The sequence below is a fragment of the Talpa europaea genome (genome assembly GCF_964194135.1).
Source record: "Talpa europaea genome assembly, chromosome: 2".
In the NCBI taxonomy this organism is placed as follows: domain Eukaryota; kingdom Metazoa; phylum Chordata; class Mammalia; order Eulipotyphla; family Talpidae; genus Talpa; species Talpa europaea.
The window spans coordinates 135,049,169-135,193,347 of NC_140068.1; the positions used below are offsets into that span (position 1 = coordinate 135,049,169).

At 36.4% G+C, this 144,179-nt stretch overlaps 6 protein-coding genes and 1 pseudogene across 7 annotated transcripts; 6 read left to right on the top strand and 1 right to left on the bottom strand.

Annotated features, from left to right (window-relative positions):
- Nucleotides 1–680: 680 nt before the first annotated feature.
- On the top strand, nt 681–1,616 carry LOC311167696 (olfactory receptor 14J1-like; the record flags this gene model as incomplete). Its single annotated transcript, XM_084228747.1, has 1 exon — nt 681–1,616. The coding sequence occupies one exon, from the start codon at nt 681–683 to the stop codon at nt 1,614–1,616; it is 936 nt and encodes a 311-aa protein (XP_084084873.1).
- A 13,068-nt stretch (nt 1,617–14,684) lies between these two features.
- Nucleotides 14,685–15,620, top strand: LOC311167481 (olfactory receptor 14J1-like; the record flags this gene model as incomplete). Its single annotated transcript, XM_084228501.1, has 1 exon — nt 14,685–15,620. One exon carries the CDS (start codon nt 14,685–14,687, stop codon nt 15,618–15,620), a length of 936 nt encoding a protein of 311 aa, XP_084084627.1.
- Nucleotides 15,621–29,292: 13,672 nt separating this feature from the next.
- Nucleotides 29,293–30,225, top strand: LOC311167697 (olfactory receptor 14J1-like; the record flags this gene model as incomplete). Its single annotated transcript, XM_084228748.1, has 1 exon — nt 29,293–30,225. The coding sequence occupies one exon, from the start codon at nt 29,293–29,295 to the stop codon at nt 30,223–30,225; it is 933 nt and encodes a 310-aa protein (XP_084084874.1).
- A 39,093-nt stretch (nt 30,226–69,318) lies between these two features.
- LOC311167699 (olfactory receptor 14J1-like) lies at nt 69,319–70,242 on the top strand (the record flags this gene model as incomplete). The annotated part of the gene is made up of 1 exon (XM_084228750.1): nt 69,319–70,242. One exon carries the CDS (start codon nt 69,319–69,321, stop codon nt 70,240–70,242), a length of 924 nt encoding a protein of 307 aa, XP_084084876.1.
- Nucleotides 70,243–80,001: 9,759 nt separating this feature from the next.
- LOC311167700 (olfactory receptor 14J1-like) lies at nt 80,002–95,785 on the top strand (the record flags this gene model as incomplete). The annotated part of the gene is made up of 2 exons (XM_084228751.1): nt 80,002–80,901; nt 95,273–95,785. The coding sequence occupies 2 exons, from the start codon at nt 80,002–80,004 to the stop codon at nt 95,783–95,785; spliced, it is 1,413 nt and encodes a 470-aa protein (XP_084084877.1).
- A 12,717-nt stretch (nt 95,786–108,502) lies between these two features.
- LOC311167701 (olfactory receptor 14J1-like) lies at nt 108,503–109,439 on the bottom strand (annotated as a pseudogene). Its single transcript has one exon. The product of its transcript is annotated as an olfactory receptor 14J1-like (transcript).
- A 16,678-nt stretch (nt 109,440–126,117) lies between these two features.
- LOC311167702 (olfactory receptor 14J1-like) lies at nt 126,118–127,053 on the top strand (the record flags this gene model as incomplete). The annotated part of the gene is made up of 1 exon (XM_084228752.1): nt 126,118–127,053. One exon carries the CDS (start codon nt 126,118–126,120, stop codon nt 127,051–127,053), a length of 936 nt encoding a protein of 311 aa, XP_084084878.1.
- Between the last annotated feature and the right edge of the window lie 17,126 nt (nt 127,054–144,179).

Below are 144,179 nucleotides of genomic sequence, written 5' to 3' on the forward strand. Positions count from 1 at the left end.
GCACTGGAGAAGAAGGTGTGTCTTTTTCTTTTGGGATTATTATTTTTATGAATATTTCAAAAATTTTTATGATGTGTGATGTTCATAATTATTGTATAAGTTCTATCAACTTGGTGTTTGATAACAAATTTATTTGTTGAAAACAAATGTTTAGTTAGAAGAAAAACCATGAGACATCTTTTATTACATGGGAAATTAAATTATACAATGGCAACAGTAAATCTATCGCAATTGGATGGTATATGAAGATAGAATGATTAATAAAAGAGATTAGTAGTTAAGACACATTTATATGAGAGTGTGAAGTGAAAATTCATTTTTTATAAATAAAATATTGGTGTACCATTGCCTAATAACAAGATTATACATTTAAACTATATTTTATTAACATAAATATAGACATTCATTTCCCCTTTCTTTTCATTGAAATTAGAAATAATTGTATTTATCATCTTCCTTACCCATGTTTCCATGACTGAGTGTAAATCATTTAAAATTTCATGACATGATTATTAGTATAAGGAACTACTATCACATTTATGATGAAGTGGTGATTTCTTCAGATAACTTCATGCCTGATTTTGCTGAGTCCAAGGGGCTTCGGTGGTCAAGTAATGGACATTTTCTTTCAATAGATCTCAGCCTGTCTTGCAGTGAACATTACTGAAAAATGAAGAAATATGGCTAATTTCACTATGAGTGGGTTTGTTCTGATGGGATTTTCTGCCAAGCCTGAGCTGGAACTCTTCCATGCTTCTCTGTTCTTGGTTTTATACATGGTGGCAGTAATTGGCAACGTACTCATTATCACTGCAGTTTCCATGGACAACAGTCTCCATTCCCCTATGTATTTCTTTCTGAAACATCTCTCCTTTCTGGACCTGTGCTACATTTCCGTGACTGTGCCAAGGGCCATTTACACCTCTTTCATGCATAGTGGCTACATTTCCTTCGGGGAATGCGTAGTGCAGAGTTTTTCTTTCATTCTTTTTAGTGCCGCTGAGCTGTCCATGCTCACATTGATGTCTTATGATCGCTACGTGGCCATCTGCCTTCCACTGCACTATGAAATCATCATGGATGTCAACAAATGTGTTCACAGTGTCCTAGGTGTCTGGATCAGTGGGATCATAACTGGAATCATGCACTCAGCTGCTACTTTCTCCATGCACTTCTGTGGTTCCCATATCATTCACCAGTTCTTCTGTGACATCCCCCAGCTCCTGAAACTCTCTTGTTCTAGTGAGTTCATCAGTGATATTGGAGTCATTGGCTTCTTGATTGTTATGGCCTTTCTTTGCATCGCCTTTATTGGACTGTCCTACACAAAGATATTCTCTACTGTGCTGAGGATGCCATCTGCTGAGGGCAGAGCTAAAGCTTTTTCCACTTGCCTTCCTCACCTCGCTGTTGTCATTTTGTTCATGTCCAGTAGTGGCTTTGAGTATCTCAGGCCACCTTCTGACTCCCCAAGTGCACTGGACATTTTTCTCACTATTATGTACACAGTTGTACCCCCAACACTCAACCCAATCATCTACAGCCTGAGAAATAAAGCCATGAAGGCAGCTCTAAGAAAGGTTTTCCAAAGAAGAAAAGCTGACGTCTTTTGTTGAGGCCCATGTATTAATTTTTGTGTGAGAGAAAAGTTCAAAATATATTGGCAAACCATAGACTTAAGTAAATACATATAAGTTAAAATGAAATGAGTTTCTGAAAAAATCCAGAGTAAAGATTCAAGGCTGGGAACAACTTCCAGGTATTTCTGGAAAATCTGGCCAAACTTTGAGAATTTCAATGAGGATTTTACACAGTTTGCAAGGGTATGGGCAAGTGTTTGGTTAATGCCCTTATCTTATGTTCTCTATGCATTGAGGAAGACAGGTAAGGTTGCTCAAGTTTTTCCTATACCATTTATTGAAGAAATCCTATTAAAGGATTTCTTTTCAAGGAACTGGGAGTTTTAGCCCTGCAATAACCTGCAGTTTTTGAAGTCAGTGATTTATCCATAGGGAGCTGTTTTCACAATGCTGCTTTTTTCACATAGAACATTTGTCCTCACAAAATTTCAGGTCCAGGCCAGCTGAATCTTAACTCTGGCTTTGTACCCCTTAGCTGGGGGCTAGGAAGGGAGACACAAATTATTAATTTAAGTTAATGAAATATAACTCAGTTAAGCAAGAAATTAAAGCTAAATACAGAAATGAGCTTAGTGAAAGTTGTCATAGTATGTGCTTTCTGAGTAACACAAATATTCACCCACGTCATTTATAAACATTATTCATGCAAACTCAGTAGATTAAAATCTCTTTCCACACAGCTGCTCTTTTCATTTGTTCTGATCCCAACAAAAGAAAGGATCTGCACTCACATAGCCCCCAAATTCTTTGAGCTGAAAATAACATCTCCAAATTGAAAGCATTGAAAGAACTTAAAGATTCCATTAAATGCAATCTTCTTTTAAATTATACTGTAAGAAGCGTCAGCAGTACACCATGGTTTGCTCAAAATTTTGGGATTTCAAAATTGAGAGTCCTGTCCTTCCAATATATTTTTTTCATTCTCCCAGAGTATTCCATATAATAGTTTATACTTTCAAGCATTTAACAGAGTTTTTGATGAACCTAGAGATTTAGCTTAATTTTCTTCCAAAAATATGTCACCATGAGTCAGATAATGTTATAAACTTCAGAATCTGTAAGGTGATTCTAGCTCAATTGTTTGGTTTCCCAAAATATAAACATTTAAATATTAGCTATTAAGTAGAATACACCACAAATTTATTTTCAAAAGTTTTAACATATATTTTCCATTTGATCTTAATAACCATCTTTGGTAATAAAAGCCAACTAAAAGTTTGGTGATTTGACTTCAGAAACCCAATTGGTTGGATATTCTTATGAAGTGAAATAATGAGGGACAATACATGACAATATGTCAAAGTTTATTTTTTTCTGTTCTATTGTTAGGCTTACAGCAGTTAGAAAATTTTTAGTGATGATTTCACTTACTACAACTAAAAATAAGTATAGGACAAAATCCTAGATGTGTTATTGATGCTCCTTTAATTCGCATTATTATGAATATCTTTTCTTATTTTTCTTTTTTTTTTTTTGAGATAATATTGGTCGACAACTTTGTTTAAGTTTCGGGAATACAGCTTCACACTTGATATCATATATACCACACTGATAACACCTCCAGAGTTCTTTTTTTTTTAATAGAGGCATGCTTTATTTATTTGTTTGCTGGTTTTTGTTTGTTTGTTTTGTTTATACACGCACTGGGTACAGTCAGAAGCGCGGGAGGGCGAGAGAATTCACCAGAGCCAGAGCGGGGAGCAGAGCAGGCAGAAGGACCGAAGCACACTGCTGAGGGGAGCAGCGGGCGGCAGGAGAGGTCTGCGCGCCATGTGGGACCCTCCTCCAGTGGCCGGGGAGCAGCCGGGGATCGAACCAGCGCCGCAGAGGCCGCGCGCAGCTTCGCAACCCAGCGCTCAACCGCTGCGCCACCGGGGAGGCCCAACACCTCCAGAGTTCTAATTATCATCCATCATCATTGAATACACACTCTCCCCAACATAACCTGCATTCCCCTTCCCCTGCATAACCAATCTTCTGTAGTCTTGAAATAAGGGGTTTGTTTGTATGTGTTCAATGACTTTGTTTCTCTATATTCCACCTAGACTGAAATCATACAGTGTTTATCTTTCTTTCTCTGTTTTGCTTAGCATAATCCCTTTAAGTTCCTTCCTGTTGCTGCAAATGATAGCACTTCAACTTTTAAATGTCTAAATAATATTCCTATATATGTGTGCATATACATATACATATATATATACATACACACATATATAATTTATCCATCATTCACTGATAGGCATTTATATTCTTATCTGGTAGCTGTGTAAATAGTGCTGGATCAACATAGAGATGCGTCTATCTTTTCAAATAGTGTGCTAATCTTCTTTGATTGAAAACCAACTGTTAGATTTCTGGATCATACACAAGATCTATGTTTCATGTTTGAGGAACTTACATATCATTTTACATAGTAGTTATACCAATATAGCAGTGTACATGAATTCCCCTTTCTCTGTCTCTTTTCCAACACCTACTCTTTCTTTTTCTTTTTTTAAAGATTTATTTTCTGTATTTATGCATACAAGAACTGGGGTGTACGTTAGAGATGGGAGGGATGAGAGGATACACCAGAGACAGAGTGGAGAGCAGAGCAGGCAGATCTACTGAAGTACACTGCTGAGGGGAGCAGTGGGTGAGTCAGGAGAGGTCTGCTGCTCCATTTGGGTTAGCTCCCTGGCTGGGGATTGAACTCATGCTGCAGTGGCTGTGGTTAGCTTCATAATGACAAGACTTAACCCCTCGTGCCACCAGGGAGTCCCAACACCTATTCTTTCTTGTCTTCTGTGTATAACTATTCTCCCAGTTGTGAAGTGAGACATCATGTGGTTTTTATGTACATTTCTCACAAAATAATTGGATATCTTTTCATGAGTTTATTGGTTATAGAAGAGCTTATTCAGATCATGTGGTCATTTTTGTTGTTATTGAACTGTATGAGTTAATTATTTCTTTTGGATATTAATTCCATGTGTGATATATGGTCTGTAAATATCTTCTCCCATTCAGGAGGTCACCTTTTTCTTCTGCTGATGGCTTCTTGCATTGTCCAGAAGTTCTTTAGTTTGATGTAGTCCCATTTGTTTTTGTTCCCCTTGATATTGGATTCCAGTCCCCATAGTCATCTGTAAGGCCTTTGTCAATAAATTTGTTGTTTATTTTTCCTTTATGTTTCTTTTCATGTATGTTGTGGTTTCAATTTATGACTAAGGTTGATGTCAAAGGGTTTATATAAAGAGTTTTATCCCCATGTATTTTTGAGACTATAGGCTATACTTAAAGTTTTTAATCCATTTTGAATGCAGTTTTGTGTATGGGATAATATCATAGTATAATTAGATTCTTTTGCAGGTGGCTGTTTTGTTTTACCAATACCATTTATTGAAGGCATTTTCCTCTTTTCATTTGTATGTTTTTGTCATATATTACCTAGTGATATAAGGGTGTATATATTTATGAGCTCTGGAAGTTTTTCCTTTGATTCTTGTGCCTGTTATTATTCTAGTATCACACTGTTTTGATTACTAAACTTTTCTTATTATTGTTTGAGATTAGAGGGGTGATATCTCCATTTTCATTTTTCCCCTTCAGTGTTACATTGGTTATGCATGGTATTTTTGATTCTCTACAAATTTTATTTGTTCAATTTCTTGGTTAAATAGCATTGAAATTTTGATAGTAATTACATTGAATGAATGTATGACTTGAGTGAAGATGAACCTTTTAAACAATGTCAAAATTCTTGAATGAAGAAACACTTGGGCACTTATATATCATTGGGAAAACCAACATAAGGATACAAGGTATCCAAAAAGGGGAGATAGAGAGATGGGAAGAGAACTTATTCAGAAAATATAGAGGAAAACTTGCTAAGCCTAGGAAAGGAAGTAAATATATGTCTTCATAAAGCTAAAAGAATACCTGGTTATCTGAATGTAGTGAGAGCTACACTGAAACACATATTCATGAAGCTATTAAAAGTTCATGACAAAGAAACAATAATAAGTGTGGTAAGGGAAAGAAACTAGTAGCTTTTTAAGGAAATCCCATCAGGTTGCCAATAGACTTCTCAGAGAAAACCCTGCAGGCAACAAGAAAATGGAACAACATATTCAAAATACTTCACAAAATAAAAATTGTCATCTAAGAATATAATATTTTCCACTCTCCTGCAGATGCATGGGAAAAATAAAGCACTTCCCAGACAAACAGAAGCTAAGGGACTTTTCCAACACCATACATCTCTTACAAGAGATATTAAAAGGGGTTCTCCTACCTATGTTGAAAAAAAAAAAAAAGCTACAAAAACTGAATAAAGAATCAGACAGGTCCAAAAATATAAAGACAAAATGCTAATAAAAAACTTCATATATCAATAATCATCTAAATCTTAACTGACTGATTCATTAATTGCAAAGCACAAAGTGGTTGGATGGATCAGAACAAAACACAACTTTCTGTTGTCTCCTGGAGGCTCATCAGAGTTTCAAAGATAAACATAGACTCTGAATAAAAGTTGGTAAACAACTCTAGAAACAATGAATGTTTAAGAAGCAGAGGCAACCATAATTATGTCAGATTAAATAGTCTTTTAGATAAAAATATTAATAAGAGACAGAGATGCACATTATGTATGATTAAGGGATCATTATATCAGGAATACATAAAGCTCATCTTTCTCTCACTCTATGTCTATATACATACCACATGAAGGAGCAGCAAAATATAAAATACAACTACTATCAAATTGGAAATCAGATGTTGGTGGCAACAAAATAGTAGTAGGAGACTCAACATCTCACTATCACCATTGGAAAATTATTTACATAATATATAACTGAAATGATTAATATCCACATATATAAAAAACTCCTACAACTCATGCAATTCACCAACAAAGTGCCAAATACCCCAATTGAAAAATGGGCAGCAGATATGAAGAGCCAATTAGCTAAAGTGGATATTAAGAAAGGCAAAAGCAAATAAAAAAATGTCACCATTACTCCTAATAAGCAAATTGTTGATTAAAACTACAGTGAGATACTACCTCACACCTGTGAGAATGGCATATAGCAAAGATCCCAACAACATGTGTAGGAGAGGATGAACCCTATATATTATTGGTTGGAATGTGAGCTTGTGAAACCATAGGGATAGAAATTTGTATTTACCTTAAATATTAAAAGTGTATGAGACCCAGAAATTCTACTCTTGGGCATATATCCACAGATTATGAAACCACCAACAAAAGCAGCCCACATCTTCTACAATATTGATAACAGCATTATTTATAATTGGTAGGACATGAACACAGTCTAAATCACCTCCAATGGATGAATTGATGTGGTCCATATTACATATTCTCAGGGAAGAATGAAATGCAGTAATTTCCAACAAAATAGAAAATCCAGGACATCAACAAACATCTTGAGGTATCTGATGTTAATGAGAGTATGGAAGGGAGAGATAGGGGACACAAAGGATGGTGTGGAGGGGAAATAAAAGAGTAAATAAGATTCAGTGCACTAATCTTGGAACTGCCCTGTAATTTTGAGATTTCTTTTTAAAATAAAAAAATAGTTGTATAGGACATAAAGTCATAATTGTATTTTGATTGCATTCCTCTAGATAAGCCTGTTTAATGCATGGATTTTGTTTTGAAAATGTCAATATAAGTGGATATTTTTTTCTTTGCTCCTTTAACTACATGAACACACAATTCTATAAAAACAAATCTATATAATGTATTGTTAAGTTTAAAAGATATGGAAAAGCAATATATTTGCCAATGATAACACTAAGATAGTGACTGGAAGCAAAGCTTATGAGGCTAGGGAAATAATGGTAAATTGAATCAACAAGAACAAAGGAAAAGTGCCACAAATGACAAGTAAAATGACTATAACAAAAGCTATACATGTCTGCATGGTCTCCATTTAAAATGTCCATAATTATGTAAATTAATATGTATAATAACACATTGCTGATATGTCAATATTGATTGAACACACACACACAGATGTACCACAAATTGAGTTAGTATAAATATGAACCTGTCTTAGTGTTTAGAAACATATGTGTATATGGTAAATCCTTCATCAATCTGTGATAAAGTGATATAATTAGAAATATACACTTGGTTTTTATCCTCTGTTCCTGTCACAGCTTGCCCAAACCCATGTAGTTCCCTGAGTGGCAGGGGTAAGAAGAACATCTTGTTATTCATAAGTCCTTTTCAAACTCATTACACTTTATGGTGACCATGGGACTCACTGGTGGTTGTTTGTGAGAGAACCAACCATCTGATTATAACATCGAAACACTGAGCTCTACCCCTGGCTTCCAAAGAGGGGAAAGGTATTGAAGATTGTGTTAATTGACAATAGCCAATAATTTAATTAGCTCTGTCTATGTGATGTGGCTACTAAAGAAACTTAAATAGCTGAGATTCAGGGAGTTCTGGGTTGTGGAACCCAAGGAAGTGCTAGAAAAGTGGTCTGACAAGGAAGGCAAGTGAAATCTGCTCTCCTTCCTAAATCTTGTCCTGCATCACTTACATTTTTGATTTATATTCTTTCTAACAAACTACCCATAGTTAGACTATTCTGAGTCTGTGAGCTGCTCTAGAAAGTTATTGAATGGGAAGGAGTGGAACCCCCAATAATAGCTAGTAGATCAGAAATACAGGGACACTCAGATAGTGTGTGGTTGAGGCATTCTCATGGGAGGGAATGGTAACGTGCAGGGCCTGATTCTATGTCAGGCTTAAGTGCTGTGAAAGTGTTGAGGAAAAAGGATACCAAATATCAGGTGTCAGATATGTGAATAAAAAGAGAGAGGAAAAATTAATAAAGAAACCGGGCCTCCCTGGTGGCACAAGGGGTTAAGCACCCTGCTCTATGAAGCAATCCGCGGCCTCTGCGGCAGGAGTTCAATACCTGGCCAGTCAGAGAGAAACCCACATGGTGCAGCAGACCTCTCCTGTCTCTCCCACTGCTCCCCTCAGCAGTGTATTTCGGTCGGTCTGCCTGTTCTGTTCCCCACTCTATCTCTGGTGAATCCTCTCACCCTCCACATCTCTGGCCTGTACCCCAGCTCTTCTATGCATAAATAAATACATCTTTAAGAAAAACAACTTCATAAAAGTGCAGAAGTCATTACAAATTTAAAAAGCTACATTAGAAAATATTCGCTAAAATTCAATAAATGTATGCAGTAAGGGGTGAATAGAGGGTCAGTATGACATATAGAAAAGAAAAAATGGCAGAATAATATAATCATGTTGTTAATGGCAACATGAATGTGCTAAACAATGTGATGGCAATGTTATTAGAATTAATTAATAAACCCACAAATATACTCTTTGTCAGCGATGGATTATTTAGATTTGTATGTGATATGATAACTGAATAGCTAAATGTGTTAGAATGAAATCCTGTGCTTACCTCATATATTTGACAACAATAATCACAAAATGGATTAAAGAGCAGATTGTAAGGCCTAAAGTTATAAAACAATGGAATATGTAAAGGTAAATCTGTGTGAATTTGAAATTGTTAATAGGTTTTGTCAAATATTAGACAAAATCATGAGTATAAAATAAAAAATAAATGAGATTTTATCACATTAAAAACATGTTTCTAAGATTCACATCAAGTAACAAGATACATTATACAGTATGGGAAATACTGTTCCTCAGTTTGACTGAAAGGATACTTATTGTTAATATCAATACAAATCAAAAAGGTATAAATTCTCCTTTTTAGATAATGAGGATGTGTATTAGATGTAGTATTACCACGTATAAATTAAATCAATGACTTGCTAATGCATTTAATAGAATTGAATCAATACTGTTTTTTGGATATTCTTGAATCAAGCACACAAATTATATTTTTCAATAATTTGATCTCATATCCTCTAATAAGCTGAAGGTCCAGGCAACTATGAATGATTATTAATTCAAGTCAGCAGAAAAATACTCTGCAGAAACAATCAATATAATTACAAGTTTTGGTCCCAAGATATTTACCAAGAACACCAAATACCCACAGCACCCACAAACTCTGCCAACACCAAAGAGGCTTAATTGTCTAAACTCCAGTGGCCAAAGAAGGGTTGAAATGGACTTATTTTTTTCTCTACAGCTCAGATTTCTCTGAATGTGACTGAATTTAGAGGCAGGATTTTGTGCTAATGTAAGCCGTTCACACTGACAGCTTCTCCTTCTATTGAGAGAATATATTCCTGAAAATGTTCTGCTGAGTTTCCTTAGTTTCTAAAAACAATAGATAATACATAATAAAGAAATATATATATAAATTAGTGATTTGAGTGCATGAGAGAACTAGCCATTGCCATTTGACTTGTAAAATATGAAATAATATGTATGTGCCTTGATTATTTTAATGAAAATGAGGAATCGAGGAGAGAACATTGTAAACTCCTTATATTCCAGAATCAATTTATGGAATGCAATTGCCACCTCCATAGCAATGCCTTTCTTTACAAAACCATCACAGAAGTAATTCAGCGTGAATGTGTGATGGGATGATACTATCTGATATCCCTTGTGTTTATACTATTCATTGACCCTTACAATAGTGACTTATGAAAAATGGGAGATGCTTTCTACATCTGAAATCACAGATAAATTGTTCAAATAAGTAAAGAAATTTGAGAAAGAATCAAAGATTTTATCTATCATTTTTCTTCTTCAAAAAGTTAAGACCAAAAAAAAATCATAAAGATTGAAATAGCATGATAAGGGACCATGTGTTCTTATCCATATCAGGTCATCCAGCCTCTGAGTTCCTCTAATTCTTCAGGGGAAATTCTTACATAAGGAAAATTCAAGAACATTCTGGAATGAACATGTCAAATGCCAATTTTTAAGAAATACATATGAAGAGGACTTGCAAAAAATTAACTGGTAAGAATAATATCTTAATATATCTTAATACATTTAGGGAAGACTTTTGTTATGTTTTAATAACATTATATATATAAATTTTAAACATTAATTTTTAATACCATTAATATTCATCTAATACTATGATAGCGGTAATACATTTCAATGCTGCCTTTTGTTATTCAACTGTGATTAAGTTGGAAACAATGATATAATAGAATTAATGATGCAAAAATTCTGCATGTGCACAGAAATTAAAAATGTCTTTGAATAATGGAAGTTATCATCTTTATGTCTTATTTAAAATAATATGTAATAAAGGAAGATATGAAATAATATCTAAGAACTAACAAAAGAGGCACCTTAAGTCCCTTCAGTTTTTCCCTCTTCTCCACTTGCTATCACAGATAATTATGGCCACATTATATTAAGTATCATTTATATATTTATAATTCATAAGGTAACAAAGTTATTTTCCACAGCTAACATGCAGCTCATTGGGATATATATAAATTATACTTAAGTATATATTCTAATATAGGTAAGTTTAAATATTATTTTTTGGGTTGAAAAAATGTAAAGTTTCAAAGATGTAAATAAAAACTGCCTTTATTCCAATATATTACTGCCATATAAATTATTATTAGTAGATTTAAATTAATGGAAAAACCAAATACTTTAAATCAAGCAATATTTTCATGAATGTGGAATTAAGTCTTTTTTGTTGGTTTCCTTCAAGAAAAATAAGAAAAAAAAAGTGAAAAAAACAGCATTCTCCAAACATGTAAACATGGAAATCCTGGAGACTTCTGAAACGTTCCCTGCTAAGTTTCAATTACAAGAGAAAATACCTCGGTGTGCCAATGTGTCAGGATAGTCTCTAGAAATGACAGGTATCATCTTCATAGTCTCCCTTCTATATTGTCTAAACCAAAATTAATTTAACAGTATTTTTATATTCTATTGGAACACACACATAAACACACACAAACACAGAGCAAGGTTGAATACATTTTCAAATAAGTTTTGCCTGATGTGTGCAAGAAACTCATTTGTGCCACATCATCTCCATCAGTCTTAATCAGTTTCCTCATAAAATCACACAGTCCACTACAGAAATTAGAAGTATCATCACCCGCAGTTTGTAAGAAAATAATTACAAGTACATCCATGGAGTTCGTGCTGACAAACTAAAATGGAGGATTGTTTTCTTATGTGTTTTGGGCTAGGTTAACAAATCTGTAAACCAGCAGTAAATACAACCATACCATTACCATGCAGAAATAATTATTACTATTATGAATTTTATTTCTTTTTAAAAAAGATTTATATATTTATGCATACAAGAACTGGAGCACAGGCCAGAAGTGCAGGGGGTTGAGAGGATTCACCAGAGACAGAGTGGGGAGCAGACCAGGCAGATTGACTGAAATACACTGCTGAGGGGAGCAACGGGGAGACAGGAGAGATCTACTGCTCCATGTGGGTATCTCCGTGGCTGTCTAGGGATAGAACTTGTGCAGAGGAGGCTGCGGATAGCTTCATAATGCTGTGCTTAACCCCTTGCACCACCAGGGAGGCCCTATGCATTTTATTTCTATATATTTTTTATTCTTTGCTTCTTCCATTTCTGTGTATTACATATCTTGAGAACATAAATTGTATATATCTTACTTTCTTGTCATCCAAATAGTGGTTAGATTCCATTTTCAAAAAATACATCATAGATAAAATTTTCAAGACCACCTAAAATATTATCACAAAAGTAATTATTCAGTTACAGTTTTAGGATTTACCAGTATTTTTTTCTGCTGCAGTAATTTTATTAATTTTTTGTGGAAGCATTTTAGATAGATAGATGGTCAGATATTTTAGATAGTCTGACCATTTTAGATGGTCAGATATATAGATAGATATGACACATATATATTTAATAAAGTACCATTGTTTTACACCCTTGTTAATTTTTTGAAAATACAGGATTTCTCGACTCAGGGGTGGCCACTGTATCTCTCCCACCACCAAATCACCCACAGTCCTCTACTATAGCTCATTGTGTTCTCCCTCTTCCCACTGCCTTTCCCTCTCCCCTCTTCTCCTGGGTCCCCAGATCTATGGTCAGCTTTTAACTGCTAGTTTAATTAATCAGTTAATTAATTGATTGACTTTATTTTTAAATTGTAATTGAATTACCATTATTTTACATCCTTAGTAGTGTTGACAGTATAGGATTTCCTCTCCCCACCAGGTATAATCACCATGGGTCTCCTTCTGCCAAACACCCATAGTTCTCCACCATAGTTCACTGTGCTCTTCCTCCCCCATTCCCAAGTTGTCACCCCTCTCCTTCACACTCTCCACCCCCATCTGAAAGCCTAATACCAATGGTCAGTTTTCAAGTTTGATTTTAAGGTTTGTCTCTGTCTGACTCTTTGGTTTGTTCCTCCATACTTCACACAGAAGTGAAGCCATCTGGTTATCTTTTTCCTGACTTATTTTACTTAGCATAATCCCTTCCAGCTCCATTCAGGTCACCAAACAATGTTTATTTTTGATTGCTGAGTAATATTCCATTGTGTGTGTATGTGTGTGTATATATATATATATATATACACACCACATCTTGATCCACTCATCTGTTTGTGGGCACTTAAGTTGTTTCCACACCTTGACTATTGTAAATATGCACTAATAATAAATAGACATAGTTTTTAAAATACTAATTATTCATGTGTTTTATTAAAAATGTCATTGAGGTATAAAGTTACCTGGTTTAAGATGCAGATTGTTTTAAGGGTTTTGGTAAATAATTGGCTTTTTCCAGGAAGCATGCACAAATGTGACCATACTGTTTAATTGTTTTAGGCTTAATTTTTTTGTTTTCATGAAATAAGCATCATATTCATTATTTTTTAATATGAATTTTATTGAAGTAACATTGTTTTACACCACTGTAGGTGATTTTGGGTTCTACATTCAATTTCCTCAGATGTATGTTACAACTGGATGTCTTCATAGTTAGTAGTATTTTCTTTTTGCATTTAAACTAATGTGTTGGGACCAAAAATTATATTTCATAGTAGTTTTTGATTTTAAGAATTTGAGTAAATGATTTTTTCAAGTGTGTATTAATTATATTTTTTTAATAAGAAACAATGGGAAGGCCTGTTCTTGTCCATTTCCATTGGGAAATTATCATCTTTCAGGTCAATTTTTATGATATTTTAATGATAACTATTATTTATATATCATAATTATTGCACAAGTGCTATCAGTTTTGTGAGTCATAATTTTACCCACTGAGAAAATAATTGTTTAGATAGAAGAAAAACCTTGAAGAGTTTTCCCTCTCATATGTAAGACAAAATTATAAAATTACAATATTAAAAGCACTTGTAGTTGGAGTGGCATATAAAAACAGATAATGACTGAAAATGAATAGATAGCTAAAAACACTAGTAAATATGAGTGTATGAACTATATAAAAATCTTAACGTAAGTCAATCTTCAATTCTAAATACCCATTATTAAAATTATATATTTTAAAGATATCTAATACATTTTATTACATATCTATATATTTCTCTTGATTGAAATGGGCAATATTAAGATTTGGAACCTGCTTACCCATGTTTCCATGACTGAGTCAAAGTTATTGAAAATTGCTCCTGTTGATTATTAATTTAGACAACTATTTCATATTTATGATAATGTGATAATTTCTTTTTTTTTAAAAGATTTTATTTATTTATACAAGCACTGGGGTACAGGCCAGAGGCACGGGAGGGTGAGAGGATTCACCAAAGACAGAGCAGGGAGCAGAACAGGTAGAAGAACCGAAGTACACTGCTGAGGGGAGCAGTGGACGAGGCAAGAGAGGTCTGCTCCGCCATGTGGGAATCTCCCTGGCCGGCCAGGAATCCAACCGGCGCTGCAGAGGCTACTGACAGCTTCACAGCGCTGCTCTCAACCCGCGGCGCCACTGGGGAGGCCCGATAAGGTGATGATTTCTTCGATTGATTTCTTGCTTAACTTAATGGAGCTTAAGGTGAGTTCAGTGGTTAAGTAAAAGAAATTTCCAAATGTTCCTGTCTTGTCTTGCAGCCAAAATCATTCAAAAGTTAAAAAGGACTATGGCTAATTTCACTATGAGTGGGTTTCTTCTGATGGGATTTTCTGCGAAGCCTGAGCTAGAACTCTTTCATGCTTCTCTATTCTTAGTCTTATACACGGTGGCATTAACTGGCAATCTCCTCATTATCACCTCAGTTTCCATGGACAATAGTCTCCACTCACCCATGTATTTCTTCCTGAAACATCTCTCCTTTCTAGATCTGTGCTATATTTCAGTGACTGTGCCAAGGTCCATTTACAGCTCTTTCCTGCATAGTGACTACATTTCCCTCGGTGAATGCATAGTGCAGTGCTTTGCTTTCACTCTCTGTGCTTCTGCTGAGCTGTATATGCTCACGGTGATGTCTTATGATCGCTACGTGGCCATCTGCTTTCCACTGCGCTACGAAATCATCATGGATGTCAGCACCTGTGTCCGTGGAGTGCTAAGCGTCTGGATCAGTGGGGTCATAACTGGAATCATGCACACAGTTGCCACTTTCTCCATCCACTTTTGTGGTTCCCACATCATTCACCAGTTCTTCTGTGACATCCCCCAGCTCCTGAAACTCTCTTGTTCTAATGAGTACATCAACGAGGTTGGGGTCAGTGCCTTTTTGTCACTAATGGCACTTCTTTGCATTGTCTTTATTGGCGTGTCCTACACACATATATTCTCTACAGTGCTGAGAATGCCGTCTGCTGAGGGCAGAGCTAAGGCCTTTTCCACTTGCATTCCCCACCTTGCTGTGGTCATATTATTTATTTCAACCAGTGTCTTTGAGTTTTTCAAGCCAACTTCTGACTCTCCAAGTGCACTAGACATTTTGCTCACTGTTATGTACACAGTTGTGCCCCCAACACTGAACCCAATGATCTATAGCCTGAGGAATAAAGCCATAAAGGTTGCTCTAAGAAAGATTTTCCAAAGAAGAAAAGCTGATATGTTTTGTTGAAATACATCTATTAATTCATTTTTGGGAGACAAGTTCAAAACATTGGGAAAACTATTACCTTAAACAAAATGAGACAAAATTAATTGAGTTTTTTAAAGAATGAAGACTGAGGACTCAAGGCTGGAAATAACATACCGGTAGTTCTGGAAAAGTTGCCTGAAATTTGAGATTCTCAATGAGGATTACTTATCATTTGCAAGGGATGTATGTCAAGGATCCATGTAGGTGTCTCTTCTGATGCTTCTGTCTGATGTTGTCTCTGCATTCAGGAAAACACAGATGGTTGTTCAAATTTATCCTTTAGTGCTTTATCTTCTTCCAACTGAGAGTTTTACCTTATAGTCTGCCTCTCTTTGAATTTACTGATTTGCCCAGAAGCAGCATTTCTAAAATGCTTTTTCACAGAGTGTTTTTTTAAATTATTAACATTTTTTCAAAAGATTTATTTATTTATGCATACAAGAGCTGGGGTTCAGGCCAGAGATGCAGGGGGTTAGAGGATTCACCGGAGACAGAGTGGGGAACAAAACAGGCAGATCGACTGAAGTACACTGCTGACGGGAGCAGTGGGCTAGTCAGGAGAGGGTTTGCTGCTCCATGTGTGTTGCTTCCTGGCCAGCCCAGGGATTGAACTTGTGCTGCAGAGGCTGCAAATTGCTTCATAGTGTGGTGCTTAACCACTTGAGCCACCAGGGAGGCCCCTCACAGAGCATTTTTTTACCGCACGATTTCTTCAGGCCAGATCAGCTGCATCTTAACTCTGGCCTTGTGCCCTTTAATTGGGACCATTTACCTGTTAGATTTGGTTAAGTAAGCATAATGTAGTCAATTGAGATTTTAAAGCTAATTAGAGAAATGGTTATAGGGAAAGAACTCATATGGAAAATTTGTCATAAACTCTCTAATATGAATATTCACACATAGTTTTTAGACTTTACTCCTGCAAACACAGTAGATTAAAATCTCTCTCCAAAAAGTCAGGCATAAAAAGAAATTTCCATAAATTTAAAGCAGTTGACAATTTCTTCCTCCATCATTTCTGTCTGGATGATGAAAGACAATAAATATTGTGTTATTTTCCATTGCTTCTTGAGTTACACTGGAATTGGGACATCGCATCTATGAATTGACGAGAACCCCCCTTGCTCTCAGCACCCACTGGCTATGCAGAGCTGCACTGAGGCTCTTTGAATCTTGAAGGTCTCTATGAGTAATATAATGAGGTCTCTGTGCAAAAATATCATTAAACCATTTTTTCACTCTTAAAAAGAAATGGATTGCCACTCACCTGGGTGTGATGTTTAAATAATACAAAATCTGTGAGTGCCTCAGAAATACAGGTTTCTGACTGTTAAATAATTCAAAGATTAAGTAGAAGAAATGCTACTAAAAGTACTTATTTTTTTAAAAGATTTATTTATTTATTTATACAAGCACTGGGTACAGTCAGCAGCACGGGAGGGTGAGAGAATTCACCAGAGCCAGAGCTGGGAACAGAATAGGCAGACTGATGAAATACACTGCTGAGGGGAGCAGCGGGCATGGCAGGAGAGGTCTGTCATGCCATGTGGGACCCTTGCTGGAAGCCAGGGATCGAACTGGTGCTGCAGAGGCTGTGGGCAGCTTTGCAGCCCTGTGCTCAACCACTGCACCACCAGGGGAGGCCCTAAAAGTGTTGTATTTTACCAAAAGGATAGATAAATTGAAAGATAGGGGAAAAGTACTTATGTGAGTTTAATGTATAGTGATTGATATGTAAAAAAAATCAATGGATGCAATCAGCATGTAAAACAAGGAAAGATAGAATTAATGAACTGAAAGTTATATTGCTCATATAAACATATCATATGATATTTAAAAAGTAATCTGAAACAAAGTGTTTTAACATCATGAGAAAGAGATTGAATCACAAATGATAAAAGTGGAAGGTATGATGTTGACAAAAGTTAAAAGTTCTCAAGGTACCTACTTATTTCATGCTTTGAAGGCAGTGACATATTTTCATAGAAAATATGAAAATTTTTCCCCACAAATTTATAGAGATAAAATTCTTCTGATATGAGAAACAAAAGTGATCAATATATGCAAAAAGATTTCACAAGTAGAATATCCCATTGAAACTATAAAATAAAAAAAAAAAGAACAATGAAAGGACTTCCATTTTTAATGACTGAGTAATAATGTATTGTGTATATTACCACATCTTCTTTAGTCATCATTCAATGATAGGCTTTTTTGTTATTTCTACCTCTTAGTTGTCAATTGTGCTGCACTGAACATAGAACATATGCATAAACATAAAAAATATGCATATATCTTTTATGCATAAACATAAAACATATGCATATATCTTTTCAAATCAGTGGTTTCATATTCTTGGAATGAAAATAAGAGTGGAATTACTGGTTCATATGGTATATCTTTTTTAAATTTTTTGAGAACTTGAATCTTGTTTCCATTTTTGTTGCATCAGTTTACCAGTGTGAAGGATCTCCTTTTCTCCCCCCATCTCCTGCAGCTATTGTTTCTTTTCTTCTGGTAACAGCCATTCTCACAGGTGTGAGATGAGATGTAATTGCATATTTGATGTGCATTCCCCACAGTGAGAGAACAGCTGAACATCTTTTCACAAGACTGTTGGCCATTTATTCCGTAGAGAAGAACCTATGCAAATCCTCTGGCTGTTTTTAATGGAATTTTTTTTTTATGTTGAGCTGATTATATTTTTTTGGATATTAATCCCTTATCTGATACATAGTTTGCAAATATCCTGTCCTATTCAGTAGGTTGACTTTTTCTTCTAATGATGGTTTCTTTCACTAAGCAGGAGTTCTTTAATTTGATGTAGTCCCATTTGTTTATTTTTGGTCTTGTTTCCCTTAATGTTGGAGTCCAATCCCCAGAGTCATCTCTAAGGCTGATCTCAGTAAACTCATATTCTCTGTTTACTTTATATATTTTATGGATTCAAGCTATTACTAAGGAACATATCTGTGAGTTTATGGTCTAATCTTTTTTGCTCGTGTTTTAGGGCTTCAGGCATAACCTTCAGTTTTTAATTTCAAAAACATTTTTTAAATTAAAATTCCAGGTAACTGGGTATAATCATTAAATTAATTTAAAGGGAAAATACTCAGCAGAAACAATGAGTGTAATTGCAATATTTAGTCCCAGGATATTTACTGAGAACAACAAATACCCACAGCACGCACAAATTCTGTGCCAAAGAGATTGCATAGCCTAACCTCCAGTGGCCAAAGAAAGGTTGAAATGGACTTATTTTGTCTTCCCAGTTCAGATTTTTCTGAACGTGAATGAATTCAGAGGTGCTAAGTGTGCTAAGTGTCAGCTGCTCACATTGACATCTTTTCTTTTTGTTGAGGGAAGAAGTTCTTGAATATGCTCTGGTGAGTGTTCTTAGATTCTAAAAATATAGATTGCACAGAATAGTAAAAACCCATAAGTTACTGGTTTTGAGTGGGTGAAAGCAGTCACTGTTATTTAATGTGTAAAATATGAAATCCTTTGCATGAGCTATGATTATTTAAATAGAAATTAAGTATCTGGGAGAGAACATTGTAAACTTCTTTTCCAGAAATAGTTTGTGGACTGTAGTTCCCACCTCCCTAGCAATGCCTTTCTCTATGTAACCATGTGAGAGTAATTCAGTGTGAACATGTGATGGGGTGACTCATGATATTCCTTGCATTCATTTTATTCATTGACTCTTATAATAGTGACACAGAGATTGAGGTGCTCTCCATGTCAGAGAACATAGGTAAATTGTTCAAGTATGGTAGAAACATGTAAAGATTAAGAATGGATGAAATATTTTAATGGGAGCAATATAACCACAAATTCCATCTTCACAAAATAGAGATTTAAAAAAAACAAGATTAATACTGATAAAATATAGCCAATCAGCCTCCTTATTTCTTTGAATTTTCAGGGAAAATTCTGTGATAGAGAAAATTCAGGAAAATTCTGGAATGGACATGTTAATGGCCAATTTATTTTTAAAAATATAGAGAAGAGGACTTTCAAGAAAAATAACTGGCAAAATTCATTAAAATATCACATGTGATACACTGAGCAAGAACTTTTGTTTTGAAAACATTATATCTACCTAACATTTAAGCATTAATTTTTAAAAACATGAAAGTTTACCAAAAGCTGTTGATAGAGTGTTAAATTTTGTATGTTCCCTTTGATAGAGCATAGAATAAACTAACATCAATGAAATAGTAGAACAAATGATGTAAAATCCTGGGTCTGCACTGAAAGTTGAAATTTCATTGAAGAAGGAAAGTGATAATCTTTATGATCATACTTAAAGTAATAGCTCATAAATAAAAGCAAAGTATCCCAAAGTAATTCTGAAAAACCACAAAAGAGAAATTTGAAGTCCCTTTATTTTTTCCGCTTCTTCATTTGTTATCACAGACAGTTGTGGGGACAGTATATTAACTACTAGTTAGATATTTTTAAACCATAATGTGACAAAGTTCTTTTTACACACCCATAGACACACAGACAATTGTTTAACATATAAATTTTACATACATATTCATCTATATGTAATGTTAAAAATAGTTATGTAGTATTTTTCAAGAGGCAGAAAGGATATGTAAAGTTTTAGCGATGAGAACAAAATTTGCATTTAATTCCATTATATGGCCTTTACACGAATTATTAACAAGAGTAGATTTAAATTAATGGTAAGACCAAACAAAATATTTCTGGGTATATCAAGAAATATATTCATGCACATGGAATATACCATTTTTGTTGGATTCCCGAAAGAAAAATAAGCAAGCTTCTCCTAGATATATCAAAATAGAATTTCTTAGAACTTCCAGAATCCTCACCTTTTAAGTTTCAGTTGCAAGAGATGATGCGTGGATGAGCAAAGGTGTCATTACAATCTCTAGAATTGTCAGGTGTCATCTTTAAAATCTCTTTTTAGTATTGTCTAATTACATTAATATTGCTGTGAATAAACACACAGATATATAGCACATACACAGCACACACATCCCAACACACAAACCACTCCACACACACCCAGCACCACTCCTCCCACACATACACCCACACACACCCACTAAGACTGAATCAATTTTTAAATAAGTTTTACTTGATGTGTGTAAGGGACACCCTCATCAGTTCCAACTCTATTCTATCAAGTAGACTTAATTTCCCAATGAAATTCCGTAGTACACTACAGATGCTGAAAGCATCCATCATCCTCAGCTTTTAAGTGAAGTACAGGAGCTTCCATGGATTTTACATTGAAAATCTGAAAAGGATGGTCATTTTCCTATGTGTCTCAGACTATGAATCAAGTCAACAAATGTATGAAACAGTAATAAATACAATCATTTCCTCACCATTCAGAACTATTACTGTTGTTACCAGTTTTATTTCCTTATACTCTTTACTCCCTGCTTTTTCCATTCCTGTGTATTTACAAATTTTCAGATCACAAAGCGTATAGATTATATCTCACTTTTATATGTCATCCAAATAGTGATCAGATCGAATTAAAAAATACCTAATACAGATAATTCTGAAAATCTTGAAAATAATTATGCAGCTATACTTTTAGGATTTGTCCATATTCTTTACTGGGGCATTAATTTTTAGTGAACATAGTTTAGTAAATACAAAATCATTCAGATGACTTACATAAAATATCATCTAGATATATTTATGCAACTTAATACCAGTTTCAAAGTATTTGCAAAATAATTTGCTCTTTTCCACAGAGAATGCATAAATTTGAGCACACTGCTTGCATGTTTTAAGATTTTTATCTATATGAAATAGCACTATAGTCAATATTTTTAATAATATTAATTTTATTGGCATAACTGATTAGGGTATCGTCACATCTCTTCAGATATATGGTACCACTAGATCTTACTTTTTAATTAATAGTACTGAGTATTTTACTTTTCCATCTTAACAAATATGCTGGTTTCACAAAATATAATGCATAGTTATTCAACATTGTATTTATTAAGATTAAATTATCTTATCATGTGTATGTTAGTTATATTATTTTTCTCATAAAAATACACTGGAAAAGGTTCTGTTCTTTTCCATTACCTCTGGAAATTAACAGTTTTGAGATGGATCTTCATGATCTTTTTGTTAATGACGATGCTTAGTTATATGTCACAATTATTGCATAGTTGCTATTAATTATATATCTCAAAATTTCATTTAATGGAAAATATATGGAAGAAGACCATTAAATTTTCCTTCACATAAAAATAAAATTATTAAATTGTAATTATAAATCTTTTGTAAATGGAATGGCATAAGAATAGGTAGAATTATTCATGAAAGAGAATTAATAGCTGAGAAACATTTATAAATGTTAGTGTATGGGCAGTATAAAACTTTTTAACATAAATCAACATTGAATGTACTATAGCTTCACTAATGCAAATATATATTTAAAGATATTGTGTTAATTTTATTATATAATTTCATTTTCATTGAAGAAGGGCAATGCTAAAATATAGAATCATGTTTACCCATGTATTCACAACCCAGTAAAAGTATTTTAAAATTGCCTGATATATTATAGCATTACACAAATATCTCATATTTGTGATGAAGTAGTGATTCATTAAATGGCCTCTTGCCAAAATTGATTGAGTCCAAGGTAGGTTAAGTCACAGAAATTTTCTTTTTTTTATTAATTATTTTGTTATTTGCTATATCACTGTTCATTTTTGAACAATATTTGCTTCCCCCATCCCCTCAGGTGTAGTGCCCCTAGAGTTTCTTTCACCAATGTACCCATGCACCATCACCTCAGTCCCCTGTGCTCCTCTCTCTCTCCCTCTGATCCCTCTCCCTCCTCCTCCCCTGCAGTATGTCTCTGATTCATATTGTCTGTTTTGCTTTGTTGTGTTTTGTAATGTTATTATTTTTTTACACTGATGCCTTATTTGGTTCCCCTGTATTCTTTTTTTTTAGAGTTTTATTTTTTAATATTTTATTTTATATAATCTTACATCTTTTTTCATCTTTGCACAATGCATGCATTTTCATCTTGGTTATATTCCCCATACAATTGCACCCCCTCCCTATTTTGACTCTAGTCCTTCCTTCTCCCACTCCTCCTCCCCACCCCCGCAGTGTGTCTCTGGTTTACAGTTGCTTGTTGATTTTGATTTTTACTTTGTATTGATTTAGTCTTTTTCCTGGTTTCTTATTTAGGTTTTCTAAATTCCTGCTATGAATGAGACCATCCAGTATTTTTCTTTTTCTTTCTGACTTATTTCGCTGAGCATAATTCCTTCTAGCTCCATCCACGTTGCTGAGAATAGCATGAGTTTATCATTTTTGATTGCTGAATAATATTCCATTGTGTATATACACCACATCTTCTTGCTCCATTCATCTACTTTTGGGCATTTGGGTTGTTTTCAGTTTTTACCTACTGTAAACAGTGCTGCAATAAACATAGGCGTACAGGTGCTCTTTGGAATCAATGCTTTTGTCTCCTTTGGGTCCTTTGGGTCCTTTGTGTCCTTTTGTGTCCTCTAGGAGGGGAATTTTCAGGTCATGTGGTAGCTCCATTTTTAGTGGTGGAAAGTGGTATCTCAATGTGGTTTCAATTTGCATTCCCCTGATTATAAGGAATGTTGAACATTTTTTCATGTGCCCCTTGGCCATTTGCATTTCCTCTTTGGAGAAGTTTCTTTTTAGCTCTTCTGCCCATTTCTAGAGTGGATTGTTTTTTTTTTTTTTATTTTTGTTGAGTCGTGTGAGTTCTTTGTATTTCTTTATGATCAGTCCCTTATACATTGAATGGAGTGAAAAGACTTTTTTTCCAATTAGTGGGGTGTCTGTTTGTTTTGGATGTATTTTTTGCTGCACAGAATCTTTTCAGTTTGATGTAATCCAAGGTGTTTATCTTTGTCTTCACTGTCACTGCTTTGGGTGTTATGCCTTTAAAGAGGTTTCTGAGATGTATGTCTTGTAGTGTTTTCCCTATATTTTCTTCTATATATTTTATGGTTTCAGGTCTTTTGTCCAGTTCTTTTATCCATTTTGTGCAGTGAGAGATAGTGATCTAGTTTCATTTTTTTGCATGTGGTGGTCCAGTTTTACCAGCACCATTTATTGAACAAACTGGCCATGTCCCATTGCATATTCTTTGATCCTTTGTCAAAGATCAGTTGTCCATGTAAGTGTGGCTTTATTTCTGGATTCTCTATTAGGTTCCATTGGCTTGTGTGTCTATCTTTGTTCCAATACCAAACTGTTTTAATTATTATGGCTTTGTAGTATAGCTTGAAGTTGGAAGTGTGATACCTCCTTTCTCCTTTGTTTTCATCAGTAAGGCTTTGGCTATTCATGGTTTTTTTGTGGTTCCATATGAATTTCACCAGTATTTGTTCTATTTCTTTGAAGAATGTCATCGGGATTTTTATTGGAATAGCATTGAATCTGTATATAGCTTTTGGTAGGATGGACATTTTAATAATGTTAATTCTTCCAATCAATGAGCAGTGGAGTTCTTTCCATTTCTTTGTGTCTTATTCTATTTCTTTTAACAGTGTTTTATAATTTTCTTTGTATAGTTATTTCACCTCTTTTGTTAGGTTTATTCCTAAGTATTTGATTTTTTTTGTTTCAATTACAAAAGGGATGGTTTTCTTGATTTCTTCTTCATCCAATTGATTGTTTATGTATAGGAAGGCTACTGATTTTTGTCTGTTGATTTTGTATCCTGCTACTTTACTGAAGTGGTTGATTATTTTAATTAGTTTTTCTGTGGAGTTTTTATGGTTCTCTATGTATATTATCATATCATCTACAAATAATGATAGTTTTACTTCTTTTTTCCCTGTTTGGATTCCTTGTATGTCTTTCTCTTGTCTTATTGCCCCAGCTAGGACCTCCAGTATAATATTGAAGAGCAGTGGTGAGAGAGGACATAGTTGTCTTGTTCTTGATCTTAAAGGAAAGTCCTTCAGCTTTTCAACATTGAAGTGAAATAAGCCAGAAAGAAAAAGAAAAATACCGGATGGTCTCACTCATAGCAGGAATTTAGAAAAACCAAATATGGGGCCAGGAAAAAGACTAATTATAATAAAGAAAAAATCAAAATCAACAAGCAACTATAAACCAGAGACACATTATGGGGGAGAAGAGGGGAGGAGAGGTTAGGGTCAAAATAAGGGGGTGCAATTGTATGGGGAATATAACCAAAATGAAAATGCATACATTGTGCAAAAATGAAAAATGATGTAAGAATTATATAAAATAAAAAATAAACATAAAAAAAGAAAATAATATTGGCAGTGGGCTTGTTGTATATGGCTTTTATCATGTTAAGGTATGTTCCTTCTATCCCGAGAATTTCAAGGGCCTTCATCATAAATGGATGTTGGACTTTGTTGAATGCTTTCTCAGAATCTATTGATATGACCATATGGGTTTTATTTTTCTTTTTGATGATATGTTGGATTACACAGATCGATTTTTGTATGATGAAACATTCTTGTGCCCCTGGGATGAGTCCCACTTGATCGTGGTGCATAATCCCTTTGATTCATTGTTGGATTCTGTTGGTAAGGCTTTTGTTGTGTACTTTTGCATCAGTGTTCATTACGGAGATTGGCCTGTAGTTTTCTTTTTGTGTGCTGTCTTTGATTGGTTTTGATATTAGTGTAATATTGGCTTTGTAGAACATATTTGGTAGCATTCCTTCTTTTTCAATTTTTTGAAAGATTTTGTGCAGGATAGGCATTAATTCACTGCTGAATGTTTGGTAGAATTGATGTGTAAAGACTTCTGGGCCTGGGCTTTTGTTTTTGGGGAGTGATTTGATTACTTCCTCAATTTCACTGCTTGTAATTGGTCTGCTTAGTTGTTCTATTTTTTCCTTGTTTAGCTTTGGATGATTATATTGTTCTAGGAATTTTTCCATCTCTTCTAGGTTGTTGAATTTGTTGCATATGAGTGTTCATAGTAATCTCTGATTATTCCTTTCATTTCTACTCAGTCTGTTGTGATTTTTCTTTCATTTATAATCCTATTTATATGTGTTTTCTTCCATTTTTTTTCTTTGTGAACCTGACTAGAAGTTTGTTTATTTTGTTTATTTTTTCAAAGAAGCAACTTTTGGTTTCATTGATCTTTTGGATTTTTTTTTTAATTTCCATTTTGTTTATTTCTGCTTTAATTTTTATTATTTCCTTTCTTCTACTGGCTTTAGGGTTTTTTTTTCTAGCTCTTTGAGATGTGAGGTTAGGTAGTTTCTTTGAGTTCTTTCTTGTTTCTTGAGGTAAGCTTGTTTTGCCATGTATTTTCCTCTTATTAATGCTTTTGCTGCATCCCGTACATCCTGGAAAGTGATGTCCTCCTTGTCATTCAACTCATACTATTTTTTAATATCGTCTTTGATCTTCTCATTAGTCCAGTGGTCTTCCAGTAGTGTGGATTTCAATCTCCATGAAGTGGGAGGGTTCCTTGTTTTCTTTTCATGATTTATTTCTAACTTGATGCCTTTATGATCAGAGAAGATAGTTGGAATTATTTTGATCTTCATGTATCTGTTGATGTTTGTCTTGTGGCCCAGTTTTGATTGATTCTGGAGAATTATCTGTGCACTCTTGAGAAAAATGTGTAATCTGATTTTTTGGGGTGCAATTTCCTATAGATGTCTGTTAAGTCCATGAGTTCAATGTTTTATTTAGGGCTCTAGTGTCTTTGTTTTTTTTTTTTTTTGTCTCATAGATCTGTCCATTGGTGAGAGTTGGATGTTGAAGTCTCCTACTATATATGTATTTTCTTTAATATATGCTTTCAGAGCTGGCAATGATTGTCTAATATTTTTTTGGTGCTCCTTCATTTAGTGAGTATATGTTGATGAGCTTTACATCTTCTGGATATATTCCTGATATATATTCCTTTTTATTGGTGAGTTTAATCCTTTTATATTTATGGTTAATATTGATATATTGGCATCTGTATTTACCATTTTGTTTGTCTTTTTTGTGATTTTATTCCTTGCTTTATTCTGTTCTTTTTGTTCATTCCTCTGTTGGTTTTGGCTTTAGGACTTCTTGTAGAATTTTTTGGAGTGGGGGTTTAGTTGTAATGAATTTCTGGAGTTTCTGTTTGTCTAAGAATGTCCATATTCTTTTTTAATAGAGGAAGGAGAGCTTTGAAATGTACAGTATTCTTGTTCGGCATTTGCTGTGTTGAAGTTTGCTGAATATGTTACTCCATTCTCTTTTTGTCTGTAGTGTTTCTTTGGAGAAGTCTGAAGTTAACCTGATTGTTTTTCCCTTATAAGTTATCTGTTCCTCCCCCTTGCCAGTTTCATTATTTTTTCCTTGTCTTGGACTCTTGCAAGCTTTACTATTATGTGTCTTGCTATAGTTTTCTTTTCATTGTGATAATTGGGAGCTCTTCTTGCTTCTTGTATGTCTATATTCATCTCCTTTTTCATGCTTGGGAAGTTTTCTTCAATTATCTCCTTGAATAATTTCTCAGTTCCTTTGTCTGTCTCCTCACCTGGAGTGCCTGTAACTCTGATGTTTACTCTCTTCATGGACTCTGATAATTGTCTAAGGGTGTCCTCCTACTTCTTCCTTTTCACTTCTCTCTCCTTTTCTCTTTTGGCTCTTTATTTCTGTATCTTTGAGAGTACTGATCTGTTCTTCCATTTCATTGATTCTGTTTTCATTGCTTTCCCAGAGTTCTTTATCTCCTCTATTACCTTTTAATCTCCTGCTTTTCTTTTCTTTCCTTTCTTAAGTTTCAATTTTGTTCTTCAGTTCTTTTATTATTTGTCTCAGTTCATTTTTTTCCTTTTCATTTTCTTTCTGCTTTTTAATCATGATGATCATTAATTCTTTATCTGACAGGCCAAGAATTTCTTTCATTGTCATTCAAAAAGTTCTGGTGACTGTTTTTCTTTTTGTGGTCTGTTCTTTCCCTTCAGGCTTGCTTGGCTATTTATATTTTTTCCTTCTCCCTGTTGTTTGCTTTCTAATTAGTTCTATGTGTTGGGAAGTTTTGCCATTGGTGTTGGCGGACATCTCTTTGGAGTGCTCCTTTCAGGGGTGTCAGAAACTCTTTACCAGACCAAGTCCAACACTGTTATGCCAAAACTCCATCAGGGTATTGATGCTGTGGCTGTGTTGCTGGGCACTGTCTCTTACAGTTCCTGCCCTCTGTATTTACTCAGTTCCAGCAGGGAATCAGCTAGTTGGTGATTTTGTTCTGGTCACTAGGTGGCTCCAGAGATCCATACTAGCTGACCTGTGTTTTTTCCCAATGGTTCTCTGAGAAATGGAGGGGGGGCCCTGGTGGCACAGCAGATTGAGTGCAGTGCTGTGAAGCTGTACACAGCCTCTGCAGTGCCGGTTCGATCCCCACCAGTCTCAGAGCCAACCACATGGTGAGGCCGACTGCTCCTTTCTCATCTGCTGCTCCCCTCAGCAGCATATTTTGTCAGTCTGCCTGTTCTGTTCCCCACTCTGTCTCTGGTGAATCCTTTCACCCTCCTGCACATCTGGCCTGTACCCCAGTTCTTATATAAATTAAATAAATCTTTAAAAAAAAGAAATGGGGGATGGAGGGGAACATCTCAACACAGGGGCTCTTGTTCAAGCTGGGTACTGTGTTATCCCCATGTACACCTGGTGCTGTGCCAACAGCTTTATGGACCCCACACCCTGAATTCTGCTCTCTATGTCTCAGTTCCAGGGCTATCAGGTCCAAAAAGCTGGCTGTCACCCTGTGCAGTGCCCACTGTCATGGTCTGTCCCATGCCCCAGATCCTGCACCTGGTTCTCAGTTCCAGAATGGGGTCTTGCTCCATGCCTTGTTTCCCTTCTTACCCCCTTTTGCCTGACCTACCCTTTCTCAGAGCCTGAGGGTGGTTTTGGGATCCCTGGTTTCCAACTATCAGAAAGTTGGTGATTTTTTTCTGGTCACTAGGTGGCTCCAGAGATCTTTTCTAGTATACTTCCAGAATGGCATTTTTTGCCTTTTGGTCCCCAGGGAATAGAGTGGAGTTGGCATGGAGTGCTTCAAGGGTATGGAGTTACTGTGTCTGCCCTATGCCCCACCATCCTGGGGGTCTCATGCCCCAAATTATGTGCTCCAGTTCTCAATTCTGAAGCCCTGAGATCTGGGATGTGGGCTATAGGCCAGTTCAGTGTCCCCAGAAATGGTGCCTTTTGCACCCCTCTCCTGTGCCAGGGCACCTGGTTTTTGATTACTCAGTGAGGGTCATTCAGTGATGGTTCCTGTGTGTCTCCATGTGAATCTAGGCCAAGATCCACATATACTTTTCCTCACAAGCTTTCCAGCTGGCCTTGGGCTATTTGTAGGTTTCTCCTCAGAGTCCTTATTTCCTCTAATGACACCTAGAACAGTTTATTCACTTTGATGGTGATTCCCACATGGTTTTCCACAGTTTCTGTTTGCAGGGTGTGGTGCCTACAGTAGTTCCTTTCCACTCACTGTCCCACTTGTTTTTTTTTTTTTTTTTCCCTCTCCTTTCTGTTGGTCAGACTGTGCTGGCTTTGTGGGTGGGAGAGGGTAGCAGGGTTCTCTCACAGAAATGTTCTTTCCAGTGATTCCATCTTCTCTTGCAGGCATCATCACTGCGAATTTAAGAAGGATTATGGCTAATTTCACCATGAGTGGGTTTATTCTGATGGGATTTTCTGTCAAGCCAGAGCAGGAAATCATACTTGCTTCTCTGTTCTTAGTCTTATACATGATGGCTTTAACTGGCAATATCCTCATTATCACCACAGTTTCCTTGGACAATAGTCTCCAATCACCCATGTATTTCTTCCTGAAACAGCTGTCCTTTCTGGATCTGTGCTACATTTCTGTAACTGTACCAAGGTCCATATTTAATTCTTTCATGCACAGTGGCTACATTTCCCTTGGGGAATGCATAGTGCAATGTTTTTCTTTCACTCTCTGTGCTTCCGCTGAGGTATCCATGCTCACGGTGATGTCTTATGATCGCTACGTGGCCATCTGCCTTCCACTGCACTACGAAATCATCATGGATGTCAGCAAATGTATCCATGGAGTCTTAGGCGTCTGGATCAGTGGGGTCATTTCTGGAGTCATGCAAACAGCTGCCACTTTCTCCATTAACTTCTGTGCTTCCCACATTCACCAGTTCTTCTGTGACATCCCCCAGCTCCTGAAACTCTCTTGTTCTAATGAATATATCAGCGATATTGGAGTCACTGCCTTCTTGTCTTTTATGGCCTTTCTTTGCATTGCCTTTATTGGACTGTCCTATGCACAGATATTTTCTACTGTGCTGAGGATGCCATCTGCTGAGGGCAGAGCTAAAGCATTTTCTACTTGCATTCCCCACCTGGCTGTTGTTATTTTATTTATTTCAACCAGCGCATTTGAGTTTCTCAAGCCACCTTCTGACTCTCCAAGTGCACTGGACATTTTTCTCACTATTATGTACACAGTTGTGCCCCCAGCACTCAACCCAATGATCTACAGTCTGAGAAATAAAGCCATAAAGGCAGCCCTAAGAAAGGTATTCCAAAGTAGAAATGCTGACCTCCCTCGTTGACACATCTGTAAATTCTTGGTTGCGATTGAAGTTCAAAATATATTAGGAAAACTATTACCCTAAACAAATGAGACAAGCAAAAATTAAGTGAGCTTATGAAAGAATCAAAACTGAGGACGGAAACCCAAGTATAACCACCTGGTAGTTCTGGAAGAGTTGCCCAAATTTTGAATTTCTCAATGAGGTTTATACACAATATACAATGAAAACATGTCAACAGTCAGGCAGGTGTCTGGTTAATATATTCAGTTAATGTTTGCTGTGCATTGAGGAAAACAAGTGTAAACCTTGTGTCACCAAAACTCAATCCAGTGATCTATAGCCTGAGAAATCAAGCTCTAAAGACAGCACCAAGAAAGGTTTATCCACAGAAGAAAAGCCTATGTCTTTTGTTGAGGCACAGTTTTTAAATTTGGTTGGGAGACAAGTTGAAAATATATTGCAAAAACTCTTAGCTTAAGTCAATCAAGACAAGTGAAAATTAAGTGAGCTTGTGAAAGAATAAAGACTGAAAACTGAAGCCTGAAATTATCACCAGAGATTTCTGGAAAGCTGCCTGAACCATATCTTCTGAAGAGGATTTTATATAATTTACAAGGGAAACATTTTGTGATCTGGACAGGGGTCTGTATCCTTTATCAAGCCCTTATTGTCTATGCATTGAGGGAAACAGGGATGGTTGTTAAGATTCATCTTCTAGGAGCTGAGTATTTTAGCCCTGCCATAAACATGAGGTCATGTTTCTTTGAAGTTACTGATTTTTCCAGAGGGAGCAGTTTCTAAATGCATTTTAACAAAGAATATTTTTCCCTGCCACAGTTTATTCACTGCCAAGTCTAGCTGCCTCTTAATTCTTGATTTGTGCCCCTTAGGTTGGGTCAGGGAGAGGGAGGCCCATTTGAATGTTAGCTTTGGTTAACCAAACCAACTAAAATTTTGAAGCTTTTACAGAAATTAACATAAGAAGAGTTTTCATTTCAGAAACTTTTCATAGATGTGTTAAGTAACAAAAATATTCATAAATAACTCTTTAATGATTACCCTTTCAAATATAGTAGATTAAAATCTCACCCCACAAAAACAGATGTGTAAAATTGTTGTCATTTTAAAGATTTATCATAACCCCTTCAGGTACCATGTCTGTCAGGATGATGTAAACAGTAAAATAAGAGGTTCATTCCTCATTTTCCCTGAGTTACTGTGGAGTTGGGCTGTTACATGTTCTCCATGGATTGGTGAGAACCCCCCAACTCTCAGGACCCCCTGGACACCTGGTGCTCATCTAAGGCTCTATGAACCTCGCAGGCCCCCTTGAGCAACATGCTGTGGTCACTCTGCAAAAATCTCATTATGCCATTTCTTTGTGTCTATTTGCAATGGGGTAATTTCCACTCACGTGGGAGGAATATTTTAATAATACAAGAATCTTTGAGTGCCTCAATATACATGATTGTAATTGTTAAAAGGAAATACAAGAAGAAATGGAAATATTATTCAAAGTATCTTTTGCTAACAGAAAGTAGGTATATTTGAAATGTATGTAAAAAGTACATAATAAGTTTAATGTGTAGTGATAAGAATTAAAAAAAATCTTTTTCTCTATGGCTTATTTCACTGAGCATGATCCCTTCCAGCTCCATCCATTTTGCTGTGAATAGCATGAGTTTATCTTTTTTTATTGCTGTGTAATATTCCATTGTGTATATTTACCACATCTTCTTGATTCAGTCATCTATTTGGGGGCACTTTGGTTGTTTCCATAGCTTCACCCATGATGGTACATGGATGAATTTGTGGTGGAAATTTCATGGGGACTATAACTGAGATGTGAAAGCATACATGGTAAAAAAAAAAATGAAAAACTGTCTAAAAAATATAAAAAATAAATAAAATTATTAAAAAATAATTTAAAAATCAATGAACGATTAATCAGCACATAATACAAGGAAAGGCAGAACTAGTGAAGTTTTTCCACCAATGAGCAAATGAGCAAAAACATCATGAGAAATAGACTGAGTCATTTTATCTTTTGCTTTAAATAATTAATTTTAAATTTACTTTTGCATAAAATTATTTTTGCACAAAGTATAAGTTGTGGTTCACTTTATACAAAATAATATTCAACAGAAAGTATCTTTAATTGAAAATTATTTTCTTCAAAGAATTTTTGTGCCATTGATTGAGAAATATTGTTTGGTGATGAATGTCACCTGTGTTATATCAATGATGTTTGTTTGTGTTTGTGAGTCACTAATCTGTTCAATTGATGTGTGTATTCATGGTTATAGTATAAAACTATGAATTATGGTAGTTTTCACCTTATTATATTATAAACTCTGTTTTTCAACTTCATTCTTCCAGATTTTCTAGGCTTCTCTATGTTCTTTGTATATTCATAAAAGCCTTAGATTCAGTTTTCTGATTCCAATACATACCTGCTAAGAGTTTGATTGGAATTACATTCAATTTATAGATGTCTTCCAATCATGACCAGAATGCTTTTCGCATTTATTTACATGTTTAAAAATTCTCTTCTCCATGCTAGTTGTTTTTAAAGGATTTTTTTGAAGATTTATTTATTTATGCATACAGGGGCTGGGGGATAGGTTAGAGATACGGGAGGGTGAGAGGACCCACCAGAGAGAAAGTGGGGAACAGAAAAGGCAGACTGACTGAAATACACTGCTGAGGGGAGCAGCGGGCAAGACAGGAGAGGTCTGCTGCACCATGTGGGTTGCTCCCTGGCCGGCTGGGGATCAAACTTGTTCTGCAGTGGCTGCAAACTGCTTCATAGTGTGGTGCTTAATCCCTTGCACTACTAGGGAGGCGCCATGATAGTTTTTAGTGTAATGACTTGGTACATTTTTTTTTTAATACCTAACTCCATTTTTTAGTGGCAATAACATTTGCATTTTAATATTAGGAAAGTTTCAGATATGCATCATTAAAGTACATTAAGTTCACTAGCAAAGTTCAGATTCCTTCTCCAAACAACTAACACGTTATCTGATTTACCCACTCCTCTTCCCCTTTCCCTTCTGTTAACCACTAATTAGTCCAAACGTTTGTTTTCTTGTGATTTAGTTCATCTGTCTGGTTAGCTTCTCTATCTACCACATAGAGTGAAATCCTACTCTATTAGTCTTTCTGTGTGAGTATTTCACTAAGCATAACACCCTTAGGGCCACTCATGCTGTGGCAAATGGCAGGATTTTTACCATGGAACAATGAATAGTATTCCTTTGTGTATATAAGTCACATCTTTTTTAGCTAATTATCTGTCCCTGGACACTTAGTTTGCTTCTAGCTGTTGGCTATTGTTAATAATACTGCAACAGACATCGTGGCATGTTCAATTTAGTGATTTTGTATTTTTATGTATATGTCCAGAAATGGATTGACTGGAATTTCTCTGGTCAATTAATTTCTTTTTTTCTTTACTGAAGTAACCATGACTTTCAGGAGTGAATGTGATTTAGTTGGAGAGGCTCAAACCTCTTCAGATGTATGTTATCATCCTATAACCACCATCAAAGCACCCATAGTACTTTTCCCTGTACCTCTCTTTTTCCTATCTCTAATTTCCTTTACCCTAGTAGCTTCAATTTGGAAATAACATTTCTAGGGTGTGTAGTGATTTGGTTTCAAAAATTCTTTTTTTTTTTTTGGTTGTCTATTATCCGTATGTTAGTGAAATCATCTGTTGTTTTTCTCCCTGCAATTAACTTAACATAATCCCTTCCATTTTCAGTCACCTTGTCTCAAATTGAAGAGTTCATTTTTATAGCTGAATAATACACCATTTTGTATAGAGATAACATTGACTTAAAATACTGCTCTGTTTTTCCATATTGCACTGCAGATAACATAGGAGTGCATATACCTTTGAATTAGTGATTTTGCCATCTCTGAGTAGATACTGGATCACATGGTAGATCTGTATTTAATATTTGAGGAATCTGCAGTTTTTCCCATAAGGACAAGACCAGTCTTTATCCTCACCAACAGTCCAACAGTGTGCAAAGATTTCTTTTTCTATATGTCCTCACAAAATTTTTTGTGGTTTTTTTTTTTGTTGGTGGTGGGGAATAAGGGCCATTCTTATTAGAGTGAGGTAGAATCTCACTGTAATGATTAACATTTCCCTGATGATAAATGATGATATATATATTTTTTGGTTTAATATATTTTATTTTATATAATTCTTACATCATTTTTCATTTTTGCACAATGTATACATTTTCATTTTGGTTATATTCCCCGTACGATTGCACTCTCCTTATTTTGACCCGAATCCCTCATCTCCTCCCCTTCACCCCCCTGTAGTGTGTCTCTGGTTTATAGTTGCTAGTTGATTTTGATTTTTCCTTTATTATAATTGGTCCTTTTCATGGTCCCTTATTTAGGTGTTCTAAATTCCTGCTATGAGTGAGACCATCCGGTATTTTTCTTTTTCTTTCTGGCTTATTTTGCTGAGCATGATCCCTTCCATCTCCATCCATGTTGCTGCAAATTGCATGAGTTTATCTTTTTTGATTGCTGAGGAATATTTCATTGTGTATATGTACCACATCTCCTTGATCCAGTCATCTATTTTTGGGCATTTGGGTTGTTTCCATAGCTTAGCTATTGTAAATAGTGCTGCTATAAACATAGGGGTGCAGGTGCCCTTTGGGATTAATGTTTCTGTGTCCTTTGGGCAAATACCTAGGAGTGGAATTACTGGATCATATGGAAGCTCTGTCTTCAGTAGGTTAAGGAATCTCTACACAGCTTTCCATAGTGGCTGGACCATTTTGCACTCCCACCAACAGTGTAGGAGAGTTCCTTTCTTCCACATCCTTGCCAACATTTATTGTTGCTAGTTTTTTTTTTTAATATGTTCCATTCTCACTGGTATAAGGTGGTATCTCATTGTAGTTTTAATTTGCATTTACCTGATTACAAGTGATGTTGAACTTTTTTTTCATATGCCTGTTGGCCATTTGCATTTCCTCTTTGGAGAACTTTCTTTTTAGCTCTTCTGTCCATTTTTTGGACTGGATTATTTTCTTTTTTGTTGTTGTTGAGTCTCATTAGCTCTTTGTAGATTTTTGCGTGCCTTTTGGTCATCTTTATATCTTCTTTGAGAAGTGTTATTCAGCTCTTGATTTGCCCATTTTTGATTGGGTAATTTCCTTTTTTATTGAATTGTATGAGTTCTTTGGAAATCATATATATATTCTCCTTGTCAGATGTATAATTTGCAAATATTTTCTCCCATACTAATGGTGCATTTTGTTTTAATGACGCAAGGAAGATAGAAAGAAACCAAGGAAAAAAGTCAGAAATCAACTCTCAAGATGGATTGGAAATAATTATATATTAATGACAACTTAAAATGTCAATAAATTAAATTTAATCAAAATACAACTCTATATTGACACTCTATGCAAACAATTCTGTTATTAAATAGATTGAAAACAAAACTAGCACCAAGGGAACAGATTTCTGATTAAGATGACGAGGTTGGGGAAATCAATGACCAGCATGGTGATTATGGGTAATAATACCTACTACATACCTGAAGTAACAACAAATGTCCCATGACAAAAAGATATAGGAATTATGTAACATGCTAGATGTGTTAAGTAATACTACACCAATTATCATTTGGATTATTTAAATTTTATCAAAATACAACTCAAACAAAAAAAAGTATATCTTAAACTTATACTAATGTCAATTAGATGTCATATATGTCAATGAATTTTGAGTAAAAACAGGACCTACCTATTGGCTGTCTACAAGGTACTTTCTTCAGTTTTAGGAACTCTCAAATTGTCAAGCAAAAAGAATGGAAAATGATATTCCATGCAAATGGGAAACAAAAGGCAACATGGATAATGATACTTGCATCATATAAAAGAGACATTAAGTGAAAACTTTAAGAGACAAAATCCTTTTAGCATAATGATAAGGAGCTGAATTAATCAAGAGGTAGAAAGAGATATCAGCATAATTAAAGATGGCTTATATAACACAATTTCAAAAGTGGATACTTTACCCAGATAACAATCAGTAATGAAATATTGGGTTGAAGTACATTGTAGACCTAAGAAACATGTACAGAACTTTCCACCTAACAATGTGAGAATCCACATTCTTCTCAAGTGTACAGGGAGTGTTCTTCAGGATAATGATATATTAGGTCATGAAACAAATATTAACATCTAGGAGTTGATAAAGATCATGTCAAAGTAGTTTCTCTGACCTCAATGGTATGAAATTAAAAATACACAACAGGAAGATAATGGAAAACATTAAAATCAGTGGAAAATAAACTACACGGCTCTCAACAATCAAGGGCTAAAAGAAGAAATCAAGAGAGAAATTAAAATGAAAATGGACATGCAGCATACCGAAATTTATGGTGTTTAGTAAAAGTAGTTCTAAGGATAAATTTATATCTGACTCAAACAAATATCCCAACTTTACAGGTCAGTGAACTAGACTAAGGAAAACAAAATAAGTTCAAATTTAGAAGAAATGAAATGAGCAGAATAAAAGAAATGAAACAGACACTAGAAAACCAGTAGAAATAACATTTAAAAGTAAGAACAGGTTATTTGAAAAGAAAAGCAAAATTGAAAACCTTTATCTAGACTGACAAACATAGAACTTACTCTAGTAAAATCAGAACTGGTGGAGGAGATGTTACAACTCATGCCACCAATACAAGGATCATAAGAAACTATTATGACTACAAATTTAATAACCTGTGGATCTGGATCCTTTCTAAGATATACACAAGATAACAAGACTCAATGATGAAAAATAGAAAACCAACCAAAAGTCAGACACAACATTTGGCAACATTCAATATCCTGTCATGATAAAAACTACAAAACAGGTGTATTGGAACATACTTCAGCATAATAAAGGCCATGTATGTAATCATGTTTTATTCAGGGACACCACACAAAGGGTCAATCCTTCCACTCAATATATATTGAAAGCAGAAGCACGTTTGGGAAAATCATATCCTCTGCTCACAAAGCAAAAGTAACTTGGACTTTGTCATTTTCATGTTTATAATTTTGATATTACTGTAAACTCAGAATTTTAGTGTTAGAGAAAATTTTAGAGATCATAATGGCCAACATCTAGCCCAAATAAAAACTGTGTCTTTCCACTTCTATGTAGCTGTGATACAACCTCATCCTGAACAGTTGTAGGATCTCAGTACATCTGTAGGACACCACATTTACTAAATAAAGTTTTTACTATTTCTTTTCTTAATATGTGGAAAAACAGGTATAGCATGGGTAATAGTAATCTTGAAATAGTAATCTTGAAATATAGGAAGCTGTCTTCATGATTTTCTGTAGTATTAAATATTGAAAGATTCTAAAATGTTCAATTTGCCTCATTTTTAATCTGTATGTCTTCCATGAAGTCAACAACTTGCAAGTCCACCTAATTTTATGACTTTTTTCAAAGACACATTTCTTTGTTGTTTCATGTCATCAGAAACTTATGAATATTTTTCTCATTAAGCAAGAGAGAAGATTTATTCTGGAAATTCAGGAACACAGATACATGTACTGAATGGCTGACTTAAATTACACCTTTGTATACTATTCTTAGTTCACAAATGTGCAATAAGTTGTATATTAACAAATAGCTGAATTATGGTGTTAAAATGATAGTTTACATAGAAACCATGATTCTATCTGTGGCATCAAATGATTGGAAAAGCTCACTTGTGAAATATTAATAGGATGAAGATTAGTTTTGTGATAATGGAATATATGGTTGTTAACTATAATAATTTAGGCTTAACATTGAAATAATGAGTTTATTTTCATAAGAGTTCTTATGGTTATAGTAGACATGTCATAGACCACACACAGATTAAAATATGGTTATTTTTTACTTCTTCACTCAAAGTGAAATCATATTGCCATTTATTTTTTTGGATTCCAAGTAACCAAATGGCAATTACACCTTTTTAAAAATGGGGAAGTTTATTAGACATTATAATATTATCTCTTAGAATTAAATTATTGCCTTGTTTATTCAATTAATGGAACTAACTTAAGTGTTTTGTGGATATTCTTTTTTTTAAAAGATTTATTTTTATTTATACAAGAAGCAGGGTACAGGCCAGATATGTGGGAGGGTGAAAGGATTCACCAGAGACAGCACAGGGAACAGAACAGGCAGACTGATGAAACACACTGCTGAGGGGAGCAGTGGGCGAGACAGGAGAGGTCTGCTCACCATATCAGTTGCTCCAAGGCCTTCGGGGATCGAACCGGCACTGCAGAGGCTGCGGACAGCTTCACGGCACTGTGCTCAATTGCCTACACCACCGGGGGGGGGGGCAGTGTGGATATTCTTGAATCTAACACATGTTATAGTATTTTTCAATAATTTGGTCCAACTACACGAATGCGTTGAAATTACAGGAAACTAGGTGTGAATGTTACATCAACTCAGCAAGAAAACAATCTGAGGAACAGTAAATATAATTGCAGGTTTTGGCCCCAGAGTATTTACCTAGAAGAACACCAAATACCCACTGCACCCCAACTCTGCTTATGCCAAGGACATATCATAGCCTAACCTCCAGAGGCCAAACGAAGATTGAAATGGACTCATTTTTTCTCCACAGTTCAGGTTTTTCTGAATGTGACTGTTTTGCAGAGATTAGGACTGTGAACTAAGTGTTAGCTGCCCACACTGACAGCTTCTCCTTCTGTTGATGGAAGATTTTCTTGAATATGCTCTGGTGAATTTCCTTAGGTTGTATAAAAACATAGATTACAATGAATGTTGAAAACCCATAATTAACTTAGTTTGAATGGGTGAGATAATCAGCTACTGCCATTTAACTTGTAAAATATGAAATAATATGTATGAGTTATGATAATTTTAATGGAAGTTAGGAATCTGGGAGAGAACATTGAAAACTCCTTCCATTCCAGAATCATTTTATGGATGGTGATTCCCATTTTCTGTCAACGGGTTTCTTTTTTTTTTTTTTTTAAGATTTTTTTATTTATTTATACAAGCACTGGGTACAGTCAGAAGTGCGGGAGGGTGAGAGAATTCACCAGAGCCAGAGTGGGGAACAGAACAGGCAGAAGGACCAAAGTGCACTGCTGAGGGGAGCAGTGGGTGCGGCAGAAGTCTGTGCGCCATGTGAGACCCTGGCCGGTGGCCAAGGATGGAACTGGTGCTGCAGAGGCTGTGGGCAGCCTTGTAGCCCAGTGCTCAACTGCTGCGCCACCGGGGAGGCCCTACAATTCATATTTATTTAATATTTTATATAATTAGGTATTAGAGTAGAAATATTTTTCATGTATATATTAGGTATGTTATTTTCTCAAAAAAAAAAAAAACACGGGTGAAAGATCTGTTCTACATTTCATTCGGGAAATTAACATTTTTCAGATGAGTTTTGGAGTTTTATGTGAATTACACTGGTTATTTATATATCATAAGTATTGTAAAATTTCTATCAATTTTAAGTTTCATAATTCCATTCAAAAGATAAAATACATAAAAATGAGTGATATTTCCCTCATACATAAAATAAAAATTAAATAGCAGTTAATAAAGCAATTGTTGATAGAATGGCATATGATTAGGTAGAGTGATTCATGAAAAAGAATAAGAAGCTAAGAAACATTTGTAAATGCCATTGTATGGACTGGCAAACTAATCTAAATGAACATTGAATGTTCTGGCCCTCTATTAGTAAAATTATTTAAAGATTGTATTAATTTTATTATGTATATTATTTTTTCTTGTCTATGATGAAATGAGCAATACTATTTAGAATCTTGTTTACCCCTGTTTCCATAACTGAGGCAAGTAAATGAAATTTCTTGACATGATTTTTAGTATCAGAACTACTTCATATTTACAATGAAGTGTGATTTCTTCAAATGGCTTTTTGCCAAACTTGACTGAGTCCAGGTAGATTAGTAGGTTAGTTAACTTTCAATATTCTTTCACGACCTCAATTTGTCTTGCAGCCAACAATACTGGGAAATTAAGAAGGACTATGGCTAATCTCACTTTGAGTGTGTTTCTTCTGATGGGATTTTCAGACAAACCTGAGCAGGAAATCATACTTGCTTCTCTGTTCTTAGTCTTCTATCTGGTGGCATTAACTGACAATGTCCTAATTATCACAGCAACTTCCATGGACAATAGTCTCCAGTCACCCATGTATTTCTTCCTGAAACATCTCTCCTTTCTGGATCTGTGCTACATTTCTGTGACTGTGCCAAGGTCCATTTATAACACTTTCATCCACAGTGGCTACATTTCCTTCAGGGAATGCATAGTGCAGTGTTTTGCTTTCACTTTCTTTGAGGCTGCTGAGATGTCCATGCTTACAGTGATGTCCTATGATCACTACGTGGCCATCCGCCTTCCACTGCTACAAAATCATCATGGATGTCCGCAACTGTGTCCATGGAGTGATAGGCGTCTGGATCAGTGCAGTTATTACTGGAACCATGCAAATGACTGGAACTTTCTCCATCCATTTCTGAGGTTCCCATATCATTCACCATTTCTTCTGTGACACTCCCCAGCTCCTGAAACTCTCCTGTTCTAATGAGTATGTCAGCGAGATAAGGGTCAGTGTCTTCTTGCCTGTAATGGCATTTCTTTGCATTATCTTTATTGGTCTGTCCTACACAAAAATATTCTCTACTGTGCTGAGCATGCCATCTGCTGAGGGCAGAGCTAAGGCTTTTTCTATTTGCCTTCCCCACTTCGCTGTCATCATTTTATTCATTTCAACAGGTGTCTTTGAGTATCTCAAGCCATCTTCTGACTCTCCAAGTGCACTGGACACTTTGCTTACTATTATGTACACGGTTGTGCCCCCAACACTCAACCCAATGATCTACAGCCTGAGAAATCAAGCTATGAAGGCAGCTCTAAGAAAGATTTTCCAAAGAAAACTCTGCTTTTTTTGTTGAGGCACTTCTGTTAATTCTTGGTTAGGATACAAGTTCGAAATAAATTGGGAAAACTATTGCTTTAAATAAGTCAAAATGAACAAAAATTAAATGAATTTATGAAAGAATAAAGACTGAGGAATCAATCTGGGAACAAGCTCCTGATAGTTCTGGAAAAGCAGTCTGAACTTTGATCTTGCCAAGAGGAGTTTATATGACTTGCAAGGGAAATGTTTCAAGATATGATAACAGCCCATCTTGTGTATTTTTGTGATGTCTTCTGTGCATTGAGAATAACCAGAAAAAATGCTAAGATTTTCCCTATGATAGATTTCATATTATGGAAACTGGGATTTTTTGGTTTATTGATCTTTAGTTACTGATCTGTCCACAGGCAGTAGGATCTAAAATGCTTTTTTCCCTCAAGAGCATATTTCCTGGCCTCAGAATCTTCAGTCCGAGGCCCAGCTGCGTCTTAATTCTTGACTTGCACCCCTAATTTGGGACTGTCACAGTGTGGTTCTCAGGGAAAGGGGACGTTCCAGATTGCCTGTTGTTCCCCAGGTTGGGGGGGGGGCGCTGCACAGGGAGTAGTAGAAGCTGGAGAGAAGACTGAGAGAAGCAAGGAAAACGGATGAAGAAGGAGACCTGGAGGAGGTACATGGAGCAGAGAGACATGAAGAAGCTGCCCCTGATTCTCAGCCTTGGGATTGTACCAGGGACTTGGGGGACATGGAAGGAGACACTTAAAACAGCTGTGGGTGAGAGACCTTTGGGAGGTTAACAATGTAGCGTTTATCTTGATTATGATTTTGCTCTTTTCCTTCCTGGCCCTTTCTGCCCCTTTTCTAGGGGTCCCCATTGGAAGGTGCTTTAGCTTTTGGGACTCAGCAGCCTCACTTTGGGCCAACCCTATTTGGCTGGGCATTTAACACAAAACTCGGGTGTTTTGTGTGAAAGCTATTTTATCCATTCTTTTCCTTCTCTTTATTTCATACTAATTGTATTAAAGTTGTTTCCATTAAAGGTCTTACACACTAGAATATGATTTGTTTTGATATGGTGAATGGCAGAACCTATTTAAAGTGGGCATGTTTGGAAGTTCTAGGATGTCTGTCACCCTGTTCAGTAATAGGATGAGGGAAAAGGGTACCCATTGACGTCAGTTTGGTCAACCAAACATAGCATAATCAGGCAAAAATAATTTAACAGAGAAATGAGCATAGGGAAAGTTGTCATATGAGAAAGTTGTCAGAGTAGCTATCTAATAAAAGATAATCACAAAATAGCTCTGTAAACATTATTCCTTCCAATGTAATGGATTAAAATCTAACCCCATGAAACTGGGTGTGCAAAATTTCCATAATTTTAAAGACGTTAACATGATACCTTCAAGAATCATATGTGTCAGGATGACAGAAAATAATAAGCATGAGATTCTTTTCTCAGTTTGAGTTACACTGGAGTTGGAATATTATGTGATACCCATGAATTGATGAGAACAACCAGACTCAAGCGCCCATTAACTCTGGCTTTGCTAAGGCTCTATGAACCTCACAGGACTCCTTGAGCAATATACTCAGGTCATTCTGGGAAAATCTTATACCATTTTTTGCATCTAAAAATGCAAAGGCTTAATTGCCATGCATGTGGGAGGAATCTTTAGATAACACAATAATATGTATATTATTAAAAGGATGCTATACTAACAGAAATACATATATTTGAAAAATAGGGGGAAAAGTACATAGGAGTATAATGTGAGTGATTGGAATATAAAAAATCATGGATGGACTGATAACATAACACAAGGGAAGGCAGAAATAGTGAACTGAAATAAAAGTTTTTAAATGTAAAAATAAGATTTTCCACCAAATGAGCAAATGAAGCAGTGACAAAACATCACGAGAAAGTGATTCAATCATAAGTGACAGAAAAGAAGACTCTAACATTGACTTATAAAAGTTCCCAAACATCATTTGATATTTTTCCATGCTTTGAAGTCATGTAAAGAGACAATATTTAGGGCCTCCCCTGGTGGTGCAGCGGTTGAGAGCTGGGCTGAGAAGCTGCCCGCAGCCTCTGCAGCACTGGTTCAATCCCCTGCTGCTGGCGAGGGTCCCACATGGCATACAGACCTCTCCTGCTGTCTGCTGCTCCCCTCACCAGTGTACTTCGTCAGTCTGCCTGCTCTGCTCCCAGCTCTGGCTCTGGTGAATTCTCTCACCCTCCCGTGCCCCTGACTGTACCCAGTGCTTGTATAAATAAATAAATAAAATATTAAAAAAATAATTTTCTGTTTTTTTTCCAGAATTTATGTAGATATAAATGTTTATGTTTGAGACACAAATATTCACTAATATATGTAAATGAATCCGCAGGTGCAATACTTATTGAAACTTTAAAATAACAAATGAAAACATTAATGATTACAGTAAAAGTTTTACTATTTCATCCTTTGCTTTCAGTAATCTATTTAAAAATTATTTTTGCATAATATAGAAGTTGTAGTTATTTTATATTTTCTAGGTTTTTATATTTGTTTTAATTTTTTAATTCTTTATTCTTTCAATCATTTTTTTATTTTTTATTTATATATATTTTACATCATTCTTCATTTTTGTAGAGTGTATCTTTTCTCCTTTCAGGTATAGTTCCTATAAAATTCCCACCACCAATTCACCCATGCACCATCACCATAATCCCTTGTGCTCTTCCCTCCCCTGTTTTGATCCCTCATCCTCCCGGGCAGAATATCTCTGATTTACAGTTGCCTGTTAATTTTGTGTTTTTTATTTATTATAATCTTTTTTTCCCCTGATCCTTTACTGGGCTCCCTCATATTCCTCCTATAAGTGAAACCATCTGATACTTTTCTTTTTCCTTCTGGCTTATTTCACTGAGCACAATCCCTTCCAGCTCCATGCATGTTCCTGCAAATGGCATGAATTCGTTGTGTAAATATACCACAACGTTTTGATCCATTCATCTGTTTTGGGGCATTTGCATTGTTTCCATATCTTGGCTATTTTAATAGTGCTGCAATAAACATAGGAGTGCATATTTCCTTTCAAAGTAGTGTTTTTGTGTCGTTTGGGTAGTTGCCTAGCAGTGGAATCACTGGATCATCTTTAAATAAGTTGTTTCCTCAATGAATCACAGTGCCATTGACTGAGATTTTTTTTTTTTTTTTTTTTTTTTTGCTGATGAATGTCAACTTTGTTATGTCAAATGATGATGTAGGTTTGGGAGGTGCTAATCTGTTCAATGGATGTGTGTGTGTTCATGCATGTAATATCAAACTCTGTATTACTGTAGTTTCACAGTACCTTACTATGTATGAACTCTGTTTTCCAATTCACATATTCTAGGCTTCTTTATTTCTTTTCTTAATATGTGAAAAGACCATCTAGTCCTGTTAATACCAACAATTCTTCAGATATGTGTTATCGCCTTGTAACTGTTGGTCCCCAGGAAATGGGGAGGTTCCATGTTTCCCGCCTTACTCAAAAGGAGGGTGGAGCTGAGCAAAGAGAGAAGAAGCTGCAGAGTAGACTGAGGAAGGAAGGAATTAGGATGGATCCAGAAGGAGACCTGGAGAAGACACATGGAGCCGAGAGACTCATGAAGAAACTACACTTGCCTTTTGGTTGTGGACTGGGTGACACAGATGTGGGTGAGAGACCCGTGGGGAGGTGACAATGATAGTTTTTGTCTTGATTTTGATTTAACTCTTTTTTTCCAGACTTGTCTGCTTGTTTCTCATCCTTTTCGGTGGGTCTCCACTGGAAGATGCTTTAGATTTGTGACAGGATTTGGGGCCTTGTTCTGGGCCAATCCTGCTTGGGTGGACTTTTATCCATGAGGGGACAGGTAACATTGGGTGCTTGATTTAGAAACTAGATTCTTTGCCTTTCCTGTATTGTTTCCTAATTGTATTAAAGTTCCTTCCCATTAAAGTCTCATATGTTTTGTGTTGATGCAGCAGATGGCAGAACCTATTTAGAGCAGGCAGGTTTGCTGGGTCTGGGCTGCCCCTCTCCCTGTCCTGTAACATCCTTATATGATTTTCTGAAGTCATTTAAATTTTGAAATTCTAAATTTTTTTACTTTTCCTAAATTTTAATCTGTATGTCCTTCTTCGTGAGCTCAACAACTTACAAGTCTACACATTTTTATGTTGTATTTTCTCAGACATATTGCTTTGTTGTTTTATGCCATCAGAAATCATGAGCTATTTCTCCCATTCCTTAAAATAGAAGATTTGTTCTTCAAATTAAGGAGCACAGATAAAAGTACTGAATGGTTGACTTAAAGACTTGAATACTATTCTTAGTTCATAAATGTGTGACACGTTGACAATTAGTTGAATTATTATGTTAAAATGATAGTTTATATATTGTAGAAACCAATTTAGACCCATTTTGTGATATATTAAAGGATTGGAGAAACTCGTGTCTGAAATGATAGCCATAGATAAAGACTTGTTTTTAATAATGAAATGCATGCTTGTTAACTATTTGGTTTGGACTTAACCTTGAAGAAATGAGCTTATTTTCCTAGCAATTTTTATGTGATAGTTGTTAGAAAAGAAAGGATGCCAAGATTACCAGATAAAAATGAGCTTTATTGGCAGTCCAGTGAGGTGACGACTCTCTGGAGGCCGAGAGTTGAGCCCCTAAATGGGAAAGCACGTTTTTAGGGTCTGGCTACTGCTGGAACTTTTTCTGCCAGTGGGGATCTGCTGGAGTTATATTACTGACAGCGTTGAGGGTCTCTCCTGCCCTAGAGGGTGCGTTGTAATTTACTGCAGGTGGGGGGAGCAGGGGTCCTGTGTTGCTGTCAGCTAATGTCTAGTTTACTTATACCTGGTATCTTGGATACTGGGGCAATGATGGGTTTCATGATAGGCCTGTGTGTGCTCTCTTCAATACTAGTCAAACCATAGACCACACACATGATTCTGAAAAAATGGCTACTTGCTATTTTCCCATTTAAAGTGAAATTTCATTGTTATTTGGTGCCATAAGATTAGGAGGACAGTGGTGATGGTGCACAGGTGCCTTGGGGAAGGAAATTCTATGGGGACTCAGAGGGGGTGGGGGGAAGCAAATGTTGTTTAAAAATTAAAAAAAAATAAAAAAATATATAATCTGAAAGCCAAAGGAAGTGAACATTTCAGGTAACTGTTGATATTCATACTAACCACTTATAAAATCAATACAATTTAGAATTTTTTTCTTATATTCAGTGCCAAAGATTAAATTAAACTTGAGTTACTTGGTAATTTGTATCCGTGTGCTCTGTGTGTCTTTATTTTTTTTTTAATTTTTTAAAAAGATTTATTTATTTATTTTCACAAGAACCAGGGTATAGGCCAGATGCATGTGAGGGTGAGAGGATTCACCAGAGACAGAACAGGGAACAGAACAGGCAGACTGACAAAATATACTGCTGAGGGGAGCAGCAGGAGAGGCAGGAGAGGTCTGCCACACCATGTGGGACCCTCACAGGCCGGCCGGGATCAAACCGGCACTGCAAAGACTACGGACAGGACATCTTCACAGCAAGGCACTTAACTGCCTGTGACACCAGGGGAGGCCCTGTGTAGATTTATTTTAATTCATGTTTTGCTATCACTGTATTAAATGAGAATATTTTCCAAAAAAAAAAAAAAAAAGATTGGGCTGTGCTTCACTGCTTCATTAGTAGTAATCCAATGGTATTTACCTCTTTTCAGAAAAGGGCGATGTTTATTAGGAATTGCAAATATTATGTACTTAAAATTAAACTACTGAGGGCCTCCCCAGTGGCACAGGGGTTGAGCGCTGGGCTGTGAAGCTGCCTGCAGCCTCTGCAGCACTGGCTGGATCCCCGGCCACCAGTGAGGGTCCCACATGGCATGCAGACCTCTCCTTCTGTGCCCTCTGTTCCCTTCAGCAGTGTACTTCATCAGTCTGCCTGTTTTAGTCCCCGCTCTGGCTCTGGCGAATTCTCTTACCCTCCTGTGCTTCTGACTGTACCCAGTGCTTGTATAAATAAATAAATAAATCTTTAAAAAAAATAAACTAATGAATTGCTGAAACAATGAATAGTACTTAATTAAGATTTTGGAGGTATTCATCTCTCAACATATATCATAATATTTTTCAATAATTTTGCCCAATAAACACAAATAAGTTGAAATTCCATGTTACTAGGTATGACCATCAAGACAGTTCAGCAGAAAAAAGAAACTTTGTAGGAACTGTTGTGTCAGCAATGCCACACTGATAGAGAAATGGGAATTGAGAGTAAGGTACACCATGTAGGATGCTGCTGAAGAACAAGATCCTGGCCTTTTTATTGATAAAATAATCACACAGTGTCAGTTGTAAGCAGAAGGAGGAAGAAAGGAAAAGGGGAAGGATGAAACTAGAAAATGTACTGTTATCTATGGTATCAAGGATTGTGAGTCTGCCCTCCAGGTGCCTCTTATCTGCTTGATGACTCGCATTGTAATTGAGATAAAGCTGTAGATCCCCAGCCAGGGTTTCAAGCTCATCAACAAGCTATTCCACTGTTCAGTTTCTGGGGTCCCTTGTCATATATCAGTCCTCCCCCAACCCCCTCCACTGGTGTTCCAGGGCATAACTTATGATGCATAGCCTTCCCAGAGTGATCAAACTTTCTGCACTTGATTGATTTGAAAGGCACCTTGCAAAATTGGGCTCCGAATAACTAATTGAGTGGGCAGTCCTGACCTAATAGGAATAAGGAGCTGTAGGTAACAAAATGGTGGCCAAATAGGCCACTAAAGATTAGCAGATCAACAGGAACAATAAATATGACTCCAAGTTTTGACCCCAGGGTATTTAACAGGAACAGCAAACACCTGCTGCATTTACTAATTTTTTTTAAATAAATTTTATTTTTATATTCCCCATACAATTGCAGCCCCCTTATTTTGACCCCAATCCCTCCCCTCCCCGCTTCCCACCTCCCACAGAGTGTCTCTAGTTCATAGTTATTTGTTGATTTTGATTTTCACTTTCTTATAGTTATTCATTTTCCTGGTCCCTTATTTAAGTTTTCTAGATTCCTGCTATGAGTGAGACCATTGGTATTTTTCTTTTTCTTTCCAGCGCCATCCAGTTGCTGCAAATTGCATGTGATTATCTTTTTTGAATGCTGAGTAATATTCCATGGTGTATATGTACCACATCTTCTTGATCCAGTCATCAATTTTGGGCATTTGGGCTGTTTCCAAAGCTTAGCTATTGTAAATAGTGCTGCTATAAACATAGGGGTGCAGGTGCTCTTTGGAATTGATGTTTCTGTGTCCTTTGGGTAAATACCTAGGAGTGGAATTGCTGGATCATATGGAAGCCTTATGTTTAGTAGGTCAAGAAATCTCCACACAACTCTCCATCATGGTTGGACCAGTTTGCACTCCCATCAACAGTGCAGAAAAGTTCCTTTTTCTCCACGACCTCCCCAACATTTGTTGTTGCTAGTTTTTTTTTAGTATGTGCCATTCTCACTGGTGTAAGATGGTATCTCATGGTATTTTTGATTTGCATTTCCCTGATTACAAGTGATGTTGAACATTTTTTCATATGCCTGTTGGCCATTTGCATTTCCTCTTCAGAGAAGTTTCTTTTTAGCTCTTCTGCCCATTTTTTGACTGGATTATTTTCTTTGTTGTTGTTGAGTCTCATCAGCTCTTTGCAGATTTTTGTGATCAGTTCTTCTTTTTCATTAGTGTTGTGTGTAAAATTGTTCTCCCAGTTGGTGGGGTTTCTCTTTGTTTTGGTTATTGTCTCTTTTGTTGTGCAGAAGCTCTTTAATTTGATGTAGTCCCAGCTGTTGATCTTTGCCTTCACTATCACTGCTTTGGGTGATGTGTTTGTAAAGATGTCTTTGATGTGCATATCATGTAGTGTTCCGCCTATATTTCCTTCTATGTAATTTAGGGTTTCAGGTCTTATGTCTAGTTCTTTAATCCATTTTGAGTTGGTTTTTGTGTATAGTGTATGGTGTTAGGTCAAGCTTCATTATTTTGCATGTAGAGACCCAGGTTTCCCGGCAACATTTTTGAACAAACTTTCTTTGCTCCAATGCATATTCTTTGCTCCTTTGTCAAAGATTAGTTGACCATAAATCTTTGGGTTTGTTTCTGGATTTTCAATTCGATTCCATTGGACTGTGTGTTTGTTTTTGTTCCAATACCATGCAGTTTTGATGATTATGGCTTTGTAGTATAGTTCGAAGTCTGGGCGTGTGATACCTCCATTCCCTTCTTTTTTTTCTGAAGAGCTTTGGTTATTCGGGGTTTTTGGTGATTCCATATGAATTTCATCAATAATTGTTCTATTTCTTTGAAGAATGACATTGAAATTTTGATTGGAATAGCATTGAATCTGTATATTGCTTTTGGTAGGATGGCCATTTATTAATGTTTATTCTTCAATCCATGAGCAGGGGATGTCTTTCCATTTCCTTGTGTCTTCTTCTATTTCTTTTAACAGTGTTTTATAGTTTGCTTTGTATAGGTCCTTTACCTCTTTTGTTAGATTTATTCCCAAGTATTTGATTTTTTTTGTTTCAATAATAAAAGGGATTTTTTTTTTATTTCTTCTTCTTCAGATTTGTTGTTTGTCTATAGGAAGGCTACTGACTTTTGCATGTTGATTTTGTATCCTGCCACTTTATAGAACTGATTGGTGAGTTGAATGTTTTTCTGTGGAGTTTTTGGGGTTCTCTATGTATATTATCATATCATCTGCAAATAGTGATAGTTTGACTTCTTCTTTTCCTATTTGGTTTCCTTGTATGTCTTTCTCTTGTCTTATTGCTCTAGCTAGGACTTCCAGTATTATACTGAAAAACAGTGGTGAGAGTGGAAATCCTTGTCTTGTTCCAGATCTTAATGGAAATGCTTTCAGCTTTTTGCCATTGAAAATGATACTGGCTGTTGGCTTGTCATATATGGCCTTTATAATATTGAGGTATGTTCCTTGTATCCCGAGAATTCCAAGGGCTTTTATCGTGTGTTGCACTTTGTCAAAAGCTTTCTCAGCATCTATTGATATTATCATATGGTTTTTATATTTCTTTTTGTTGATGTGTTGGATAACTTTGATTGATTTTTGGATTTTGAACCATCCTTGTGTCCCTAGAGTGAATCCTACTTGGTTGTGGTGAATTATCTTATAGATACATTGTTGGATTCTGATAGCTAAAATTTTATTGAGAATTTTTGCCTCAGTGTTCATTAGGGAGATTGGCCTGTAGTTTTCTTTTTTTTTTTTTAGGCTGATTAAATAAACATTTTATTCTTAATGTAGAAAATCTGGAACAGAAAAAAATATAAAAATGAAATTTTCCCATAATTCCTTTTCAAAGCTTAGGTGTTTTGTGATATTTCCTCACAAAATTTTTATTTATTTATTTATTTTTTTTTTAAATAATAAATTTTATTTTTATATTCCCCATACAATTGCAACCCCCCCATTCTGACCCCAATCCCTCCCCTCCTGCCCCCCACCCCTAAAAAGTGTCTCTGGTTCACAGTTTTTTGTTGATTTTGATTTTCACTTTCTTGTAGTTATTCATTTCCCTGGTCCCTTATTTAAGTTTTCTAGATTCCTGTTATGAGTGAGACCATCCAGTATTTTTCTTTTTCTTTCTGACTTATTTTGCTGAGCATGATCCCTTCCAGCGCCATCCATTTGCTGCAAATTGCATGTGTTTATCTTTTTTGAATGCTGAGTAATATTCCATGGTATATATGTACCACATCTTCTTGATCCAGTCATCTATTTTTGGGCATTTGGGCTGTTTCCAAAGCTTAACTATTGTAAATAGCGCTGCTATAAACATAGGGGTGCAGGTGTTCTTTGGAATTGATGTTTCTGTGTCCTTTGGGTAAATACCTAGGAGTGGAATTGCTGGATCATATGGAAGCTCTATGTTTAATAGGTCCAGAAATCTCCACACAACTCTCCATAGTGGTTGGACCAGTTTGCACTCCCACCAATAGTGCAGAAGAGTTCCTTTTGCTCCACACCCTCGCCAACATTTGTTGTTGCTAGTTTTTTTAATATGTGCCATTCTCACTGGTGTAAGATGGTATCTCATGGTATTTTTGATTTGCATTTCCCTGATTACAATTGATGTTGAACATTTTTTCATATGCCTGTTGGCCATTTGCATTTCCTCTTCAGAGAAGTTTCTTTTTAGCTCTTCTGCCCATTTTTTGACAGGATTATTTTCTTTGTTGTTGTTGAGTCTCATCAGTTCTTTGCAGATTTTTGTGATCAGTCCTTTATCATTAGTGTTGTGTGCAAAAATATTCTTCCAGTTGGTGGGGTTTCTCTTTGTTTTTGTTATTGTCTCTTTTGCTGTGCAGAAGCTCTTTAATTTGATGTAGTCCCAGCTTTATTATCTTTGCCTTCACTATCACTGCTTTGGGTGAAGTGTTTGTAAATATGTCTTTGATGTGCATATCATGTAGTGTTTCACCTATATTTCCTTCTATGTATTTTATGGTTTCAGGTCTTATGTCTAGTTCTTTAATCCATTTTGAGTTGATTTCTTTTTTTGTGTTGTCCTTGTTCGGTTTTGGTATTAGTGTAATGTTGGCTTCATAGAACGTGTTTGGTATTGTCCCTTCCTTCTCAATTTTTTGGAAGAGTTTGTGAAGGATAGGCACTAATTTGTCTCTGAATGTTTGGTGGAATTCATTTCAAATCTATCAGGTCCTGGGCTTTTGTTTTTGGGGAGGTTTTTGAATACCATTTCAATTTTGCTGCTTGTAATTGGTCTGTTTAGGTGTTCTATTTCTTCTTTCTCTCGCTTTGGGTGATTGCAGAGTTGTAGGAATTTGTCCATCTCCTCTACATTGTTGAACTTGTTTCCATTTAACTGTTCATAGTAGTTACTGATTATTCTTTCGATTTCTGCTGTGTCCGTTGTGATTTATCCTCTTTCATTGATGATCCTGTTTATTTGTGCTTTCTCCCTTTTTTCCTTTGTGAGCCTGGCTAGGGGTTTGTCTATTTTATTGATTTTTTGAGGAACCAGATCTTGTTTTCATTGATCTTTTGGATTTTTTTTAAATTTTGATTTTATTTACTTGTGATTTGGTTTTTATTATTTCTTTTCTTCTACTGGTTTTGGGTTTCTTTTTTGTTTGTTTCTTTGAGCTTTGAGATTAGGTTATTTCTTTGAGTTCTTTCTTGTTTCTTGATTTGAGCCTCTATTGCTATATATTTTCCTCTTATTACTGCGTTTGCTGCATCCCATACATTGAGGAAATTGGTGTCCTCCTTGTCATTCAATTCAAAGAATTTTTTAATTTCTTCTTTGATCTCCTCATTGGTCCAGTGATCTTCCAGTACTGTGGTTTTCAATCTCCATGAGGTAGGAGAGTTCCTTGCCTTCTTTTTCTTATGGTTTATTTCTAGTTTGATGCCTTCATGGTCAGAAAAGATGGTTGGTATGATTTTGATCTTGGTGTATCTGTTGATGTTTGTCTTGTGTCCCAATATCCTGGAGAATGATCTGTGTGCGCTTGAGAAAAATATGTACTCCGTTTTTTTTTTTTTTGGGGGGGGGTTTAGTGTTCTATAGATGTCTGTTAAGACCAAGTGCTCTAGATCCTTATTTAGAGCTTTAGTGTCTTTACTTATTTTTTGTCTCGTTGATCTAGCCATTGTTTATAGTGTTGTGTTGAAATCTCCCACTAGGTATGTGTTTTCTTGATGTCTGTTTTCAGAGATGACAATAGTTGTCTGATATATTTCGGTGCTCCTTCATTTGGTGAATATATGTTAATGAGTGTTATTTCTTTTTGAAGTATTGTCCCCTTGATAATAATGTAGTGACCGTTGGGGTCTCTTTTTATCTTTTTAAGTTTGAAATCTGTTTTATCTGATATAAGTATAGCTGTTCCTTCTTTCTTTTTTGGTCCATTTGCTTGTAGGATTGTTTTCCATCCTTTAACTTTGAGTGTATTTTTATCTTTTGTAGCTAAATGTGTTTCCTGGAGACAGCAAAAGTTTGGGTTTTGTTTCTTAATCCAGCCTGCGACTCTGTTTCTTTTTATTGAAGACTTTAGACCTTCTACATTTAGAGTTAATATTGATATCTTATCATCTGTATTTGCCATTTTGTTTGTCTTTCCTTTGATTTTATTTATTTATTCTTTTTAATAACTTTTTTTGGCCTTCTTTCATTGTTATTCATCCCCTCTAAGGTTCTGGCTTTAGGACTCCTTGTATTATTTTTTGGAGTGGGGGTTTAGTTGTAATGAAATTCCAGAGTTTCTGTTTGTCTGGGAAGGTCCTTATTCTTTCTTCAGAGAGGAAGGAGAGCTTTGCAGGATAGAGTATTCTTGGTTGGCATCTGTTTTCTTGGACTCTGTTGACTATATCCCTCCACTCTCTCCTTGCCCGTAGTGTTTCTTCGGAGAAGTCCGATGTCAGCCTGATAGGTTTTCCTTTGAATGTTATCTGTTTCTTCCCTCTTGTCAGCTTCATTATTTTTTCCTTGTCCTGGATTCCTGGGATCTTTACTATTATGTGTCTTGCCATATTTTTCCTTTCGTCGTGAACGTTTGGTGTTCTTCTTGCTTCTTGTATATCAATTTTCAGCTCCTTCTTCACTTTTGGGAAGTTCTCTTCAATTATCTCCTTGAATGGTTTCTCTGTTCCTACATCTCTCTCCTCTCCTTCTGGTATTCCTATAACTCTTATATTTCCTTTCCTCATGGAGTCAGATATTTCCTGAAGACTTTTTTCAGTCTTTTTCCTTTGCACTTCTCTTTCCTTTTCTGCTTTGGTTCTTTTTATTTCTGTGTCTTCAAGAGTACTTATTCATTCTTCCATTTCATCTATTCTGCTTTCATTGCTTTTCCCAGAATTCTTTAGTGCCTCCATTAATTCTTTGATCTCTTGTGTTTCTTTTACTTCCCTCTTTAGGGACTCAATTTCATTCTTTGGATTGTTGATTATTTTTCCCTTATCATTGTTTTCCTTTATGATTTCTGTCAGTTTCAATCATGGCGATTTTAAATTCTCTTTCTGGAAGGCTCAGAAGTTCTTCCAAGTTACTGTCATTGCAATCTGGGGGGTGGTTTTCTTTTTTGGTGTGCTTTTTTCCTGAGGAGTTGCTAGGTTGCATGTGGTTCTTCTATTCCCTACTGTCTGTTTTCTAATTTGCCGTATGATTTGTGACACTGTGTTGCCGGGACTGGATGGCATCTTGGGTGAACTTCTCCTCTCCCCTCTGGCTCCTCTGGGAGCCATCTGTCGGTTTCAACCAGTCTTTACTGAAGAAAGTTTCCTTTCTAAAATGCCGATGCAGGGACATGCCTCCCTGTGTGCCAGGACATGCCCCGGCCGTGGGTTCCCACTCACCCTCTGGGCTGGGACTGCAGGCCAGATTGGGCCTGGTGTGGGAGAACTTCTCAGCTCAACTCTGGCTCCTCAGGGAGCCTTCTGCTGGTTTCAGGCAGTGTTTACTGGAGAAATGTCCCTGTTTTAAAATGGCGATGTGGGACACACTCCCTGCACACCCGGTATGTCTTGGCAGTCTCAAGCAGTCTTTACTGAAGAATGGTCCCTATTCTAAAATGGTGATTCGGAGACACGCACACTCTCCTACATGCTGGATCTGCCCCAGCTGTGGGTTCCCGCTCCTGCTCTGGGATTGGACTGCTGGTCAGAAGAGTCCTGGCTTGGGCAAACTTCCCAGCTCACCTCTGACTCCTCCAGTAGCCTTCTGCGGTTTCAAGCAGGCTTTATTGAAGAAAGGTCCCTATTCTAAAATGGCAATTTGGAGACAGGAATAATCTTCTGAGCGCCCAGTCTGCCCCAGCCCCGGGTGCCCACTCCCCCTCTGGGATCGGACTGCTGGCCAGAAGGGGCCTGGCGTGGGCAAACTTCACAGCTCACCTCTGACTCCTCCGGGAGCCTTCTGCTGGTTTCAAGCAGTCTTTACTGAAGAAAGGTCCCTATTCTATGGGGTGTTGGTGATTTTTTTCTGGTCGTTAGGTGGCGCCAGAGATCTCTCCTAGTGTCCTTGGGGAGGTGTTTTTTTTCACCTCTTGGGACGGGGAACAGAGTGGTAGTGGTGGGGAAAGCCTCAACAGTTTTGGGGTGCTGTGTCTGCCTCGTGCCCCACCATCGTGGGGGACCCATGCCCCGAATTTTGTGCCCCGGGTCTCAGTTCCAAAGCCCTCAGATCCAGGATGTGGGCTGTAGCCCAGTTCAGTGTTCGCAGAAATGGCGCCTTTTGCACCCTGCTGAGCCTGGTTTCTGATTACTCAGTGAGGTATATTCACCTCAGTGAACGCCCCCACACATCTCCCTGCAAGCCTAGGTCACAGGTGCAGGGACCTGGGCAGCCCAGTCCGCATTTTCTTTTCAAGCACGCTGCTTTTCCGCACAAGCTTAACGGCTGGACTGGGGCAGTTTGTAGGTCTCCGGGAGTCTTTGTTTTTCTCTAATGGCACCTGGAGCTGTTCGCTCACCTCAGCGGTGAATCCTGCAGGGTTCTCCACAGCTCCAGTTCACGGGGTGTGGTGGCTGAAATAGTTCCTTTCCACTCACAGTCCCACTTGATGCGTAGTTTGTTCTTGTTGGTTGTTTTACTTTTTTTTTGTTTTTTCCTCCTTTCTCTTGGTCGGAGAGTGCCAACTTTGTGGGTGAGGGAGGGTAGCAGTGTTCTGAGCTTTCCTACCTTTTAGTCCTCTTTTATGGCAACTTTCTTCTTCGGGTAGTTTTCTGGAGTCATCCGTTTATCTTCCGTGTCCCAGTTCTCACTGGGACCTGCTGCTTTTCCTCCTTATTAACTTTTTTTTTTAATTATTTTTTAATGGGTGATCTTACTCGCAGTGTTTCCTCGCCGCCATGTTGATCCTCTACCTCTGAATTTTTTTTTAAGATTTATTTATTTATTATTTATTTATTTATTGATATAAGCACTGGGTACAGTCAGAAGCATGGTAGGGTGAGAGAATTCACCAGAGCCAGAGCGGGGAACAGAACAGACAGACTGACGAAATACACTGCTGAGGGGAGTAGCGGGCTTGGCAGGAGGGGTCTGTTGTGCTATGTGGGACCCTTGCCCGGCAGCCGGGGATCAAACTGGCGTTGCAGAGGCTGCAGGCAGCTTCGCAGCCCAGCGTTCAACAGCTTGCCCACCAGGGAGGCCTGGGAAAACTCTGAATTAAAGAAAACTCTGAAGTGGACTTGTGAATGGTCATTATTTTCAGAATTCAAAGAAAGTTCCTGAGAACAAAAATAACTGGTAAAAATAATTAAATGTATCTTAATACATTTAGAAAAGACTTATGTTTTATAAACATTATATCTATGTGAAGAGTAAACATTGTTTAAAAACATCAATATGACCTAAAACTGTGGTAAAAGTTTTGAATTTTTTAATTCCCCCTTTGTTATAGCAGAGTGAGTAACTTGGAGGCAATAAAATAGTAAAATAAAGGTGTAAAACCAACCGAATGTTCTGATCAACAATGAAAGAAGTGATTTAATTGAAGAAAACAATGTTACCATCATTATTTTCATAAATAGATACTCATAAAAATAGACAAAAAATATTGAGGTTGTTTGTAAGAACCAGCAAGTTACAGTCATGTCCCATCATCATATACTATTTTTGTACTTGGTACCACAGACAGTTGTACAGCAGCATATTCAGTAATCTTAGAGTGTTATCTATAACCCAAATGTGACAAAATTGTTTTTGTACTCACACATACATACATAATTGAGTTAATATGCACAATTTTTTTTCTTCAAAAGGAAGAAAAGTTATATAGTTTTAAAGATGCAAACAAATACTGCATTTAATCCCTCTATTTGGCTCCTGTGCTTATTAATGTGATTGCAGATTTAAATTGATGGAAGACCAACCAAAATACTTTCGGGTAAGTAAGCAATATTTCCACATATAGGGAACTGATTCTCTTTTACTTGGGTTCATTAACAGAAAATAAACAATTTTCTTCTATACACAGATATGGAAGTTTCTGGAGGTTCCAGATACCTCATATGCCAGGTTGAGTGTGTCATCATGATCTTTAGAAATGTCAGATGTCTTCTTAAAAGTGTCTCCTCAATGTGGTCTAAATATAAAATAATGATTTAATTTAATGGTAACACTCCAGAAGACACCCACACATATATACAATCACATGCAAACACAGACAATAAGGCTGAAACAATTTTTCCAATAAGTTTCCTTGTGTATGCAAGCAACTCCCTCATTAGTCAAGTCTTTTCTATTAATCCAGACAATTTTCCAATTAAATTACATAAAACCCAACAGGATTTAGAAACATCAATCACCCTCAGCTTCCAAATAAATTATTCTGGTGCATCCATGGAGGTTAGGCTGAAAAATAAAATGCAGGATCATTTTCTTATGTGTTTCAGGTCAGGCTAACAAATCAAACCAGTAATAAGGATAATCATTCCCTCACCATGCAAAAATTATTACTGTTGTTATGTATTGTATTTCCTTATATTCTCTATTCTCTGCTTACTCCAACCTTGAGTATTTACACATATTGATAACATACAGTGTGTGTGTCTTCCTTCTATGTCATCCACATAGTGATCAGATCATATTTCAGAAAAAAAAATGTCATCATTATAATTTTCAAGACCACCAGAATATTATCATGAATATAACAACTCCAGTTCAATTTTAGAATTTGTTGATATTTTGTTGCTGTGCTAATTTTAAATGAACCTAGTTTCCTTAACTAATTACCAAAGAATATAATTAAAATGGTCTCTAGCTAAAAATTACATTCTTTAGGTGGTAGATTGTTTCAAGTCTTCTGCTAATAATTTTCTCTTTTCTGGATGTGTGCACAAATTTGATTTTACTACATATGTGTTTTAACTTTATATCTTTATTTTTATTAAGCAGATATCATATTTGTTTATTTTTAATTTTATTGGTTTCATTTAAGTAATGTTGATTTACAGAACAATATGTGATCTGGGCCTTGATTCAGACCTCCTCAGATGCATATACCAATAGATCAGTTTCTCTATAATTAATAGAACTATTTTAATTTAAATGTTAACTAATTTTATGAGTACAAGAATTGTTTGCATAGTTGTTTTGTTTTTGTACTCAGAATGAGTGTTAATTATATGTATATTGGTTATATTTCATATATATATTGTTTCTATTTATTTTTAAAAATACACTTGGGCAGGTATGTTCTTTTCCATTTTCATAGGAAATTAACATTTTACAGTAAAAATTTTTATGATATTTTATGCTAATGATAATGGTTATTTCATATATGATTATTACGTAGGTATTATAAGCTTGATTTTCATCATATTATTTATTGAGAAAATATTTAGTCAGATGAAAAAACACGAGGAATGTATCCTATCACATGAAAAAAAATATAAAATTGCAACCACAAATCCATTGTGGTTGCAATAGTATAAAAAGAGATAGAATGATTAATAAAAAGGAAAAGGTAAATAAGAAACTTCATGAATGTGAATGTATTAAGTATATAAAACTTTTAAATATAAATAAAAATTAATGCCATACAGCATGATAACAATAGTATGCATTTAACAATGTATTTTAGGGCATTCATGGTAGTCTATGAGTTAAGTCTCTGCACTATCACCAAAATGGCCTGAGTTGGATCCCTGACCAGGGAGCTGACCCACATGGCACAACAGACCTCTCCTGTCTCATCTGCTGCTCCCCTCAGCACTGTATTTCAGTAGATCCACCACTCTGTTCCCCATTCTGTCTCTGGTGATACTCTTACCACCACACCTCTGGCCTACACCCAGTTCTTCTATGATAAATAAATAAATAAATAAATAAATAAATAAATAAATAAATAAATATTCAAATATATATTATTAATTCTATTATATACATTTGGGTTTCTTTTCACTGAAATGCTCGATAATCACATAATCATCTCCCTAACCTATGTTTTCATGACTGAGTCAAGTAAAATAAAATGCTCCTCATGATTGTTAGTATTGAGAAATACTTTCATATTAATAATGATTTCTTCAAATAACTTCATCCTTTCCTTCACTGAAAGGTTATATAATAATAATTTTTGAATGGTTCCATTTTGTCTTATAGACAACATAACACAGAAATGATGTGTGATGGCTATATGAAGGAATATGGGGAATTTCACTATGAGTGGGCTTCTACTGTTGGGATTTTCTGCCACAGCTGAGCTAGGACTTGTCCATACTTCTCTGTTCTTAGTCTTATACATGGTGGTGGTAACTGGAAATATCTTCGTTATCACAGCAACTTCCATAGACAATAGTCTCCAGTCACCCATGTATTTCTTCCTGAAACATCTCTCCTTCCTGGATCTGTGCTATATTTCTGTGACTTTGCCAAGGTCCATTCACAACTGTTTCATGCACAGAGGCTACATTTCCCTAGGGAAATGCATAGTGCAGTGTTTTGCTTTCACTCTCTTTGCGGCTGCTGAGATGTCCATGCTCATGATGATATCTTATGACTACTACGTGGCCATCTGCCTTCCACTGCACTATGAAATCATCATGGATGCCAGCACATGTGTTCACGGAGTGATAGGCGTCTGGATCAGTGCAGTCATCTCTGGAGCCTTGTACACATCTGGTACTTTCTCCGTGCATTTCTGTGGTTCCCATACCATTCACCAGTTCTTCTGTGACATCCCCCAACTCCTGAAACTCTCTTGTTCTAATCAGTACATCAGCGAGGTTGGGGTCAGTGTCTTCCTAGCTGCTATGGCCTTTCTTGGTGTCATCTTTACTGGAGTGTCCTACTCACAAATATTCTCTACTGTGCTGAGGATGCCATCTGCTGAGGGCATAGCTAAGGCCTTTTCCACTTGCCTTTCCCACCTCGCTGTGGTCATTTTATTCATTTCAACTGGCATCTTTGAGTTTCTCAAGCTACCTTCTGACTCTCCAAGTGCACTGGACATTTTGCTCACTATTATGTACACAGTTGTGTCCCCAACACTCAACCCAATGATCTACAGCCTGCGAAATCAAGCCATAAAGTCATCTCTGAGTAAAGTTTTCCAAAGAAGACAAGACTGACTCTTTTGTTGTAGCCCATTGTTAATTCTTAGTTGGGAGACATGTTCACAATATGTTGGGAAAACTGTTGGGTTAAATAAATCGAAGTGAGTGAAAATTAAATGAGTTTATGAAAGAATCAAGGCTGTGGACTCAAGCCTGGGAACAACCTACAGATAATTCAGAAAAGTTGCCCAAGCTTTGTGCTCTTGGATGAAAATATTCTCTAATTTCCAGAGGAATAAGGCAAGGATCTGGGGAAATGTCTAGTTGTTGTTGTCTGTGCATTGATTAAAAAAAAAGATGAGAGTGTCATCTACCCAGAATTGGGAGAGTTAGCTCTTCCATAAACCTTGATATCTGTCTATTTTGAAGTTACTAATTTGCCCAGAGAAAGCAGTTTCCAAAATGCTGTTTTATCTCAAAGTACATTTCTCCTGGATATAATATATTTAGGTCTAGACCAGTTATATTTTCACTCATGACTGTGTCCTTTATTTAGGAATAGAGAGGGAGGGGGCCCAAACTGATACTCACATTGTGGTGAGCCAAACAGGCAACCAGAAATTTACCGGTAAATTGAGAAACTAGCACATTGACTGTCATATCAGTCATTCAGTAGCACTATGAAAATTACTTTCGTAAACAGTGTAGATTACTATGTCGCTGCACAAAACTAGGTGTGAGAAAAAGTTCCATAATTTTAAAGAAGCCAGTGTAGTCTCTTCCCTGATGATTTCTGTCAGGATGATGGCAAACAGTAACATGAGGTTCTTTCTCATTTTCACTATTCCCCTAGGAGTTGGGATATCATATGGTGTCTGTGAACTCAGTAGAACTACCTGACTCTCAGCACCCATTGACCAGTTAGCACCCCACTAAGGCTCTATCTACTTCAGGGCCTCCCGGAGCAATACACAGGGGTCACTCTGCAACTCTCTCTATACCACTTTGTTGTCTCTGAAGATATATGGATTACTTGACACTCAAGTGAGAGAAATATTAAATCACACAATAATCTTTGAGTTGCTCAGAAATACATATTCTTAAATGTTAAAATCACTTATGGAAATAATGGCAAATTAATGGCTTTATTGTATACTAACAAAAGGAATAGTGATGTTTAAAGATAGGTAAATAAACTTATGGATGTATAGTGAGCAGTGATCAGAACTTCGAAATCAATGGATGTATAATCATCTCATATCTCAAATAAAGACATAACTAATGAACTGAAAGACAAATTTTAAATGTGATAATATGAAATTCTGCCAAATAAACTCACGAAACAGTGGGAGAAAACAGCATGAAAAAGAGATTGAATCATAAATGATAGAAAAGGAGAGTCTATCAGGCTTATAAAAGTTCCCAAACACCATTTCATCTATGTTTCCACACTTTAAAGGTAAAGATAACAGACAATATTGAAAAAGATTTTTCTATTTTTTCCAAAATTAATAGAAATTTAAAAATTTTGTCTTGAGAAACAAAATTTTTGATACATATAAAATAAATTCAAAAGCATGGTATCTTACTGAACATTTGAAATAACATACCAAACAATAATTATCATTAAAATTTTCTTCTTTATTCTTTATTTCAACAATCCATTGTATAATTAATTTTGCAAGCTGTGAAGTAGTTTTGATTCATTTTATTCAAATGGTATATGATGGATTCTGTATCTTTATTTATTTATTTATTGTAATTTTATATATTTTTACATTATTTTTCATTTTTGCACAATGTATGCATTTTCATATTGGTGATAGTCCCCTTACAATCCCACCCCCTTATTTTGACCATAATCCTTCCTACCTCCCCATCCCATAGTGTGTCTCTGGTTTATAGTTGCTTGTTGATTTTGATTTTTACTTTATTATAATTAGTCTTTTTCCTGGTCCTGTATTTAGATTTTCTAAATTCCTGCTATTAATGAGAGCATCCACTATTTTTCTTTTCTTTCTGGCTTATATTGCTGAGCATGATCCCTTCCAGCGCCATCCATGTTGCTGCAAATTGCATGAGTTTATCTTTTTTGATTGCTGAGTAATGTTCATTGTGTATATGAACCACAACTTCTTGATCCAGTCATCTATTTTTGGGCATTTGGGTTGTTTCCAAAGCTTAGCTATTGTAGACAGTGCTGCTATAAACACAGGGGTGCGGGTGCCCTTTGGGATTAATGTTTCTGTGTCCTTTGGGTAAATACCTACGAGTAGAATTGCTGGATCATATGGAAAGGAATCTCCACACAGCTTTCCATAATGGTTGGACCATTTTGCACTCCCACCAGCAGTGTGGGAGTGTTCCTTTTTCTCCACATCCTAGCTAACATTTGTTGTAGCTACTTTTTTTCCCACACAACACTAATAATAAAGGACTGATCACAAAAATCTACAAAGAGCTAAAGAGACTCAACAAAAACAAAGTAAATAATCCTGTCATTGGCAGAAGAGCTGAAAAAGAACTTCTCCAAAGAGGAAGTGCAAATGGCCAACAGGCATATGAAAAAAATTTCAGCATCACTTGTAATCAGGGAAATGCAAATCAAAACTACAATGAGATACCATCTTACAGCAGTGAGAAAGATACATTTTAAAATATTAATTTTTTTGTCTTGCAAAACAAATATTTGCTGATATATGTAAAATGTATTCAAAAGCATGGTATCTTATTGAAAATATAATATAACAAAGACAAAACATTTATAATTTCTGCTAAAATTTTACCATTTTATTCTTTATTTCAACAGTCCATTGTAAAATTAGTTTTACAAAAGTTGTGAGGTAGAAATTTTGGTTTCTTTTATTCAAATGATAACTGGTGGATTCTGTGTCTTTAAATGAGAAATCATGTCCTCAGAATTTCAGTGCCATTAATTGAGAAATATTGTTTTCTGATGAATTTCACCTGTATTTTGTTAAATGATGGTATAAGTGTGTGAGTTTCTAGTCTGTTCTATTAATGTATAGGTTCATGGTTATAATATCAACTCTGTTCAGAACTAGTTTCACAGTCCTTACTATATTAAGGACTCAAAGTTTTTCAGCTCTTTTCTTCCAGATTGCTATGCTTCTCTAGAGTCTTTCAATATCCTTACAAGCTTTAGAATCCCCAATGGCAAACTATTAAATTTATATATTAAGCAGGAAAAGAAATAATATCTTCTAATCCATGACCAGAATATATATTTTTTTTTTACTTATGTCATCAGGAATACTTTTCTCCTTTATAACAGTTTTTCACTGTAATGGTTTTTGAATTTTTTTAAAATCAAATCAATTTCTTTTTAAAATGACTTAAGTATTTATTTATGCATACAAGAAGTGGGGTACAGGCCAGAGGTGTGGGGGATGAGAGGATTTATCAGAGACAGAGTGGGGAGCAGAACAGGCAGATTGATTGAAATATACCCCTGAAGGGAGCAGCAGGTGAAACAGGAGAGTTCTGCTGCACCATGGGGTTCAGGTCCCTGGCTAGCAAGGGATCAAACTCATTCTGCCATGGCTGCAGATAGCTTCATAGATCTGCAACTTAACCCCTTGTGCCACCAGGGAGGCCCTCAAATCCATTCTCTAAATGGATACCACATGTCATTATAATATCATTATTTCAAGTGTGCATGATTAAAAATCAACTTGTGTATATATTACATCAAGTTCAACACTAAAGCTCCATATTATTGACATATTTTACCTGCGTCACCCCCTCCTATTCTCCTTTCCCTTTGGAAAGCACTAGTTGTTCAAAAGTTTTTTTGTTGTTGTTGTTGTTGTTGTTAGTTCATCTCTTTGTTTTCTAACTATACAGCACATGAGCAAAATCATATGTTGTTCTTCTTTGACTGATTCCACTAAACATAATAATCAAAGGCTCATCAAGGTTGTGACAAATGGCAGATTTTCAGCCATTTTAAATCTGTAATAATCTATTGTGTGCATGTGCCACATCATTCTTTGTTGTCTTTTTTTTTTTTTTTCCTTTTGGCTAACTCTGTCTCTGCTTTTATTATTTATATATATATTACATCATTGTTCATTTATTTTTTTTTAATTTATTTCAACAGTCCATTGTAAAATTTGCTTTCCTTTCTCAGGTGTAGTCCTTATAGAATTTCCACCACCATTTCACCTGTGCACCAACACCATAGTCCCTTATGCTGTTCCCTCCCTTCTTTTGATCCCTTCCTCACCCCTTCTCTGCAGAATGTCTGTTTTAGAATTGCCTGCTGATTTTGATAGGCACTTGTGTTGTTTCTACCTCTTTGTTGGTGTAAATACAATCTCTATTTTAAAATACTGGTTTCACATTCTTTTAATGATAACCAAGAATGGAATGTCTGGATCATATAGTAGATCTATTTTTAAATTTTTTTTTTTTTTAAATTTTATAGAGGCATGTTTATTTATTTCTTTATTTTATTTGTTTGTTTGTTTTGTTTATACATGCACTGGGTACAGTCAGAAGTGCGGGAGGGTGAGAGAATTCACCAGAGCCAGAGCGGGGAGCAGAGCAGGCAGAGGGATCGAAGTACACTGCTGAGGGGAGCAGCGGGCGGCAGGAGAGGTCTGCGCGCCATGTGGGACCCTCCTCCGGAGCCGGGGAGCAGCCGGGGATCGAACCGGCATCGCAGAGGCTGCGGGCAGCTTCGCAACCCAGCGCTCAACCGCTGCGCCACCGGGGAGGCCCTATTTTTAAATTTTTGAGAAATCTGCATCTTGTTCTACATAGTAGTTGCATTAATATACCAGTGTATAACGATTCCCATCTCTCCTCCTCTTCTCCAGCACCTGTGCCTTCTTGTCTTCTGGATAATGGCCTCTCACAAGCTTGAGATGAGATGTGATTGTGGCTTTGATGTACATATCCTACAATAAAATAATTGAACATCTTTTCATGAGACAGTTGGCTATCTGTCATCTACAGTGAGCACCTATTCAGATTTTCTGGCCATTTTTAATTGGGCTGTTTGTTTTTTTCATTTTAAATTGTATGAACTGATTATATTTTTTTAGATATTAATCCCCTATCTGATATACAGTTTGTAAATATATTCTCCTATTAGTAGGTCATCTTTTACTTCTAATGATGGTTTCCATCACTGTGCAGAAGGTCTTTAGTTTGATGCAGTCCTTTGTTGATTTTGTTGATTTTGTGTTTGTTCCCCTTGATGTTAGAGTCTAATCCCCAGAGTCATATCTAAGCTGATGGCAGTAAACCTATTGCTTCTGTTTAATTTTTTTTAAAGATTTTATTTATTTATACAAGAACTGGGGTACAGGTCAGAGGCACAGGAGGGTGAGAGAATTCACCAGAAACAAAGCAGGGAGCAGAACAGGCAGATGGACCAATGACACTGATGAGAGGAAGAGCGGATGAGGCAGGAGATATCTGCCACACCATGTGGGTTTCTCTCTGGCTGGGCTGGGAATAGAACTAGTGCTGCAGAGGCTGAGGACAGCTTCACAGCTTGCGCTCAACCCGCTGCACCACCGGGGAGGCCCTATTGCTTCTGTTTAATCCCAAGTAATTTTATGGTCTCAAGTTTTCACTAAAGAAAATATCAATGAATTTATAGTCTATGCTTCTTTCCTCATGTTTTAGGTCATACCTTCAAGGTTTTAATCCACTTTCAATATGTTTTTGTAATAAGGTGCAATTCCAGGTAACTGGGTGCAATCATTACATCAACTCAACAGAGAAATACTCTGTAGGAACAAATAATGTAATTACAAATTTTGGTCCCAGGGTGTTGCCCAGGAATACCAATACCCACAGCACCAAAGACCCTGCTAGTGCCAAAGTGACTTCATAGTCTAACCTCCAGAGGCCAAAGAAGGGTTGAAACGAAGTTATTTTCTCTCAAGTTCAGATAATTCTGAATGTAACTGAACTCAAGAAATCAAGACTTTGAGCTAAATGTCAGCTACCCACACTGACAGCTTCTCCTTCAGTTGCAGAGAGAAGTTCTTGATTATGCTCTGGTGAGTTTCCTTAGGTTCTAAAAAGATAGATTACACTAAAAAATGAAAAGCACTCAAATTACTGGTTTTTGAGTGAATGAGAGATGAGCCTCTGATATTTAACCTGTAAAATATGAAATATCATGCGTGATCTATGATTATTTACTTGGAAATTATGATCTGGGAGAGAACATTGTAAACTCTTTCCTTTCCAGAAACATTTTGCAGAGTGCAGTTCCCACCTCCCTAGTCATGCCTTTCATTACACAACCATATTAGAAGTATGCAGTGTGAATGTGTGATGGGATGACACTCTGATACTCCTTGTATTCACATTATTCACTGAGTCTTATAATTGCTACATATAAATGATAGGAGGTGCTTGCAAGTCAGAAATCACAGATAAATTGTTCAAATATGGTACAAAAATGAAAAATGGGAGGGATTTAAACATATTGATGAGAATAAAGTCACTACATATTCCAATTTTCACAGTCTAAAGATCAAAAAGAAATCTTTTAGATTGAAAGATTATGACTTAAAATTCCTTCAAAGCATTATTGTAGCCTGCTGATCTAATTCTCAGTGAAAGTTGTGAAGTAGAGAAAATTCAGAAAAATTCTGGAAATGACTTTTTAATGGCCAAAATTTTAGACATATAGGGAAATTTAGGGAATTTTTAAAATTTAAGGAAATATTTAGAAATATAGGGAATAAGACTTTTAAGAAAAATAACTGGTAAAATTCATAAAGGGCATCACTCAATACAATGAACAAAAACTTTTATTATTTTTTGAAACATAATATCTACCTAATGTTTAAACATTAATGGTTAAAAAACATAAATACTCACCAAACATTGTGATATGTTAGATTTTGAATACCACCATAAAAATAAGACAGTGAATAAGCTGGAGAGAATGAAATAGTTGAATGAAAGAAGTAAAACTGTGGATTTGCACTGAATGGAGGACTTTCATAGAAGAAAAAAGTGACAATGTTCATCTTCTTATCTTCTTATTTAAAGTAATAGCTCATAAAGAAAGGCTAAATTATCCTGAAACAATACCTAAAAGCCAACAAAAGAGACTCTTTAAATCTCTTTATACCACTGCCTCTTTTTTAGGTATACAGACGGTTGTGGCTACAGCATATTAACTGCTAGTTAGACATTTACAAACCATAATGTGACAAATATCTTTTTACACATCCACAAACACACAGATGTTTGGTTTAATGTTCATATGTATGTAATGTTAAAAATAATTAAATATTTTTTCAAGAGGTAGAAAAGACAAGCAAAGATTTAAAGATGAAAACCAAAATTGCATTTAATTTCACTATATGGCCACTGTATAAATTATTAACATTAGTCTATTTAAATTAATGGAAAGAGCAAAGAAAGTACTTCTGTGTAAATCAAGAAATATTTTCATCCATAAGGAATATACCGTTTTTGTTGGGTAGCATGAAGAAAATTAAGCCACCTTCTCCCAGATACACAGAATTAGAAGTTCTTGGAATCTCCAGAAACCTCACTGCTCAGTGTCAGTCTCCAGAAACAATGCCTGGATGAGCAAATATGTCATTATAATGTCTAGAATTGTCAGGTGTCATCTTTAAAGTCTCTCTTCAATATTTTTAAATATAACATTAGTTGCTTTAATTTAACAGTATTATAATGTCCCTTTGTAATACACAGAAAGACATACATGCTTACACACCCATTCCCAACAACCACTCCCCCCCCACACACATACACATGACCAATTTTTAAATAAGTTTTACTTGATGTAAGCAGGGATTCACTCATTGGTTCCAAGTCTTTTCTATCAAAATGTTATCCTAAAAAATTTATTCAGTTATAATTTAAGATTTTCAATATTTTTTTCTGCTGGAGCACTAATTTTAAATGAGCATAGTTTTCTAAATATCAATTATTCAGGTGACTATTTAAAATGTCACCTAGATATAAATTTCTTGATTTAACATACAGGCTGTTTCAAAGCTTTTGCTAAATAATTTGCTCTTATCCACACAGCATGCACAAATTTCACCATAATGTTTGGCTGTTTTAAGTTTTTTCTGTATTTATGTGAAATAAACATAATATTTGATATTTTTAATAGCATTAATTTTATTGTTATAGCATCGATTTACTGCACTATATGATTTTGGGTCTACATTTTCTTCTTCAGATGTATGATAACACTAGATTTCTTTATTCATAATTAATAATACTGAGTATTTTACTTTTCATCTTGACCAATATTCTGGTTACAAAAATACAATTCATAGATATTCAATATATTATTTAATTAAGAATTTAAGTAAAATTATTTTTTCATGTGTATATTAGTGATGATATTTTCTTATAAAAATACACTGCAAAAGGTCTGTTCTTTTCCATTTCCTTAGGGAAATTAACATTTTTCAAATGAATTTTTATGATCTTTTGTGTGAATGATACTGATTATTCATATATCATATTTATTGCATAAGTCCTACTAATTTTGAGTTGCATAATTCCAGTTAATGTGAAAATACATGGGAAAAATGGAGAGATTTTCCTCTTATATATAAAATAAAAAATTGCAATTATAAATCAATTGTATATAATAGGATATGATATATAGACAATTAATGAGAAACAATAAGTAGATAAGAACATTTAATAATGCGAGTACATTGAACTAAAAATTATAATATAAATGAACACTGAGTATTCCATACTGCTATTAATGTATTTATATATTTTAAAGATCTTATAACTTTTACTATGCACATTCATTTTTCATTGATTGAAATGGGTGATTAAAATTTAGAACCTTGTTTACCCAAGTTTCCGTAACTGAATAAAAGCATATTGAAATTTCTTGACATGGCTTTTAGTATACAGAACAACTTCACATTTGTGATGAAGTGTGATTTCTACAAATGACTTCTTGGCCAACTTGATTGAGTCCAAGTTAGGTTATATGTAAAGGAAATTTCAATTTTCTTTCATGAATCCCAACTTGTCTTGCAGTTACCATCACTGGGAAATTAAGAAGGACTATGGCTAATTTCACTATGAGTGGATTTCTTCTGATGGGATTTTCTGCCAAGCCTGAATTAGAACTCTTCCTTGCTTCTCTGTTCTTAGTCTTATATATGGTGGCGGTAACTGGCAATATCCTCATTATCACCACAACTTCCATGGACAATAGTCTGCAGTCACCCATGTATTTTTTCCTGAAACATCTCTCCTTTCTGGATCTGTGCTACATTTCCGTGACTGTGCCAAGGTCAATTTATACATCTTTCATACACAGTGGCTACATTTCCCTCGGGGAGTGCGTAATGCAGTGTTTTGCTTTCACTCTCTGTGCTGAGGCTGAGCTGTCCATGCTTACAGTGATGTCCTATGATCGCTACGTGGCCATCTGCCTTCCACTGCGCTATGAAATCATCATGGATGTCCGTACCTGTGTTCTAGGAGTCTTGAGTGTCTGGATCAGTGGCATCATTTCTGGAACCATGCACACAGCTGCCATTTTCTCCATGCACTTCTGTGGTTCCCATATTATTCACCAGTTCTTCTGTGACATCCCCCAGCTCCTAAAACTCTCTTGTTCTGATGAATTTATCAGCGATATTGGAGTCAGTGCCTTCCTGTCTTTTGTCGCATTTCTTTGTGTCGCCTTTATTGGCCATTCCTACATCAAGATATTCTCTACTGTGCTGAGGATGCCATCTGCTGAGGGCAGAGCTAAGGCCTTTTCCACTTGCCTTCCCCACCTTGCTGTGGTCATTTTATTCCTTTCAACTGGCGTCTTTGAGTTTCTCAAGCCACCTTCTGACTCTCCAAGTGCACTGGACATTTTGCTCACTATTATGTACACAGTTGTGCCCCCAACATTCAACCCAATGATTTACAGCCTGCGAAATCAAGCTATGAAAGCAGATCTAAGAAAGGTTTTCCAAAAAGGACAAGCCTGAATCTTTTGTCGAGGCCCAACTGTAAATTCCAGTTGAGAGAGATGTTGAATATTTATTGGGAAAACTATTGGCTTATATAAGTCCAGACAAGTGAAAATTGAGTTTATGGAATAATTAAGACTGAGGACTCTAGTCTTGGAACAACTCTAGATAGTTCTGAAAATTCTGCCTGAACTTTGAACTCTCAAGAGATTTTATCTAAATTACAAGGAAACTTTTAAAGATACAGACAGGGGCCTATCTTATGCATTTATGTGATGTCTTCTTGAAGAATACAGAGTACGGAGCACGTTGTTAAGATTTTCCCCATTTAACGTTCCATGTATAGGAGGGGGAAATTTAGCCCTGCCATAAAGATGAAGTTGTTTTTTTTTTTTTTTAAGTTACTGATTTTTCAGAGGCAGCAGTATCTAAAATGCTTTTTCACAAAACAAACAAACAAACAAAAAAAGAAAACCGGAAACACTTTTCCTGGGCGGTTTCGGTCCGTACTATCCCCAGCTGCATCTTTACTTTTGATTTATGCACTTTTGTGGGATAAGGGGACATGGAAACCACTAGTGTAAACAATTTGGTTAACCAAACATCATACAGTCAAGCACAAATAAAACTAACAGGAAGTGAGCATAAGGGAAGTGGTCATATTAGAGTTTTGTCATAACTGAGTAACAGCAATATCCACACAATCGCTCTATAAACATTACTCCTCCAATGCAATGGAACGACCAGACTCTCAGCACCCATTGGCTCATTTAAGACTCTGAAGCTCACAGGCCTCCTTGAGCCATGTGCTGAGGTCACTCTGCAAATATCTCATTATGCCATTTCTTTGCCTCTATAAAGTTGCAATGGTTCAATTGCCACACATGTGGGAGGCATGTTTAAATAGCAATAATCTGTGAGTGCTGCAGAAATACATGTTATTAAATGTTAAAAGGATATAAGGAGAAAAATAGAAATATTATTAATAGAATCCTCTGCTAACAGAACTAAAAATATAAAAGGATAAAGAGTAAATATATGAATATAATGTGTAGTGATCAGAATTTATGAATGAATGCATGCATTAATCAGCACATTACAGAAGGAAAGACAGAATTAGTGAACTGAAAGTTAATTTTTCAAATGAAAAATGAGCATTTACACCAAAGGAGCAAATGAAGCAGTGGTAAAACTTCATGAGAAAGTACCTGAATAGGGCCTCCCTGGTGGCACAAGGGGTTAAGATGCAATCTGTGAAGCTGTCCTCAGTCTCTGCAGCACGAGTTCAATCCCTGGCCGGCCAGGGAGCAACACTCATGACACAGCAGACCTCTCCTGACTCTCCCACTGCTTCCCTTGGCAGTGTATTTCTGTAGAGCTGCCTGTTCTGTTCCCGGCTCTGTTTCTGGTGAATCCTCTTACTCCCCACACCTCTGGCCTGTGCCCCAGTTCTTGTATGCATACATAAATAAATCTTTAAAAAAAAGAAAGTAACTGAATAAAAATGATAGAAAAGGAGATTCTATCATTGACTTAATAAAAGTTCGCAAACATCATTTGATGATTTTCCATGCTTTGAAGGCATGGACAAGAGACAATATTTTATAAAATAATTTTTCTGTTTCTTTTACAGAATTTCTGTAGCTATAAATCTTTAGTTTTGAGTAACAAATATTGGCCAATATGTGTAAATAAATCCCCCAGTGCAACACTGATTGAAGTTTAAAGTGATAAAAACATATTAATAATTACAGTAAAGGCTTTACCCTTTCTCTTTTGCTTTCACTAATTAATATTAAGATTCTTTTTGCATAGGGTAGCCATTGTGGTTTGTTATATTCAAAGTGCTATCCAGAAGATTCCATGTCTTTAGGTGAGAATTAGTTTTCCCAACGAATTTCAGTGCAATTGAGTAAGTATTTTTTGCTAATGAATGTCACCTGAGTTGTCAAATGATGGTACAGGTATGGGAGATGCTAATCCTTTCAATTGATGTGTGTGTTCATGTGCATAATACCAAACTCTAAAATGCTGTAGTCTCACAGTACCTTATTATATTATGGGCTCTATGTTTTCCAACTATTTTCTTCCAGATATTCTAGGCTTCACTGTGTTCTTTGTGTATTCAGACAAACTTTAAAATCAGTTTTCCAATTTCCAAACATTCCAGCTGAGATTTTGATAGGAATTACATTCAATCCATACATAAGACAGAAAAATTAAAGATCATGTCTTCCAATCCATGACCATGATGCACTTTGCATTTGTTTAAATCTGTCAAATTTTTCTTCTATGTGAGATATATATATATATATATATGGTTTAAATATTTTGTACATTTTTTAAATACATGACTCTTTTTCTTTACAAAAATAATTTTGCTTTTCAACATTATGTTAGTTTCAGGTATGTGCAATTAAAATAAATTTGTGTTTATATTGCATTAAATTCACTACTAAAGCTCTTGCTCTTTTCCTTTCCCATAAAATTGACATGTTTATCTGATAAACTCCATCTCTACCCACTGGTAGCTACTAATGAGACCAAAAGTTTATTTTTGTATTATTTGGCTCATCTCTTTGTTTGGCATCTCTATATAGCACAAGTGAGTGAAATCCTACTTATTAGTCTTTGTATAAGTGTGTCATTGAGCATAATACCCCAGGGCCATCCATGCTATTGCAAATGGCTGATTTCAGCCATGGGACACTTGAGTAGTATTCCACTGTGTATATGAGCCACATCTTCTGTAACTGATTATCTTTCCCAGGATACTTAGGTTGTTTCTAGCTTTTGGCTATTGTTGATAATACTTCAATAAACATAGTGGCATATGTATTTATTTGATGTAATGATTTTGTATTTTTTAATATATACACAGAAATGGGATTACTTTAATTTCTGTTTTTAATATTTTTTTTCTTATTGAGGTAACAGTGATTTGCACACTGTATATGATTCAGGGGGACAAGCTCACACCCCTATCTGATGTATACAATCATCCTACACTCAACATCAAATCACTTTGTGTATATAGGTAATTTTAAAGCACTGTTCTGTTGTTTCCATACCTTGGCTACTGTAAATTAGACTTCAATTAACATAGGTTGCATATATTTCTTCAAATTAGACATTTGGGAGTCCCTGTGTCATAGAATTGCTAAGTCATATAGTAGATCTGTATTTCATATTTGAGGAATCTGCAATATTTTCCCATAGCATGGACTAGCCTGTATCTTCACCAACAGTGCGCAGGGTTTTATTTTTTTCCTTATCTTCATCAATATTTGCTGTATCTATTGTTTTTCTTTTTTTTAAGATTTATTTATTTATGCATACAAGAACTGGGAAACAGGCCAGAGGTATGGGGGTGGGGGTGAGAGGATTCATCAAAGACAGAGTGGGGAGCAGAAAAGGCAGATTGGGTGAAATACACTGCTGAGGGGAGCAATGGGCGAGTCAGGAGAGGTCTGCTGCGCCATGTAGGTAGCTCTCTGGCCAGGGACGAACTTGAGCTATAGTGGCTGCTGATACCTTCATAGGTTGCGTCTTTACCCTTTGCAGCACCAGGGAGTGCCCTGTTTTTCTTTTTTGAATATGGACCACTGTTACTGCAGTGAGGTGGCATTCATAGTTTTGATTTGCATTTCCCTGTTGCTAAGTTATTTTGATAAATTTTTCAAGTGCCTTTTGATAATCTATATGTCTTCTTTGAGAATTGTCTAGTTCTTTTGCTCATTTGTTTATTTGTTTCCTTTATTTCTTTCCTTTTTGTTGATTTTTTTGAGTTATTTGGAGCGTTCTTGTGAGATGTATGATGTGTAATTATTTTCTCCTGTTCAATATGGTGTCATTTTGTTTTTATGAAGCAAGAAATGTAGAAAGAAACAAAGAAAAAAAAGTCAGAAAACAACTCTCAAGGTAGCATCAATGTCTATAACATTTTAATTATAACTTAAAGTATAAATAAATTGAATTCTCTCAAAAACAACTCCATGTTAACACTATGTTGAAAATTCTAAACAATTCTAAACAAGACCCAACTCAAAAGAACAGACTTCTGATGATAAGATGACCAGGTTGGGGAATCCAATGGCAAGATGGTGATTTTGGTTAATAATACCTAACTACGTACTTCAAAGTTGTTAAAAATAAGAAAAATGTTCTTATGACAAAACAGATATAGAAATTATGTGACATGATTCATTTATTAGCTAATACTACATTACCTAATACTACTAGATTATCATTTTATAAATTATTTGTGGCAAATAAAAACATTATATATCTTAAATGTGTACAAAGTTCTATGACAATTGAACTTTGTCAATAAATTTGGAATAAACCCAGGCCTGAGTACTTCCTGTCTGCAAGGCACATACTTTAGTTTTAGGAACTCTCATAGTATGAAGTGAAAAGGATGGAAAACAATATTCCATGCAAATGGAAAATAGAAGACAACAGGATAGTGACTCTTACATCAGATAAAAGAGGCATTAAGTGAAAAACTTTAAAAGAGGAAAAAAACCCCTTTTTTTACATAATGATAAAACTTTTTACAAAATGGTTATTTGAAAATACAAACAAAATTGAAAACCCTTTATCCAGACTAACAAAAAGAACTTACTTAAGTAAAATCAGAATGGTAGAGGAGACATTACAACACATGCCACTAAGAAGAAGGATCATAAGAGACTAATATGAACATTGAAATGATAACAAATTTAATAACCTTTTGGAAATGGACACTTTCTATAACCATACAAGATATGAAGTCTAAATTATAAAGAATAAAAAATGTGACAAACCAATTTTGAATAAAGAGGCGGAGCAAGCTCCAAAAATGATAAAAATCATGATGATTTAGGCAGGCAGACAAAGTTTTTGGAAAAATCCAATATCCTCTCATGATAAAAACTACCAATTTGTGCAGTGGGATGCACCTCAACATTATAAAGTCCCTATATGTAGCCATGTTTTATGCATGTTTTATTAACTCATGTTCTTGAAATTTATGTATTGAAAATATATGTATATTTTGGAAAATCATTTCATTTTTGTGTACAAAGCAAAGGTAACTTGAATTTTGTTATTCAAATTTTTATAATTTTGCTATGACTTTAGACTCAGAGAAGTTTAGAGGTAGAAAAAAAATTAGAGATCATCATGGAGAACATCCTACCCAAATTAAAAGTATGTGTTTCCACTTCTATGTAGACTGTTAAGCAAATTTGGCCTGAATAACTATAGGTCCTCAATGCATTTTCAGAACATTGTATTTACTAATCAAATGTTAAAACATATGGCTTATGTTGAACCAAATCTTCTTTGCTATTTATGTCTTTACTATTTATTTTCTTAATATGTGAAAAGACAGTCTAATCCTACTAACAATACTCCAGATAGTGTTTCCACTTATATGATTTTCTGTAGTCATTTAAATTTTGAAATTCTAATTTTTCACTTCTCATTTTTAATCTGTTTGTCCTCCATGAACTCAACAACTTGCAAGTGTACACATTTTTAAGTTGCATTTTTTCAGACATATTTCTTTGTTGTTTTATGTCATCAGATCTATATATTTTTTTCTCATTCCTTAAAATAGAAGATTTATTCTCAAATTAAGGAGCACTGATATAAATGCTGAATGGTTGACTTAAATTGCAACTTTGTAATTTATGAACTATTTAGCTCATAAATGTGTGATGCATTGACAATTAGTTGAATTATTGTGTTGAAATGATAGTTTATATATTGCAGAAACCAATTTAGATCTATTTTGTGGCATTAAAGGATTGGGAAGGTCTCACGCGTGAAATGATACCCAGGGATGAAGACTTGTTTTTAATAATGAAATGCATGCTTGTTAACTATTCAGTGTGGGCTTAATCTTGAAACAGTGTGTTTATTTTCATAGTAATTATTATGTCACACTAGACAAACCATAGGCCCTACCACAGATTCTAAAATGTGACTACTTGGTACTTCTCCACTGAAAGTAAAATTAAATTGCCATTTAGTGGCATAAGATTAGGGAGTAATTCATTGCTTCACTAGTAGCAATCAAATGGTATTTAGCCCTTTTCAGATAAGGGGTATGTTTATTAGGCATTATAGTATTATCTACTTAAAATTAAACTAATGACTTCCCACGTCATTTGATAGAACTAAACTAAGTTTTGGGGGGGTATTCATGAATGTAACATATAATATTTTTCAATAATTTTGTCAATAAACACAAATAACTTGAAATTCCAGGTTACTCGGTATGATAATTAACCCAACTCAACAGAAAAAAAATTCTCTGTAGGACCAAAAATATTATTACAAGTTTTGGCCCCAGGGTATTTACCAAGAACACCAAATACCCACTGCATTTACAAATTCTTCCTATGCCAACAAAACTTATTGTCTAACCCCCAGAGACCAAAGAAGGATTGAAATGGACTTATGTTTTCTTGACGATACAGATTTTTTCTGAACTTTGAGCGAAGTGTCAGCTGCTCACACTGAGAGCTTCTCCTTCTGTTGAGGGAAGATGTTCTTGAATATGTTCCGGTGAGTTTCCTTAGGTTTTATAAAAAGACAGATTACACATAATAATGGAAAGCCTATAAGCTACTTATTTAGAATGGGTGATATATCAAATTACTGCCATTTAACTTGTAAGACATAAAATATGCTAGGTATGATTATTTTAATGTAAATTAGGTTTCTGGAAGGAGGGAAGAGAACATGGTAAACTTCCATTCCAGCATCATTTCGTGAAGTGCAATTCTTACCTCCTAGAAATGCTTTCTTTAAATAATCGTCATAATTGTAATTCAGCATTATTTTTCTTTGGATTCATATTATTTAACAATACTTATCATAGTGACTTAAAAGAGATTTGAAATGTTTTCTACATCAGAAATCACAGATAAATTGTTGAAGTGCAGTAGGAAAATTTATAAATTGAGAATGGATCAAATATTTTATTGAGAGCAAAATAACTACATTTTCCAACTTCATAAAATAAGGATAAAAAAACAGAGAAATACTGAAAGAGTGACATGCTCCTTGTCATTCCAAATTTCTTATTCATTCTCATACATAGGGAAATTCTGAGTTAAAGAAAATTCTGAGGTGGGTTTGTGAATAGTCATTTATTTTCAGAAATAAAAAGGAAGCTTCTGAGAACAAAAATAACTGGTAAAAATAATTAACTGTATCTTAATATATTTAAGAAAGACTTTTGTTATTTATAAATATTATATACAAGTAACCATAAACATTTTTTTTGTTGTTGTTGTTAAAGATTTATTTATTTATTTATACAAGCACTGGGTACAGTCAGAAGCACGGGAGGGTGAGAGAATTCACCAGAGCCAGAGCGGGAAACAGAGCAGGCAGACGGACCGAAGTGCACTGCTGAGGGGAGCAGCGGGTGGCAGGAGAGGTCTGCGCGCCATGCGGGACCCTCCTCTGGTGGCCGGGGAGCAGCCGGGGATCGAACAGGCGCTGCAGAGGCTGCGCGCAGCTTAGCAACCCAGCGCTCAACCGCTGTGCCACGGGGGAGGCCCAAACCATAAACATTCTTTAGAAACATCAATATTGACCTAAAATGGTTGCAAAAGTGTTGGGTTTTGAATTCTCCCTTTGTTAGAGCAGAGCAGATAACTTGGATACAATGAAAAAGTGACTTAAAGATGTATAACCAACCTAGTATTCTGATCAACAAAGGAATAAGGAATTTCACTGAAGAAAAAAATGTGCCCATCATTATGTTTATAAATTGATATTCATGAGGTTCTTTGTAAGAACCAGCAAGAGACACTTAAGTTCTGTTATCATATACTGCTTCTATAGTCAGTATCAGTTAATGCAACAGCTTATTCAGTAACCTTAGAAAGATACCTATAACCCAAATGTTACAAAATTGGTTTTGCACACATGCTCACATACACAACTAGTAAATATGCATGGTTTTTTTCTTCAAAAGAGAGAAAAGATACATAAAGTTTTAAAGAGGAAAACAAAAACTGCATTTAATCCTAGTATTTGTCTCCTGTACTTATTATTGCAGTTGTAGATTTAAGTCAATGGAAGACCAACCAAACTACTTTTGGGGAAATCAAGCAATATTTTCATGTATATGAAACCGAGTCCTTTTTTTTTTTTTTTTTTTTTGCTGGGTTCCTCAACAAAAGATAAGCAATTTTCTCCCATACACAGATATGGAAGTTTCAGGATGCTCCAGACTTGGAACTCAACTTGCCTTGTTGAGTAAGTGTGTCAGAAAAACTAGGTGTCAATTTAAAATTTCTCTTCATAGTTGTCAAATGGAGGATCATTTTCCTATGTGTTTCAGATCAGGCTACCAAATCAGACCAGTAATAAAGACAATCATTCCCTCATCATGCAGAAATTATTACTGTTGTTATGTTGTGTATTTCCTTGTACTCTTTATTCTCTGTTTATTCCATTCCTGAGTACTTACATATATTGGTAACATAAAGTCTTTGCCATCTACCATAATCACATTTAGAAAAGAATGATTCATTTATAAAATTTTCAAGAAAACCAAAAATATTATGAATTGAATTACATTTAAATTTTAGAATTTGTCAATATTTTTGCTAGTGCACTAATTTTAAATGTACATAGTTTCCTTAACTAATAATCAGATCATAATTAAAATGTTCTCTTGCTATAATATTACACTCTCTAGATGGTAGATTGTTTCAAGTATCCTGCTAAATAATTTGCTCTTTTCCAAAAATATGCACAAATTTGCTTTTTACTCATACATGTTTTAAACTTATATCTTTATATAATTTATATATTATCATATTTTTATTTTATTATTTTTATAGAAGTAATGTTTATTTACAACACTGTGCATGATTCAGACTTCTTCAGATGTATAGTATCAGTAGATGACTGTCTCTATAATTAAAACAACTATTTTAATTTTAAAAGTCAACTAATTTTTTGAGTACAAAAGTTATATTTTATATTGTATTAGTTGCTCTTTGTACTCAGAATGAGTGTAAATGATATTTTCATGTGTATATTAGTTATATTTTTTAATAAAAATGCACTTGGGTCTGGTCTGTTCTTACCCATTTCCATAGGGAACTTAGCATTTTACAGTTCATTTTTTATGATATTTTATGTTAAAGATAACATTTATTTTCATATATGATGATTGCATAGATATTATCAATTTCATGTTTCATAACTTTATTTGTGAAAATAAATATTTAGTTAGAAGAAAGAAAAACATGGGGAATTTTCCTTCTTATATATAAAACAAAGGTATAAAATTGTATTAATAATTCCATTGTGTTTGAATTATTATATATAGAGATAGAATGATTAATGAAAAGGAAAAGGTAGCAAAGAAACCTTCATAAATGTGAGTGTATTAACTATATAAACCTTTAAAATATAAATCAAAATTCAATCATGCAATCCAATTAACAAAATTATACATTTTAAATATCTTATTAATTTTATTGTTTAAATACATTTTTGTTTCTTTTCTTTGAAATGGGTAATATCAAATAATCATCTTCTTGGTCTGTTTTCATGACTGAGTCAAGACAATTCAAATATTCCACAATATTACTAGTATAGAGAAATACATTCACATTTATGATCAAGTGGTGATTTCTTCAAGTAACTTCATCCTTAGGTTCACTGAATGGTTAAGTAACAGAAATATCCAATGGTTCCATTTTGTCTTCCAAGCAAATAACACAGAAACGATGTGTGATGGCCATATGAAGGAATATGGGGAATTTCACTATGAATGGGTTTCTACTGTTGGGATTTTCTGCCACAGCTGAGCTAGAACTCGTCCATGCTTCTCTGTTCTTAGTCTTATATGTGGTGGCTTTAACAGGAAATCTCCTCATTATCACTGCAACTTCCGTGGACAGTAGCCTCCAGTCACCCATGTATTTCTTCCTGAAACATCTCTCCTTTCTGGATCTGTGCTACATTTCCGTGACTGTGCCAAGGTCCATTTACAATGCTTTCACACAGAGTGGCTACATTTCCCTCGGAGAATGCATAGTGCAGTGTTTTGCTTTTATTCTCTTTGCGGCTGCTGAGATGTCCATGCTCACAGTGATGTCCTACGACCGCTACGTGGCCATCTGCCTTCCACTGCGCTATGAAATCATCATGGATGTCCGCACCTGTGTTCACGGGGTGATAGGCGTCTGGATCAGTGCAGTCATTATTGGAACCATGCACACAGCTGGCACTTTCTCCATCCACTTTTGTGGTTCCCATATCATTCACCAGTTCTTCTGTGACATTCCCCAGCTCCTGAAACTCTCTTGTTCTAATGAGTATATGAAAGAGGTGGGGGTCTCTTGCTTTGTAGCGATTATGGTCTTCCTTTGTGTTTCCTTAATTGTAATGTCCTACATCCAGATATTCTCTACTGTGCTGAGGATGCCATCTGCTGAGGGCAGAGCTAAGGCCTTTTCCACTTGCCTTCCCCACCTCACTGTGGTCATTTTATTTATTTCAACAAGCTTCTTTGAGTTTCTCAAGCCACCTTCTGACTCTCCAAATGCACTGGACATTTTGCTCACTATTATGTACACAGTTGTGCCTCCAACACTCAACCCAATGATCTATAGCCTGAGAAATCAAGCCATAATGGCAGCCTTAAGAAAGGTTTTTCAAATGAGAAAATCTGACCTCTTTTGTTGAGGACATTCTGTTCATTATTTTTGGGTGAGAAGTTCAAAATATATTGGGAAAACTCTTGGCTTAAGTAAATTGTGATGAGGGAAATTAAACAAGTTTATGAAACAATTAAGATTGAGGACAGCATAGCAATGATCACTAGATAGCTCTGGAAAAGCTGCACAAACTTTGATTTTCTTTTTATTTAATTTATTTTATTTTATTATATATATATATTATATCATCCTCTTTTTTGTACAATGTATGCTTTCTCCTCTCAGGTGCAGTCCTGTAAAAGTCCCACCACCAATTCACCTGTGACCATCACCATAGTTCATTGTGCTCTTCCCACATTTGTTTTGATATCTCTCCCTCCCCCTGCCCTGAAGAATGTCACTGATTTATAACTGCCTGTTGATTATGATTTTTAATTCATCATAATTTTTTTCCTGATCACTTTTATGGTTTATCTACATTCCTCCTATAACTGGCTTCTTGATAGGACTTTATATAATTTGCAAGGGAAACATTTAAAGGACTTGGTGGGGGTTGTCTGGTTTATGTATTAGCTGATATTTTCTGTGATTTGAGAAAAGCAGGAGAAGTTGTTAATATTTATCCTGTTTAGAGCATGATCTACACAGAACTGGGAGTTTTAGCTTTTCCCTAATCCTTGAATTCTGTCTTTCTTTGAAGTTAGTGATTTGTCTAGAGGCAGCAATTTCCAAAATGCTGCTTTATCTCTAAGAACATTTTTCTTGGCACAATATATTCAGGACCAGACCAGTTTTCTCTTCACTCATGACTTGCATCCTTCAATTAGGAATAGGGAGTGGGAGTACCTAAATTATTATCTGTGGTTAACCAAGGGGCAACCAGGAATTTAGATCTAACTTGAGAAATGAGAATAGGGCAAGTTGTCAAATCAGACTAACAACAGCTCTATGAAAATTACCTTCACAAATAGAGTAGATTGCTATCTCACCCCCACAAAACCAGGTGTTAGAAAAATATTTCCATTATTTTAAAGAAGCTTATGTACTCTCTTCCCTGATGATTTCTGTCAGGAAGATGGAATACAGTAAATATGAGATTCTTTTCTCATTATTCCTGAATTACACTGCAGCTAGGATATCACAAAGTATCTCTGCATTGATGAGAAACACCAGACTTTCAGACCCACTGGCCATGCAGAGCTCCACTGAGGCTCTATCAACTTTACAGCCTTGAAGAAACAATACACTGATATCACTGCAATAATCTCTTCACCTCATTTCTTTGCCTCTTAAATTACATGGATTAATTACCACTCAAGTGTGATAAATGTTTAAATAACACAATAATCTTTAAGTTGCTCAGAATTACATATTCTTAAATGTTAAAATGTCTTAAGGAAATATTGGCAATATATATTTTTTAAGATTTATTTATTTATACAAGCACTGGGTATAGTCAGAAGCGCAGGAGCGTGAGAGAACACACCAGAGCCAGAGCGGGGAGCAGAGCAGGTAGAAGGACCGAAATACACTGCTGAGGGGAGCAGTGGGTGGCAGGAGAGGACTGCGTGCCATGTGGGACCCTCCTCTGGTGGCCGGGAGCAGCCGGGGATCGAACTGGTGCTGCAGAGGCTGCTGGCAGCTTCGCTACCCAGCGCTCAAACGCTGTGCCACCGGGGAGGCCCAATGGCAATATTATTTGCATTATTATATGCTAACAAAAAGAACAGATATATTTGAAAATTGTTATGGATATATATTGGTAATGATCAGAACATAAAAATTAATGATGATTCATCATCTAATATCCCTAGAAAAGACAGAATCAGTGAACTGAAAGGCAAGTTTCAAATGTAAAAATATGAAATTCTACCAAAAAGCTCATGGAACACAGTGATAAAACATCATGAAAAAGAGATTTAATCATAAATGTTAGAAAAGGAGAGTCTAACATGGTCTTATGAAAGTTCCTGAACACCATTTCCATCTGTGTCTCCGTGCTCTAAGGCAAGAACAATAGACAATATTGAATTTTTCCACCAGAGTTAATAGAAATTTAAATATTTGTCTTGAGATACAAAAATTCACTGATATATGTAAAATGATTTCAAAATCATAGTATCTTATTATAAATATAAAATAAAGACAAAAATGTTAATAATCATTAAAATTTTACTGTTTTATTCTTTGCTTCAATAATCCACTGTAAAATTAATTTTTGCAAAAGTTGTGAAGTAGAAGTTTTGATTTTTTTCAGTCAAATGCTGTCTCAAGGATTCCAAATCTTTAAATGGGAAATCATGTCCTCATTGAATTTCGGTGTCATCAATTAAGAAATTTTGTTTCCTAATGAATTTCACCCGTGTTTTGTTAAGCTCTAGAATATGATTGTGGGTTTCTAATCTGTTGTATTGATATAGGGGTTCATGTTTATAATATCAGCTGCTAATAACAGCAATTTCATAGTACATAGTATATTAAGACTCTTAACTTTTCCTACTCTGTTTTCCAGATTGTCTTTTGTTCCTGTAGGGTAAAGAAAATGTCAGGCTTTTCTGCCTTACAGCCATCAGGATAGATGATGGATCCTTGTGGTCCTGAATGCATGCCTGATGGTGGGCACCTGGAATAGGGTGTGGGCCTAGGTAGATGGAATTCACCTGGGCTAAGACTGTGCTTTTTAAGGGCGGCATCACGGGGACACCAGCAGAAGCCAAGAAGCAGTAGAATCTGAGCAGAAGCCGAAAGAAGCAGCCGAGAGAGCAGCAGAGAACGCCAGAGAGCCCAGATAGAGTGAGGATTTGCTGGGGGCTGGGAGGACTACCAGCCTGTTGGCCCACCAGCACCCTTGCCTGCTGTGTACCAGGTAAATCCCAATAAAAGACCTGCATAAAACTACTGAGGACTCTGATTCCTCCTTTACCCAGTCTGCTGGATCAGAAAACCTGCACTGTGGTCCATTCCTGACTCTACAATTGGTGTAAGTTGGCAAGATGATCCATGTAGACGGGTATTGGAGCCCTCCGAAGACCTGGAGGGACTAAGGAATAACAGACTGTGTTTGCCTGTGACGATACTGGAGGTGCCATGGCGGCACAGATGGTGGACACCGTCTGGGAGCTGTGGGACGAGACCTCAGCTGGAGGATGAGACGCCCGAAAGGACCAACCAGTGACCCCTGAGGCAGCAGAATCATCGGGGAAAGAGGACCATGATTCAGAGCTTGACAGTGCTGATGCAGGGAGAGGCTAATGGATTTGGACTGATGGACTTGGACTGACAATCCCGCCAGAAGGTGAAGGACCTTGCAGGTTGATGTTTTGGGACCCTGGGGGTAGAACAGTTTCGTTTGTACACCCCAGGAGATGGGAATCTGGGGGTGGCCAGTGGGCCTTGATGGCCAAAAGCAGCCTGTATATGCCCAGCAACTAGGCGGAGGACAAAAGCCAACTGGGAAGGCAAAACCTGGTGTTGATGCTAAGTTAAGAAACTCAGAGTAGCTGCTAAGCTGCCTGGGTATGCTGAAGACCAGTGAGTCTCTTAAAATCATCTGTGGGTTATGCCCTGCTCATAGTCGAGTGAGGGTGAGGAGCTGAGGAACCCGTCCTTGGGAGATGGGTGGGGAACACGGCTTGTGGTGGAGCCCAAGCCAAATGTAGAGCTTGGATCCCTGACCCATGTGCTTGTGCAGTGGGTTGGCCTGAGTGCAGGGTTCTGCGAGTCACATTGGTGGCTATGAAGGCCGAATGTTGGAGTGACTGCAGACAGAAACCCTGAGGTTGGCGATTACCCCCAACAGAATAGAATCACCAATCCCAGAGTGAGTGCATCCTGGGGGTGGATGCTGTGTGTGGCCTGTAGCCGAGACTACACAGCCAGAGAAGGCCAGGAAGCCTGACGGCTCCTGGTGTGTTACAGTAGATGCCGTGAGTGGTTCCCCTCCCTCGTATGAGCAGTGCCTTCGGCAGCAAATTTGGTGGATCATCTGCTGGTATCAATAATTGTCTTTTTTCACTAGGTTGGGGCTCTGCCTGGACTTATTTGTGTTTTGTTTGATTTTGTTGTTATGTTGTAATGTATTTGCTTTTGTGGGTCATGGCTGCATTGTTTATGTTTGCTAAGAAAATTGTATATATGAAGTCTATATGGCAGAAAACCCTGAGTGGGTGGACTGTAGGGAAAAGAAAATGTCAGGATTTTCTGCCATTAGGATAGATGATGGAACCCTGCGGTCCTGAATGCATGCCTGATGGCGGGCACCTGGAATAGGGTGTAGGCATAGGTAGATGGGATTCACCTGGGCTAAGAATGTGCTTTTAAGGGCAGCATCATGGGGACGCCAGCAGAAGCCAAGAAGCAGTAGAAGCTGAGCAGAAGCCGAAAGAAGCAGCCGAGAGAGCAGCAGAGAACGCCGGAGAGCCCAGATAGAGTGAGGATTTGCTGGGGGCTGGGAGGACTGCTAGCCTCCTGGCCCCCCAGCACCCTTGCCTGCTGTGTACCAGGTAAATCCCAATAAAAGACCTGCATAAAACCACTGAGGACTCTGATTCCTCCATTATCCGGTCTGCTGGATCAGAAAACCTGCACTGTGGTCCATTCCTGACTCTACTATATCCCACAAGAAAGAATCAAATATCTTTTCCTGAGACAGTTGGCTATCTGTCATCTGCAGTGAGAGCCTATTCAGATCCTCTTTCCATTTTTAATAGAGCTGTTTCTTAATATTGAATTGTATGAGTTATTTTTTTTAGATTTTAATCCCTGATCTGATATACAGCTTGTAAAAATCTCTTATTAATGGTCATCATTTTCGTATATTGATGGTTTCCTTCACTGTGTAGAAGCTCTTTAGTTAGATGTAGTCCCCTTTGTTTATTTTTTGTTTGTTTCCCTTGATGTTGGAGTCCAATCCTCAGAGTCATCTCTAAGGCTGATCTCAATAAACTTATCGCTTCTGTTTACTCCCATCTATTTTGTTGTTTCAAGTTTTCACTAAAGTACATGTCAATGAACTTATAGTCTGTATTTTTTTCCTCATGTTTTAGGTCATACCTTCAAGGTTTTAATCCACTTTCAATATGTTTTTGTAATAGGGTGAAATTCCAGGTAACTGGGTATAATGATTAAATCAACTCAGCAAAAAAATACTCTGTAGGAACAACAAATGTAATTACAAGTTTTGGTCCCAAGGTATTGCCCAGGAACACCAATGCCCACAGCATCAGACACTCTGCTTGTGCCAAAGTGATATCATAGCCTAACCTCCAGGGGCCAAAGAAGGGTTGAAATGGACTTATTAATCTGTTAAGCTCAGAATTTTCTGAATGTGACCAAACTCCGAGATCAGGACTTAGAACTCCATGTCAGCTGCCCACATTGGCAGCTTCTTTTTCAGTTAAGGGAAGAAGTTCTTGAATATGGTCTGGTGAGTTTCCTTAGGTTCTAAAAAGATAAATTACTCAAAATTATGAAAGCCTATAAATGACTGGTTTTTGGGTGGATGAGAGATGAGACTCTGATATTTAACTTGTAAAATAAGAAATATAATATGTGATCTATGATTATTTACATGAAAACTATGGATCTAGGAGAGAACCTTTCAAACTCCTTACTTTCCAGAAACATTTAGTGGAGTGCAGTTCCCACCTCCCTAGCAATGCCTTTCATGATGTAATCATCTTAGAAATAATGCATTGTGAATGTGTGGTGGGATGACACTCTGATACTCCTTGTATTCATATTATTTGTTGACTCTTATGATTGCCAATTATAAGTGATAAGAGGTGCTTCCACATCAGAAATCACAGATAAATTGTTCATTTATCATAGAAACAAATTGTGGGAAAGAGTTAAACATATTAGTGAAAATAAAGTGACTATATATTCCATCCTCACAAAGTAAGGATCAAATGGAAATGATAAATTGAGAGATTATAAGTGACCAAACTTCTTTTGTAACATTAAAATAGCCTTATGTTTTTTTCTAATCCTCAGTGAAAGTTCTGAAGTAGAGATTATTCAGAAAAAATTCTGGAAAGGACATGTTAATGGCCAAATTTTTAGAAATGTAAGGAAAAAGACTTTCAAGGAGAATAGCTAGTAAAAATCATTATTATGTACCTCACTTAATACATTGAACAAGAACTTTTATTATATTTTGAAAGCATTTTATCCATATAAAGTTTAAAAATTAATGTTTAAAAAAGTTAATATTCACAAAAACTATTATATAGTTAGATTTTGAGCGCCACCTTTGAAATAAGACAGATAATAACCTGGAAGAAGTAAAATTTTGAATCTGTATTGAATTGAGCACTTTCATAGAAGAAAAAAAATCTTCTTAAAGTCACAGCTCATGAGGAAAGAAAATTATCTTGATAGTAATACCTAAAAACCAACAAAAAAGACACTTGAAGCATCTTGTTTCCACTGCTTTTCTCTTGGTATCGAAGACAGTTATGGTTACAGTATATTAATTAGTAGTTAGATATTTATATTCCATAATGTGACATTTCTTTATACACACACACATAGACAATTGGATCAATATATAAATTATACACATATATATAATCTTAAAAATAATTGTGTAGTTCTTTTCCTGGCAGAAAAGACAAAGTTTCAAAGATGAAAACAAAAATGGTACATAATTCCACTATATGGCCACTGTATGAATTATTAACAATAGTTGATTTATATTAAATGAAAGACCAATGAAAATACTTCTAGGTATATCAAGCAATATTTTAATGTAAGGAATATACCATTTTTGTTGTGTTCCATAAAGGAAAATCAGCAACTTTCTCCCAGATACACAGAAATAGAAGTTCTTGGAGCCTCCAGAAACCTCACCTGGTAAGTTTCAGTTACAAGAGATGATGTCTGGATGAGTAAAGGTGTCACTAGATGTCTAGAATTGTCAGGTATGTCTTTAAAGTCTCTCTTCAATATTTTTAAATATAACATTACTTGGTTTAATTTAACAGTATTTTCATATTTCTGAATAATACACACAAAGACACACACATACACCCAACACCCCCCTATCCCACACATACATACACAGAACTAATTTTTAAGTAAGTTTTCCTTGGTGTTGCAAAGGACTCACTCATTATCTCTAAGTCTTTGCTATCAAAATATTATCTTGAAAAATCATTCAGTTATATTTAAAATTTCTCAATGGTTTTGCTGCATCACTAATTTTAAATGGACATAGTTTTCAAAGAACATTATTAATGTGAGTGTATGGACAGAAAAAATTTAATATAAATGAACAATGTATATTCTATACCTCTAACAATAAAATTATACATTTAAAATATTAATTATATTGTGTACATTCATTTCTCCTTGTCTTTGATTGAAATGAGCAAATCCAAAAATTAGAATCTTATTTACCCATATTTCCATAAATGAATCAAAGCATTTAAAAATATCATGATAAAGGGGAGCAACATGGCGGCGAGGAGATGCTGCGAGTAAGATCTCCCATTAAAAAAGTTAATAGGGAGGAAAAGCGGCAGGTCCCAGTGAGAACTGGGACACGGAAGATAAACGGACGAATCCAGCAAACTGCCCAAAGAAGAAAGTTGCCATAAAAGAGGACGAGAAGGGAGGGAAGCGCAGAACCCTGCTCCCCTCCCCCGCCCACAAAGTCGGCACTCTCCGACTGGCAGAGAGGAAGGAAACAACAAACCAAAACGGCCAACAAGAAAAACGGACGCAGCAAGTGGGACTGTGAGTGGAAAGGAACTATTTCAGCCACCACACCCCGTGAACGGGAGCTGTGGAGAACCCTGCAGGATCCGCCGCAGAGGTGAGCTCCAGGCGCCATTAAAGAGAGCCCCGCCCCCCAGGAGGAGACCAGCACCAGCACACAGCCCCGGCTGCCCTGTAAGCTTGCGCAGAAAGCAGCACCTGATCCGGATCTATCCCAGCTGCCCAGGTCCCCGCGCCTGCGACCTAGGCTTGCGGGGAGACCGAGGAGGCCCTCCCTGAGTGAGCAGGAACAAGGCGCCCAGGCAGGGAAGCGGGATTCAAAAGGCGCCATTCCCGCGCCACTGATCTGGGCTACAGCCCGCGTCCTGGAACTGAGGGCTTTGGAACTGAGACCCGGGGCATGAAATTAGGGGCGTGGGTTCCCCACGACGGTGGGGCACAAGGCAGACACAGCACCCCAAAGCCGTTGAGGTGTACCCTACCATCCCCGCTCTGCTCCCTGTCCCACGGGGTGGAAAATCAGCTCCCCAAGGGCTCTAGGAGAGATCTCTGGCGCCACCTAGCGACTTGAAGCCAGCAGAGGCTCCTGAAGGAGCTAGTGGCCAGCTGGGGAGTTAGCCCACACCGGGCCCCTTCCGAACAAGTAGTCTGAGACCACAGGGAGAGCGAGCACCCACAGCCGGGGCAGACCAGGAGCGCAGAAGAGTGTGCCTGAGACCAGACGCGCAAGGAGTGTGTCCCACATCACCATTTTAGAACAGGGACATTTCTTCAGTAAAGACTACCTGCAGAAGGCTTCCTCAGGAGCCAGAGGTGAGCGGGGGAAGTTCGCCCACGCCAGACCCCCTCTGGCCTGCAGTCCAAGCCCAGAGGGGGAGCAAGAACCCGCCGCCGGGGCAGACCAGGCGCACAGGGGAGTGTGTCCCCACATTGGCATTTTAGAACAGGGACCCTTCTCCAGTAAAGACTGCTTGAAACTGACAGATGACTCCTGGAGGAACCAGAGGGGAGCAGAGAAGCCCACCCAAGATGCTGGCCAGTCCCAACAACACAGTGTCCCAACGCATACGGCAAATTAGAAAACAGACAGTAGGGAGGAGAAGAACCACACTCAACCTAGCAACTCTCCAGAGAAAAAGCACACCACAAAAAGAAAACCAGCCCCCAGATTGCAACGACAATAACTTGGAAGAATTTCTGAGCCTTCCAGAAAGAGAATTTAAAATTGCCGTGATTAAAAAACTGACAGAAGTCATAAAGGAAAACAATGATAAGGGAAAAATAATCAATGATCAGAAGAATGCAATTGAGTCCCTAGAGAGGGAAAACAATGGTCAGAAGAAAGAAATTGAGTCCCTAAAGAGGGAAGTAAAAGAAATGCAGGAGATCAAAGAATTAATGGAAGAACTAAAGAATTCTGGGAAAAGCAATGAAAGCAGAATAGATGAAATGGAAGAACGAAAAAGTAATCTTGAAGACACAGAAATAAAAAGAACCAAAACAGAAAAGGAAAGAGAAGTACGAAGGAAAAAGAACGAGGAAAGACTTCGGGAACTATCTGACTCCATGAGGAAAGGAAATATAAGAGTTATAGGAATACCAGAAGGAGAGGAGAGAGATGTAGGAACAGAGAAAATATTCAAAGAGATAATTGAAGAGAACTTCCCAAATGTGAAGAAGGAGCTGAAAATTGATATACAAGAAGCAAGAAGAACACCAAACTTCCACGACGAAAGGAAAAATACAGCAAGACACATAATAGTAAAGCTCCCAAGAATCCAGGACAAGGAAAAATAATGAAGCTGGCAGGAGGGAAGAAACAGATAACATTCAAAGGAAAACCAATCAGGCTGACATCAGACTTCTCTGAAGAAACACTACGGGCAAGGAGAGAGTGGAGGGACATAGTCAACAGACTCCAAGAAAACAGATGCCAACCAAGAATACTCTATCCCGCAAAGCTCTCCTTCCTCTTTGAAGAAAGAATATGGACCTTCCCAGACAAACAGAAACTCTGGAATTTCATTGCAACTAAACCCCCACTCCAAAAAATACTACAAGGAGTCCTAAAGCCAGAACCTCAGAGGGACGAATAACAATGAAAGAAGGCCAAAAAAAAAATTATTAAAAGAATAAATAAATAAAATCAAAGGAAAGACAAACACAATGGCAAATACAGATGTTAACATATCAATATTAACTCTAAATGTAAATGGACTAAACTCTTCAATAAAAAGACACAGAGTTGCAGCCTGGATTAAAAAACAAAACCCAACCTTTTGCAGTCTCCAGGAAACACATTTAGCTACAAAAGATAAAAATAGGCTCAAAGTTAAAGGATGGAAAACAATCCTACAAGCAAATGGACCAAAAAAGAAAGCAGGAACAGCTATACTTATATCAGATAAAACGGATTTCAAACTCAAAAAGATAAAAAGAGACCCCAATGGTCACTACATTATGATCAAGGGGACAATACTTCAAGAAGAAATAACACTCATTAACATATACTCACCAAACGAAGGAGCACCAAAATATATCAGACAACTCTTGTCCTCTCTGAAAACAGACATCAGAGAAAACACATACGTAGTGGGAGACTTCAACACACCACTATCAAAAATGGATAGATCAACAAGACAAAAAATAAGTAAAGAAACCAAAGCTCTAAATAAGGACCTAGAGCAATTGGGCTTAACAGACATCTATAGAACACTAAACCCCCAAAAAACGGAGTACACATTTTCTCAAGCGCACACGGATCATTCTCCAGGATCGATCACATACTGGGGCACAAGACAAACATCAACAGATACACCAAGATTGAAATCATATCAACCATCTTTTCTGACCATGAAGGCATCAAACTAGAAATAAACCCTAAAAAGAAGGCAAGGAACTTTCCTACCTCATGGAGATTAAAAACCACACTACTGGAAGACCATTGGACTAATGAGGAGATCAAAGAAGAAATTAAAAAATGTTTTGAATTGAACGACAAGGAGGACACCAATATCCTAAATGTATGGGATGCAGCAAAAGCAGTAATAAGAGGAAAATATATAGCAATAGAAGCTCACATCAAGAAACAAGAAAGAACGCAAAGAAACAACCTAATCTCGAAGCTCAAAGATCTAGAAAAAGAACAAAAAAAACCCCCAAAACCGGTAGAAGAAAAGAAATAATAAAAACCAAAGAGAAATAAATGAAATTGAAACTAAAAAAACAATCCAAAAGATCAATGAAACCAAGAGCTGGTTCTTTGAAAAAATCAATAAAATAGACAAACCCCTAGCCAGGCTCACAAAGGAAAAAAGGGAGAAAGCACAAATAAACAGGATCATCAATGAAAGAGGAGAAATCACAACGGACACAGCAGAAATCAAAAGAATAATCAGTAACTACTATGAACAGTTATATGGAAACAAGTTTAACAATCTAGAGGAGATGGACAAATTCCTACAACTCTACAATCACCCAAAGCTAGATAAAGAAGAAATAGAACACCTAAACAGACCAATTACAATTAGCGAAATTGAAATGGTAATCAAAAACCTCCCCAAAAACAAAAGCCCAGGACCTGATGGATTTACAAATGAATTCTACCAAACATTCAGAGACGAATTAGTGCCTATCCTTCACAAACTCTTCCAAAAAATTGAGAAGGAAGGGACAATTCCAAACACGTTTTATGAAGCCAACATTACACTAATACCAAAACCGAACAAGGACAACACAAAAAAGGAAAACTACAGGCCAATCTCCCTAATGAACACTGATGCAAAAATCCTCAATAAAATTTTAGCTATCAGAATCCAACAATGTATCCATAAGATAATTCACCACGACCAAGTAGGATTCATTCCAGGGACACAAGGATGGTTTAACATCCGAAAATCAATCAACGTTATCCAACACATCAACAAAAAGAAATATAAAAACCATATGATAATATCAATAGATGCTGAGAAAGCTTTCGACAAAGTGCAACACCCATTCATGATAAAAGCCCTTGAAATTCTTGGGATACAAGGAACATACCTCAACATCATAAAGGCCATCTATGACAAGCCAACAGCCAGTATCATTCTCAATGGTGAAAAGCTGAAAGCAATTCCATTAAGATCTGGAACAAGACAAGGATGTCCACTCTCACCACTGCTTTTCAATATAATACTGGAAGTCCTAGCCAGGGCAATAAGACAAGAGAAAGACATCCAAGGAATCCAAATAGGAAAAGAAGAAGTCAAACTATCACTATTTGCAGACGATATGATATTATACATAGAGAACCCCAAAAACTCCGCAGAAAAGCTAATTCAACTCATCAATCAGTTCAGTAAAGTGGCAGGATACAAAATCAACACGCAAAAGTCAGTAGCCTTCCTATACACAAACAATAAATCTGAAGAAGAAGAAATAAAAAAAACCATCCCTTTTGTTATTGAAACAAAAAAAATCAAATATTTGGGAATAAATCTAACAAAAGAGGTAAAGGACCTATACAAAGAAAACTATAAAACACTGTTAAAAGAAATAGAAGAAGACACAAAGAAATGGAGAGACATCCCCTGCTCATGGATTGGAAGAATAAACATTATTAAAATGGCCATCCTTCCAAAAGCAATATACAGATTCAATGCTATTCCAATCAAAATTTCAATGTCATTCTTCAAAGAAATAGAACAATTATTGATGAAATTCATATGGAATCACCAAAAACCCCGAATAGCCAAAGCTCTCCTGAAAAAAAAAGAAGGGAATGGAGGCATCACACTCCCAGACTTCAAACTCTACTACAAAGCCATAATCATCAAAACTGCATGGTATTGGAACAAGAACAGACATACAGACCAATGGAATCGAATAGAAAATCCAGAAATAAACCCACAGATTTATGGTCAACTAATCTTTGACAAAGGAGCAAAGACTATGCATTGGAGCAAAGAAAGTTTGTTCAATAAATGGTGCTGGGAAAACTGGGTCGCTACATGCAAAAGAATGAAGCTTGACTACTACCTCACACCATACACAAAAATCAACTCAAAATGGATTAAAGAACTAGACATAAGTCCTGAAACCATAAAATATATAGAAGGAAATATAGGCAAAACACTACGTGATTTGCACATCAAAGACATCTTTACAGACACATCACCCAAAGCAGTGATAGTGAAGGCAAAGATAAACAGCTGGGACTACATCAAATTAAAGAGCTTTTGCACAGCAAAAGAGACAATAACAAAAACAAAGAGAAACCCCACCGACTGGGAGAACATTTTTGCACCCAACACTAATGATAAAGGACCAATCACAAAAATCTGCAAAGAGCTGATGAGACTCAACAACAACAAAGAAAATAATCCAGTCAAAAAATGGGCAGAAGAGCTAAAAAGAAACTTCTCTGAAGAGGAAATGCAAATGGCCAACAGGCATATGAAAAAATGTTCAACATCACTTGTCATCAGGGAAATGCAAATCAAAACTACCATGAGATACCATCTTACACCAGTGAGAATGGCACATATTAAAAAAACTAGCAACAACAAATGTTGGCGAGGGTGTGGAGAAAAAGGAACTCTTCTGCACTGTTGGTGGGAGTGCAAACTGGTCCATCCACTGTGGAAAGCTGTGTGGAGATTTCTGGACCTACTAAACATAGAGCTTCCATATGATCCAGCAATTCCACTCCTAGGTATTTACCCAAAGGACACAGAAACATCAACTCCAAAGAACACCTGCACCCCTATGTTTATAGCAGCACTGTTTACAATAGCTAAGCTTTGGAAACAACCCAAATGCCCAAAAATAGATGACTGGATCAAGAAGATGTGGTACATATATACCATGGAATATTACTCAGCATTCAAAAAAGATAAACTCATGCAATTTGCAGCAACATGGATGGCACTGGAAGGGATCATGCTCAGCGAAATAAGCCAAAAAGAAAAAGAAAAATACCGGATGGTCTCACTCATAGCAGGAATCTAGAAAACTTAAATAAGGGACCAGGAAAATGAATATAAGAAAGTGAAAATCAAAATCAACAAAAAACTATGAACCAGAGACACTTTTAGGGGGGCGGGGGCGGGAGGGGAGGGATTGGGGTCAGAATGGGGGGGCTGCAATTGTATGGGGAATATAACAATAAAATTTATTAAAAAAAATAAAAATTACAATTAACAAAAAAAAATAAAAAAAAAATAAAACCACACACACAAAAAAAAATATCATGATAAAGGACCTCCCTGGTGGCGCAGGTGGTTGAGCACAGCACTGTGAGGTTGTCTGCAGCCTCCGCAACATGGGTTTGATCCCGGCCAGGCAGCGAGAAACCCACATGGTGCAGCAGACCTCTCCTGTCTCTCCCGCTGCTCCCCTCAGAGTGTATTTCATCAGTCTGCCTATTCTGTTTCCCGCTCTGTCTCTGGTGAATCCTCTCACCCTCCTGCACATCTGGCCTGTACCCCTGTTCTTGTATAACTAAATAATCTGAAAAAAAAAATTCAAGATACGATTTCTTTGTATACCGAACTACTTGACATGTGATGAAGTGTAATTTCCACAAATGCCTACTTGCCCAACTTGACTGAACCCAAGGTAAGTTAGTTAGTTATATAAGTTCCCATTTTCTTTCATAGATCCCAACTTGTCTTGCAGTCACCATCACTGGGAAATTAAGAAGGACTGTGGCTAATTTCACTATGAGTGGGTTTCTTCTGACGGGATTTTCTGTCAAGCCTGAGCAGGAAATCACACTTGCTTCTCTGTTCTTAGTCTTATACATGGTGTCAGTAACTGGTAATATCCTCATTATCACTGTAACTTCCATGGACAATAGCCTCCACTCACCCATGTATTTCTTCCTGAAACATCTCTCCTTTCTGGATCTGTGCTACATTTCCGTGACTGTGCCAAGGTCTGTTTATACCTCTTTCATGCATAATGGCTACATTTCCCTTGGGGAATGTATAGTGCAGTGCTTTGCTTTCACTCTTTCTGCTATGGCTGAGATGTCTTTGCTCACAGTGATGTCTTATGATCGCTACATGGCTATCTGCTTTCTACTGCACTACGAAATCATCATGGATTTTCGCACCTGTGTTCTAGGAGTCTTAGGCGTCTGGACAATGGGGTCGTTTCTGGAACCATGAACACAACTGTCACTTTCTCCATTCACTTTTGTGGATCCCACATCATTCACCAGTTCTTCCCTGACATCCCCCAGCTCCTGAAACTCTCTTGTTCTAATGAGTATATCAGGGAGCTTGGGGTCAGTTCATTAATGTCTTTTGTAGCCTTTCTTTGTATCACCATTATTGGCCACTCCTACATGCAGATATTCTATACTGTGCTGAGGATGCCATCTGCTGAGGGCAGAGCTAAGGCATTTCCACTTGCCTTCCCCACCTCACTGTTGTCATTTTGTTCATTTCAACTGGTGTCTTTGAGTTTCTCAAGCCATCTTCTGACTCTCCAAGTGCAGTGGATATTTTGCTCACTATTATGTACACAGTTGTGCCCCCCAACACTCAACCCAGTGATCTACAGATTGAGAAATCAAGTCATGAAGGTAGCTCTAAGAAAGGTTTTCCAAAGAAGAAAAGCTGACATCTTTTGTTGCGGCCCATTTGTAAATTCTGTTTGAGAGACAAGTTGAATATTTATTGGGAAAACTGTTGGCTTTATAAGTCCAGACAAGTGAAAATTGAATTTATGAAAGACTCTAAACTGAGAACTCAAGTCTGGAAATAACCTCCAGATAATTCTGGAAAATCTGTTAGAATTTTGCACTCTCAAGAAAATTTTAAATAATTTATGAGGAAACATTTCAAGATACGGACAGGGGCCCATCTTGTGTATTTTTTTATTTTTATTTTTATGTGAGATCTTCCATGCATTGAGGTAAACAGGAAACATGTTAAGATATTCCCCATTTAAATTTCAACTGTGAGAGCTGGAAGTTTTAGCCCTGCAGTAAACATAAAGGTTTTGTTTTTTTCTGAAGTTACTGATTTTTCCAAGGCAGCAATATCTAAAATGATTTTTCATAGGAAACATTTTCCTGGGCTCAGTTTCTTCAGTACCAGCCCCAACTACATCTTCATTTTTCACTTTTGGGATGAGGGGCACAGTGCCCACTAGCATAAGTTTGGTTAGCCAAACACAGTACTGTCAAGCAAAAATAAAACTAACAAGAAATGAGCATAAGGGATGTTGTCATATTAGAGTTTTGTCATAAATGTGGACTATCTGAGTAACATCACTATTGACACAATAGCTCTGTAAACATTACTCCTCCAATATAATAGAACAATCAGACTCTCAGCACCCACTGGCTCAACTAAGGCTCTATGATGCTCACAGATCTCCTTAAGCCATGTGCTGAGGTCACTCTGCAAACATCTCATTATGCCATTTCTTTGCCTCTGTAAAGTTGAAATGGCTCAACTGCCATGCATTAGGGAGGGATGGTTAAATAATCTGTGAGTGCCTCAGATATATGTTATTAAATGTTAGAATACAAAGAACTATACATATTAATAACATCAATGCTAACAGAAATTAATATATTTGAAAAACATTGGAAAAGTACATATATGAGCATAATGTGAAGTGTTCAGAGTTTTAAAATCAATGCAGGCATTAATCATCACATCACGTTCCATTAATTCTGATGAACTGAAAGATAAGGTTTCAAATGTAAAAATAATATATTTCACCAAATGAGCAAATGAAGCAGTGATAGAACATCATGAGAAAGAGATTGAATCATAAACAATAGCAAAAGAGAATCTAACAGTGACTTATAAAAGTTCCCAAACATCGTTTGATCATTTTCCATGCTTTGAAGGCATGGACAAAAGACAATATTGTAAAAAATAATTTATGTTGTTTTTTCCAGAATTTCTATGGATATAAATCTTTAGTTTTGTGGAATAGATATTGGCTAATTTATGTGAAATAAATCCACCAGTACAATACTAATTGAAACTCTAGAATGAGAAAAACATTCATAATTATAGTAAAAGTTTTACTGTCCATCCTTTGCTTTCACTAATGCATTTTAAGATTATTTTTGCATAAGGTAGATGTTGTGGTTCCTTTTTTTCAAAGTGACAGCCAATAGAATCCATATCTTATTCAATGGATGTGTGCGTTCTTGTCTAGAATATCAAACTCTGAAATACTGTAGTCTCACAGCACCTTATTATATTAGTGTATGTATGTTTTCCAACTCTATTCTTCCAGATATTCTGGGCTTCTCTATGTTCTTTGTATATTTATACAAATTTTAGAATCAGCTTTCCAATTCCCTGACATACATGCTGAGATTTTGATAGCCATGACATTCAACCTATACTTAGAAAAAATTACAAATTTTATCTTTCAATCCATGCCCAGAATACTCTTTGCATTTATGTAAGTCTTTAAAAATCATCTCCTCTGTGATATAATTCTGTTAATGGCTTTGTATATATTTTTTAAATACATGAGTGTTTCTTTATGGAAATAACATTGCATTTCAACATTATGTGAGTTTCAAGTATGCATGATTAAAAATCAGTTTGTGTCTATATTGCATTAAATTCATTACTAAAGCTCAATTGCTCCTTCTCCATACAGTTGATACATTTTTATCTGATTAACTCCCTCTCTGCAGCCTTCCATTCTAGTAACCATTTATTAGTCCAAAAGTTTATTTTTGTATTATTGATTTCATCTGTTTGTTTGGTTCCGCCATATACCACAAATGAGTGAGATATTATTGTATTAGTCCTTTCCATGTGAGCTACTTCACTGAGCATAATCCCCTCAGGGCCATCCATACTGTGGCAAATGGCAGGATTTCAGCCAGGGGACACCTGAGTAGTATTCCACTGTGTATGTAGGCTGTACCTTTTGTAGCTGATTATCTTTTCCTGGACACTTAGGTTGTTTCTAGCTTTTGGGTAGTTTAATAATACTGCAATAAATATAGTGGCATCTATATCTATATGAATTAATGATTTCGTATTTCCTTAGCTATACAGAGAAATGAAATAACTTGAATTTCTATTTTGAATTATTTTTTTCCTTATTGACATAACAATGATTTGTAACACTGTATATGATTTAGGGGGACAATGGGCTTACACCCCAACAGATGTATATCATCACCCTACACTCACCATCAAAGTACCCAGAGTAGTATACCTCTTATTTTCCTCCATCTTCTTCCCCATCTAGTTGCCTCAATTCTGTTGTCACATTTTTTGTGTTTTGTTTTAGTTTTCTCAGTTCCTTTTTTTTTTGTTCTCTATTATCTATACATTAGGGAAATCATCTGTCTGTTGTCTTTCTCCTTCCGACTTATTACACTTAGCATAAGTCCCTCTATTCCATCCTGTTTTCTCAAACTGCAACAGTTTATCTTCTTCATAGCTGGGTAGTACATCACTGTGTATGTGAACAATCTTAAAATACTGCTCTGTTGTTTCCGTACCTTAGTTACTGTAAATCAAAGTTTGATTAACATAGGTTGCATACATTCCTTCATATAAGAGATTTTGGAATCTCTGTGATATTCAAGATATGTGAGGAATACTTACAACTTGAGCAGAAGGCTCCCTGAGGAGCCAGAGGTGAGCTGAGAAGTTCACCCATGCCAGGCCCCTTCTGGCCTGCAGTCAGAGCCCAGAAAGGGAGCAGGAATCCACTGCAGGGGCAGACCAGGTGCGCAGGGAGTTTGTCCCACTTCACCATTTTATAACAGGGACATTTCTCCAGTAAAGGCTGCCTGAAACCAGCAGAAGGCTCCCAAAGGAGCCAGAGGTGAGCTGGGAAGTTCGAAAATGCCAGGCTCCTTCTGGCCTGTAGTCCAAGCCCAGAGGGGGAGCGGGAACACACCACCAGGGCACACCAGGCATGCAGGGGAGCATGTCCCTGCATCAGCATTTTAGAACAGGGAAATTTCTTCAGTAAAGACTGCCTGAAACCGACAGTTGGCTCCTGGAGGAGCCAGAGGGGAGTGGAGAAGTTCACGCAAGATGCCGGCCAGTCCCAGCAACACAGTGTCACAATGCATACAACAAATTAGAAAACAGACAGTAGGGAGTAGAAGAACCACATGCAACCTAACAACTCCTCAGAAAAAAGCACACCACAAAAAGAAAACCACCCCCCAAATTGCAACGACAGTAATTTGGAAGAACTTCTCAGCCTTCCAGAAAGAGAATTTAAAATTGTCACGATTAAAAAACTGACAGAAGTCATAAAGGAAAACAATGATAAGGGAAAAATAATCAATGATCAGAAGAATGAAATTGAATCCCTAAAGAGAGAAGTAAAAGAAATGCAGGAGATCACAGAATTAATGGAGGCACTAAAGAACTCTGGGAAAAGCAATGAAAGCAGAATAGATGAAATGGAAGAACAAAAAAGTACTCTTGAAGACATAGAAATAAAAAGAACCAAAGCAGAAAAGGAAAGAGAAGTACGAAGGAAAAAGACAGAAGAAAAACTTCGGGAACTATCTGACTCCATGAGGAAAGGAAATATAAGAGTTATAGGAATCCCAGAAGGAGAGGAGAGAGATGTAGGAACAGAGAAAATATTCAAGGAGATAATTGAAGAGAACTTCCCAAACGTGAAGAAGGAGCTGAAAATTGATATACAAGAAGCAAGAAGAAAACCAAACTTCCATGACGAAAGGAAAAATACAGCAAGACACATAATGGTAAAGCTCCCAAGAATCCAGGACAAGGAAAAATAATCAGAATGGGGGGATTGCAATTGCATGGGGAATATAAAAACAAAATTTATTAATTAAAAAAAAAAGAAACAGATAACATTCAAAGGAAAACCAATCAGGCTGACATCAGACTCCTCTGAAGAAACACTACGGGCAAGGAGAGAGTGGAGGGACATAGTCAACAGACTCCAAGAAAACAGATGCCAACCAAGAATACTCTACCCCACAAAGCTCTCCTTCTTCTATGAAGAAAGAATAAGGATCTTCCCAGACAAACAGAAACTCTGGAATTTCATTACAACTAAACCCCCACTCCAAAAAAATGCTACAAGGAGTCCTAAAGCCAGAACCTCAGAGGAACGAATAACAATGAAAGAAGGCCCCCAAAAATAAGTTATTAAAAGAATAAATAAATAAAATCAAAGGAAAGACAAACACAATGGCAAATACAGATGCTAACATATCGATATTAACTCTAAATGTAAATGGACTAAACTCTTCAATAAAATGACACAGAGTTGCAGGCTGGATTAAGAAACAAAACCCAACCTTTTGCTGTCTCCAGGAAACACATTTAGCTACAAAAGATAAAAATATATTCAAAGTTAAAGGATGGAAAACAATCCTACATGAAAATGGACCAAAAAAAGAAAGCAGGAACAGCTATACAAATATCAGATAAAACAGGTTTCAAACTCAAAAAGATAAAAAGAGACCCCAATGGTCACTACATTATGATCAAGGGGACAATACTTCAAGAATAACACTCATTAACATATATTCACCAAACGAAGGTGTACACAAATATATAAGTCAACTATTGCCATCTCTGAAAACAGACATCAGAGAAAACACATACCTAGTGGGAGACTTCAACACACCATTATCAACAATGGATAGATCAATGAGACAAAAAATAAGTGAAGACACTAAAGCTCTAAATAACGATCAAGAGTGCTTGGGCGTAACAGACATCTATAGAACACTACACCCAAAAAAAGGAGTGCACATTTTTCTCAAGCGCACACAGATCATTCTCCAGGATTGATCAAATACTGGGAGACAAGACAAACATCAACAGATACACCAAGATTGAAATCATACCAACCACGTTTCCTACCATGAATGCATCAAACTAGATATAATCCATAAAAAGAAGGCAAGGATCTCTCCTACCTCATGGAGATTGAAAACCACACTACTGAAAGACGACTGGACTAATGAGGAGATCAAAGGAGAAATTAAAAAAAAAATCTTTGAATTGAATGACAAAGAGGAAACCAATTTCCTCAATGTATGGGATGCAGCAAAAGCAGTAATAAGAGGAAAATATATAGCAATAGAGGCTCACATCAAGAAACAAGAAAGAACTCAAACAACCTAATCTCGAAGCTCAAAGATCTAGAAAAAAACAACAAAAAAACCCCAACACCAGTAGAAGAAAAGAAATAATAAAAAGCAAAGCAGAAATAAATGAAATTGAAACTAAAAAAACAATCCAAAAGATCAATGAAACCAAGAGCTGGTTCTTCAAAAAAATCAATAAAATAGACAAACCCCTAGCCAGGCTCACAAAGGAAGAAAGGGAGAAAGCACAAATAAACAGGATCATAAATGAAAGAGGACAAATCATAATGGGCATAGCTGAAATCAAAAGAATAATCAGTAACTACTACGAACAGTTATATGGAAACAAGTTCAACAACCTAGAAGATATGGACAAATTCCTAAAACTCTACAATCACCCCAAGCTAGATAAAGAAGAAATAGAACACCTAAACAGACCAATTACAAGCAGCAAAATATAAATGGTAATCAAAAACCTCCCCAAAAACAAAAGCCCAGGACCTGATGGATTTACAAATGAATTCTACCAAACATTCAGAGACGAATTAGTGCCTATACTTCACAGACTCTTCCAAAAATTTGAGAAGAAAGAGACAATACCAAACACGTTCTGTGAAGCCAACATTACACTAATACCAAAACCGAACAAGGACAACGCAAAAAAAGGAAAACTACTGGCCAATCTCCCTAATGAACACTGATGCAAAAGTCCTCAATAAAATTTTAGCTACCAGAATCCAACAATGTATCCATAAGATAATTCACCACGACCAAATAGAATTCATTCCAGGGACACAAGGATGGTTCAATATCCAAAAATCAATCAACGTTATCCAACACATCAACAAAAAGAAATATAAAAACCATATGATAATATCAATAGATGCCGAGAAAGCTTTCGACAAAGTGCAAAACCCATTCATGATAAAAGCCCTTGAAATTCTTGAGATACAAGGAATATACCTCAACATCATAAAGGCCATCTATGACAAGCCAATGGCCAATATCATTCTCAATGGTGAAAAGCTGAAATCATTTCCATTATGATCTGGAACAAGACAAGGATGTCCACTCTCACCACTGCTTTTCAGTATAATACTGGAAGTCCTAGCCAGAGCAATAAGACAAGAGAAAGACATACAAGGAATCCAAAGAGGAAAAGAAGCAGTCAAACTATCACTATTTGCAGATGATATGATTATATACATAGAGAACCCCAAAAACTCCACAGAAAAAAACTAATTCAACTCATCAATCAGTTCAGTAAAGTGGCAGGATACAAAATCAACACGCAAAAGTAGTATCCTTCCTATACACAAACAACAAATCTAAAGAAGAAATAAAAAAATAAATCCCTTTTGGTATTGAAACAAAAAAAATCAAATACTTGGAATAAATCTAACCAAAGAGGTAAAGGACCTATACAAACAAAACTATAAAACACTGTTAAAAGAAATAGAAGAAGACACAAAAAATGGAAAGAAATCTCCTGCTCATGGATTGGAAGAATAAACATTATAAAAATGGCCATCCTACCAAAAGCAATATACAGATTCAATGCTATTCCAACAAAAATTTCAATGTCATTCTTCAAAGAATTAGAACAATTATTGATGAAATTCATATGGAATCACCAAAAACACCGAATAGCCAAAGCTCTCCTGAAAAATAACAAAAAAAAAAAAAAAAGAAAAAGAAAAAGAAGGGAATGGAGGCATCACACTCCTGGACTTCAAACTCTACTACAAAGCCATAATCATCAAAACTGCATGGTATTGAAACAAGAACAGACACATAGACCAATGGAATTGAATAGAAAATCCAGAAATAAACCCACAGATTTATGGTCAACTAATCTTTGACAAAGGAGCAAAGACTATGCATTGGAGCAAAGAAAGTTTGTTCAATAAATGGTGCTGGGAAAACTGGGTCGCTACATGCAAAAGAATGAAGCTTGACCACTACCTCACACCATACACAAAAATCAACTCAAAATGGATTAAAGAACTAGACATAAGTCCTGAAACCATAAAATATATAGAAGGAAATATAGGCAAAACACTACGTGATTTGCACATCAAAGACACCTTACAGACACATCACCCAAAGCAGTGATAGTGAAGGCAAAGATAAACAGCTGGGACTACATCAAATTAAAGAGCTTTTGCACAGCAAAAGAGACAATAACAAAAACAAAGAGAAACCCCACCGACTGGGAGAACATTTTTGCACCCAACACTAATGATAAAGGACTGATCACAAAAATCTGCAAAGAGCTGATGAGACTCAACAACAACAAAGAAAATAATCCAGTCAAAAAATGGGCAGAAGAGCTAAAAAGAAACTTCTCTGAAGAGGAAATGCAAATGGCCAACAGGCATATGAAAAAATGTTCAACATCACTTGTCATCAGGGAAATGCAAATCAAAACTACCATGAGATACCATCTTACACCAGTGAGAATGGCACATATTAAAAAAAAAAAAAAAAAAAACTAGCAATAACAAATGTTGGCGACAATGTGGAGAAAAAGGAAATCTTCTGCACTTTGGTGGAAGTGCAAACTGGCCCAACCACTATGGTGAGCTGTGTGGAGATTTCTGGACCTACTAAACATAGAGCTTCCATATGATCCAGCAATTCCCTGCTAGGTATTTACCCAATGGACACAGAAACATCAGTTCCAAAGAACACCTGCACCCCTATGTTTATAGCAGCACTGTTTACAATAACTAAGCTTTGGAACCAACCCAAATGCCCAAAAATAGATGACTGGATCAAGAAGATGTGGTACATATACACCATGGAATATTACTCAGCATTCAAAAAAGATAAACACATGCAATTTGCAGCAACACGGATGGAGCTGGAAGGGATCATGCTCAGCGAAATAAACCAGAAAAAAAAAGAAAAATACAGGATGGTCTCACTCATAGCGGAATCTAGAAAACTTAATTAAGGGACCAGGAAAATGTATAACTATAAGAAAGTGAAAATCAAAATCAACAAACAACTATGAACCGGAGACACTCTATGGGGTGTGGGGTGCGGAGAGTGGAAGGATTGGGGTCAAAATAAGGGGCTTGCAATTGTTTGGGGAATATAAAAATAAAATTTATTTAAAAAAATAAAAGTACAAAAAAAATAATTACAACTCAACAAAAAGGGAAACAAATATCCAAACAGAAACGGGCAGAAGAGCTAAATAGACACATCTCCAAAGAAGATATACAGATTGCTGACAGGGTATGGAAAATTGTACCTCACCAGTATCTCCAGGGAATTGCAAATCAAGACCACAATGAGATACCACCTCACCACTATGAGACTGCATAATATAAAAATAAATATTGGTGAGGATATGGAGAAAAATGAACTCTGCACAATGTTGGTGAGAATGTTGTCTTGTTACTCCCTATTGAAAACAGTAGGGAGTTTTCTTTAAAAATTAAAAATAGATCTACCATATGATTTAGCAATTACACACCTAGAAAGCTACATGAAGAATACAAAATTACATATTTGAAGGGATACATGTTCTTTTGGTTAGTGCAACACTATTTACAGTAGCCAGGTTGTGGAAACAACCTAAATTCCTAGGGATTTAGAAATGTATTAAGAAGATGTTGTATATATGCACAATGGAATATCACTTAGATATTAAAAAAAAGATTAATCTTGTCAGTCCCAACAATTGGATGAACTTGGGGTGGGAGGGGAGTGTTATAGGGGAGAATTTGCTAAGTGCAATAAGTTAGAAGAAGGAAGAAAAACACGAGATTGTTCACTAATGTGGAATATAATTAAAAAGAGGAACTGATAGAACTTACCAAAACAAACTGTAGAACATGACTGCCATATTGAGGCTACTAGAAGGGGGTAGAGGGTGAAGGTGGAAAGAGATAGAGGGAACCCAAGGTCTAGTGTAAAGGAGTGTGGGGGTTTGATGTGGCATGGTGTTTAACATATGTCTGAGGAGGTGTGACCTTATTTTCCTAAATCATGAGCCATGCTGTAAACCAATGTTACCTCAATAAAGAAAAGATACAAAAATTAAAAATAGAAGTTCCATATGATCTAAGTATCCTGTTTCTGGAAAATTACCAAAATATTCAAAATCACTGAATCATACAATAACCAAGAAGTGGAAACAACCAAAGTGGCCAGGACAGATGATTAGCTAACAAGTTTGTGGCCTCTTCACATGATGGAGTCCTACTCAAATGTCCTCTGGCTGAAATCCTGTTATTTGCCATAGCATGGGTGGCCCTGAGGGGATTATGCTTAGTGACACTCACACAGAAAGACTAATACAGTAGGACTTCACTTACATATGGTATATAGAGAAACCAAACAGACAAAGTAATTAAAAAAAACACTTTTGGGCAAATTACTGTTTACCAGATAGAAAGGGGAAAGAGGAGTAGGTTATTCTGGTAAAGCATTTGCATTCAATGGAGAATGATGAATCACAGTTTTAATGGTATATATATTCACAAGCTGATTTATAATTGTGCACAATTGGAATTTACATAATATTAAAATGTAAGATACTGAATCTGTTGGATATCACTTCTACCTCACACTTTATGCAAAATTATTTTAAAATGGATTATCAAAGCAAACAAACATTTAAGCTTTTACTATAGTTATTAATTTTGTCATTGTTATTTTATAGTTTTAATAGGTATTTTACCTGGGAATTCATTTTACATACAATTAGCCAATATTTGTTCCTCAAACCAAAAGAATTGTATCTATGTAAGTTCTGGGCAAAATAAATTCTTATTTTTCCAATATTGCTTGTTGCCCATGCCCTCAAAAGTGTGAGAAAATAGATTAAATGATGTTTGGGAACTTTTAATAGATTTGTTAGACTACTTTTTATCAGTAATGATTCAATTTCACTCCCATGATGTTTTATCAAACATTTCAATTGGTGATTGTGTGGAAGATCTTATTTTTACATTTGAAAATAATCTTTGGTTTACTAATTCTATCTTCTCTTGCTTTATTTGATGATTAATCCATCCATTTATTTTTAAGTAATTTTAACAAGTTTTCAATGTCTATTCTTTTGGTAGCATACGATTCTTTTTTTTAAGATTTATTTATTTTTTATACAAGAACTGGGGTACAGGCCGGAGGTGTGGGAGGGTGAGAGAATTCACCAGAGACAGAGTGGGGAACAAAACAGGCAGAAGGACCAAAGATGCTGCCGAGGAGAGCAGTGAGCGAGACAGAAGAGGTCTGCCATGCCAAGTGGGTATCTACCTGACTGGCTAGGAATCAAACCCACACTGCAGAGGCAGTAGACAAGTTCACAGCGATGCACTCAACCCACTGCACCACTGGGGAAGCCCACATATGATTCTTTTAATAGTATTTCTATTTTTCTTTGAGTCATTTTAGCATTTAGCTATGTGTATTTCAAAGGCACTCACATTTTCACATTTTTCTGTAATCCATAGATTCCTCCTACATGATTGTCAGTCATTCATTCCATCTTAAGAGGCAAAGAAATGGGCCTCCCCGGTGGCGCAGCGGTTGAGCGCTGGGTTGCGAAGCTGCCCGCGGCCTCTGCCGCACCGGTTCGATCCCCGGCTGCTCCCCGGCCACCAGAGGAGGGTCCCACATGGCGCACAGACCTCTCCTGCCGCTCGCTGCTCCCCTCAGCAGTGTACTTCGGTCCTTCTGCCTGCTCTGCTCCCCACTCTGGCTCTGGTGAATTCTCTCACCCTCCGGGCTTCTGACTGTACACAGTGCTTGTAGAAATAAATAAAAATAAATCTTAAAAAAAAAAGAGGCAAAGAAATGGGATAATAAGATTTTGAAAAGTGACCTCAGTTTATTGGTCATGGAGGCCTTTGAAGTTGACAGACCTCAGTGGATTCTGCATGGCCAGTGGGTGCTGAGTGTCAGGTGATTCTCATCAATTGATCAGTATGTGAAATCTCATATTCTAGTATAACACAGGACAAATGACAAAAGAAACCTATATTTACTGTTTTCCATCATCCTGTTAGAAGTGATCAGGGAAGAGATGATGTTAGCTTGGGTAAAAGTATGACATTTTTTCACACCTGGTTCTGTGGGTGAAATTTTAATCTACTGCTTTACAGGAGTTAAACTTACTGAGTTATATCAATGATATTTTTGTTTTTTAACTAGCATATAGTTATGACAACTTTCTGACATGACAACTTTACCACTGTTCATTTCTTTATTTCGCTTCAAATTCATATTTGTGTATATTTGTGTTTGGTTAATCAAATAAAAGTCTCTTCCTGGCTCTGACTCAAAAGTCTCAGATAAAAAATGAAAAAGTAATGGTCTAGTCCAGAATAAAATGTGCACAGGAAAATGCCTTTGGGAAAAGGCAGCTTTTTGGAAACTATTCCTTCTGGATATCAGTAACTTCAAAGAAAGACAGACTTCAAGGTTTATGGTAGGTTTGAATCTCCCACTTCCCAGAAGAGAAAGCTCTAAGTAGAGTAAGTTTTAAGCACTTTCCTTGTCTTCCTCACTGCTTAGAAAAAATCAGCTAGATCCATTAACCCAACACCTGCCCAGATCCTTGACATGGTTGCCTTGCAAATTGTATAATATCCTCATCCCAAAGCTCAGAGATTGAGCAGCATTTCCAGACCTATTTGGTGATTTGCCAGGGCTTGATTAACTAGACTTAATTCTTTCATAAACTTTGGATTACTTGTCTCATTTTATTTAAGTCAAAGATTTTCCCATTATATTTTGAACTGTCCTCCCAAAGAGAAAGAGCAGATGTACCTCAACAAAAGAGGTCAGCTTTTCTGCTTTGGAAAATCTTTCTTAAAGCTGCCTTTATGGCTTGATTTCTCAGGCTATAGATCATTGGGTTGAGTGTTGGGGGTACAACTGTGTAAATAATAGTGGACAAAATGTCCAGTGCATTTGGAGAGTCAGAAGGTGGCTTGAGAAACTCAAATGCACTGGTTGAAATGAATAATATGACAACAGCGATGTGGGGAAGGCAAGTGGAAAAGGCCTTAGCTCTGCCCTCAGCAGATGGCATCCTCAGCACAGTAGAGAATATCTGGATGTAGGACAGTCCAATGAAGGTGATGCAAAAAAAAGCCCACGAGTGTCAAAAAGGCACTGATCCCAACTTCAGTGATGTACTGATTAGAACAAGAGAGTTTCAGGAGCTGGGGGATGTCACAGAAGAACTGGTAAATCATAGGGGATCCACAGAAGTGCATGGAGAAAGTGGCAGCTGTGTGCATGGTTCCAATTATGATCCCACTGATCCAGACACCAACAACTCCATGAACACAGGTGCGTACATCCATGATGATTTCATAGCGCAGTGGAAGGCAGATGGCAACGTAACGATCATAAGACATCACCGTGAGTATGACTGTCTCAGCGGAACCACAGAGAATGAAAGCAAAACACTGCACTATGCATTCCCCAAGGGAAATGTATCCACTATGCATCAAAGAGTTGCAAATGGACCTTGGCACAGTCACAGAAATGTAGCACAGGTCCAGAAAGGAGAGATGTTTCAGGAAGAAATACATGGGTGAGTGGAGACTACTGTCCACGGAAGTTGCAGTGATAATGAGGATATTGCCAGTTACTGCCACCATGTACAGGACTACGAACAGGGAAGCATGGACAAATTCTAGCTCAGGCTTGTCTGAAAATCCCATCAGAAGAAACCCACTCAGAGTGAGATTAGCCATAGCCCTTCTTAATTTCCCAGTGATGTTGGCTGCAAGACAAGATGGAAATTTTGGAAAGAAAATTTCTACACCTAACCACCTCACCCACCTGGATTAAATGAAGTTAGGTAAGCCATTACTTGAAGAAATCACCTCTTCATCATAAATGTGAGTGGAGTTCTCTATACTAATGCTCATGTATTTTGATTTTTAATTACTTACATTCAGGCATGGAAACATGGATAAGGATGATGATGAAATTGATTATTTCCCATTTCAATCAAATGAAATGAAAAATGAATATTTCTAATCTACCATTGTTTTCTACTAATCTTGATATCTATTCTTATAAGACTCCAACTGATACGGTTTTAAAATTGCAGTTGAACAATTTTAAGTATAAAAGCTAGTATCCTAATGTTTTTTTCTTGTAACTATTTGTTTTTTCAATAAATAAATGAATTTATGAAACACCAAATTGGCATTATTTATTTATGCTCTTATAATATGTAAATAACTGTTATATTATCATAAAGTATCATAAAAATATGCCTAAAATATTAATTTGCATAGGAAACGGAATAGAACACATCTTTCAGTGTATTTTTAAATGAAAATAATGTAACTAATATACATGTGAAAATATCATTTGATCTAACGTTTAATGTAAAACAACTACAAAATACAATTTTTGTATGTAACAAATTAAGTATAAAAAACACACTGTGCTTTTAATTATGAAGAAATGTAGTGGTAACATATATCTGAGTGGTGTCATCCTAGACCCTAAATCGTGCACAGTCTTATAAATGCTTACTTCGATACAATTAAAATTAATTAGCCCAATTAATACAATTAAAATAATGAATGGGTTGCTTATTTCATAAAAATAAATAAATCACCTAAAACATGTAGCTAGAATGGTCTAATCTGTGCATTCTTTCTGGAAAAGAGTAAAATGTTTAGCAGAAACTGAAACATTTTGCAAGTTAAATTGCATAAATTTATAACTAGAAACATTTTAAGTAAGTCCTCTGATAATATTTCGTCATAAAAAACTGTGCATGAAAAATTAATGCATTATGGGCCTTCCCGGTGGTGCAGCGGCTGAGCGCTGGGTTGCGAAGCTGCCTGCAGCCTCTGCAGTGCCAGTTCAATTCCTGGTTGCTCCCCAGCCACCAGAGGAGGGTCCCACATGGCACACAGAACTCTCCTGCTGCCCGCTGCTCCCCTCAGCAGTGTACCTCGGTCCTTCTGCCTGCTCTGCTCCCCGCTCTGGCTCTGGTGAATTCTCTCACCCTCCTGTGCTTCTGACTGTACCCAGTGCTTGTATAAATAAATAAATCTCTAATAAATAAATAAATAGATCTTTAAAAAAAAGAAAAATTAATGCATTAGTAAAATATTGACAAATTATAAAAATGTAACAGAATATTCATTTTCATAATACTATTTTAGGTGGCCTTGAACATTATCATTATAAAGTATTTTTTCTGGAATGGGATACAATCACTATTTGGATGACATAAAAATATTTACACTTTATGTTCTGAAGATATGTAAATACATAGGAATGGAATAAGCTGAGAAACAAAGTATAAGAAAATCAAACATAAAACAACAGTAATTATTTCTGCATTGTGAGGGAATGATTGTGTTTATTGCTGGTTTACAGATTTGTTAGCCTGACCCAAGATACACAGGAAAGTCTTTCAAACTGAAATCCTTGGTCTACCTGTAATAACATTGTTAGACATAACTGTAAACATAGGGTAATGACTATAAACATAGGGTAATGTCCCTATGTTTATTGCAGAACTATTTACCAAAGGTAATATATGGAAACAACCCTAAAGCCCCCAAATAGATGATTAGATCAAGATGTGGTATATATACACAATGGAATACTACTCAACAATCAAAAACAGTTAAACCCATGCCCTTCTCAGCAACATGGATGGGGCTGGAAGGGATTATGCTCAGTGAAATAAGCCAGAAGGAGAAAGAAAAATATCAGATGGTTTCACTTATAGGAGGAATATAGGGGGGAACCAAATAAGGAATCAGGAAAAAATAATAAATAAATAAACAAAATCAACAGGCAGCTATAAATCAGAGACATTCTACAGGGGAGGGGGAGGCAAAGGGATCAAAACAGGAGATGGAAGAGCACAAGGGATAATGGTGATGGTGCACAGGTGAGTTGGTGGTGACCATTTTGTGGGACTATACCTGAGAGGAGAAAACATACATTGTGCAAGAGTGAAGAATGATGTTTTATATATATATATATATATATATATATAATTAAAATTAAAATAAATAAATACATAAATAATAAAAATAAAAATTTGAAAACTGGCTCAGCTTTATTGTGGGTGTGTGTTTGCATGTTCGTATACAAGTATGTGTGCATGTTTCAGTGTTCAAAGACTTAAATTAAATCAAGTCATTTTATTTTAAATACTATTGAGGGAACAAACACTTTGAAGATGAAGACTGACATTTCTAGAGATTATAATGTCACAATTTCTCATCCAGGCATTAACTTTTGCAACAGAAACTTACCAGGTGAGGATTTTGGAGTCTCCAAAAAGCTTCCATTTTTATATACCTGGGAGAATGTTGCTTATTTTCCTGTTACTGAGGCCAACAAAAAAAAATTCATTAGATACACCTGGAAATATTTCTTGTTTTACCCAGAAGTATATAGTTGGTCTTCATTAACTTACATCTGCTATTGTCAATAATTTATCCAGTGGCAATCTAATGGAATTAAATGTAATTTTTGTTTATGTCCTTGAAACTTAATATATCTTGAAAATATACATGTAGGGCCTCCCCGGTGGCGCAGCGGTTGAGCGCCGGGTTGCGAAGCTGCCCGCAGCCTCTTCGGCGCCGGTTCGATCCCCGGCTGCTCCTCAGCCACCGGAGGAGGGTCCCACATGGCGCGCAGACCTCTCCTGCCGCCCGCTGCTCCCCTCAGCAGTGTACTTCGGTCCTTCTGTCTGCTCTGCTCCCCGCTCTGGCTCTGGTGAATTCTCTCACCCTCCCGCGCTTCTGACTGTACCCAGTGCTTGTATAAAAAAAAAAATAATAATAATAATAAAATAAATAAATCTTTTAAAAAAAAGAAAATATACATGTAGTTATATTTATGATTACATTTATGATTATATATGATTATATTTATGGATAAATTTATGATTAAATATATTTATGATTAAACATATAACTTGTATATATTTACCTATTTCTATAATTTCCACTGTAACCCAACTGTATTTGTGAGCATGTGGGTGTGTAAAATTGACTTTGTCACTTTATGGCTTATAAATATCTAGTTAACACAATATTTTATAGCCAAAATGTCTGTGATTCTAAGTATGAAATAGGAAAAATTAAGGACTTGAAATATTATTTTTGTTGGTTCTTAGATATTATTAGAAGATTTCTTTGTCTTTTTTTAAATTATATCACTTTAAGTCAATAAATATGGTCAATTTTCTTCTTCAATGAAATCTTCATCAGTGATGATCCAGAAACTTTTGGATTTTTAATTCTACTAGTTCATCGTCTCCAAATTTTTCTTATAAAAGGAGGCATTCAAGATTGAGCATCTCTTGGGCCTCTGCTGGTGGTGCAGTGGTTGAGCACTGGGCTGCTAAGCTGCCTGTAGCCTCTGAAGTGCCGGTTCGAACCCCGGCCACCGGCGAGGTCCCACAGGGCGCAGCAGACCTCTCCTGCCACGCCCGCTGCTCCCCTCAGTACTGTATTTCCTCACTCTGCCTGTTCTGCTCTCTGCTCTGGCTCTGGTGAATTCTCTCACCCTGCTGTGCTTCTGACTGTAACCAGTGCTTGTATAAATAAATAAATAAATCTAAAAAAAAAAAAAAGATCGAGCATCTCTATTACACTTTCATATGGATAATCATGTTTATAAGCAATGTTTAATGTTAAGATGAATGTAAAGTTTTTAAAATATAACAAAATCTTTGCTAAGTATATACACATATGTAATTATTTTTACCAGTTATTTTTACTCTTTTTTTCTATATTTCTAAAAATATTCAATTTTGTATACTTCAGAATATCCCTCTAAGAATAAAAATAAATCAGAAAGCTGGGTGACTGGTTACAACAAGAAGCAAATCTCTTATTGTGATCTTTCAGTCTTTATCTATGGTTTCTTTTCCACGTTTGCTCTGTGAAGATGGAAAACGTTATTGTTTTGTTACACTTGAGGTAGTTGATCTATTCTTAATTTTAAAATTCTTTAACAAGGTGCTCCCTGGTCATGCAAGGGGTTAAGCACAGCACTATGAAGCTATCCACAGCCTCTGCAGCGTGAGTTTGATCCCCAGCGGTCAGGGAGCAACCCACATGGTGAAGCAGACCTCTTCTGTCTCTCCCGCTATATTTCAGTCAATCAGTCTGTTCTGTTCCCGACTCTGTCTCTGGAGAATCCTTTCACCCCCCTGCATCTCTGGCCTGTACCCCAGCTCTTGTATGCAGAAACAAATTAATTTAAAAAATAAATTTAAAAAAATTCTTGAACATACTGAACAGTTTTTCTGTGATTTCTGATGTGGAAGGCATCTCCCAGCTCATACTAGTCACTATTATAAGATCCAAATATACAAGGAAGATTCATGCTTATTTCCTTCTAATGACTGTTACAGAAAGTCTTTTCTACAGAGGGGGGAATTGCACTCCACAAAATGTTTCCAGAATGGAAGGAGTTTACACTGTCATCTCCTAAAGTTCTGATTTCCATTAAAATAATCATAGCTCATACATTGTTATTTCATATTAAACAAGCTGAATTACAGTGGCTGTTTCTCTCACCCCCTCAAAACCAGTAACTTATGGGCTTTCCATTATTCTGTGTAATTTATATTTTTATAAAAACTGGGGAAACTCACCAGAGCATAGTCAAGAACATTTTCTCTCAATAGGAGGAAACGCTGTCAGTGTGAGCAGCTGACACTTACTTCGGATTGCTGAATTCTGCAATTCAATCACAGTCACAAAAATGTGACCTTTGTAGAAAAAAGTCAGCTCATTTCAATTCTTCTTTGGCCACTGGAGGTTAGACTATGACATCTCTTTGGGACAGAGTATTGGTGCCCTGGGCATTTGGTGTCCTTGGTAAATATCCTGGGGCCAAAAATGCAATTACATTGATTATTCCTGCAGAGTACTTTTCTGTTGATTTGACTTAATGATTATACCTTGCTACCTGGAATTTCAGCTTATTTATGTCTTTTGAGTAAGATTCTTTAGCAATATTATAATGTGTTATATTCTGTACTACAAACAGACATTTTAATTCTAATATTATGTTAACAAGTCATTAATTTAATTCACATCTAGATAATATTATAAAAGTCTAATTGACATTTCCATTATCTGAAAATAAGGTAAATACCAACAGATTACTGCCAAAGAAGCAAATAATCTACCCCTAATTTTATACCACTGAATTCAAGTTTAATTTCATTTTGAGCCAGAAGTATCAAATAACCATTTTTTTAAAAACCCGTGTGTGGGGGGAGGTCTATGGTTTGTCTATTAGGAAAGTTTATTATGGAAATAAACTCATTGTTTCAATGCTAAGCCCCAATACAACTGTTGACACTATGCGTTGCATTATTACACAGTATGTCTTTATCCAAGGCTATCATTGTTACCTTTTCTAATCCTAAAAATGCCCAAAATAGATTTCAGGTGGAGGGTGAGAGGATTCACCAGAGACACAGTGGGGAACAGATCAGGCAGACTGACTGAAATACATTGCTGAGGGGAGCAGCGGTCGAGACAGGGGAGGTCGGCTGCGCCATGTGAGTTGCTCCCTGGCCAGGGGGGATCCAAGTCTGAAATCATGCTGCAGAGGCTGTGGACTGCTTCACAATGTGGTGTTTAACCCCTTGCGCCATCAGGGAGGCCCTATTTTCATTTGTTTTTAATAGGCATTGTGTGTTTATTAATCATGTGTTCCTTACGTCTTTCTTTTATTGAATTTCAGTGATATTTCTAATGTAACATTTTAAATTCTTAATGACTTTCACACTTAAGAGATAATTTTCTTAGTAGTTTTTTCTTGTCTCCTGTCACAAAATACAAGGTGTCATTTTTTGTCAACACTATTCCAGTTCTGAAACAAGAGTTAGACCCTGAAGCTTCTGGTTATAAAACCCTGCAGGTTGAGGACTCCCTTTGATGGGACAGCCTCTACTCACACCAATTGAATGCCCAGGCCTCCCATGCTTCCAAGTTACTAGCTGCTATTTGGTAACTCCACTTCTTTCCATACAATAATTTTCTAGAGTGACGCATAGACCTCAAGAATATGCATTTCTTACTACTGCTGGCATATTTATTTATTTTTTAAAGATTTATTTATGCATACAAGATTTGGGGTGCAGACCAGAGGTGTCGGTGAGAGGATTCACCAGAGACAGAGGGGGGATAGAACAGGCAGATTGACTGAAATACACTGTTGATGGGAGCAGTGGGGGAGACAGGAGAGGTCTGCTGCTCCATGTGGGTAGCTCTCCAGGGATCAAACTCATGCTGCAGTGGCTGCGAATATCTTCATAGGTGGTGTCTTAACCCCTTGAGGGAAGCCCTATTGCTGGCAGATTTATAAAGAACACAAATAAGAAACATGGAAATGATGCAGAACCGGTTAGGTTTGGGAAGAAGAGCAGAATTTCCTTGTCCTCTTTACACACCACCTTCCCAGCACCAACTTGGGCTCAACAAAGAACTCCTTGAAGCCCATTGTTGAAAATCACAGGTGGTTGCATTAGATAGACAAGATTGATTAAAATATCTCTCTCCTAGTCAGAGGTGAGGGATGCGGCAAATGTTTTAACCTTCTAATCACACAGTGGTTTCTCTGGAAACCTGAATTTACATAAGTTCCCACAATGCATCACATCATTACCATAAAGTCAAATATTATGAAAAGGAATTAATATGACTAAAAAGCAGTTCTGCTGAATCCTATCACTCAAGGGTTTGGGAACTCTATGAAAGGAACTGGGGTCATAGATGAATATATATATATATATATATATATATATACATATATTTTATGTCATTACAACAGATTGCTGACGGACTTACCATATATATTTTTATGTTTCTTAATAAAAACACAGTTTCTCCCTTTGGGATGTGTGTGTGTGTGTGTGTGTGTGTGTGTGGGTGGTTGGGTGTGTATGACATGGATATAGATACAGATCTGTGTGTCTGTCTTTCTCTTTCTGACTTGGAAAAGTGTTTACTTATGTCTTCTGCCCATGCTTTGATTTGATTATTTGTTTTCTGTTTGTTAAGTGAATTCCTTTTTTAGATTTTGGATATCTGCCTTTTGTATGCTCATTCAGGTTGACACATAAAATTAACCCTTACATTTGTACATGAAGGTTATATTTACATTTTACTAAAGTGCCAAATATGAATAAGGAAAAATAAACTGAACATTCCATTAAAGAGAAGGAATGCTAAATAATATTAAAATAATAACTAAGAGTTCTACAAATTTTCTGTAAAACATTGAGTTATATCTCCAGAAAACTCTATAATATCCAAGTTGGGTAAATACAAAAACTTCCACAAATAGAAACATTATGGTAAAAATGCTGACAAATAAAAGAAAAAATCTTGAAAGAAAGATGCCAAAAAAAAAAAAAATGACCTATGAGTTACAAGGGAAATAAAAGGATAGCGACTAACTTTTGTTTCATTTTATAAATGAAATTTGGACTAAATCTTTCTTTTTTAAAAATTTATTTATGCATACAAGATCTGGGGTATAGACCAGAGGTGTGGGGGGTGAGAGGATTCACGAGACACAGAATGGGGAACAGAACTGGCAGATCGATGGAAGTATACTGCTGAGGGGAGCAGCGGGCAGACAGGAGAGGTCTGCTGCACCATGTGGGTCATCTCCCTGGCCAGGGATAGGAATCATACCGCAGAGGCTGTGGAGAGCTTCACACTGCTGCATCTCAAGCCCTTGCACCAACATGGGGGCCCCCCAACTAACTTTTCTGCAGAAACATTGGCGGCAGACAATGGAATCTCATGCTCAGAATGCTGAAAGTATCTGTCAGAAATGACAGAAAAAGCAGAAAATGTCTTTCAAATAAGAATCCTGTATTTAGCAAAACCATAAAATCTGAAGCTGAGTAAAGACATTCCCAGGAAAACACATACTAGAGAATTGCTATCAAATTTATCTTACAAGAATCGTGAAAGGAAATTGATCAGCCTGAAAATTTATTGTCACACAGTTCTGAACATCAGTTCTGATTTAGGGATTCAAGATCAAAGAGTCAGTAAGGTTGGTTCTTTCTAAAGTCTATAAATGATCATTTTTCCACATCTCTTACCTAGTGTCTGGGGTTTGTAGGGAATTTTGGCTTTCCCTTAGCTTGTAGAAGAATCATGCCAGTCTCTTTTTTTAAAGTAATGTCTCATGATATGATCTCTGTGTTCAAATTTACCCTTTTTATAAGGACACATATTCTATTGGATTACTGTTTACTGGTCCAGTGTGACATCATCTTATCTTCACCATAACACCTATAATGACCATATTCCTAAACTCAATCATATACTGAGATGGTGTGGATGAAGACTTCACAATATGAATTTTGAGGGAACATAACTCTACCTAGAGTAGAAAGTAGAACACAATTCTACATAGAGTAACTGACTCTAGAAAGTAATTCAACTCACAATAAATCAAAGGACACAAGGACATTTATAGATACTTAACAACGTCAAAGTGAATATTTCTTCTCTCTTAACTACTTTAGGAAGCAATTGTATAAAACCAAATGTATATATTGCAATAATAAGTCGGGTTTAAAACATATGTGAGGTAATATATTCTGTAATAATAGCACTATGAAGGCAAGTGGAAATAAAATAGAATGAGATTAAGGAAATAATGGTAAATTGAATTGACAGGAACAAATGTACAGAGCTATAAATGATAAGATAAATATAGCAAAAGATATACATGTAATAATGTTCTTCTTTTAATTATTTCAAAGACACATAACTATGTATACTGATATGTATGTATAACAGCATGATGTTGACTTTGTAATACTGACTATTGATTATTATATCATATATTATGTAATGTATGATTCATATATGTATTTATAGTCCCACATACACATGTGTCACAAAGGAAGAATTTTTATTTGCATTAAGAAACATAAATATGGGGCCTCCCTGGTGGTGCAGGCAGTTGAGCGCAGCACTGTGAAGCTGTCTGCAGCCTCTGTAGTGCCTGTTTGATCCCTGCTGGCCGTGGAGATGTCCACATGGTGTGGCAGACCTCTCCTGTCTTGCCCACTGCTACCCTGAGCAGTGTATTTCATCAGTCTGCCTGTTCTGTTCCCCACTCTGTGTCTAGTGAATCCTCTCACCCTCCCAAACATCTAGCCTGTACCCCGGTTTTTGTTTTAGAAAACAAAAAAACAAAAAAGCAAAGTGCTATAAAAAAAGAAACATAAATATGTACATGGTAAGCCCACAACAATCTATTAAATGTGACATAAAAAGAAATATATATTTGGTCTTTTCCCCCAGCTGATGGGACAGAGTTTCCAAACCCTTGTGATTGCCTGAGTGATGGGCTTGAGTGGAGCATCTTGTTAGTCATAATAAGTCCCTTTCAAACATACTTGAATTTATGGTAATGCTTGACCCATATGGGCACTTAAGTAAATTCATGTTTTCAGATAATCCATCCTCTTAAAATGAGACAGTGATTGGAGATTGAGTTATTTGCTCAATAATTTAATCTTTATGTTGTTTATGTAAAGTGACCACCAATGGGCCTCCCTGGAGGTACAGGGGTTAAGTCTCAGCTCTATTAAGGTATCGCCAGCCACTGCAGCATGAGCTTGATCCCCAACCAGGGAGCTGACTCACATAGTGCAACAGATAGACAAGATTGATTAAAGTATCTCTCTTGTCTATCACTGCTCCCCAGTCTGTCTCTGGTGAATCCTTTCACCCCCCCCCACACCTTTGGCATACACCCCAGTTCTTGGTGGATCTCACCCCAGTTCTTGTATGCATAAATAAATAAAACAAATCTTTAAAAAATGGGTAACCACCAGTGACCTGATATAAGAAGACTCAGGGAGTTTTCGGCTGTTGAACTCAAGGAGGTTCTGGGAAGGCAGTATGACAAAGAGGATGAGGAAATTCTGCTCTCCTTCCCAAATCTAGTCTTAAATATTGCATTTCCTGAATTATGTTCTTTATAATAAGTCAACAGTAGTAATAAATGCACATTGCTGAGTTCTATGCACTGCTCTAGAAAATTATTGAATGTGAAGAAGTGGAGCTACCAAATAGTAGCTAGTAACTCAGAAGCACAGGAGGCCTGTCTGTAGAGCAGTCTTGTGGGAGGCTGTGCTTATCTTGCAGTTTGATTCTATGACTGCTTTATGCACTGAAGTGTTGAGAAAAAAAGATGCCATGTATTTGGTGCCAATAGTGTGAGTAGACGAGACCAAACCAACAAGGAAATAACTTTATAAAAGTGCAGAAGTCACTGAAAGTTTAAGATGCTACATTAGAAAATATTCACAAAACTTCAATAAAAATATTCAGTAAGGAATGAAAGAAAAATAAAGACATTGGGCATATTAAAAACAAAGAAAAAGGGGCCTCCCTAGTGCTGCAAGTGGTTGAGCGCAGCACTGTGAAGCTGTCCACAGCCTCTTCAGTGCCGGTTCGATCCCCGCCAGCCTCGGAGCAACCCACATGGTGAGCAGACCTCTCCTATCTCTCCCGCTGCTCCCCTCAGCAGTATATTTCATCAGTATGCCTGTTCTGTTCCCTGTTCTGTCTCTGGTGAATCTTCTCACCCTCCCGCGCACGTGGCCTGTACCCCGGTTCTTGTATAAATAAAATAAATCTTTAAAAAAAAAAGAAAAAATGCCAGAATTATATAATCATGTTATCAAAAGCAACACAAATGTGTGGACAATTAAGTGGAAGATTGTATTAAAATAAGAGTTTCCATGGAAACCATCTGAATTCCATTTGTTCACTTTTAGTCTTGGAAAAGCTCAGATTTATGAAATGATAGGCTGTGAGGAAGACATATTTATGATAATGCAATGACAAGTGTCAACTATTCTAATTTGGGGTTAACATTGAAACAAGGAATTTACTTTCATAATAATTAAAATTGTCTAATAGACCATCATACTACACACATACAGTTTTTAAAATATGGCTATTTGATACTTCCCAACTCAAAGTGAAATTAGATTGGCATTTAAGGGTACAAGATTGGGAAATATTTCATTGTTTTGTTGGTAGTAAACTATTGGTGTTCACCCCCATTTCAGATAATGGACATGGCAGACATTTATACATTTATGTAGCTATGAATTCAATTAGTGAATTATTAGTTCAATTCATAGAATATATGAGTTTTTTGTGTGTATTATTGAATCACAACATAAATCACAATATTTTTCATTAACTGGTCCAATAAACACAAATAAGCTGAAATGCCAGGTCACTAGGTATGATCATTAAATCAACTCAACAGGAAAATACTCGGTAGGAACAATCAATGTAATTGCATGTTTTGGCCCCAAGGTATTTACCAGGAACACCAAACACCCAATGGACCCAGACACTCTGTTTGTCCCAAAGAGATTTCGCAGTCTAACCTCCAGTTGCCAAATGGACTTATTTTTTCTCCACAGTTCACATTGTTTTGAATGTGACTGATTTCAGAGATCACCACTTTGAGCTAAGTGTGAACTGCTCATTCTGACAGCTTCCCTTTCTATGGAAGGAATGTACTGCTGAATATGTTCTGGTGAGTGTCCTTGGGTTCTCAAAGGAAGACAACACAGAATAATGGGAAGCCATTAACTTACTGATTTGAGTGGGTGAGGTACCCAGCCACTGCCATTGAACTTATAAAATATGCAATACCAGGTGTGAACTATGAGTTTTTCAATGGAAATTAGTGATCTGGGAGAGAAAATTGTAAACTGCTTCCATTCTAAAGATAGTTTATGGGTGTGATTCCCACTCCTCTCTAGCATTGCCTTTCTTTACATGACCATTGCAGAGGCAATTCAAAGTGGATGTATGATGGGATCGTGGAGTGTTATATTCCATTCCCTGTAGACTTATTATTCACTGACTCTTATAATAGTCACTTATGGTAAATGGGAAATGTTTTATCTATTAGAGATCACAAACAAATTGTTCAAATATGGAGGAAAAATTTAAAACCAAAAGGGATCAGGCATTTTAATAACAGTAAAATAACCAGATTTTACCCAACAAAATGAAGAGGAAAATGAAACCATAATGAAGACTGAGTAATTGGTAAGAATCATTAAATGTGTCTTAATACATTTAGCAAGACATTTGTTTTATTTTAAAACATTATATCCGTCTAAATATTAAACATTGTGTAATAACATAACTACTCACCTAAAACTGTGTGACAGATTTGGATTTTGAATATCCCCTTTGTTTGCTATACAACTGCAATTAAGTTGGAGAAAATGAAATAACAGAATTTAAAGATAAAACCAATGTAATCTTCTGCATCAACCATGAAAATAGGAATTTCACTGAGGAAGTAAAACACTGTTCTTAACTCCTTAGTTAAAAGGACACTCATTAAAAAAAGACAAAAACTCTTGAAATAATCTTTAGGAACCAAGATAAGACATCCTTCAAGTGCCTTAGTTTTTCTGTTTTTATATGCAGTATCACAGACAATTATGGTAACACTGTACTAAATATTATTTAGATATTTATAACCCATAATGTGACAATATTATTTTTACATAACCAATGTGAACATGACAATTGGGATAATGTATACTTTATTTGTATATTTTTATATATAATCTATTCTTACATGCAATTTTATATATATATATTTTTCAAAATACAGAAATGACATGAAAAGCTTTAAAGATGAAAGCAAAAAATTGCATTTACAAAATCAACTGGTAACTATAAACCAGGGACACACTACAGGGGTGGGGAGAAGGCAGTATAATTAAATCAAAGGTGGTGGGAATTTCATGGGGAATACAACTATGATGAAAATGCATACATTGTACAAAAATGAAAAATGATGTAAAAATATATAAAATTTAGAAATTGCATTTTTTAAAAAAAAATTTTTAGATTTATTTATTTATTTATACAAGCACTGGGTACAGTCAGAAGCGCAGAAGGGTGAGAGAATTCACCAGAGCCAGAGAGGGGAGCAGAGCAGGCAGAAGGACTGAAGTATACTGCTGAGGGGAGCAGCGGGTGGCAGGAGAGGGTGGCAGGAGAGGGTGGCAGGAGAGGTCTGCACACCATGTGGGACCTTCCTCCGGTGGCGGGGAGCAGCCAGGGATCGAACCGGCGCTGCAGAGGCTGTGGGCAGCTTCGCAACCCAGCGCTCAACTGCTGCGCCACTGGGGAGGCCCTAAAAATTGCATTTAATTCCACTATATAACCACTGCATTAATTTTTGACAATAGTATATTCAATTTAATGGAAAGACCAAACAAATTACTTCTGGGTAAATGAAGCAATATTTCCAGACAAGGAATGAATTTATTTTTGTTGTTGTTGGATTTCATAACAGAAATAAAATTAACATTCTTCTAGGCACATAGAAATGGAAGTTTTGGGAGTCTCCAGAATCCTCACCTGGTAAATTGCATTTGCAAGAGAAAATGACTAGATGAATAGATGTTTTATTACAATATCTAGAAATGCCAAGTATCATCTTCAAAATCTCCCTCAAAATAGTCTATAGTTCTTGGTATAATTTAATAGAAGGTTTATACTCCTGTGGAACACACACACACACACACACAACCCCCCCAAAAAAAAATTCTGAAGTTTTCTTGACGAGTGCAAGGGACTCTGTCATCTAAGCCAGCTCTTCTCCGTCCATTTCACAGTTAAACAATCTCCCAGTAAAATTATATAATTCCCTGCACAATCTAGGAGCATCCATCACACTCTCACCTTCTAGGTAAAGTACATCCATAGGGTTTGTGCAGAAAAACGACAAAAGAGAATTGTTTTCCTTTATGTCTCTGTGTTAGGCTAACAAATTAAGCAAGAGATAAACACAAACACGCCCTCACCATTCAGACATAATTACTTTGTTAGTGTTTTATTCTCTTTATTCTCTGCTTCTTCCATTCCTGTGTATTTTCATACCTTGAGAACATAAAGTGTTTATAATACATGTTATTCCTATGTCATCCAAACGGTGATAAGATCCACATGAGAAAAGATATTTCACAAAGATAATTTTGAGAATACCTAAAATATTATCATGAAAATAATGACTCAATTACATTTTTAGGATCTGTCAATTTTTTTTTTTTTTCCTGCGTGTAGGGGCAGGAAGGCACAGAGAGAGTTCTGGAGCCCACGGTGACTTTTCAGGCTTTCATTGAGCTTTTTATAAGGCGGGGGGGGGGCAGGGGTTGGGAAGCTGGCAGGTGTCCCAGCACCCCTGCCCCCAAATCTTCACTCTTTCTGGGCTCTCTGGTGTTCTCTGGTGGTGTCCGTGCTGTCGCTATTTCTCAGCTGCTTCCACCACTGCTACTCTTTCTGCGCTTCGCCTAAATGCTGCCCTTATGAGCCCCGTTTCTGCCCTGGTGTGCCCATCTATGCCCCCCACACCCTACCCTAGGTGTCCACCATCAGGCATGCGGGTAGGCCCGCAGGGATGCATCATCAGTGCCAGTGGTGGGAGGGAAGATAAAGCTTGATCACTTATCCTACACTGCCCCTGCAATAATTTTAAATTAAAGTGGTTTCCTCAAAATTAATTATCAGGGGCCTCCCCTGGTGGTGCAGCAGGTTGGGCGCCACACTGCGAGGCTATCCACAGCCTCTGCAGTGCTAGTTCGATCCCGGCCGGCTGGCGAGAATCCTACATGGCTCAGCAGACCTCTCCTGTCCTGCCCGCTGCTCCCCTCAGCAGTGTATTTCATCAGTCTGCCTGTTCTGTTTCCCGCTTTGTGTCTGGTGAATCCTCTAGTCCTCCAGTGCATCTGGCCTGTACCCCAGCTCTCTATAAATAAATAAATAAATCTTAGAAAAACTAATTATCAGATAATGTAATTGAAAAACCACCCATATATAAAATTATGGGGCTCTCTTTCATCTGGGAGGCAAAATGACATCCAGACTAGGAAGACCCAAACTTCTGGTCCTATGAACAATTACCAGGGCCTCTGGGGGAAGTAAGGAAGCTCCCAGGAGGCCTGGTAATGCCTCCCAGCATCCCAGGATCAACTTTGACAAATATCACCCAGATTACTTCGAGAAAGTTGGCTGAGGCTTTACCTCTTAGAGAGGAATCAGAACATCTGGCCAACTATCAACCTTGATGAATCTTATCTCTGAGCAGACTCAAACTCAGGCAAACCTACCCAAAACAAGCCTGGAGCTAAGGGGGGGTGGGAGTGGGAATTGTATGGGGAATATAACCAAAATGAAAATACATATAAACTGCACAAAAATGAAAAATGATGTAAGAAGTATATAAAATAAAACAATAATTAAAAAAATAGGTGGTTTATGTTGCAGACTTTTTCAAGTCTTCTGTTAAATAACTTGCTCTTCTCCAAAAAGTGTGTGTAAACTTGATGTTATTACTTACATCCTAAGTTCATTTTTTCTTTTTACGAAATACATATTGTAGCTATTTTTATATCATTCATTTTATTGAAATGATGGTTTAAAACACTGTATAAGATTTAGGGGTCAGACTCATACCTCTTCAGACGTATGATACCAGTAGGGATCTTTCTTTGTAATTAATAGCAGTTAGTATTTTAATTTAAACGATTACCTAATTTGGAGTGTTAAAATATTATATTTCATAGTTGCTTCACATTTATTTACTAAGAATTATTTCAAATGATAATTTAATATGGATAATAGTTATATTATTTCCTTATAAAAATACACTGAAGGTCTGTCTGTACATTTCCTTTTCCTTTAGGAATACTATATTTCAGATCAATTTTTATGATGTAATATGCTAATAATAATGGTTATTTATACATCGTTGTTATTGCATAGTCCTATCAACTTGGTGTTTCATAATCTTAACTTAGTTATTGAAAATAAATGTTTAGTTAGAAGAAAAACCATAAGGATTTTTTCCTGTAATATATAAAAAAATTATAAAACTGCAATATTAAATCCAGTAATGTTTCGGTGGTATATGAACAGATAGAATGATTAAGAAGAAATCATAGCAGTTAGGAACATTTATTAATGTGTAAAATGAATAAGGTAATTTAATATAGATCAAAAACAAGGTTATATTTTTGAAAATATATTTTAATAACTTTATTATATATACTAATTTTTCCTTTAAGTAAAATGAGGAATACTCAAAGACATTATATTTCTTACCAATGTTATCATGACTGAGTGTCAATCATTTAAACTTTCTAAACATGTTTATTATAATAGAGAGCTACTTTTACATTTATGATGAAGTGGGTGATTTCTTCAAGTAACTTCAGCCTAACTTTGTTGAGTCCAAGGTTAGATTAGGAGGTTAAATAACAAGTTTTCAATGGTTCCATCTTCTGTTGCAGCCAACATTGATAGAAAATTAAGAAAGACTATGGCCAATTTCAATATGAGTGGGTTTCTTCTGATGGGATTTTCTGCCAGTCCTGAACTAGAACTCATCCATGCTTCTCTGTTCTTAGTCTTATACATAATGGCTTTAACTGGCAATATCCTCATTATCACCGCAGTTTCCATGGACAATAGTCTCCACTCACCCATGTATTTCTTCCTGAAACATCTCTCCTTCTTGGATCTGTGCTATATTTCTGTGACTGTGCCAAGGTCCATTTGCAACTCTTTCATGCATAATGGCTACATTTCCCTCTTGGAATGCATAGTACAGTGTTTTGCTTTCGTTCTTTGTACCTGTGCTGAGCTGTCCATGCTCACTGTGATGTCTTATGATCGCTATGTGGCCATCTGCCTTCCACTGCGCTACGAAATCATCATGGATGTCAGCACCTGTGTTCATGGAGTCCTAGGTGTCTGGATCAGTGGGGTCATTTCTGGAACCATGCAAACAGCTGCCACTTTCTCCATGCACCTCTGTGGTCCCCATATCATTCACCAATTCTTCTGTGACATCCCCCAGCTCCTGAAACTCTCTTGTTCTAATGAGTACATCAGAGAGGTTGGGGTCACTGATTTTTTGGGTCTTATGGCCTTCCTTTGTGTAGCCTTTATTGGACTGTCCTACATCCAGATATTCTCTGCTGTGCTGAGGATGCCATCTGCTGAAGGCAGAGCTAAGGCCTTTTCCACTTGCCTTCCCCACCTCGCTGTGGTCATTTTATTTATTTCAACCAGTGCCTTTGAGTTTCTCAAGCCACCTTCTGACTCTCCAAGTGCACTGGACATTCTGCTCACTATCATGTACACAGTTGTGCCTCCAACACTCAACCCAATGATCTATAGCTTGAGAAATAAAGCTATAAAGGAAGCTCTGAAAAAGGTTGTCAGAATAAGAAAAGTTGACCTCTTTTGTTGAGGCACATCTCTTAATTCTTGCTTGGGAGAAAATTCAAAATAAATTGGGGAAAATGTTGGCTGAAACGAATTGAGGTAAGTAAAAATCAAGTGAGTTAATTAAAGAAAATGTCTGGGGACTAAAGCCCCAGAGGAACCTGCATATAGTTCTGGAAAACCTGTCTGAAAATGGAGCTTCTCAGTGAGGACCTTATATAATTTACACGTGAAACATGTGAGGCAGGTGTCTGGTTTGTGTAGCAAGCTGATGTTGTCTGTACATTGAGGAAAACAGATGGTTGTTAAAATTTACCCCTATTTAGAGCTTTGCCTTTTGGGAACTGGGGGTTTCAAATCTGCCATAAACCTTGAAGGATATCTTTTTCTGAAGTTACTAATTTTCCCAAAGGCATCTGTTTCCACAATGTTGCCTTTTCACAAATGACATTTTTCCTGGGAAAAATATCTCAGGATCAGGGCAGTTGCATCTTCGCTCTTGACTTGCACTTTCTAGTTGGGGTCAGGAAAAGTGGACTGAAATTATTTTATTTGGTTTACCAGACATAACATAGTCAACCATGAATTTAAAGGTAAATAAAGAAATGAGCATAGGGGAAGTTGCCATAACTATGTGCTGAGTAATATACATATCCACACATACAGCTCTATAAACATTACTCCTGCAAATATAGATTAAAATCTGACCCCACAAAACAAAGTACAAAAAACAATCATTTCACTTTAAAAAAATTAAGAACTCTACATGATCATTTCCATCAGGATGATAAAAAAAAAAAAACAGTAAACATGATTTTCTTTTCTCATTGTTTCCTGAGTTACTCTGGAGTTGGGTTATCACATGATATCTGTGTACTGATGAGAACAAGCAGACTCCCAGCGTGCTTTGGTCCTTGTAGAGTTCCACTAAGGCTCTCTTTACCAACCTTGAAGGTCTCTCTGGGTAATTTACTGAGGTCACTCTGCAGAAATCTCATTATACCCTTTCTTTGTCTCTTAAGATACAATGGACTGATTTCCACCCATGTGGGAGGAAGCCTGGATACCACACTAATCATTTACTGCCTCAGACATACAAATGTTTCTTTCTTTTTTATATAATTTACATTTTTAAAAACATTAATTTATTTTTACATAGAACTGGGGTGTAGGCCAAAGGTGCAGGGTGGTCAGACGATTCACCAGATATAGAGTGAGGAGTAGAACAAACAGATCTACTGAAATACACTGGTGAGGGGAGCAGCCAGCAAGACAGGAGAGTTCTGCTATGCCATATAGGTTAGCTCCCCAGCCAGGGATGGAACTCAGGCTGTAGTTGTGACAGCACTGAGACTTAAACCCTAGGCCAATAGGGAGTTCCAAGAAATACATGTTTCTAAATGTTAAAATGAGTAAAAGAAGAAACAAAACAATATTAAAGTGACAAAAATAATAGATACACTGAGTACCATGCAATGTGATCAAAATTTAAAATCAATGGATGAATTTAATCAGCATGAATTCATTGTTATGTCAAAGGATGATATATGTATGGTAGATTCTAATCTGTTGAGTTGATATATGTGTTCATCTCAATAATATACCCTTTTTTTAAATTACTGTAGTTACCTAGTACTTTATTACACAAAGAACATTAAATTTCTCATTCTGTTCTTTCAAATTGTTCTGAATTTTATAAGAACACATGTCCTGTTTGATAGTGGCTCATCTTCCAGTGTGATATCTTCTCACCTACACCATTCCGTCTGCCATGACTTTAATTTTTATTTTTTTTTAAATTTATTTGAGTCAAGGAAATTAGAAAGTCAACTTTCATTGGGATTTAACTGATAAAAGGATAATTAGAACTGTCTTTTTAATAGAGTAATTAAATGATAGGTTCAGCCATAAGACCTGGAATTTCATGTATGAAAACCTAATGGTTTAATATTTCTGTTTTTTCCTCCATTATTTGCATGAGTTGAATTAAATGTTTCCATTCTTTCATTTTTATTTATTTATTTATTTATTTAAAATAATAAATTTTATTTTTATATTCCCTGTACAATTGCAACCCCCCCATTCTGAACCCAATCCCTCCTCTCCCGACCCCACCCCCCAAAAATGTCTCTGGTTCATAGTTTTTTGTTGATTTTGATTTTCACTTTCTTATAGTTATTTATTTTCCTGGTCCCTTATTTGAGTTTTCTAGATTCCTGCTATGAGTGAGACCATCCGGTATTTTTCTTTTTCTTTTTGGCTTATTTCGCCGAGCATGATCCCTTCCAGCGCCATCCATGTTGCTGAAAATTGCATGTGTTTATCTTTTTTGAATGCTGAGTAATATTCCATGGTATATATGTACCACAACTTCTTGATCCAGTCATCTATTTTTGGGCATTTGGGCTGTTTCCAAAGCTTAGCTATTATAAATAGTGCTGCTATATCTTTATTCCCAAATAAGATCATACATTGAGAGGACACGGCTGAAGACTTCAAAATATGTACTTTCAGGGAACACAATTCTACCCCTAATATTGTAGCAAGTGACTCAAGAAACTAATTCAACTCACAATAAACCAAAAAGTATGAGTAAATATAATTATGTAGTGGAAAAAGTCAATGCAAATTAATATTCTTTTCTCTTTTAACTACATTAGATATCAATTTATAAAGCAAGATGTATAGAATGGATTGTTGGGCTAGAACATATGGAAAAGTAATATATTTTCCATAATAGCATTAGAGGTGAGTGAGAATAGAGTTATATGAGATTAAGGTAATATGATATATTGAATACACACATGAAGAGAACCATCAATGATAAGGTTAATAAAACTAAAGATACACATGTCAGCATATTCTCCTACCTTCTCTGAATTCTCTAAAAGGCACATAATTATGGAAATACCTATGTATAATACTATCTTTCTGAAGTTGTGATATTGAATGAATATAAGTATATATAATGAATATAAATATATAATGAATATAGAGAGAATGGAAATATATACATATGCATGTATTTATATATATATATCATAAGAGGGATTAGCATAAATGAATCTGTATTTGTGTTAAGAATGTCTATTTGGGGCCTCCCTGGTGGCGCAGCGGTTGAACACTGGGTTGCGAAGCTGCCTGCAGCCTCTGCAGCGCCGGTTCGATGCCCGGCCTCCAGGTGAGGGTCCCACATGGTGCACAGACCTCTCCTGCTGCCTGCTGCTCTCCTCAGCAGTGTACTTCGTCACTCTGCTCTGGCTCTGGTAATTTCTCTCACCCTCCCGTGCTTCTGACTGTACCCAGTGCTTGTATAAATAAATAAATCTTAAAAAAGTAAAAATAAAATTGAAAAAAAGGAATGTCTAGTTGTGTTAAAAACATAAAGACCCTTCAGAAATTTGTGACATAAGGTGACATAATGTGTGATATTGTAATATAATATATGTTTGGTCCTTGTCCCCAGTTCCTGTCCCTGTCACAGAGATCTAATCCCTTGTAAATTATTGACCGAGAGGTGCGAGGTGATTTTCTTGTTTTCCTCAGATTGCCTGTTCCTCTGTACCTGATTTTATGCTAATGATGTGACTCATTATGGGTGCCTAAGTAAATACAGGATTTTCTCTACAAGTCAATAAATTTAAAGTAAATGGAAAAAGCCATTTAAATTTTTCTAAATATGCTATGAGCTTTCCATTAGAAATGGACCAGAAAGCAAGCTTTGTTTCTTTCTTTTTATATTACTAGGCATTATTTTGCCCATTTTATATCAGTCTACTAAAACAGAATATTCAACCAATAGGATTCTAAAATCATACCACCAAGCATTTACTAGCTTCATATTACTAAAGATAGTCACTAAGGCTAAACTGAAAATATACAAGAGAAAAATTTTGAAAACAAGCTTACATTTTTTATTTCACATGAAAAACAATATACAGGGACCTCCCCTGGTGGCGCAGTGGTTGAGCACTGGGCTGCAAAACTGTCCGCAGTCTCTGCAGCGCTGGTTTGATCCCCAGGCGCACATGGCACACGGACCTCTTCTGCCACTCCGGCTGCTCCCCTCAGCAGTGTATTTCGTCAGTCTGCCTGTTCTGTTCCAGGCTCTGGCACTGGTGAATTCTCTTACCCTCCCACACTTCTGACTGTACCCAGTGCTTGTATAAATAAATAAATATTTTTTTAAATAAAGAAAAACAATATACATTAAGTTTATATTTTGGAAAGCAAAACAGTTGAGCTAGATTCAGCTTACTATATTTACAAGGTTATAACTTAATCTGACATATGGTAAATTATTTTTGATTAGGGAGTGTTTTGTTGCTTCATCGGTAGTAAACTATTGGTATTTACACTTTTCAGTTAATGGACATGACTATTAAATTTTATACATTCATGTAGTTATGAATTAAATTAATGATTAATTCAATTAATAGAATTAAATGATGTCTTTTTGTGTATTATTGAATCACAACACAAATCACAATATTTTTCAATAACTGGTCCAATAAACACAAATAAGCTGAAAAGCCAGGTACTAGGTATGATCGTTAAATCAACTCAACAGGAAAATACTCGGTAGGAACAATCAATGTAATTGCATGTTTTGGCCCCAAGGTATTTACCAGGAACACCAAACACCCAATGCACCCAGACACTCTGTTAGTCCCAAAGAGATTTCACAGTCTAACCTCCAGTGGCCAAATGCACACACAAAATTGAGCTAATATACAAATTATTTATATGTTTTTATATATAGTCTGTTCTTACATACAATTTTATATATTTTCAAGAACAGAAAAGGAATGTAGTTTTAAAGATGAAAAATGTATTTAATTGCACTTTATGACCAATTCATTAATTTTTGTTTAATAGTAGATTTAATTTAATGGAGTGGCCAAACAAAATATTCTTGGATAAACCAAGCAATACTTCTAGGCCAGAAATTAACTTATTTTGTACTGGGTTTAATAACAGAAAATTAATTAACATTCTGCCAGGCACATAAATGGAAGTTTTGGGAGTCTCCAAAAACCTCACCTGATAAATTGCAGTTGCAAGAGAAAAAGCCTAGCTGAGTAAATGTGTTTTTACAATATCTAAAATGTCAAGTATCATCTTCAAAATCTCCCTCAACATTATCTCCACATAACCTTCGTTGGCTTAATGTAAAAGTAGTTTTATACACTACTACATGTGGGAACACCCACATGCACACAAACATGCAAACACACACCCACACTAAACTATACAAATTATGAAGTAAGTTTTCTTTTTTTTTTTAAAGATTTATTTATTTACGCATGCAAGAACTGGGGTACAGGTCAGAGGGGTGGGGAGTGAGAGGATTCACCAGATACAGACTGAGAAACAGAATAGGCAGAATGACTGAAATACACTGGTGAGGGGAGTAGTGAGAGTCAGAAGAGGTCTACTGCACCATGTGGGTAGCTCCCTGGCTGGGGATCGGAGTCATGCTTCACTGGCTGCAGATAGCTTCATAGGTTTCATCTTAACCCCTTGAGTCACCAGGGAGGCCCTGAAGTAAGTTTTCTTGTTGTGGGCAAGGGAATGTCACATCGATGCCAACTCTTCTCCATCCATCTGACATTTAAACAATCTCCCAGTAAAATTATATAGTTCACTACACAAGCTAGGAGCATCCATACACACTCTCACCTTTTAGGTAAATTATTACATGTACATCCATGGAGTTCATGAAGAAAAAAGAGGATCATTTTCCTTTATGTCTCTGGGTCAGGCTAACAAATTAAAAGAGAGATAAACACAGACATGCCCTCACCATTCAGACACAATTACTTTGCTATGTGCTTTATTTCCTTATGCTCTTTTTTCTCTGCTTATTCAGTTCCTGTGTATTTTCATAACTTGAGAACATAAAGTGTTTATAATACATGCTACTCCTATGTCATCCAAATGGTGATCAGATCCACATGAGGAAAGATATTTCATAAAGGTAATTTTCAAGAACACCTAAAATATTATCATGAAAATAAGAATACAATTACATTTTTAGGATCTGTTTATATATATATTTTCTTGCTGCTGCACTAATTTTAAATGAAAGTGGTTTCCTCTTTTGTTTGGCAGGCAAAATGACATACAGACTAGGAAGACCCAAATATTCCGGTACCTTGAGCCATTGCCAGGACTGCATCAGAAAGTAATGAAGCTCCCAGGAGGCCTGGTAATGCTGGTGGCTGCATCATCTCAGGATCAACTTTGACAAATATCACACAGGTTACTTAGGGAAAGTTGATTGAAACTTTACCCCTTAGAGAGGAATCAGAGCTTCTGCCCAACTATCAACGTTGATGAACGTTATCACTGAGCAGACTCAGACTCAGGTAAATGCTACCCAAAACAAGACAGGAGCAGTTCCATCATTGAAGTGGTGCAGTGGGCTACTAGATAGTTTTAAAGTAGGCGAGGAGATAAATAGCAAATTTACAATGATTCCATCTTGTCTTGCAGCCAACATCACTGGGAAATTAAGGAGAACTATGGCTAATTTCACTGAGTGGGTTTCTTCTGATAGGATTTTCAGACAAGCCTGAGCTAGGACTCATCCATGCCTCCCTGTTCTTAGTCTTATACATGGTGGCCTTAACTGGCAATATCACAGCAATTTCCATGAACAATAGTCTCCATTCACCAATGTATTTCTTCCTGAAACATCTCTCCTGGCTGGTCCTATACTACATTTATGAATGTGCCAAGGTCTATTTGCAACTCTTTCATGCACAGTGGCTACATTTCCTCTTTGAATGCATAGTACAGTGTTTTGCTTTCCCTCTTTGTGCTGGTGCTGAACTCTTTATGATGACAGTGATGTCTTATGATTGCTACGTGGCCATCTGCCTTCCACTGAAATCATCATGGATGTCAGCACCTGTGTTCATGGAGTCGTAGGTGTCTGGATCAGTGGGGTAATTTCTGGAGCAATGCACACAGCTGCCACTTTCTCTATGCACTTCTGTGGCTCCCATATCGTTCACCAGTTCTTCTGTGATGTCCTCCAGCTCCTGAAACTCTCTTGTTCTAATGAGTACATTCGAGAGGTTGGGGTCAGTGCCTTCTTGGCACTTATGGCCTTTCTTTGTGTCACTTTTATTGGACTGTCCTACATCCAGATATTCTCTACTATGCTGAAGATGCCGTCTGCTGAGAGCAGAGCTAAGGCCTTTTCCACTTGTCTTTCTCACCTCGCTATTGTCATATCGTTTATTTCAACCAGCGTATTTGAGTTTTTCCAGCCACTCTGACACTCAAGTGCACTGGACATTTTTCTCACTATTATGTACACAGTTGTGCCCCCAACATTCAACCCAGTGATGTATAGCCTGAGAAATCAAGGTATAAAAGCAGCTCTGAGAAAGGTTTTCCAACAGAGAAAAGATGATCTCTTTTGTTGAAGTACATCTGTTCGTTTCTTCATTGGGAAAAAAAAAAGTTCAAAATATTATGGGAAAACTCTTGACTTAAATAAATTGAGACAAGCAAATCTTAACTGAGTTTATGAAACATCACATCAGAGGGCTAAAGTCTAGGAACAACTTCCAGATAATTTTGGAAAATTTGCCTGAACTTTGTGCTTCTCAATGAGGACTGTATGCAATTTGCAAGGGGAACCATTCAAAGATGTGGGCTATTATCTGTTTAGTGCATGTAGCTGACGTTTGTGCATTTAGAAAGTATGAGTACAAATATTATTTAAAGAATCATGGCTACTGGGCCTCCCTGGTGGCGCAGGTGGTTGAGCGCTGCACTGTGAAGCTGTCCGCAGCCTCTGCAGAGTGGGTTCAATCCTCGATGGCCGGCAAGGGTCCCATGTGGCAAAGCAGACCTCTTCTGTCTCTCCCACTGCTTCCCTCAGCAGTGTAATTCATCAGTTTGACTTCTCTGTTTCCTGCTCTGTGTCTGGTAAATCCTCTCACCCTCCTGCACATCTGGCCTATACTTTGATTCTTTTTATATATATAAAAGAATCATATGCTACTAACTATTGAAAAATATGTCAAACAGTATTTATATGAGGATGAGTATAATGTGTAGTGCTCAAAATTTGAAAATCAATATAGGAATTAATCAGTACATAAAACAAAGATAGACTTAGTGAACTGAAAGATTTTCTAAAATAAAAGTGTGATATTCCAACAAATAAGAAAGCAAAACAAAGTTATAAAATATCATGAGAAATCAATTGAATTCTGATAGATCAGGAAAGTCTAGTATGTTAAAGGTTATTAATATGTTAAAATTAATTGTAAGTTCTAAAAATAATCTACGAGATCTAATTTTTGTGCCTTGAAGACGGGGCCAATAGACAATATTGAAAAATAAATTTCCAAATTAATAATGATAGAAACTTCAGATATTAGAAACAATTAAACAATTTGGCAATACATAAAATGAATTCAAAAGTAGAATATCCTAGGGCCTCCCCGGTAGCGCAGCAGTTGAGTGCTGGGTTGCGAAGCTGCCCGAAGCCTATGCAGCACTGGTTTGATCCACGGCTGCTCCCCGGCCACCGGAGGAGAGTCCCACATGGCACGCAGACCTCTCCTGCCACCTGCTGCTCCCCTCAGCAGTGTGCTTTGGTCCTTCTGCCTGCTCTGCTCCCTGCTCTGACTCTGGTGAATTATCTCGCCCTCCCGTGCTTCTGACTGTGCCCAGTGTTTGTATAAATAAATAAAAATAAATCTTTTTTAAAAAAGTAGTATATCCTATTGAAATTATAAATAACATAGACAATTTATTTTATTTATTTATTTTTTAAAGATTTATTTATTTATGAATACAAGAACTAGAGTGTAGGCCAGAGGTACTTAAGTATAAGATGACTCACCAGAAGCAGAGTGGGGAGCAGAGAAGACAGATCCACTGAAATACACTGCTGAGGGGCGCAGCAGGTGAGACAGGATAGTTCTGCTGCACTATGTGGGTCAGCTTCCTTGCTAGGTATCAAACTTGTGCAGCAGTGGCTGTGGATAGCTTCATAGTGTTGAGATTTAACACCTTGCACCACCAAGGAGGCCGTAACATAGGCAATTTAATATTACAGTAAATGGTTACTGCTTAATTCTTTGCATTCAATGATCCTTTTCAAAATTATTATTTTTTATTTATTTTTATTTTTATATTCCCCATACAATTGCGACCCCCTTATTTTGACCCCAATCCCTCCCCTCCCTGTCCCCCACCCCCCATAGAGTGTCTCTGGTTAGTAGTTGTTTGTTTATTTTGATTTTACTTTCTTATAGTTATTATTTTTCCTGGTCCCTTATTTAAGTTTTCTATATTCCTGCTATGAGTGAGAATATCTGGTATTTTTCTTTTTCTTTCTGGCTTATTTCGCTGAGCATGATCCCTTCCAGCGCCATCCATGTTGCTGCAAATTGCATGTGTTTATCTTTTTTGAATGCTGAGTAATATTCCATGGTGTATATGGACCACATCTTCTTGATCCAGTCATCTATTTTTTGCATAAAGTGTAGATAGAAGTTGTGGTTCATTTTATTCAAAGAGTTATCTACCTGACCTGGGATCACTGAGAACTATTGTTTTCTGATGAATTTCACTTGTGTTATGTCAACTGATACTATAGGTATGGGATTCTAATCTGCTCAAATGATGTATGTGTTCATGCTTATAATGTTAAACTCTGTTAATAAACATAGCTTCATAGTACTTTAGTATACTAAAGACTAAGTTCTCCAACTCTGATCTTCCAGATTGTCTATTCTTCTCTAGAGTCTTTCTATATCCACATAAGCTTTAGAATCAATTTACCAATTGCAAAACATTAAATCCATAGATAAAGTAGAAAAATTAAAAAAAAATATACTTTCCAATATATGACCAGAATGCTTTTTTGCATTTATTTATGTGTTTAAAAATTCTGTCCTCTATGATATGGAGTTTTTGGTGTAATGGTTTTTAAATCTTTTTTTAATATTCAAATTCATTGTTTAATGGACACAACACTGCTTTATAAAAGTATACATATTTCAGGTGTGTACAAATAAAAATCAACTTGTGTATATACTACATTAAGTTCAGCACTAAATTTCCAATTCTGTCCTCCACATAATTGACACATTTTGCCTGAGTCACCCACTCCTCTTCCCCCTCCCCTTGTGGTAAACATTAGTTGCCTCTAATGTTTACTTTTGTTTTATTTGGTTCATGTCTTTGTTTTCTCTGTACATAACACATGAATGAAATCATGTGATATTTGTCTTTCTCCGACTCATTTCAATGAACATAAAAATCTGAGGCTTATAAGGTTGGGACCAAGACAAACATCAACAGATACACCAAGATTGAAATCATACCAACTATCTTCTCTGACCATTAAGGCATCAAACTAGAAATAAACCATAAAAAGAAGGCAAGGAACTCTCCTACCTCATGGAGATTGAAACCCACACTACTGGAAGACCACTGGACTAATGAGGAGATCAAAGAAGAAATTAAAAAAATTCTTTGAGTTGAATGACAAGGAGGACACCAATTTCCCAAATGTATGGGATGCAGCAAAAGCAGTAATAAGAGGAAAATATATAGCAATAGAGGCTCACATCAAGAAACAAGAAAGAACTCAAAGAAACAACCTAATCTCGAAGTTCAAAGATCTAGAAAAAAACATCAAAAAAACCCCAACACCAGGAGAAGAAAAGAAATAATAATAACCAAGCAGAAATAAATGAAATTGAAACCAAAAAAAAAACAATCCAAAAGATCAATTAAACCAAAAGCTGGTTCTTTGAAAAAATAAGTAACATAAACAAACCCCTAGCCAGGCTTACAAAGGAAAAAAACAGGAGAAAGCACAAATAAACAGGATCACAAATGAAAAAGGAGAAATCAAACAGACACAGCAGAAATCAAAAGAATAATCAGTAATTACTATGAACAGCTATATGGAAACAAGTTCAAAAATCTAGAAGATATGGACAAATTCATACAACTCTACAATCACCCAAAGGTACATAAAGAAGAAATAGAACACCTAAACAGACCAATTACAAGCAGCAAAATTGAAATGGTAATCAAAAACCTCCCCAAAAACAAAAACCCAGGACCTGATGGATTTACAAATGAATTCTACCAAACATTCAGAGACGAATTAGTGCCTATCCTTCACAAACTCTTTCAAAAAATTGAGAAGGAAGGGATAATACCAAACATGTTCTATGAAGCCAACATTACACTAATAACAAAACCGAACAAAGACAACACAAAAAAAAAGGAAACTACAGGACAATCTCTCTAATGAACACAGATGCAAAAATCCTCAATAAAATTTTAGCTATCAGAATCCAACAATATATCCATAAGATAATTCACCACGACCAAGTAGGATTCATTCAGGGACACAAGGATGGTTCAACATCCGAAAATCAATCAACATCATCAAACACATCAACAAAAAGAAATATAAAAACCATATGATAATATCAATAGATGCCAAGAAAGCTTGCGACAAAGTGCAACACCCATTCATGATAAAAGCCCTTGAAATTCTCAGGATACAAGGAATATACCTCAACATCATAAAGGCCATATTTGACAAGCCAACAGCCAGTATCATTCTCAATGGCAAAAAGCTGAAAGCATTTCCATTAAGGTCTGGAACAAGACAAGGATGTCCACTCAAACCATTGCTTTTCAATATAATACTGGAAGTCCTAGGCACAGCAATAACAAAAGAGAAAGACATACAAGGAATCCAAATAGGTAAAAAAGAAGTCAAACTATCACTATTTGCAGATGATATATAATATGCATAGAGATCCCCAAAAACTCCACAGAAAAACTAATTCAACTAATCAATCAGTTTAGTAAAGTGGCAGGATACAAAATAAACACACAAAAATCAGTAGCCTTCCTATACACAAACAATAAATCTGAAGAAGAAGAAATAAAAAAAACACAATCCCTTTTACTATTGAAACAAAAAAAATCAAATATTTGGGAATAAATCTAACAAAAGTGGTAAAGGATCTATAAAAAAAAAAGACAACTATAAAACACTTTTAAAAGAAACAGCAGAAGACACAAAGAAATGGAAAGACATCCCCTGCTCATGGATTGGAAGAATTAACATCATCAAAAGGGCCATCCTACCAAAAGCAATACACAGATTCAATGCTATTCCAATAAAATTTTCAATGTCATTCTTCAAAGAAATAGAACAATTATTGATGAAATTCATATGGAATCACCAAAAACCACGGATAGCCAAAGCTCTTCTGGAAAAAAAAAATGAATGCAGGCATCACACTCCCAGACTTCAAACTATACTACAAAGCCACAATCATCAAAACTGCATGGTATTGGAACAAGAACAGACACACAGACCAATAGAATCAAATAGAAAATCCAGAAATAAACCCAAAGATTTATGGTCAACTAATATTTGACAAAGGTGCAAAGAATATGCACTGGAGCAGGAAAGTTTGTTCAATAATGATGCTGGGAAAACTGGGTCACTACATGCAAAAGAATGAAGCTTGACCACTACCTCACACCACGCATAAAAAACAACACAAAATGGATGAAAGAACTAGACATAAGACCTGAAACCATAAAATATATAGAAGGAATTGTAGGCAAAACACTACATGACATGCACCTCAAAGACATCTTTACAGACACATCACCCAAAGCAGTGATAGTGAAGGCAAAGATCAACAGCTGGGACTACATCAAATTAAAGAGCTTCTGCACAGCAAAAGAGACAATAACCTAAACAAAGAGAAACCCCCCCGACTGGGAGAACATTTTTGCACCCAACACTAATGATAAAAGACTGATGACAAAAATCTACAAAGAGCTGATGAGACTCAACAAAAACAAAGAAAATAATCCAGTGCAAAAATGGGCAGAGGAGCTAAAAAAAAACTTCTCTGAAGAAGAAATGCAAATGGCCAACAGGATTATGAAAAAATGTTCAACATCACTTGTAATCATGAAATGTAAATCAAAACTACAATGAGATACCATCTAACGCCAGTGAGAATGGCGCATATTAAAAAAAAAAAAACTAGCAACAACAAATGTTGGCGAGGGTGTGGAGAAAAAGGAACTCTCCTGCACTGCTGGTGGGAGTGCAAACTGGTCCAACCGCTATGGAGAGCTGTGTGGAGATTTCTGGACCTACTAAATATAGAGCTTCCATAGGATCCAGCAATTCTACTCCTAGGTATTGACCCAAATGACACAGAAATAGTAATTCCAAAGGGCACCTGCATCCCTATGTTTACAGCAGCACTATTTACAATAGCTAAGCTATGGAAGCAACCGAAATACCCAAAAATAGATGACTGGATCAAGAAGATGTGGTACATATACACCATGGAATATTACTCAACAATCAAAAAAAGATAAACACATGCAGTTTGTAGCAACATGGATGGAGCTAGAAGGGATCATGCTCAGTGAAATAAGTCAGAAAGAAAAAGAAAAACACTGGATGGTCTCTCTGATAGCAGAAATTTAGAAAATCTAAATAAGAGACTAGGAAAAAGACTAATTAATACAAAAAATCAAAATCAAAATAAAAAAGATCAAAATAAAAAAATAAAAAAAAATCAAAATCAACAAGCAACTATAAACCAGAGACACACTATGGGGTGGGGGGTCAGGTAGGGGTGGGGAAAGGAAGGACTAGAGTCAAAATAAGAGGGGTGATGCAATTGTATGGGGAATATAACCAAAATGAAAATGCATACCTTGTGCAAAGATGAAAAATGATGTAAGAATCACATAAAATAAAATATTTAAATTAAAAAAAAGATCTGGTGTGTAGGAAAGAGGTGAAAGTTATGAGGGGATTCACCAGGATAAAGTGGCAGTTTTACTGCAATACACTGCTGAGGGGAGCAGTGGGCAAGACAGGAGAGTTCTGCTGCAGCATACGTGTGTCAGCTCCCTGGCGAGGAATCAAACTCAGGCTACAACAGTCATAGCATTGAGACTTAACTCCTGTACCACCAGGGAGACCCATTATTTTCATTTTTAAACATCCTTGCTTATTTCTACACAAATGATAAGTTTTCTATATTTTTTATTTTATTTATTTATTTATTCATTTTTTTAAATAATAAATTTTATTTTTATATTCCCCATACAATTGCAACCCCCCGATTCTGACCCCAATCCATCCCCTCCCAACCCCCACCCCCCAAAAAGTGTCTCTGGTTCATAGTTTTTTGTTGATTTTCATTTTCACTTTCTTATAGTTATTCATTTTCCTGGTCCCTTATTTAAGTTTTCTAAATTCCGGCTGTGAGTGAGACCATCCGGTATTTTTCTTTTTCTTTCTGGCTTATTTTGCTGAGCATGATCCCTTCCAGCGCCATCCATGTTGCAGCAAATTGAACTGTAAATTGTTCATCTTTTTTGAATGCTGAGTAATATTCCATGGTATATATATGTACCACATCTTCTTGATCCAGTCATCTATTTTTGGGTATTTGGGCTGTTTCCAAAGCTTAGCTATTGTAAATAGTGCTGCTTATAAACATAGCAGTTCAGATGTTCTTTGGAATTGATGTTTCTGTGTCCTTTGGGTAAATACCTAGGAGTGGAATTGCTGGATCATATGGAAGCTCTATGTTTAGAGCCAGAGCTCTATGTTTAGGGCCAGAAATCTCCACACAGCTCTCCATAGCGGTTGGACCAGTTTGTACTCCCACCAACAGTGCAGGAGAGTTCCTTTTTGTCTACAATCTCGCCAACATTTGTTGTTGCTAGTTTTTTTAATATGTGCCATTCTCACTGGTGTAAGATGGTATCTCATTGTAGTTTTGATTTGCATTTCCCTGATTACAAGTGATGTTGAACATTTTTTCATATGCCTGTTGGCCATTTGCATTTCCTCTTCAGAGAAGTTTCTTTTTAGCTCTTCTGCCCATTTTTGGACTGGATTATTTTCTTTGTTGTTGTTGAGTCTCATCAGCTCTTTGCAGATTTTTGTGATCAGTCCTTTATCATTAGTGTTTTGTGGAAAAATATTCTCCCAGTTGGTGGGGTTTCTCTTTGTTTGGTAATTGTCTCTTTTGCTATGCAGAAGCTCTTTAATTTGATGTAGTCCCAGATGTTTATCTTTGCCTTCACTATCACTGCTTTGGATGATGTGTCTATAAAGATGTCTTCGATGTGCATATCACGTAGTGTTTCGCCTATATTTCCTTCTATGTATTTTATGGTTTCTGGTCTTATGTCTAGTTCTTTAATCCATTTTGAGTTGTTTTTTGTGTATGGTGTGAGGTAGTGGTCAAGCTTCATTCTTTTGCATGTAGCGACCCAGTTTTCCCAGCACTATTTATTGAACAAACTTTCTTTGCTCCAATGCATATTCTTTGCTCCTTTGTCAAATATTAGTTGACCATAAATCTGTGGGTTTATTTCTGGATTTTCTATTCAATTCCATTGGTCTGTGTATCTGTTCTTATTCCAATACCATGCAGTTTTGATGATTATGGCTTTGTAGTATAGTTTGAAGTCTGGGAGTGTGATGCCTCCATTCCCTTCTTTTTTTTCAGAAGAGCTTTGGCTATCCGGGGTTTTTGGTGATTCCATATGAATTTCATCAATAATTGTTCTATTTCTTTGAAGAATGACATTGAAATTTTGATTGGAATAGCATTGAATCTGTCTATTGCTTTTAGTAGGATGGCCATTTTAATAATGTTTATTCTTCCAGTCCATGAGTAGGGGATGTCTTTCCATTTCTTTGTGTCTTCTTCTATTTCTTTTAACAGTGTTTTATTGTTTTCTTTGTATAGTTCCTTTATCTCTTTTGTTAGATTTATTCCCAAGTATTTGATTTTTTTTTGTTTCGATAATAAAAGGGATGTTTTTTTATATTTCTTCTTCTCCAGATTTATTGTTTGTGTACAGGAAGGCTGCTGACTTTTGCGTGTTGATTTTGTATCCTGCCACTTTACTGACCTGATTGATGAGTTGAATTAGTTTTTCTGTGGAGTTTTTGGGGTTCTCTATGTATATTATCACATCATCTGCAAATAGTGATAGTTTGCCTTCTTCTTTTCCTATTTGGATTCTTTGTATGTCTCTCTCTTGTCTTATTGCTCTGGCTAGGACTTCCAGTATTATATTGAAAAGCAGTGGTGAGAGTGGACATCCTTGTCTTGTTCCAGATCTTAATGGAATTGCTTTCAGCTTTTCACCATTGAGAATGATACTGGCTGTTGGCTTGTCATATATGACCTCTATGATGTTGAGGTATGTTCCTTATATCCCAAGAATTTCAAGGGCTTTTATCATGAATGGGTGTTTAACTTTGTCGAAAGCTTTCTCAGCATCTATTGATATTATCATATGTTTTTATATTTCTTTTTGTTGATGTGTTGGATAACGTTGATTGATTTTCGGCTGTTGAACCATCCTTGCGTCCCTGGAATGAATCCTACTTGGTCGTGGTGAATTATCTTATGGATACATTGTTGGTTTCTGATAGCTAAAATTTTATTGAGTATTTTTTCATCAGTTCATTAGGGAGATTGTACTGTAGTTTTCCTTTTTTGTGTTGTCCTTGTTTGGTTTTGGTATTAGTTTAATGTTGGGTTCATAGAACATGTTTGGTATTGTCCCTTCCTTCTCAATTTTTTGGAATAGTTTGTGAAAGATAGGCACTAATTTGTCTCTGAATGTTTGGTAGAATTCATTTGTAAATCCATCAGGTCCTGGGCTTTTGTTTTGGGGAGGTTTTTGATTACCATTTCAATTTCGCTGCTTGTAATTGGTCTGCTTAGGTGTTCTATGTCTTCTTTATGTACCTTTGGGTGATTGTAGAGTTGTAGGAATTTATCCATCTCTTCTAGATTGTTGAACTTGTTTCCATATAACTGTTCATAGTAGATACTGATTATTCTTTTGATTTCTGCTGTGCCCGTTGTGATTTCTCCTCTTTCATTTATGATCCTGTTTATTTATTTGTTTTTCTCCCTTTTTTCCTTTGTAAGCCTGGCTAGGGGATTGTCTATTTTATTGATTTTTTCGAAGAACCTGCTCTTGGTTTCCTTGATCTTTTGGATTGTTTTTTTAGTTTCAATTTCATTTATTTCTGCTTTGGTTTTTTATTATTTCTTTTCT